General features: G+C 47.0%; 1 protein-coding gene, 1 long non-coding RNA gene and 1 pseudogene across 6 annotated transcripts in view; 2 read left to right on the top strand and 1 right to left on the bottom strand.

Moving 5' to 3' along the window:
* Window positions 1-611, top strand: part of LOC121464730 — a 2,635-nt gene extending 2,024 nt beyond the window's left edge. The window contains exon 4 of the long non-coding RNA XR_005976548.1: window positions 242-611. This is a non-coding gene — a long non-coding RNA (uncharacterized LOC121464730). The remainder of the gene's footprint in view (window positions 1-241) is intronic.
* A 27,119-nt stretch (window positions 612-27,730) lies between these two features.
* On the top strand, window positions 27,731-89,931 carry Katnal1 (katanin catalytic subunit A1 like 1). Of its 5 annotated transcripts, none has more exons than XM_041677939.1 (11): window positions 27,731-27,862; window positions 34,750-34,925; window positions 36,555-36,715; window positions 50,255-50,417; window positions 61,229-61,356; window positions 61,721-61,826; window positions 62,817-62,975; window positions 63,711-63,837; window positions 66,908-67,042; window positions 79,478-79,604; window positions 81,853-89,931. In XM_041677939.1, the coding sequence occupies exons 2-11, from the start codon at window positions 34,764-34,766 to the stop codon at window positions 82,049-82,051; spliced, it is 1,467 nt and encodes a 488-aa protein (XP_041533873.1). In that variant the 5' UTR covers window positions 27,731-27,862; window positions 34,750-34,763; the 3' UTR covers window positions 82,052-89,931. The 5 variants fall into 5 exon arrangements, with proteins under 5 accessions (XP_041533873.1, XP_041533871.1, XP_041533872.1 ...); XM_041677937.1 differs by having other exon boundaries at window positions 27,770-27,912; XM_041677938.1 differs by lacking the exon at window positions 27,731-27,862 and adding an exon at window positions 28,116-28,422.
* Window positions 85,172-111,329, bottom strand: LOC121464662 (annotated as a pseudogene).
* Between the last annotated feature and the right edge of the window lie 32,255 nt (window positions 111,330-143,584).

The following is a 143,584-nucleotide window of genomic DNA, read 5'->3' as shown; positions in this document are numbered from 1 at the left end:
CAGAACCTTTCCTCTTCAATGGATTTTGTTATACCATTCTCCTGAGAACCAGGGGCGCAGGGCCAGATGATCTAACTGGGTTCTAAAGATTGTCATCTTTCAAGTAGAACCAGTCAGGGAGAATCAGGAACCAATGGAATAAGGGATAGTTCTCCAGTAGTTTCCCCAGAAGGGAAAACTGTGTTGACAGCCCAAGGCAAAATATTCCTAGCAGCGGCTTAGTTCATCCTTCGTTTCCCAGGGTGCAGCTAGATTCTGGGCAGTGGTTTCGGGGACTCTTCACTGTTTGAGGAGAAAGGTGTTCACAGCAAGAATTAATGTGGTGACTGTTTGGAAGACATGATCCGTAAGACATGACTGAAAGAACTAAAATTCAGAAGAAGGACTGAGTGAGCATGGCTGTCCCCAGACACTGTGAAGGCCTGGCTCGCAGAAGGAGGAAAATCTTGTATCCAGGAACCATAAAGTGAAACAGCCTGTGGTGGATGTGCTGCAGAGACAGACTCAGGAAGGTCACAAGTTCAAGGCCAGTCTGAGCTACACCTTCGCGGGCTCAGCGCTTAAGAGCACCCAGGTTCAGCTCTAGCTCACAACCACCTGTAACCCCAGTTCCAGGGGATCCGATGCCCACTTCTGGCCTCCACAGACACCAAGCACACACACAGCACACATACACACGTGCAGGCTAATACTCACACACAAAGTAAAAAACGAATAAATCGGAAGTGAAAGTGAAACTGTTTTTTTTTCTTCCTGCTCTATCTAAGCTAGAGTCTTCCAGGAAACAAGGTAAGGTAATTGGCAAGGGAGACAACTTCCTATCCCTGGGAGGTATCAGCGTCTGGGTGCTTGTGGCAGCCAGGACCACAGCACACAGGATGCTAGAGCCGATGACATAATGGCTAAGGGGGTGACATGCATCACTCCCTGGGTGGCCACATCTGCCCAACAGCACTTTTCCATATGTGGAGTTCCAGATGTGGACAGTGTGAGGGACGAGAGGACGTGAGGGGCTCCCGTCAACCCTTTCTGACCACCTACGTGGGTCCTCCATGGTCCCAGCGTGTCATGGGAAAGCCTTTCTGTTCGAGCGATGCTCCATTCAGAGGCCACAGTGGGGATGCGGTACATCGTCCAGCATCCTTCATGCTTCTTCCAGTGTAAACCACACCAACGTTTTGTTTCTCGCTGAATAACAAACATGTTTTGAGTCCCTGGGGCTCTATCTGCTCTTAGAAAGCTAGAGTACACACATTTATAAACTTTGTATTGTATACCAAAAATACATATCATTTAAAAAAGGTTTATTTGTATTAGCTTTAAGTGCGTGTTCACGCATGTGTGTGGACAGATGTGGGAGGCTGTGCACATGAGTGCACAGAGGTCAGAAGAGAGTGCCAAATCCCTGAAGTTCTATGTAGCTATGAGCCCCTTGCTATGGGTGCTGGGACCTGAACCTGTGCCCTTGGGAAGAGCAGAAAGTGCTCTCAACTGCTGAGCTATCTCTCAAACCCCCAACATATACATCATATACTTTGTCACTTAGGAGAACAATAATAAGAGAGAGGTAGAAGAACACTGTGCTTTGGATGTGTCCTGTCAGGGCCCGTGTTGGAAACTTCCCTCCTAAGTGCTTTGAGGAGAGACCTTTCATAGGGGTGGAGGCTGCAAGGGCTCCATCTCATGGGGTGGGGGTGGGGTGAGTGCCAACACCACGGGCTTGGGTTACTGTCTTAGTTAGGGTTTCTTATTGCTGTAAAGAGACACCATGACCACAGCAACTCTTATAAGGAAAGCATTTAATTGAGTTTACAATTAAATTAACTGTAAGGAAACCTCCCTTACAGTTTCCGAGGTTCCGACCATTACCCTAATGGTGGGGAGCATGGCGGTGTGTGGACAGCTGTGGTGCTGGAGCTGAGAGTGCTGTATCCTGCAGGTAACAGGAAGTCAACGGAGCCACTGGGTGGTATCCTGAGCTTAGAAAACCTCACCCCCCCACAGTGACACACTTCCCCCAACGAGGCCACACCCACTCCAACAAAGCCATACCTCCTAATAGAGCCATTCCCTGTGAGATAAAGGAGTTAGTGACATTAGAATCACCACAGTTAGCTACTGCAGGAGTCCTGACGTAGGTTATTTCCTGACCATTTACCTTGAGGGTGTCCTCTTACCTTTCAGCCTTCTACCATGGGAGGAAGTAGAAGGAAGGCTTTTGCTTGATGCTGGTCTCTTGACCTTAGATTTCCAAGACTTCTGAAACATAAGAAAGAAATACTTCTTCTTTACAAATGAGAGAGCTAGAGCTAGAGACACACAGACAGACAGACAGACAGACAGACAGGCAGGCAGAAAGCACGCAAATCAGAGTTGGCTTGAATATATATCCAAAAGCATTCCTGATAAATTGGCACAACATTTTGGGTAGTTTTAGTTAAAATTCTTTTCTTACTTGGCTGGATGGTGTTGGTGCACGCCTTTAATCCCAGCACTCAGGAGGCAGAGGCAGGTGGATCTCAGAGTTTGAGGCCAGCCTGGTCTACAGAGTAAGTTCCAAGACAGTTAGGGCTACACAGAGAAACCCTGTCTTAAAGAAGCAAAACAAAACAAAACAAAAAAAAAAAAGCAAAAGAAAAGAAAAGAAATTCTTCGTTACTCTAAAAATAAAACCTATCTACTCTTTGGCTCTATCACGATTGAAAATGTATACAGCCTTTGGCCGGCAATTTTACCGCTAATACTTTACCCTCTAGATATAGTCCCTGTGGGCTTAAAGACATGTGCTCAGCCTCTAAGGACGCTACATGCACACAGTGCATAAAGATACAGCGCACAAAACACCAATATACATCAAAAAGGACATGCTCGAAGACCTTCATTGCAGTCAAGGCTGGGAATGATTTGAGTGCTTAGCCAGCAGAATGACGGGATGGAATCCCAGGCAGTTGGTAAAAGCTCAATCATTCTTCTGTACTGATGGGGAAAAACCTCAAATTCATGCTGATGTATGTGCGTGTGTGTATGTGTGTGTGTATGTGTGTGTGTGTGTGTGTGTGTGTGAGAGAGAGAGAGAGAGAGAGAGAGAGAGAGGGAGAAAGAGAGAGAGAGAATAGAGAGAATAGTAAGCAGTATGTGCAGTATAACTCCATTTATGTGCCAGTAGAGACTTGAACATACGGCTCTATTGTTCAGTGTTCATTTAGAAAGTAGGGGCAAATGGAGGTCTCTGGCTAGGCTGATGGCCAGGGGAGGAGGGGGTTGGGGAGGTGTGTATACATGTAAGTTTTTTTAATTTCAAAATTTTAACCTATATATCACTTTAAAAACTTTGAAGAAGAAGACTTCTTAAATACTAATAGGGGGTCCTCCTGGATCTCTCTCTCTCTGAGGTGGGATCAGCAAAGCCATTGCCCCCGTCTAGAGTAGCTTGGACCACAGACAAGTGCCACCATGCTCTGTTTGTTCTACTTTGTAAATTTAATTTTAGTTAAAACTCCTTATTTACTTTTTTAAAAAATGCATATGGGTGTTTTGCCTGCATGTGTACAGGGCATGCAGTATCTGTAGAGACCAAAAGAGGGCGCCAGATATCTTGGCACTAGAGATACAGACAGTTGTGAGCTGCCATGTGAGTGCTGGGAACTGAACCTGGGTCCATCTGGAAGAGGAGCCACCGAATCATGTCTTAGTCCCTGGAAATATGGTGTTGGGACTGGAACCCAGAGCATATACCATTGATCTTTCCCCTCTTTCTCCTGACCACCCCCCCCCCCCCCCAGCAACTTCCAACTCTGCTGTCCAGTGTAGCCTGGAACTCCTGGGCTCAAGGTTCCTCAGCCAGGACCTCAGCTGCCCCTACCACCATGCAGTGATGGTTCTCCTTCTTACACAGATGTTTTTTTCTGTAGTAGCATGAATTTGAACGTTTCTACCCTGCACCCCTAAAGTGCCTCTTGTCAAAGTGAGACAAGTCAAGCTCTTTGGTTCTTGATTGCTTCTCCCTCCCTTGTCTGGAAATATATATATTCATTTATTTATTTATTAGCATGTGTGTGTTCCCATCCAGGTATAATTTTACGTATGTGGAAGTCAGAGGACAATGTGGTAGGGGTCAGTTCTCTCTTCCCATTTTGTGATTGCCAGGGATCAAACTCAGGTTGTTTGTTAAGTCGGTCAAGGGCCTTAACCGTCTCTCCGGCTCTCCCCTGACCACATTTGTCCCTAACAGCCACCACTCCAGATAGTAAGTGGTACTTCAACAAAACTGAGGGTGTCCTCCACAAACCAAAGCAGAGAACAGCACAGGGCAGCGAGGGATAGGAGGGGCACAGGGGCGGAGGAATGACTGGGAGCCATGAGACAAATGGGCATTTAAAGCAGTGCATGAAGCTAAAAGGGGGTGCTGAGGTGTGTGTGGAGGGCTTGGGGGCGGCGTGGGCCGTGTGTCAGAGACTGCAGACCCAGCCTGCAGACTCTAGTCTTGCTGCAAGCTCTCTGCCCTCCCCGATTTTGTGACCTGCTGGCCGAACACAGCCTAGTTTGCTGAACTCAGAGAGATCAAGGAAATCTCTCGCAATCACCTGACTATTCCATACTCTCCCAGGGGTTTGACAAAGTAGGTTAAATTAGCTACACACCATAATCCAGCAGACAGCCGGGGACCAGTTTTCTTACCTAAGTAGGAGATGACCTTGGCTTGCGAATATGAAGCTCTCCACTGGTCTTCTGGGTTCTTACAGCGTGGACCTGTTCACAGGGTGGGCGGGCAGAGGGACTGTCTCCTCTGAAGGGCGAGAGAACAGCTCAACAGCCCACCCTGCAGAAGAGTACCGCCTGAACTGGGCCCAGGGCTGGAGCCTCCTTTCGTTAAGGATCCCTTCAAGGTCGGGAACTCGGAGGGCAGCTGGGGTGTGGGAAGCTGAGGTTGGAAGCCCCCTGACCACCAAGGTTAAGGACTTTGGGGACCCAGATGCCTCCAGCAAGCCAGGTTAGCATGTTTTAACTTGGGTCTCAGCACGACCCGAGGCCTAACTACTCCGCTAACCTCACAGGGATAACAATCTAGCAGAGTAGAAGGCTTCATGAAGTGTTAGAAACCGGCAGGCAGCGGGTTAGGGAGGAAAGGGGCCTGGCAGATGGCATTGGACGGTTTCTGCAGGAAGTCGGCTTTGGTTGCAGAGAGCATTGTTTAAAATACTTAACTGCTGGGCTGCCCAGTCCCAGATCTCCTGCTGAGCGTTGGGAAGCTGCTTCCCGAGGCTCCCCTGATGAGCCTCAGACTGGACCTCCAGGTGTGCTGGGGAGGAGTGGGGCACTGGTGCTCACGCCAGACTCTGTGGAGAAGGATCCCCCACCAGCCCCTGCGACGTAAAAAGGCTGTTCTCCCGGGGCACAACTGGTCCCCGCGTGGAGTTGGCCGTGGGAACCTGGGACAGCGGTTCCCCCGCGTGGAGCTGCCGTGGGAAACCAAGGACAGCGGGGGACTCTTGCTGAAGCTGGGCGCAGCTGGGCTCAGCATTCCGCCGTGCCTGCCCGCGCGGAGGACCCTTCTCTTATGTCACGCGGTTCCCAGACGCGGGTGCACATCTTTCGGTGGACAGAGCAGGTGCCTCTCGGCGTGGAGGAATGCTGGGCTAGTCCTCTGGAACCCCAGAACCGCCGACAGGTGTCTGCGGAGGAGGCTCCCCACCTGCTGGACCAGCCGCCAGCTTCCTTCCTCTCTCCAGGGCTGAGTCATTAGAGCATCTGCACGCTGCGGTTTCCACTTTCCCCCAAATGCATAGCTGTATGTCATCGGAGGCAGAAGTTAGGCTTCCCCTGGTGCGGAGACCGAGGCTGAGGTGACATGCATTGCCCTGGAGGTTATAGGGTGACTAGCCTGGTGGAGAAGCTCCTTTTGGTTCCCACAGCCTGAAAATTCCCATTCTGGTAAGGCTGGGAGTGGAAGAGTTTATTTCATTATTTTTATGTTTTTAAAAAAATTTTACCCCAAACCCACAGAGGTAGCTTAAAAGTTCACATGTTAAATCTTTCTGAAAATCGCAAGGCTGTGGCTTCCTGGCCCATTCGTACCTCCATCTAGGCGCCCTCAGTGAACCGTTGTCTCTGATTTTAGTTGCGCTTCTGGTGTTTGCAGCCCTCATTCGGAAACAATACATTTTAAAAGCTATGTCATCAGTATCATAATTTTAGAGATTCTTACTTGTCTTGTTGCTATGGCAGTCAAGGAAAAGCTTTTCACCCTCCTCAGGCCTGCTTACTACTCAATTTCTGAATTTCTTCCTGTCTTACCTGCCTTCCATCATGAGAGTTAACCTAATTAACAAAAACCATTTTATGCCTAGGCTTACGTGTATGTAAGTGCATCACATGCCTGCACTCCCTGTGGAGGCCAGAAGAGGGTGTCAGATTCTAGGGAACTAGAGTTACTCATGGTTGTGAGCAGCCATGTGGGTGCTGGGAACGGAACCTGGGTCCCACGCAGGAACAGCCAGTGTTCTTAACCTGAATCTTCTCTCTAGTCCTTCAACAATATTTTATGAGGAACTACAAAAGAATAAAAGCGCCCTTAACGAAACTCTGACAACTAATATTGTTAACTTGATAGCCCCTAGAAGAACCTAGGACACCAGCTGCTGGGCATGCCCTGGAAGGGTTGTTTAGATTAGGTTGCATGAAGTGGAAAAACACCTCACTTGTGGACACTGGGTGCTGGCCTGAATGAAAGGGAGACGGTGAGCTGTGCCCTCTTCTCTCAAATTGTCCTTTGTTGAGCATTTCGCTACAGCAGGGAGACAAGTAGTTAATACTACAGTGCATTCTGACTTCTTAGATGCTAAAATAGAATCGTGAGCCAGGCCTTAGCACATCTGATAAAGTTCACTGCTCAGATTTGCATTTTGACTATGTAAGTATTATCTGTATCCAGCTGGGACTGCATTTACATTCCTGGATATCTTTGCTGTTCTGACATTAATAATCACACACATACATCACACGCATACGCTCTCTCTCACATACAGACATACCATAATACATACATATACACCACATACACTACACATACACCACACATACACACACTTTCTTACACACACCACATACCACACATGCACACACACATTCATCACACACACACATACTATACATACACACATACACACCACATACACTACACACATACACACTCTCTTACACACACCACATACCACACAAACACACACACACATGCACACACACACTACACGTGTGTCCTAGCTTTGCACTTGTGGCAATCCTCCTGCCTCTACCTCTTTGTGCGGGTGTCTAGCCAGCATGTTTCATTTGCTTTATCTTTTTTTTTTTTTTTTTTTTTTTTTTTTTTGGTTTTTCGAGACAGGGTTTCTCTGTGGCTTTGGAGCCTGTCCTGGAACTAGCTCTGTAGACCAGGCTGGTCTCGAACTCACAGAGATCTGCCTGCCTCTGCCTCCCGAGTGCTGGGATTAAAGGTGTGCGCCACCATCGCCCGGCTGCTTTATCTTTTGACTTGTGGCGTTTTTTGGTCTTTAGTGAGAATTAACCTCCAAACTCTCCCAATATGACGAACATGCTGAGCCTCCCCCATGGCCTTTCTCTCTGATGACATCTTCCTTGTGCTGCTATTCTGCTCTGAAGTCAGACTGGCCTTGTCCCGTGGCCAAGGCAGTCCCTCCCTTAGCGCTGTCAATCGTCCTCTTCTTCTGAGAGCCTCGTTTCCTGCGCTTGCATTTTCTTCCTTGGCTTCTTTTAGCCTGGGTGTGGTGCTCGTAGCGGCCTTCCCAGTCCTTAGGGAGTGGAGGAGTTCAAGGACATCCTCAGCTAAACAGTGAGTTCAAGACCAGCCTGGGCTAACTGAGAGCCAAACCAAATAGGAAGAAAACACAGCTTTGTTTGTTTGGAGCTCATCCTGTAGGAGCTTTGTGAGAAAGACAGGTGAATAATTAGAGGTTTTGCTAATGTTTGTTCTCCCTTGCCCGCTATAGACAAGCATAGTTTGTCTTCGCTAAGAGACCTCCCTCAAACTCCCAGTGATGGTTACTGACACTCAGGTGATGGATGAATCCTCCCTGTGGGCGATTCTCAGTGTGGCTCTAAGGGACTTCTGTGCCTGCTCCTGTATTGATCAGCTGCCTGAGCGAATCTTCTGCCATCCACCATGGGGTATAATAAGCTTTACCACTAAGCATCGTGGGAGCCAGGAAACCACTTGGGTTCTAAATTTCCAAGTGCACACCTTTCATCTGCTTCCCAAATGTGTGGCAGTCCTGCTCTTAGCTGTGCCCAGCTTTCTTGGACACAGTGTCTCTGTAATTCAAATTTTCTTCCCAAGGCCAGGCAGGAACAGTGACACAGGGGCACATAGGAATGAGAAGAAACATAACTGTGTGTCTGTGTGTGTGTAGCACTGACTGTCTTGGAATTTACTCTGTAGACCAAGCTGGCCTTGAACTCACAGAGATCCACTTACCTCTGTCTCCCAAGTATTGGGAGTGAATGCATGCATCATCACTGCACTGAGAAACAGACATTCTTAACAGTTTATTCTCAGTACGTCTGCGCCCCTGTGCTGTGCAGAGAGAGCCCCTATCCGATTTTGCCAAGGTTTTGGTTTGCAGCTGGTTTTCTACAGACCTCCCTTCTGTGCGGTTAACTTTCAGCCTCATGCATTCTGTTAAATGAATCCCCCACCTGTTGAGGGGGCGAGGGTGGATCTTGTGGCCTTCCCCATGCTAGACAGAGCTCTACCATGGAGTCATGCTCCTAGCCCGATTACTAGCTCTGGTTCACCTGCATCCTGATTCTCTGGGATATTGTGAGAAATTGCCTCTGCTGCGGCTGGGTCTGGTCTGTTTTTCTGTGTGGGTGATTTACAAAGAAAAGATGCTCAAGTCGGATGTGGCGATGCACGCCTAGAATCCCTGCCCAGGAAAGCTGAGACAAGGGGAGTGTGAGTACAAGGCTAGCCTGGGCTACATGTGGGAGACCCTGCCTGGAATAAAGCAAAGAAACCCTTATACCCAAACTCCGAGCAACAGTCAGTGAGCCAAACAAAACAAGACACGTATTGGGAAGTTCAACGACATCTTGTTGATCCTGTTGACTTTTGGTGAGACCTATTGCTATTCCATCCCACAGTGGGCAATCCTGGCTGCTTGGACTGTGGGGGCGGCAAAGCTTTGGCAGTAGCTGTGCAGGTTAGTTTAGGACACCTCAACACAAACCTGGGAAGAAAGAATCTCAACTGAGAAGTTACCCCATCAGACTGCTCAGTGGCCCATCTGTGGGGCTTTTTCTTGATGGCCGAATGCTATAGGAAGGCCCAGCCCACTGTGGCCCTAGGCAGGTGGGCCTGTGTTATACATAGAGGAAAGGTGGGTGAGCGATTGCTCCTGGTTCCCCTTCTGACTTTCCTCGAGGTTGGAGTTGTAGGCTGAAATCAACCCTTTCCTCCCCAAGTTACCTTGGTTTTTTGTTTCCTGAGAAAGCTTGGAAAGGAATTCTAGACACAAAAGAATAGAGTTAAGCACAGCTTTTGGGTGGCTGGCATTTTTTTTTTTCTTAGATAGGCTCTGTTTGATGGTGATGAGTGCCATGGCTCCTTTAAGAAGGCTTACTGACTCAGCATAAGAAACAGCAGCTTCCTGGTTCATGCTGCCAGCATGGACTCTGGCTCTTTCAGGAGGCAGAGCACTTAAGTGGGGTCTGTGAGCAGCGTGTTAAAAATTGCTTTATGGTGACATAGACCTGCTGTGACCCTGGAGCTGGGACAGGGTGCTTGGCTCTCAGAGCCAGCAAACATGCTTCTGCCATGTTGGACTGGGTGGAGCCAACAGGCAGGACTGCAGAGTTGGTCCTAGTCATGCCCACTTAGCATTTAAAAAAGAAAAAGAAGGTGCTCCTGGTCAGAAAATAATTACAGATATACAATAAGGACAGATTCAGACAGAAATAAACCTCTAAACAGGTCACAGTATGTTTAAAAAAATGTACAAAGGTCACCAGGCAGTGGTGGTGCACACCTTTAATCCCAGCACTCAGGAGACAGAGGCAGGTGGATCTCTGTGAGTTTGAGGCCAGTCTGCTCTTCAAGAGCTCATTCCAGAGCATGCTCCAAAACTACAGAAAACCAAAACAAAACAAAAACAAAAATAGAAAAAAAAACAGCCCCTTTGAATACCAGTGTAGCGATTTCTCAGAAAATTAGGAAACAACCTTCCTCAAGACCCAGTAATACCACTTTTGGGTATATATCCAAAGGATGCTCAATCGTGCCACAAGGACATGTGCTCAACTATGTTCATAGCAGCTTTGTTTGTCATAGCCAGAACCTGGAAACAACCTAAATGCCCCTTGACTGAAAAATGGATAAGGAAAATGTGGTACATTTACACAATGGAGTACTATACAGCAGAAAAAATGACATCTTGAAATTTGCAGGCAAATGGATGGAGCTAGAAAACATCATTTTGAGTGAGGTAACCCAGACCCAGAAAGACAATTATCACCTGTACTCACTAATAAGTAATTTTTAAACATAAAGCAAAGAAAACCAGCCCACAAATCACTATCCCAGAGAATTAGTACATAAATCTAATCTACATGGGAAGTAGAAAAAGACGATCTCCTGAGTAAATTGGGAGCATGGGGACCTTGGGAGAGGGTTGAAGGGGAGGGGAGAGGCACAGAGGAGAGCAGAGAAAAATGTAGAGCTCAATAAAAATCAATACTAAAAAATATGGAGTCAAATAAAGGATGAAGAGCTGAAAAGAAATGTACATAGGCCTGAGGGAGAGAGAGAGAAAAAGAGTATAGAAAAAATAAAACAAAGTCTTTGAAGAGACAGAGTACAGACAGTCATAGATTAAAGGAGTAAAGAAAAATAAGCCACAAAAGATGGAATATACCGAGTCTAGATCATGTATATTATTGTGCTTTCTTTGAATTTTTTGACTGTGAATGAGTTAAGTACAGAGAGGCATTTTATTGTACAAGCTGCTAAGCTAAACCAACATATATATATTTTAGAGGTATCTTGACTTCAAAATTTGGGTGTAAGGATGTGTTGCCTTGGAAAAGAGGTTATATTTTTGTTTCCACAGAGGATGAGAACCTGTGGATTCCTCCCAGACTGATGTGGTTTGATCAAACAAGACCTCCTGAAAATGGCCCAGATGGTCCAACATCCATGAAAACTTCAGGACTGCGGGCTGAGATGGACCTATCACACAGGATACCCCATAAAAGATCTGATTAACAGCACCTCAATCATTAGGAAGTAGTCTAGAGAACTATGCCCAAATTCCCAAATATTGTTTATAAATGTTTGCTTATATTAAAGGAGGATATGCTATATGGGTCTTGGTTTATTGATACAAATTTGAGATCAATTTTGTTATATGTATATTTCTGTTCTTGTTTGTGCAGCAATTTAAAAATGTAATGTATATATAAGAAATACAAGTTAATAGCTAGCCATCTAATAGTCAAGATTGTAGTCATGTTAGTTAGGTTTTTTAAATATATTTTTTCTAAATATATAGAGTATATTTCAGTTAGGTAGATAATCTTCAACATTTTCAAAGACCTACAGAATATGGCATTTAAAATGTTTTAAAAACTTAGGACTTTTCATGACAATGAGACACATCTGTTCTTGGCAGCACCAATCTACTTCCAGAGGATGATGGGCATCGAAGAGGCTCCTTATAGAGTTGGTTAGCCACTTGGGCAAGGAACTGCTCTTGCCTGGACTGCTTGATGTTATGCCATATAAACTGGACATGCAGGACCCACAGAAAAATGACTGCTGAACTTGCCTAAAGGTGAGATGGTCCTTTGGGGTTCCTACTTCATGAAAGAGTCTGCCAGACATTCTGCAGGATACAGAAGAAAGTTACTGACAAATTGCCAATATAAGTGGAACTGTCTTTAAAATTTCCTGCTTCCTGGAAATGTCTGCCAGATACTATGGGCTTGTAGGCTAAAGATGGCTGCCCCAATGATACAGAAGAACTTTGGGTGACTGTCTAGGCATCTAGATGTCTCTGTCAATTCTAGAGTTTTGGAAGTTGCTTACAATGCACTTCCTGTTTACTTAGGTAATATTATATCTTTCTAGAGTCTTTGATAGAATTGAAGCATAGTTATAGTTTTCCTTAGTTATAATAAAAAAGATAAAATAGATATAAATATTGTAGGTATAATTTTTGCTTGATATCTATTTTGTTATATGTAATTTTTCTGTGTTAAAGTTAAACCTTCCACTTTATTTGGATAGAAAAGGGGAGGTGATGGGGGATTCCTCTCTGTATTCTGTAAATATGTTTTATTGCCATTGGTTAATAAAGAAGCTGCTTTTAACCAATGGCTTAACAGAATATAACCAACCTGGAAAAGATATGGAGAGAGAGTAGGCCGAGTCAGAGAGAAGCCATGTTGTTGCCGAAAGAGAAAGACACCCCCCCCACCCAAGACTGCTGGAACTTTGCTGGTAGGCCACAACCTCGTGGTGATTAATGGAGATGGCTTAGTTTAGGATATAAGAGCTAGTTAGAAATACACTTGATAGTAAAAGACAAGATCTCCTGAGTAAATTGGGAGCATGGGGACCTTGGGGGAGGGTTGACAGGGGGTGGGGAGAGGCAGGGAGGGGAGCAGAGAAAAATGTAGAGCTCAATAAATGTCAATAAAAAAAGGGAAAAAAAGAAATGCGCTTGAACTGTTGGCCAAATAGTATTGCAAATTATATAGTTTCTGTGTGATAATTTCAGGGCTGGGCCGCCGGGAATGAACCAACAGCTACATTCCCCGGCAAGCTCTGTTAGGTGGATAAGGTTCAGCTGCTTCAACTGAGACCATGGATTTGGAAGCCAAGAAAAATGCAAAGTTGGGAAAGGAGGGAGGTGTCAACTGGGGAGGGAGGTGTCACTGCACCTCCTCCCAATGTGGCCGTGTCCTTCAAATCTCCTTTCTTTGCTTTCACAATTACTTGTCCCTTTAGTTGGTTTAGTAACCAAACCGAGATTGTTGGTGTGTGTGTGTGCGTGCGCGCGTGCATGCGCGCGTGTGCTGGTGTGTGTGTGTAAATAGAAAGGTGAACATCAGAGGTGAGGAAGAGCTCTCAAGGAGGAAAAAGAATAAAGGAAGCATGAAGCAAGTCACGTGACACAAATGAGAGACCTATTTGAGGGGAGGAGAGGACAGGAAAGCAGAAAGCAAGCAGGTGGGCTGGGGTAGTGCAGCAGGGAGGAGGGTGAACCAGAGCAAAGTCTCCTGACACGGTGAGAATGCCACAGTGAGACTCAGTGCCTTGGCTTGCAAAATAAACGAGAAAAGTTATTCACAGAATAGTTTCATGCTATAAAATTGTTATGGGAGCTTTTTGGTGTAGGAGGCCCTTCTGTATTTGTGTTGCTTTCATTGGTTGAATAAAGAAACTGCCTTGGCCTTTTGATAGGGCAGAGCTGAGGTAGGCGGGGAAGACAGAACAGAATTCTGGGAGGAAAAAAGCAGAGACAGGCAGATGCCATGATTCTCCTGCCCAAGACAGACGCTGGCTAGACTCCTGCCGGTAAGCCACAGTCAATTGGCGATACACATTAATGGAAATGGGTTAACCTAATATGTGAGAGGTAGCCAATAGGAGGCTAGAGATAATGGGCCAGGCAGTAATTTAGTTAATACAATTTCTGTGTGATTATTTCGGGTGCAAGCTAACAGGGCAGCGGGGACAACAAGGGTTCCCGCTCCTTAATACAACAGCTTTTTTTTTTGGGGGGGGGGGTCAAAACCTGGGCCCTGGCGACCCCTACTATCTTTCTTCTTTGGTATGGTCAGCTCTTTGGTCCTGGAGTGAGAGGAGGGGGAGATTAAATAACGTTTGAGGATGCTCTGAAACGAGGCAGCAAATCCGTTCTAGAAATGTACAGCAGACAGAACTGGCTGGCCGGCATCATGACACCTGCCCTCGCAGCTACAAGGGTCGCGTGTCAACAGGCGCATTGCCACTCTGAATGAAATCGGGAGTCTGATGGAAGGAAGGCAAACCTGGATCAGTACCTTGCCAGACTTAAGAGAGCACACGCAATTGGTCCCTCTCTGACGCTGGCAAAGGCGAGGCAAGCAGCAGCCTTCTTTGTGCATCCCGACAGCAGGGGATGCCTCATGGCTCTCTCTTCTTTACGGTCAGGAAATGTAACTGATCATCCCACGTGGCAGCATGTAACCAAGAGGAAATTAATGCCGTGGCTGTGGAATCCGTGGCCCAGCGTGCACTGAGGAGGATGGCGGGGCATTTTACAGCAGGAAGCCCAGGATGGATGGCAAGTTGTAACTGCGACATTAGAGAAATAATCAGTGGCTATCACTTCAATTGGAGAGAGTCCGTTTGCTCGGCTCACTCGGCTCCCATGTCTGCTGGACTCTGAGAAGTAAGTTGTACCAGCCACTTATGGCTGTCAAGTTTTATAGCAATTTCTATGGGTTACGTCTTGGATTCTCGACTCAGGACAATTCTTGCCTCTTCTATTTGTTGCGTTCCTCATCCTTCCACACCACACTCCCAATGATTCAGCCAGTCAAGAAACGGCAATGGGCCTGAGGCTAGTGGGAGGCAACACCTTGCCACAGTGTGAGCCCCACCTGCCTGAGGGCATTTAGATTAAATAAAAAGGGACGTACACTGACGACCAATGAAAGCCGCTGGGCAAATCAAGGCAACACTGAAATATTTTGTTTTTGGTTTTTCAAGACAGGGTTTCTCTTTGTAGCTTGGAGTCTGTTCTGGAACTCACTCTGTAGACCAGGCTGGCCTTGAACTCACAGAGACCCACCTGCCTCTGCCTCCCGAGTGCTGGGATTAAAGGTGTGCGTCACCACCACTGGGCAACACTGTATATTTTTAAAAACTTTATTTTGTGTGTGTAGAGATGAGGCTCAAAGCTCCTGGCCCTGCACGCCACTATTTATCTACGGGTCTACCTCCCAGGTTTTGAGTCTGCTGATTGAAGTTCTTGCCTGTTCAAACACAACTATTTCAACTTTATTACATTTCAGAAGAAGCTCAGCCTTGGGGCTCGGCTCAGTGGAAAAGAGCACTGGCAGCTCTCACAGGGGCCCCAGGTGGCTCACGACCGTCTGTAACTTCAGTTCCAGGGAATTCGATGTACTCTCTGGCCGCGGCGGAGTAGGATACGATTTTCCTCCTTTGCGTTTTTGTAACTCTTATAGTCGGAACTGCTTATACACAGTCGTAACTGTCTTGCATTACGGGAGCGAGTGTGTGCTGTGTGTGTGTTGTGTGTGTACACACGTGTTTACAGGGTCTCATTGTGTATCCCAGGCTGTCCTCCTGCCTCCCTCTCCTGAGTGCTGAATTCCAGACATTGGCTGATGTGCCCCGCTTGGTTTGCAGTTGTGTCCAGCGTTTCTTTGGGTCTACGTTCAGTCTCTTGAGTGAAATACAAAATGCTTTGGTTGAGCGACTATGCTGGGGAATGGTGTTTGAGTTTGAGGATTGTTCATCATTTTTTAAAAAGGACATCTTGAATGTTTAACTAAGCACCTCGGCTTTCCACATAAATGCATTCGCAAATCTGAAAACAGTCTTTTATTAGACCAAACATCTTTTTAAAAACCTTTTCCTTTAGAAGATGTTATTTCTATAGGTGCCAAGAGAAACAGTGTGATGGTAATAAGGGCAGACACTTGTTGACTTCTGCCTGCGGAGGGAACACTTTTCTGGTGGCTTTCCCTTGTAATAACTGTTTTCATTCTTCCAACAACTCAGAGAGACTGGGCTCATTGCCTCCCTCATCCTACACCTAGGAAAACCAAGGCAGAGAGGTGTCATCATTGCCAAGGTCACAGCGCCAGGCTCAGGTAAGTGGGGCTAGTGTCCAAGGGTTTACCCACCACACACACTGCGGCTCATTCACAGGACCATGGAAGACACGAGAATAAACAGCAGAACTGTAACTTTAGGCTGGAGGAAGCGGCGCGGAGGCCATCTCAGGATTTAGGACCAAGAGGGGCTGATGCGGATCACGTCCTCCACGAGATGAAGATGCCACACTCTCGTGAGTGTGGGAGGAAGGAGGGTCTGTTATCTGCAGGTCTGTTTTTGGATTTTTATCTTCTGATACTATGAAGAAAACGGTTAAGCCTTCCAATTGTCCTCTCTGTAGATGGGATCTCTGATTGGAATTATTTTTTTAAGGATGCTCTACCTAAACTTGGGCTGATATAGTTTGCTGAGTTTTTCATTAAAAACTGCATTTTTTTATACCTAGCAAGCTCTTCATCTCTTTCTCTCTCTCTCTCTCTCTCTCTCTCTCTCTCTCTCTCTCTAAATCTCTGCAGCTAGGAACTCTCCCACGGGGGTCTTAAGTTCTTTAAATATTTTAGAATGCCAGCCTTCTTGTGTGGGCTCTCCAGGGAGCCAGTGTCGTTGCTGAGCCCCCAGAGTTGTCCAGTTCTCTCTTCTACCCATCACTGGATGTCATCACAATGCTGCCTAATTACTGACTTTGTGGGTCCCAGGGGTATTTATCTATAGGCTATTGTCTCCAGGCCTTGTAGTAGGACCCCCTAATCACGTGCAGCCATATGCAAGATGGGATCAAATACAGTAACTCAGCATACCCCAAGAGCATCTCAAAAGGGAACATTGGGGGGGTCGCTTTGGGATGGTGCCCATTTTAAGAAGCGCTCCCCAAAAGTCAAAGCCTTTTATTGTTTTTGTTTTGTTTTTTTTTTTCATGTTTGAGAGGAGAAGCAAATCCCAACATGAGTAGACAAGAACCTTTCCTTAGTCTTGTGGGGCACAGAACTGAACTGAAGATATTGTCACCATATTGAATGTGAGCTGGACACTTTCTAATAGGGCATTTTTAGAAAAGAACTTTCAAGATTTTTTAAATCTTCATTTTATGTGTGTAAGTTTGCCTGCATGTCCATGTAAGTGCACCATGTTTGCAGTGCCTGAGGAGGCCAGAAGAGGGCATCAGAGTCCCTGGAACTGGAATTTCACATGGTTGTCAACTGTTGGAAACACTTTAGACGATGTGGGTGCTGGAAACTGAACTCTGGTCTTCTGCAAGGGCTGTATGTGCCTTTAACCACAAAGCCGTCTCTCAAGCTCCCTTCTTTAGGACAAATTTGAACCCCCACCTCTCTCTATGGAGCCTATACTGGACTTGAATTCGCTATATAGCTAAGGCTGACCTTGACCTCTTGACCCTGCTGTCTTCATTTTCTAAGCGTTGGGGTTACAGGCATGTAGCACCATGCCTGGCTAGAAAATATTCTTAAGAAATATAACATTTATATCTGTAATGTACATCAGTGCTTATGTGGATTGTCCCTAAGAGGGAAAAAGAGAGAATGTGTACAATTTACAACACAACAGAGTTCAGTGGGAGACGCTAAGATGAAATACCGAATGATCATTTCTTTGTTATGAGTGGTGGGAATTGTATAACTAGCCACTTGTTGGTCTAGGATTCCAAAAATGTTAAATAAATTTCTAATGTCTTAGGAGCTGGAGAGATGGCTCAGTGGTTAAGAGCTCTGGCTGCTCTTGCAGAGGACTGAAGTTCAGTCCCAGCCCTGGTGGTTCACAACAACATAACTCCAGTTCCAGGGGATCTGACTGGCTTCCACAGGCACTGCACGAATGTGGCGTACATACTGACAAGCAGGCAAAACATTCATACACATAGAACAAATAAATCTAAAAAAATAGTTCGTCAAGGGAAAGGATGGTGCACATTGTTGAGAGATGACTGTTGTAGTAAGCACAGCGAAACAGGAGGGGTCTGCACGTCCCCCCCCCCCAGACTTTCCACTGCACTCCCCACCTTACCTAGTGCATACCAGTCAGCCATGCTTCCCCACAACAGGGGCAGGTTTAACGGGATCATGAGTGTCCCTCAAAAGTACAGGGATCAAAGCTTGGTCACAAGTCTGTGGCACTGGTGGAATGCTTAGGGGAGGAGACAGGGAGGAAGTTACGACACTGGGGATGTCTTTGAAGGGGAGACTGGGACACTGACCTTTTCTGGTCTGTTGTTGCTTCCTGGATGCTATGAAGCAATATAGGCCTCCCCTGCCACACACTCCACATGCTGAACCAGGCCTACAGCAAAACACTGGGCAACTGTGGCCTGAAACCAGTGAATCCGCGAGCCAGAAAATCTTTCCTCTGTTTAAGTTAACATTTCAAGCTTCTAAAAAAAATTGTTTGGGGGATGCATATACCACTACACACATGTAGAGGCCAGAGGACGAGCTTTCCGAATTGGTTTTCTCCTTCTCTGTGTGAGTTCTGGAATTGAACTCAGACCGTCAGGCATGGCAGAAGTGTCCTTACTGTTGTCTTGTTGGCCCTAGGCCGGGTGTCCTGTCACAGTGGAGTACGCTCTACATTGGAGGCCTGCTGGATTCTGTGATGGTGAGGTTTTAGGATCACTGGGGTTCAGGCTCAAGGTCCAGTTGCTAGGTGTCTTTCCCAAGTGACCCCAGATAACTGCATCATGTCCTCTGTAGCTACAACAAGGGGATAGATTTTTTTCAGAACTACAAGTGATGCTCTTTTGAAATTGAGATCAGTAGCCATGGAAAATGCAAATGTGGTCTCCATAGCAGCAGGCCCTAGCCTAAACTGCACATTAGAGTGGACCAGAGACGAGTGCCAGTTCTTCCCTGACTCAGGACTTAGGCTGTAATAGGTCAGTCTGATGAAGCTGACGTCACTCTGCTAGGACATCAGTAGAGCACGCCTCTGCGTGTGTGTGTGAGGAGATGCTGCCAGGAGAGCTTCCCCATCATGTTTCAGTCCATGGATACAGTTCTGCATGGTAGGGCCTGGGTGGGAGAAATACGTCGCTGGGGGTGTGCCCTTACAGCTAGAGCACAACCTGGCCCTTTCTTCCATCCCATCTTCTCCGTTTCCTGGTCAGCCATGAAGCAAGCAGCTGTCCCCTGTCTCATGCTACCATCGCCATAAGCACACGGAGCTAAAAAACTATGAGATGAGCCCCGTGAAACCATGCCGACATCAGTAAGAGCTGGGAGATGGACCAGTAGTTAAAAGCACTTGCTGTTTTACAAGAGGATCTAGGTTTGATTTCTAGAATCTGTAGCAGGTAGCTCATAATCATCTCAACCACGTATAACTCCAGTCCCAGGGGATCTAGTGCCCTCTTCTGGCCTCCATGGGCACTGCCTGTATGTCCCGCACACAATGCACATACACACATGTAGGCAAACACTCATAGACATAAAGAAACAAAGTAAAAAAAAACTATCCATCCTTGCCTTTAAGTTGTTCTAGCAGACATTTTGTCCTGATAGAAGCAAATCATTCAGGGTAGAATCTGGACACCTAGATGCCTGAGGTTCTCTGAGGTCTATGGTAGCAAGGCTCGTGCTGCTGTAAGCCCCCTCCCCTACTGGCCATTGCCAGGGCACCTGTAAAGATGACAGACAGGAGATAGGTAGGTGACAACATGCTGCAAAACGACCGGATGGCCACCATAAGATGCATTGCAGAGCAGCAAGAGGGTAAGTATTGTGCCCAATAGTTAGGGCATAAGACTAATCCCTGCCTCCTCCAGGTTCCATCTCTGTCACACAGCCCCTGTAAAGTCCCCACAACTGTGTGCATCTCCTATAAGCAAAGAAAGGAAGCTGTGGGTGACCGAGTAACAGCCCAAGATCACTGACTCACAGCGAGTAGCCTTGGGGCTAGGATCCAGGTTTCGGGCTGTTATTGCTTCTATAAACTGATGTTTGTGGTGGTCTCTGCAAACACCAGGGCCAGCAGAGTGTCAATCCAGGGGAGGCAAGGAAATGAGGTCCAATAGGACCTCTGCAGTGGGTGCTGGTTCACATTTTGAGAGTCGGACACCAGGTAACTTATTTTAGGCATATTTAAGCACAGAGCAATATAGCGAAACCATTTTCCTGATAACAAACTCAATCCCATGTGTACAATAAAATTGAAGACACAACTACAATGAAACTCTTTGTAAAGTACGTGTGACACAGTCTATGAAGATGGTTGGCTTTTGGTCAGCTTTTCCCTACCAGCTCTGGCTTTGCACAAATATTGCTGCATTTGCTTTTCGGTGACCTAGATGGGCTCACCCTTTACTTTCCCCTCTCTTGTCCCCTCTTGAGTGTCTTGGCATTGTACAAACTTCACTTACAGACCAGTCTAAATTAAAGATCAGGATACACAAGGGTGGCCTAAGAATCCCAAGGCCCTTGCAGAATTAGCTTGTTCCTTAGCTCTCCTGCGAACACAGCCTATCAGATCTGGTAGACTGAGCATCTAGTACTGCCTCACCCACACTCTGTCCTCTCAGTAATAACGGTCCTTCCCCGACAGGCCTCCAGCCTCGGATATTCATGGCTGCCTCAACCAGTGATAACCAAGAGTCCCTAATGACTCACAAGACACAGGCCGGCGGAGCCTGGCTTTCTCCATATTGCCTCAGACGATGTAGCCGCTGTCTTGTGCCACTGCTTTCTCTCCTTGCAGCCATTCAGACTGATCCTATCCAGTCCCATATCCCACAGCCTCACCAGCTAGGCTGTAAGAGTCTCAAAGTCTTTCCCAAGATAAGACGTCTGGGTGCCGAGTTTTCCCCGTCACGGTTTCCTGGACTGGCCCTGCCAGGAAGGCCCTGTCTGCCCGATGAATTACAGACTTCTCCTCTTCCAAAAGGGCAGACCTGAGGGGCCTCTTCTATCACTTCCCCTCACTCTTCCTTCCTCCCTGTTCAGTCCCACGAGGGGCTAGTCAGCACAAATGTAATCTGTGCTTCTAACTTTCCAACCCCACTTATAACTGGTAAGAGATGGTAAGCCAACCCCTCCGTCCCGTCCTCCTCTCTTCGCACGTTTCCTGCCAATTCAGAGGCCAGAGGCAGCTTCACACACGCTTTTCTCTTTGCGATGTCTCCTTTATGTGGGCAAGTTCCTAGAGTGCGGACAGCTGAGCTTCCGTTGCCTGTTCTCGCCACCTACAGCGAAGGCCACACAACCTAGGTCACAGCCAGCTTATGAAACTGTCCTAAGGCTCGGTACATTGGGGGATTGCAATCTGTTCTATAACCCACCAGTTGTTGTGAGGGGCAGCCCTATACTCCACGACAGACCCCAGTTATGGAGGAGGGGTGCCACTTGACACTGGGGATGGCTACCCTGGGGGTCCTCCCCAGGACACTCTGTCTTTCAATGGAACAGCCATGCAGACCTTCCCAGCCACAGTAGAAACAATTGTTACTACAGAAAGGCCTCACTTGGCTGAGGACGCCTCTTCAGACAGTCCACCCTCAGAGGGCTTAGCTTTACTCGAACATCTTACCATCCACGGCAGGGACGAGGGCGCATCCCCTCCCAGACTTATCTTAGGTATCAGCTATGGTAGTAACTTTTCCCTATTGGAATACAATCTTGTTCATCCCTGATAAGGCACCGGCAACAGACCAAGGCAACTATTACACTCAAGTCTAGCTTGCGAACCAGAGTTTAACTGGAGCTACATATAGAAACATGGGTGAGGAGTGGCCTACAGGAGCGGGAACAGCTTTAGACAAGCCACACCACTGAAGACCGCCCCACCTCATCTTTTTGTTGTTGTTGTCGTTTTGATTTTCGAGACAGGGTTTCTCTGTAGCTTTGGAGCCTGTCCTGGAACTAGCTCTGTAGACCAGGCTGGCCTCGAACTCACAAAGATCCGCCTGCCTCTGCCTCCCGAGTGCTGGGATTAAAGGCGCGCACCCCTTTATGTCCTCAGAGAGGAACAGGTCTCCTTTGGCACTGACTTGCGGGTCCTCCTCCCCTCTCGATGGAATCTTAGTGGGCCCAATCTTGTGAGGCCTCTCACGGGTACTCAGCTCCTGTCTCAGGACTGCAACGGCCATGTGAGGCTTGGAGGGACCCCACATACAGAGCCTGAATAGTATGGAATTCTAGAAGTTGCCTCTGCTAAATTAATGCTAGTGCTGCTTTTGAATTCAGCCGCACTTCAATTTCAGACACAGGTAGAATGCAGCCAGATGCTTTGCCAGATGTAAGAGAAATGATGCTAGCCAGTTCCTAACAGAATTCTAACTCCAGCCTGGGACTCCCAGGAGGCCGGCCTCACTGCCCGCATTTCCATCAGCATCCTCATCTTTCCCACTCTTCTCCGCCACCAGAATGTCCCATCAGCTCTGCTCACGGTCTTTTAGGGTTTCTGTAGCCCTCAGTTCCCAGTTCTTCCCCATTTTAGTTCCAAAGGCTCACAAACCACACGGCTTGGCTTGTCACAGCAACTAGCCTGCTCAGAGTCCATTTCATCCATTGATGACTTTCCTTGTGGCTATGACGGAATATCTGGCTGAAGCGATCCTTAAAGGGAGGGTGTCGGCTCACAGTTTATTTAGTATATGGTCCACGGTGTGGGGAAGGTATGCAGCTGGGGAGGGGCTTGTGACTGAGCTGCCTGGAGCTTGAGGTGGCTCACACTCATCGTGGTGGCTGACTGAGCGGCACTGTCAGCCTAGAGCGGGGTGCCATGGGGGTGTGTGCATCTAGAACCCTCTAGCCCCATGACTTTAGCCCTCAGAAGGGGAAGCACAGGTGGAGGGTGCATGGAGGGATGGTTGTGCATCTAGAACCCTCTGGTCCTGTCCCTATGCAATCAGTTTTACAAGCTTCCCAAAGCAGGGCCAGTCAGTAGCTGGGGACCAAGCATTCAGACAAGCTGGCCTGTGGCAGGCTTGGCACACTCAATGGGTAGCACTTTGGGGACAAATGAAGATGAGGAAGGAAAGTGCCATTTAAAATTTCCACGGCCAGTGAGGGCTTTTGGATGTGAACTTTGCGATGGGGCTTGAGAAAGGAGTGAGGCAACCTGGACATAAGGGAAAACCTCAAAGACAAGAGACCGGTGCAGCATTTGCTTGGGTAGTTGTTCACGTTTGGAAACAATTCGCACGAGCCCACAGTTAGGAGTTTGCATCGTTCTTGTACTTAAACCACTAAGACACACCTCTTTGCATGGCTAATTTATCATCACAGTGTGTCTTTGGGGAAAGACAGCACACATGATTCATCACTATCCACTGATGATGGTCTTTGCACACAATCTTCCACAAACAATGGGAACTGTAATAATCCCAGGGGGAGGTAGTAGAGGAAAAGTGAGGGACCATGGGTAAAAATATCCATTGATAAAATGTTTGCTGAACAAGCACAAAGATACAGTTTGAGGTCCCAGAACCCAATGAAGAAAGCTGGACCTGGTGGTATCCTTGTGATCAGCTCTAAGAGGCAGAGACAAGCAGATCTCTGGGGCTCACAGGCTAGCCAGTCCAAACTGCTTGATGAGTTCCAGGCCAGTGAGAGACAAGAGACCCTGCCACAAAGAAACAAGGTGTATGGTACCTGAGGAATGATACTTGAGGGTGAATTTTGGCCCTCTATATGCATGTATGCACATGTGCACCCCAATACACGTCATCTATCTATCTATCTATCTATCTATCTATCTATCTATCTATTATCTATCTATCTATCTATCTATCTATCATCTATCTACCTACCTGTCCATCTTTGATGGCATTGGGGAATACCTAGAAATACACAGAAAAATATGAAATATAGCAGGAAGAAAGTACAAAAGCCAATCGATAAGAAAGAGATAAGCTATCACCAGACAGCAGGTTTTTTGATAGGTGAGCGAGTGGCGGGAGATACTGTGAGTAGAGAGAAGGGGGAGATGATTAGGAGCAGAAGTGATACCTGGGAAGGGTTCCTGGGAAGCCCCAGTTAACGTTTGCAGGACAGGTAGGAGGCCAATGGTGGCCACACAGGTGAACAGAAGCAAAAGAATCCATCAAGGATGCACAAGGCTTGCTTGGTAGGACCCTGAGAGTTGGGTGTCAGAACCAGAAAGAGAAATCTGCGTGGCCGCTAGAGTTGGGAGGTGAAACCCTGGGAATGGGATGGGTGTGGAGATGAGACCTTTGGAACTGGGAGAAGAGTTGGAGAATAATACAATGGGAAGATAGGAAGCTCAGAAGAGGACAAGGGTCATGGGTCACTACAATGGGTGACTAGCAACATCAAACATCAGAGGCCAAGAAGACCAAGACCCCAAGGGAAACACAGGACTGCATCAGACATGTTATATCTCCTTGTAAGAGTGTTAGATTAATTAACATTAACTTTCCAACTCCAGTTTGGGGTTTGGTTTTGTACAGTGTTAATTATCACTTTAATGACACAGACTGTGGTGGTTTGAATGAAAACGGCCTCCATAGGCTCAGATACTTGAATAGTTGGTCCCCAGTTGGTGGAACTGTTTGGGAAGGATTAGGAGGTGTGGCTGCTATGCTTCTAGTGGTGATGATCATGAACTAGTAGCCCCTGAAGCTGTAAGCAAGCCCCCAGTTAAATGTTTTCTTTTATAAGTAACCTTGGTCATGGCATCTCTTCACAGCAATAGAATAGTAACTGAGACACAAAATATCCAGGGAAAATATGAAAAAGTTTCTTGCTGGTTGTTGTTCCTCCAAAGCTCTTTGGGGCCCTTGAGGGTGTTTTTGGCTATGCCTCAGTGGCAAAGGGTCTTCATGATCACCCACCCTAGTCCACATGAGCAGCTGTCTGCTGTCTCTGCTGTCACCTGTTCTCAAATGGCTTGTCCCACTAAGCCAGTTTTTCTGGGATGCTGGCACCAAAAATCAAGGCACTAGGCATCAGAATCTTGTCTTTGGTGTCCTTTTCATGGCTGCAGGTTGCACTACAACCCTGGCCAGCTGCCTTGCAGAGACAAGTGACGGTCATAAGGAAAATTATATGAGGGATGGATGGATCAAGTGACCCTCATTCTTACTACAAAACCATGTGTTCAGCTGGGAGCAAATCAATATCACTTTCTCTAGTAAAAAGAATACACATGCTCATTACATATGCAGAGCCGTGGAGAAAATGTGACAGGTGACAGGTTCAAGTGCTGCTTCTCTAAAGATGTCATTCTGCTTCAGATTCTGTCCTGGATTTTATGAATTAATGTTGGCACTTCTGCTCTACAAGCTAAACATGTACAGAGCTCTGATTTCATTTCTTTCTCTTTAGAATACATTCTAGTTATTTTCATCTGCTTTCACACTTTTTAAAAATAATTTTTATGTACATTGGTGTTTTGCTGCACATATGTCTGTGTGAGGGTGTCGGAGTCCCGGGAACAGAAGTTACAGTTGTGAGCTACCATATATGTGCTGGGAATTGAACCCAGGTCCTCTGCAAGAGCAGTTAGTGCTCTTAACCGTTGAGCCATCTCTCCGGCCCCTGACTTCACACTTTGATTAGATAAAGCACTCTCACAGATGTTGTAAAAGTATTAATAATTGGAACCACTCTGAAGATAGATAGGTCATATGCATATGGACTAAATCAAACCAATAGGGGGATAAAGACTATGAGGTGAAAACACCGTGTGTGTGTGTGTGTGTGTGTGTGTGTGTGTGTGTGTGTGTGTATACAAATGCATATGGAGGCCAGAGGTACCAAAACTGCTGCGGCCCAGAACTCACCGAGTAGGCTAGGCTTGGCCTCCCCTGTGCTGGGATTACAAATTACATTGCCACACCTGTCTTTTTTCTGCCCTATTGTCTGGGTATTGAATTGAAGACTTTGTCTTGTGTTGTCAAGACAAACACTTTATGGACTGTGCCATCTCCACAGCCCCTGGGGGCAGAGGGAGAAAAACCCTGAAATTCCTGGCACTAGAGTTCCTTTGGGGAGGGAATTTTCTCTGTGTAGGAAAATACTTTAGTAAGCAGGTTAGCCATGGTAGGTGGTCATGAAAACACTGGCTGGGAGATGGAAAAATACCACATAGAGAGAGGACACGGATTTCTGCAGAAACGGTACTACATAAATGGGGGACAAGGGCAAGTTGTGGCTTCTGCTGAAGGGCTAGGAGTTGGTGGATGAAAATGTCATGGGAGGAAACAAAGGACCTTTAAGGGGAAGGATTTCTAATTTTATGTGTGTGTGTGTTTCATTAAAAACTACCTACTCCAGACCTTCAGAAAAATGTGCTTTGCCAATAAGCAAAGAGAGGAGATTGATTTTCAAGAGGAAGGGGAAGAGAGAGAGAGAGAAAGAGGGGGGGGTAAGATGCGAGGAAGCTTTAAGTGCTCAGAGAAAGAACTCTGAACTAGAGGTGACCCTGAGACTGTGTACCCCATGGACAGTACAGTCTTAGACTGGGTGTCCCCACAGAGGTGGTCAACGGACTTGAACCAGTTTTAACAAGGCCTCTATGACAGGCGACTCTGACAAACAGTATTGTGTTTTTTCAACCCTCCCCCCTCACCTTTTTGAGACAGTCTCACTTTGTCATCCAGGTTGACCTCAAATTTGAGGTCGGCCTCCTCCCCCAGTCTCCCAAACTCTGAGATCACTGGGAGTTGTGAGCCACTACGCCCAGGTCCATCATGATTTATCTGTCATTTTTCTCTCTGTCACAGGCTCTCACACATGCTAAGCTGTCCTTTAGCTCTGTGCAGTTGAGGTTGATCCTGAACAGCTGTCCTCCCGTCTTCAGCCTTCTGAGTGCCGGGGTTACAGGCATGTGCCACCATGCTCGGTTCTTGTGGTGCTGGGGATCAAACCCAGATTCACGCACATTAGATAAGGGCTATAACAAATGAGCCACACCCAGCCCTAATTTCTCAAAAGACATTATGAGAAAACATCAAGGCCAGTTATTCGCTTCCCCCTTTTATTAATTTCTTAATTTCCTCATCTATAAAAGCTGGAGACTGGGCCTAGAATACCCTACGATTTCTACTACAGTTGTCTCGTTACATTCCCTTTGAGGTAAACTTGAGTACCATAAAATGTGCAGATCTGAACTGTTCCATTCCATGAGTTCTGACAACTACACACACTTCCCTGACTACATCTCTAGCAAGATAAAGCACTTTTTAATCAGTGCAGGACAACTACGTCCTCGGCCAACCAACATTCAATGGCTAGCCATGTATTTTGACTGGATTAACTAGTATCTAAAAGCTACTAGTGATATGCCAGACCTTGATACTGCTTCATCAGCATTAAAGTTTCTCACAGGAACAGAGGGAATATCTCCGTTTTGCAGATTACACGTCGGAGCAGATAGGTAAGGGGCCACAGTCATCAGTTACCAAGCAGTTAGCCAGGATGCTGTGTGAGAAGCCCAGGTTATTAGGCCGACACTACAGTGACGATCGTGGTGAGTGGGCAAAGGACTACCCAAGACACGTTATAGCTTTGAATTAGATGGGTGGGGATCAGGACCATTTACGAGTTCCAAACGAGTCCCGAGTATTCCTGCAGGCTGTGTGCACACGCCATCTTTTGCAAAGGCTCTCTCCAACCCCACTACTTGGAAAACGGCAGGAGAGGGCTGCGAGCGGTCCACAAGGCTGCCTCTCAGCGAGGTCATGTCCTTAGACCGACGAGCAGCTCGAACGGCCGCCGCACACGTCCAGTGAGAATGTGGTAGGTGCAGCACGCCCTGCACCGGGTCTCCGGGCTCGTCATCTTGCCAGGTGAGGTCTCTGTGCTCGCAACACCGACCCCTGAGCATCCTTCCCCACAGCCCGTCTTCCCAGGCTCCTCCCAGAGCTGACTCAGCCACACGCCCTCCCCGCAGCGCTGCGACCGCTGCCATGGCAACCGTGAGCCGTCGCCTCTCCGCCCAGGCAGCGAACTAACGGACTCCGGTTGGCAGCTGGCTGGGTACCGCCCCGCCCCACCCCTTTTGACAGCCCTGACCTGCAGGATTTAGGTGGTGAGCCCGAGGGGCCGGCGTAACCGGGAGAGCAGGGCTGCGGCGCCCAGGTGGGCTGTCCCTATCCGCATCCCTTTGGTGGCCCTACTCTAGGCCGCTCCTCCGAGGAAAAGTCCAGAGAGTCGCGGGGACAGTGGTCCCTATCGCAGGGCATCATGGGACTTGTAGTTCGATGGCTTCTCAGGCTCGCCGCCTGGGTTGGGTGACTCGGTCCCAAGAACTACAAAGCCCAGCGGTTCTGAGCGCGGTGACCGACTGCTAAACTGGGAGCGGACCCGAGAGCGTTAATGGGGCTCTTTGTCTGCAGGGGGTTTCGGGGTGGTCGCTGAACGGGACGGGGTGCGTTGGGCTGGGGAAGCTCAGGTGAGCCGCGGGCCTCAGTGCTGCGCTCGGGCTCGGCAGCCACAGCACTCGCGGCCCCGCCCCATCGCCACCGCGCGGGGCCTGGGCCTCCTAGGGCGCTGCCCCTTGCTGCAGAACTGTGTGTACCGCACAAGGTCTTTGAGAGACCCGACGAACCCGTCATTAAAAGGCCTTTTGCCTTTCCCGTGAATCTCTAGGTATTTCTGCTTATTTTCAAGTAGCTCAGAGCTATTGGCATATTAAACCCATTCATTAGTGTGCGTTCAGAGGACAGTAATATTTAAAAGGATAAGCGTGAGAGCGGATGAACGATGCTACTGTTATCTGGCGGTGTCTTTTTTTTTTTTTAACCGTTTTGCATTATAAGGTTCAGTATTGTGGAATAACGACCGCCCCTTCCCCCCTCTGCTCCCCATTCATCAGCCTGAACGTTTGTACTTTGAAGTCTAGTTAAACTTTAAATGATTAGTTAACTTTTAAAGCAAATAGTAAAAATTTTAAAGACCATATGTGGTATTATTTTCCTTAGTTATCCTAAATATTTTTTTCCTAGAATTTCCGAGGGTCATGTTTTTAAAATAAAACATGCTATGCCACATCTTTTTAAAAAGTATTACTGTTTTAAATGTCGTGCTGTGGAATACAACTCAGCCACAAGAACCGAGTCAAAGGCCTAGTGGGAAGAAAGCTGACAGATCTGGAAAGTGGCCCTCAGCGCATCCTTTAAATTAAGGTTTTTACTAGATAGATAACCTCACATTTGCTATTATATGGGGTAAGTTGGGACGTTCTTGACACTGTTGTAGACTTATTATTATTTTTTGTATGTATATTTTTGTATGTTAGAAATAACAGCAAAAATAAGACCAGGAGCACTAAACTTATTTTCTCTCAATTGTGCTGACATACTTACATTTTAAAGTAGTGGGTTTTTTCTTTTCTTTTGTTTTTTGGATAAGGAGGTAAATAGTAAGGCTGTAGGGGTGGAGGTGAGGTCTTATATAGTGTAGAGATTTGAGGTATTGTATATTTATTCATTAAAATACATGTAAGACTATTCTTGCTGCTAGCTGATATGTTGAGTGGTGGAGCTAAGGAGGTGACTAGAAGGTGACCATCTCGTCTGTGGCATGCATTCATTTCCTCACGGTTGTGCGATGGGAACAGTAATTTCAAGAATGATCCCGTTTAGTGAATGCTTGTACACAGTGGTTTGTATTGAGGTCCTTATTTAAGCCCTACAAAGAAAATGGGAAGCAGTTTTTGTTACTTAGCGATGACGAAAGGGGTTTAGAGAGCTTGTCCAAAGTCGTGAACTGGAGACTTCAACCAAGTGTGTCTAACTCATAATCCAACCACTGGTGTGCTTTCCACAACCTCTTAGAAGAGCTTGGTCTCCATGGAGACCAGGGGAGACCTTTGGTATACAGTGCAGAACTGGTTCAAATGTAAACATTTTGTATCCACAATCATGAGGAATAGTGGCATGGAGTTTTCTTATGTCTGGTTTTAGAATCGATGACAGTCTTCAAACATGAGTTGAAAATATTTTTGCCTCTTTCTGGAGAGTGTCTTTTGCTGTGAAATATTAGTTGAGGATGTGTTACATTCATTTATGCGGTGGAACATTTGTTTAATGCTGCAAAGATGTGTTGCATTCTTTTATGCTGTGTTTGTTTAACCCTATGAAACTGTGTTACTTTGCCTGTCTAAAATACCTGATTGCCGTAATAAATGGCTGAATGGCCAATAGCTGGGCAGGAGAGAGAAATAGGTGGGGCTGGCAGGCAGAGAGAATATATGGGGGCAGGGGAGCAAGAGGGATCAAGGAAGGAGGCCAACCAGTCAGCCACTCATGGAGTAAGATACAGAGAAGCAAAGGAAAAAGCCCAGGGGCAAAAGGTAGCTGGGATAATTTGGGAAAAGCTGACTAGAAACAAGCCAAGCAAGACTGGGCATCCATAAGAAAAAATAATAATTTGTTTGGGTTCTGGGTGGCAGGCCCCCCAGAGAACAAAGAGTAAAGAGTGAAAACAACCACCTTTAGGACTCTCTAGGGCTTGCGTGTAGCTGCTGGGTCTGGAGTGGTTTGAGGAGGTCTTAACAGACTCTGTTTCCCCGACTGATACAGGATAGATGAGGTTACGCTCAGGTTCTCTGGAGTGGGTTTGGTGCGTTGTGACCTCACAGATTTGTCTATTTCAGTAAGCTGTCTGGTGAAGTTTGCAATGCTAGCCCTCCCTCAGTTCCGATTGGTAATGTTTCTCCCTTTTCCTAGCTAGCTTCACTAGAAGCTGACGAATTTTATTCAACTTTCTGAAAAATCTTCTTTTGGCCACACTGAAGTGTTTTGTATTTTTTCTGTTTTTTTTTTAAAGTTTTGATTGATATATTCACATTTTATTTTAGAGACAGGGTCTCACTCTAGCTTTGGCTAGCTAGAACCCACTGTGTAGACCAGGCTGTCCTTGAGACCCAGCTGCTTCAGCCTCAGACGCTGGGATTAAAGTCATTACCCAGCTCCCTTGGCACGATTTCTTCTCTTTATTATGTTTTCCCTTTCTGCCTCTTTGGGGTTTAACCCCTCCTGCCCTAAAATGAAAGATGGGTTGCTCTGAGCAGGCACCAGCAAACTGCAGTCCAGGGGCCAGTACCTAGCAGGCTATTCTTGAATGATCCAAGAACTAGGGATCACTTTTGCCCTTTTCTAGTAATTGAAGGAAAAAAAATTGATATATTGATCACTCATAGATATGGAAGGAAATTCAGATTTCAGTATCTATACAGAAGACCCTGCATTGGGATGCAGCCCCACTCCGCTGTTTATGTACCACTTATGGCTGCCTTTCTCTGCAATGGCAGAGTTGAGTCCTTGTGTCAGAGATCAAGTGGTATTTGCACAGGCCTGATACAAATACTTGATAGGCTGCCAGCCGAGTCTTGGTGCTGAACTGGACACCTAAATTATTAGTGCATACTCATTTCAGAACAAGGAAAGGTGGAAAAATGCATTCGGAACATTTAGATGGCAGCGAGTCAGAGGATGAAGCAGTCTGCTCATGCAGTGACCCGGGATCCATCAGTACACAGCACTGTCACCAGAGTAAGCCAACCCAACATAGCCAAGCTGCATAAGATAGCCAAGGCCGGTCAAACCAGCAGGCTTTCACACGGGTACCCGCTTCCAGGAGAATCTCTTTGCAGAATTGCAAAGTGGAAATGAAGCCGCGCTGCCGGTCATTTACAAATGGAGCATTTGTTAGCCAAGCAAGAAAATCAGGGACCATTGAGGAGCTGGATTGCAGTAGGCATAGAATTGTGTCTGGAGAAAATAAACTTGTTTAAAATGATTAGCCTTTTGGCATGAACGGTTGCTCAAAGCATTGAGGGCACCATTAATCAATTAAAAGCCCAAGGAAATGATTTTGAGTGGTTTTCCTTGGCTCTTGATGAGATGGCAGATGTTAGCAATATTGCTCCGTTGTTTATTTGGGAAGTCAACACTGAACTTGAAGTGATTAAAAAGTGAGTTTACACAAACGTTGTGTGTTGGGGGGCATCGAGGACACATACAGAGTTTTCAAGACATCAAAACATTTCCATACAACCTGGATCTTTGAAGATACATCATTGGAAGGGTGATTGTGAACAGCTGTGTTGAATGGAGATGAACTCAGGTGGACATGGTTATGAGGCAGGAAAATGTGCGCTAGATTAAGCTTGTGGTCATCTGTCATTCATTCTTTGGTGTTTCACAGATAATATTTATATCTTCCCATAGTCAAGGTCCATGCAGGGTCAGTATTTGGAATTCCCTTATGGAATTAGCTGTTGTCAGGTCCATAAGTTTGTGTCAAGAGTAGGAGCAACACCTTCCCTTGCCTTAGCCGCACAGCCGCCTGCTGGCTTAGCAATAGTTAGGTTTTGAGCTTTGGGTGGAGGTGGGAAGTTGTCAGAATGAGAGGGACTACCCTCAGCCATCTTACTGAACGCCAAGTGGCTTGCTTTTTGCCATAAATTCAGTAATATTTCTTAGTGAGTTCACCCTACACGTTCTAAGACAGAGCAGGTGCTTATAGCAAAACCAAGACCGCAATAAAAATTATTGCTGTGCCAGTTAGTGTTTCTGCACACTCTCCGTGTTGTTCAGCTCTCCATATAGTCAGAAGACAAACAAGTACAGCTCCGTTCTGCTCTCCTACCCCAAGTTTCTCCCTGTAGTCCTGTCTGTCCTGGAACTCTCTCGGTAGACCAGGGGGCTGGCCTTGAACTCAGAGATCCATCTGCCTCCACCTCCTGAGTGTTGGAATAAAGGCATGTGCCACCACTGCCCAGCTGACATCTCCATTCTTACAGTGGCTGTCAGTATTCTGAGCTCAGACGGGTTTTAGCATCGTTTTCCAGACTGAGGCAAATTTTCATATTAGATATCCATTTAAGTATGATATTGAAGTTCCTTTCAGCTTCCTCTTTAATCGGTCTTGAATAATCTGCGGAATGCATTGTTTAAATACTCTCTGAACAGTGCCTGTGCTGACTGGAAGTCACGTGGCTGCAGTTGCTAGTGCGATGTGGGAGGACCATTCTGTCTTCCACCAACTCGTTTAAGAACAGATGAAACACACGCAGCAGTATTAAAAACCGGTGCTAGTGGCATGCTGCTTGTGATTGATGGCGGGGAGCACTAACTCGGTTCTAAGCTTTGAAGACGGTTGATCCTTTTCATTAGGAGGCCTGCTTTACAGAGTCACTGCTATCTATAGGTTTTAGTTTTATCACCAGAGAATATAGAAAGTTTTACCTTATAATTCTTTGCATAGTGTCCTCTATTTTGCTTGTTAGTCCTTAGAACTTAAATGCTTGTTTGAACCTTTACAAAAAGGGATGCCAGGCCTTTTGTTATATCAAAATGTTTTCCCTACAAAATGGTATGCCTGTATATATTAGCAGAAATAGTATAATTTGCCAGACAGCAACCTTAGAAGATCATAATTTATGGAGGACTTTCTGTGTACAGGTTTATTCACTGAGGCTAAGCTAGCCATAAAGCAAGAGTCTAGACTGTTGTGACAGATAGGAGTGACTCATAGCCTAAAGGAAGAAGCCTCTGTTTGACTCTCATGGTTTTTTGGGTTCGGTCGATGGTAGGCTGGCTCCATGCTTCCGGTCCTTCTTGAGGTAGTTAGTGAATTAGGGCCAAGGGGCATGGTGACAGAGCTGTGGCACCCAGAGAGCAAAGAGAAGACGTGTGCTTTTTCTGTCTGGGTCCCCACCTATGAGATGCTGCTACCCACATTCTGGGTAGGCCTTATTTCCAAGGCTGATTTTTCTTTGGAAGCATTCTCCTGGATAGACGGAGAGAAGTAATTTACTGATCTTCTAGGACTTCTTAAATTTTTTTTAAATGTATGTCTGTGGTGTGAATGCATGTGTGTATGCATGTTTGTGGGTACACATGTGTGTAGGTGCACTGGCATGGCTGTGAACAAATCGTGGTGGTCAGAGAGTGACATCAAGGATCCCCTCCTTTGCTTTTTATCTTAAATGTTGAGGCATGGTCTCTCACTTGGGCCCAGAGCTTGCTGATTCCACTGTCCACTTTGGGAAAGTCAGGCTACCCAAACCGAAGTGTAATTTCCTAGGAAGGCAAGAAGAAATATTTCTATTTCCGCTATTAGACATTTAATTCGCTTGCTGTTCCAGAGATAATAGGGTAATTTGTACTCTTTCTAGGGCCCCTCCTCTGTCTTTCAGGAGTTTCTGTGCTTATGGTCTTGTGTAGAAAGTGTCTTTGCTAAGAAGCCTTGGGTGACTAGGAGACTTTGAGAAAGTCTAGAGAAAAGCCAGCATTGCTGAGGTGAAGGACTGGCCTAGAAACCGGAGGCTCAGAGGTCATTCCCAGCATCAGAAGGATGTCCAATAGGACAGCATCAAACAGGATGGAGAGACGGCTCAATGGTGCAAGTAGAGTCAACTCATGAAAGTTATCTGGCCTCCTCTTCCTTATACAAAACAGACACACGTTGAAGGAGAAGGACAGATTGAGATGCAGAAATCACTCACAGTTTTAATTTATACTTTGCTCTGTTGAGTGACACAGTCACAGCACCCGGATGATGATGAACTTCATAGGCTGTCCTCCGAAGTATAACCCGAAGTGGGGCTCTTTCCTCCTGGGGGCCGAGGGTCTCAGCAAAACAGCAAAAGTTAAGCTACTTCACAGTATTCACATACATTATAAAGAAGTAGCGGGCAGAAGAGAATCTCGTGGATATATGGGACTGAGTTGGTGGCAGTTAGGAATGAGCTAGGAGCAGCACCCAGGTCCTCATCTCCAGTTGTCTGTCACCTCGGTGACGCTCCCTGTTATCCCCTGGATGTTCTGTGGCCTCCTGAGTACTTAGAGAACTGGAAATGTAGTGCAGTCTCAAGACTGTTTGACTCTGAACCAGTTTGATGTACATGTCACAAAATTGATAACTGTTTTAAAACCTTAAAAAAACACATTGCATTTTATTGTTCAGGTATCTGAAGGAAGATGAATTTAGCAGAGATCTGCGACAATGCCAAGAAAGGGCGCGAGTACGCGCTTCTGGGAAATTACGACTCTTCGATGGTGTACTACCAGGGGGTGATCCAGCAGATCCAGAGGCACTGCCAGTCAGTGAGAGACCCAGCCGTCAAAGGGAAGTGGCATCAGGTAGGACGCCCGCGCGACTGTTCCCTGCGCCATGGCGGCCGTGTTCTGTTAAGTTGAGGCAGCAGAGTTGAGAAATTACCAGAGAATTCACACGTTCTGTTGTTATTGGTCTGAATACTGAACTACATCTCCCATATAATTCTATGTGCGGTTCTGATATCTACTCAATAGTCTGTGTTTCTGACCACGCATTTTAATCTTTGTAGCTGAAGGTTTTCTTAATTTTTGAAAATGTTTGTGCTCAATTGTATCTGCCAGCAAATTTTTAGAAGTAGGTGTTTCTTGTTGCTGTCTATCCTTTCATTTTTTTTTCTTTGTAGTTTTGACCTATTTCATAAAAGTTTTCCTTGAAAGTGCCCTTACAAACGCAAATGAGTTGGTAATCTAATCAAGGCATTAACATCGTTTCTGTCTTTTTGACTGTACAACTTGGTTATATAATAGTACAGTTAATGCAAACTTGAATTATAATTTCCCCAATTACTGTTGTAACTTAAAATCCTTTTAAAATTAAAAGTACAAAGTCTGACAGCACTTTGAAGTTTCCGTTTCCTTTGGTGTGTTTCCAGGGCCGCCCCTCATTTCTCTACCCGTCAGAAGTTAGTGCTCCCTAAGTTTTGAGGGAAAATGGGCTTGTTTTCCAACAGAAGATTCACCAGTTGCATTGAGTAAGAATGCCACACTAGCTGTGACTTGGGCTGAAATTCTTGGGTCTCAGGTTTTCTTGCCTCTCCCAGGCAGGGTGCTTGTGTTTTGTGGTGGGGAGTGTTTCCCTGGAGATTCCCGTGTGCACTTTATGCGGGTCCAGCATGTAATGTCCTGTATGTTGTGTCTTATGGCCACACATGCTGGTGTCCCCTCCACTCGGGGTCTGCCTTTGTTCTGCAGCTCCTCGTGGCTCTTTTCGGTATACTGTTCCAGGGAATTTTTTTCTGCTCCGCTTTGGAGTTAAGTGTGCTTTCTGGTTAAAAATTGCTCTAATTGTTAAAAAGGAGTTTATCGGTACAACTTTTCCAGTCGTTGTTTGCTCTTGACAGTTAGCATGGCAAGTTTGAAGACAGGACTTTCCACATGGTAGGTACTTATGTTTTTCAAATGTAGGGAAAGTCTTAAGATAAACTTTATCCAGGACTCAGAAGAGGTAAAGGCCAAAAGAGGCTGAGGTGAAGGGGGTCATAAATAAGAGTAGGTGCTGTGTGGTCCTTAGCAGTGTCCCCCAGTGACCAGTCCCTTGGGGCAAGCATTTCATACTTGGTGACAGTGGCGATGGCGAGTGGGGGTGACAATTTCGACCAATTTTATTTTAGTCTCTAAGAATATTGAAAGATTTAGCATAGTATCTTCAATGTCTGGGGTGAAGAACTTGTTCCTGATACAAATGCTCGATTTAAGTTATATTAATAATCAGCACATGCTTTACTAGACAGTCTTCCCTTTTGTGAAGGGGTGAGCAGTGCAGCCTCGGCTCTCACCGCACTCTGCGCCTGCCACTCTGAATAGCTGTTTATAAGGCATCTGTGACTCATTTGCACACTTTGACTAGCGCTGAGGAAGTTTACCTCTGCAGTAATTTATTTGCACTTTATGTGAACTTTGAACGGCTTCTAATGTAACGGCTCCTTTCTTAAGGTCCGGCAGGAACTGTTGGAAGAATATGAACAAGTTAAGAGTATTGTCAGCACGTTAGAAAGCTTTAAAGTCGACAAGCCCCCGGACTTCCCTGTGTCTTGTCAAGATGAGCCATTTAGAGATCCAGCAGTTTGGCCACCCCCTGTCCCTGCAGAACACAGGTAAGTGAGACTCGGTCGATAGGAGCTTCTAGATAACCATGCTCAGAGTGAAGCTTTATTTGAACAGTTTTGCAGAAGCATTTTGGGGGCTTATAGACTTAATATGCTTATCATGTTTGTTCCTTGTAAGGGTCCAGAGTTTGTGTTGGTAAAAGAAGAGGCAAATCTGTGTCATGCCCTTGCTTTCCATGGCCTTACGGTTGTCACTGTAACAGGTGCCTGACAGCGGTTAAGAGACGTCTTTTAGATTAGCACCACACCTTGGTGTTTGTTTGAGAGGATTGACCCCTTCCAGTGAGTGTGGGGAGACTGGATTCATCTGGTTTGACTGCCAGAGTCTTAGTGTGGATGGGACACCTGTAATTTTCAGTGGCCTATCATTGCTTAAAGTCCAGACTCCTCAGGGTGGCAAGGAAGGCTTCTGTTCCCACCAAAAGTTTTGTTTTGCTTCTCTGACCCTCTCCATCTGATTGCTCTCCTCCTGTCTCCTGTCTGCTGTCTCTGCTGGGTTCTTTCTCCAAGGAACCCAGTAATTCACACCTCTAAGCTGCTCCTGGTCCTCAGGGCCCTGTCAACTGGCTGCAGCATGAGCTTGCAGCTGTCATGTTGCATTTGCTTGTCTCCTCAGGATTAGAGAGCAAGTGATGGAAGGCAAGGGCCAAGACTGCGTTTGCTTCAAAACCACACAGCAAATGTCCTTTGCTAACACAGAGGCTTGCCCATGGTAGGAGTTCAACGCTGGCTGAGGAACTCCATTAAGTTCACCAGTTAAGAGACTGAGTCCTGGGGAACTGGATGTGTGAGTTAGGTTAGATGGGGATCTGAGATCAGGTTTTGGGCTTTCCTTCTGTCTCTTGCCTTGTGACATGGTTCTGTGGGCAAAGTGTTGTTCTATAGGAAACACATCTTCCTTTTGCTGGTAGCTGGGGCCATCTGTTCAACTAACTGCTCTCTTGAAGTTTTCTAAAACGTTTAAAGGATTGTGAAAAATGGCTAATATTTTGTTGTTTTGTTTTAAGACAGGGCCTTGCTACGTAGACCAGGCTGTCCTAGAACTTGTCATGTGGCCCAGGCCGGCCTCTATCTGTGAATCTTTTGAATTAACCTCCCAAGTGCCAGGATTGCATTCTGCACCATCTCAACCACCTAAATACTTCTGGAATTTCTTCTACTGAGTTCCGGGTGTTTGTGATTTCCCTAGTAAAGGCAGGCACTAGATGAAAATTTATTTTTCAGGACAATGATGCATTTTTGGCTTAGGTAGCCCTCATCCCTCAGAGCACACCATTTGAGGAGTCATGACTGTTCTCTGGGAAACTCCAGAGTAAATACTGAAAAGAAAGGAGGGAAGAAAAGGAAGGAAGGAAGGAAACAAGGGAGGAAAGAAGGAAGGAAAGAAGGAAGGGACGGTCGTCTGTCAGAGCATTACATTGTCCCTGTACGTGCAGTTAATGGAATGCTTCATTTTTTTTTCCTGGAAATCATTAATTCCAAAATCTACTTCTGGCTTAAAGCTAAGAATTATTAGTAAATTGATATTTTAGAGCGCATGTTCTGAATTGTTAGATTGCCTTCATTAATTTCAGGAGGCAACTCTAACATTTGTGACTCAAATGATGAAAATTGTGGCTAACATTCTCCTGTTGATGATTGCCGGCCTGGAAACCGTCACTTATTACCGGCTCCTCACTCAGCTTTCTCCTGCTGTTTGTCCTTCTGACATGCCTATGACTTAGACTGCATTTATGTCTATACTTATTTTCAATCCTATTTTTTAAATGATGAAAGTAAAAGATAAACACACAGCAGACTTTCTCCACACTAAATTAATTTTTTTTCCTATGTGGGTGCTGGAGAGATGGCTCAGTGGGTGCTGTCTTGCAGAGGACCCAGCTGGTGCCCAACATCCACACTGAGCGACTCACAGTTACCTCTAAACTGCAGCTCCAGGGGATCTTTTGGCCTCCCTGGCATGTGCACACATAAAGGAAAACGAAGTCTAAAGCAGTTCCGCCACGTATAGCCCTTGTTCGTGGCGTGTGCTCTGCTTCTCTGTGGATTAGAGACAGTGAATATGAACGCGACAATCGGAGCATGCGTGCCACCTGGGAGAGAGGCTCTCGTTTCCACATTGTGAAAGACCCTCAGAGTGGTCCTTCCCTCAGGAGGAGACCCCTAACCCAAGGAACAGTCGAGACCACTGGCTGCAACGGCAAGAGGTTATTTATTGAGCCATGCACAGGTACCTGCGGGCATCAGAGTCTCTTTGGAAGACTTGCGTGCCCTCAGGCTGGGTAGGGGGTCTTTTATATGGAAACAGGCAGGCAGAGTAGGCATACAGAAATAGAAGCATGGTTACAGGAATCCCATTGGTCAGTTCGGATGGGGCGATGGGTTCACTTGGGGACAAGCTCCTCGGGGACATGAAGATATGATAATAGCTGACTTGGCTCTATCTAGAGCACATGTAGTTTTTCCCAGAACTGTCCGTTCCCCTCCTAGGCCTGGTGTCTGACCACAGATATCCTGTTTTGGCCACCTAGGAGTACCGACTTTACCTTGAACTTACATTGGTTTGTGTGAAAGCTTTGCAAAATGGCATTACAGCAGCTAAGCTGGGGTCTTTCAATTGTATTACTTTTGTGTCAGTACAAGTACCTGATGGGAACAATGAAGAAAGGCTCAGTGCTCAGGGCTTCGGGGGCTGGAGTCTAAGACCCCTGGGCACTGTGTTTTGGGCAGAAGGCCTGAGTGAAGGAAGCACCTGGCGGAGGAGCGCCTCTGCTAGCCTTGAGACAGGAAGCAGAGGGGCAGCAGAGGCGCCAGGGGCAAGATCACAGTACACGCTCCAAGATCGCAGTACATGCTGGCCCTACTGGTGAAGGGTCCACATGGCCCTGTCCCTGGGACCCAGTGTATAACACATGAACCCGTGGGGATATTTCACGTTCAGACTTTTATCACACCTGTCAGTGACCACAGGAAAACACGGGACAACTCAAGAGGTTGTATGGTGCGGTTGGAGGTTGGGGGTGTGGAATGTTTAATTCCTAAGTACTAATACGGGTTTAAGACTCCAGGAACAGGCTCTGCCTGTAAACAAGCGGCAGTGGCCTGCGACGGTGGAGAATGCTTTAGTGACGCACACACAAGGCATGCGTTACTGAACCAACTCAGTCTGGTGCATTGAACGTGTGCAAAGATGACCAGGTCATCGTGTGCTCTCAGTTACAGGCCGTGGGAAGCTGGAATTGAACACCATTTTACTACTTTAAACCTTGTGTTTCTTCTCCAAGTCATGAAACAAAAACTCCACCTGGAGATGATGGCTGCCTGGCAAGGTTCTTTACAAAGACAGCTGCCGTCCCCACCTGGGTCTGAGTGGTGTGACTGATGCCCACCTGCTCTGGTGCCATAGCTATTTTAACTCTGGACATTGACTTCAGCCTCTTCTATAGCAGAGTCTCTCCCTCGCGGGATCAAATAAGAGAACTCAGTGATGATGACCAAGAGGTATAGTTAAAATCAACGGTCAGCTTTGGAAAAAGGAGCTACGGTATTCTTTCAGATAAATAATAAAAGAATGATGTAATTAACAATTATCTCATTCAGAAAAACTTCTAGTAATTTTATTTTCTCCTTGAAAATTCTGCATAAATCTTTAGTTTCTGGACCATGTTGGATAACGCCAGCAGAGAACATGCTGGGCTTTCACTGTTGACCCATGAAGTTGGTGTTCATTTTCAGGGGACTGGGTCTACTAAGTAAGCACTGGCCACTTGTATCTCTAAGTGGTCTATGATTTAAGTCCTCCAGCGACCCCACCACATATGGACTGTTCTAGCATGCTCAATTAATGCTGAGACCCTGATGTCCAGACAATGATAGTGATGCTAAGCTTGTTATTTTTCCAGAGTCGGGATTTGAACCTAGACTCTCCCAGTGCCAGCGGTCATATTTGTATCCATTTTGCTCTGTGATTTTAGCACACACATCCAGTGGCATTTGTGGCTACATTTTGATATATAGTCTGTGTCCTAATGTCTACTTGTTAAATTCTTACTAGTAGTACTAGAATGAAGAAATTGAAAATGCTTAATGAAATAAAAATTAATAATTTAAATGTAATTAAAACATGTCCCTGTGGGAGCACCACACTGAAATAATTATTTTAGTCAATAGAGAAATATAATTTACTGTTTTCCTACAAAGCCTTTTCAAAGTTGAAGTTGATGAGCTTGGCCTTGGCTGCTAAGCTGGCCAGCCGGTCTGACTTGGGTCTGGTTCAGTTTATGAACTGCAGTCCAGAACTCCTCTCCGCCTTCCAGTTTCACGTCACAGCTGTGCGCACACGACAGCTTCTGTCAGTGGTTTTACCATGTTTTCTGCAGTTAGACTTTATGTGTCATGGATTTGCTGAGTTTAATCATGATCATGTTTTAACTCACCGGGCAGCTGCTTAGATAAATCAAAGCAGTCTTTTGAATAAATTAGGTACATGGCCTTCAATCTGAGAAAATTGAGTTGTGAAAGTAGGGTCATGATGGGAGGTCAAAGCAATGGTAGAGCTGAACTCTAAAAAAGAGAAGCCTTCAGATTATGTCCTTTGTAAGTAAGTTTCTTATATTAGTGAAATGATTCCAATAACATTTTACATCTAGGCTTAGTGAGTGCATCCTCTTTAACAAGGTTTTCTCTTCTTGTGAGACCTTAGATTGAGGTTGTCTGTAGCTAGGACTGATATAGTCAGTAAAATACATTTTATTTCTTTTTGTGTATATGTCCATGTGTGTGAGTGAATATGCATGCGTATGTTCGTGTGTGTGAATGTGTGTGTGAGTGTGTGAGTGTGTGTATGAGAGTGTGTGTGTGTGAGTGTGTGTGTGTGAGTGTGTGTGTGTGAATGTGTGTGTGTGTGTGTGAATGTGTGTGTCCATGTCTGTATGAGTGCAGGTATAGTGTGTGTGTGTGTGAGTGTGTGTGTGTGAGTGTGTGTGTGTGAGTGTGTGTCCATGTCTGTATGAGTGCAGGTATAGAGGTGAGACAAGGACACTGCTCCCCCACTCTGCCTTACTCCTGTGAAACAAGGTCTTTCACTGAAGCTGGAGCTGGGCTGGGGGCCAGCGAGCCCCAGTGATGCTCCTGCCTCTGTTACATGACTACAGTCGCAGGCCCCAGTGATGCTCCTGCCTCTGTTACATGACTACAGTCGCAGGCACACACAGAGCCATGGGGTTCAAACTCAGGTCCTCTTGCTTACATAGCAGATGTTACCCTCAGACCCACTGCTCTAGCCCTTAAATATTCTCTATTCATCTTAAAAAGTGAATATGGCAGATCTTCCTCCCAGCCTACCTGAAGCAGAATTTGTATTTATTTATAATGATTGGATTCTATTGTGAAAACTGACCATAGTTAACCTCACTTCACCTTACATAATTTGCCTTTTCCTCCCCTTTTTGTAGTGAGAACACAAGGCTCTGCCTTAGCAGAATTCAAGTATGTAGTACAGATGGCTGGCTGTGGTCACCTTCATATATGCTAACTGTCCAGAATTGATTCTCGTGTGACCGGAACTTGGCTTGTGACAGTGTCAGCTGTGCTGTGGTCTGGGCGTCTTCCAGAGCTCGTGTGTTGGCAGCGTATTCCCCAGGGCAGCATGCTGGGAGGCTGGATCCCTAAGGAGGGATTGGGTCCTGAGGTGGGGCTCCGGGGTGGAAGGTGGAGTGCCCCCCCTGGCACGGCCGTTCATGCTGCACCTTCCATCAGGGAGCCATGCCACGCGAATGTCCTTGCAGGTGTGGGCCGCTCAGACTTAGCCTCTCAGCGCCCAGCTATGGAGAAAGCCATGTCTGCTCATTCTGAATTATCCAGTCTTAGACATTCTGTCAAGTGGAACCCTACTGGGCTGAGAAACCATCTCCCTGTCCTTCAGCCCCCGGAGCCGCCATTCTCTTCAGCAGTCCTGTGATCTGACTGTTTTAGATGGCGTATGTGCATGAGATCCCACACTTGTCTTTCTGCACAACGTCCTCTAAGTTCATCTATGTTTTTGCAAATAAAAGAACGCTCTGTTTTTATTAAATTTTTTCATTTGCTTTACATACCAATGGTAGTTTCCTGTCCCCCTTTTCTCTTCTGTCCCCCTTACTCCCATTCATCTCCCCTGGCCTCTTCTCCTCCTTCTCAGTCCTCTCTTTGTTAAAGCTGGATAACAGTCCACCTTTTGCTCAGCACATTTCCTGACCATCCCTCTGAGCTGTGTATGTGTCCTGCTGCTATGAGTAGGGTTGAGGCAGACACAGGACTTCATGTCCCTTCAATGCCCCCATCCAGTTTCCTTAGATACAGGCTCACAAGTGGGACTCTTTGGTCATACAGTAGTTCTAGTTTTAATTTTTAAAATTTTAATTTTATTGTTTGTGTGTAGATGTTTTGTGCTGTAGGAAGACCTGCAGCTTGTAAGTACCCGCCTTTTGGGGCGTGGCCTCTTATACTATATATGCAGATGCCAAATCTGCGTCTGTCCCTTTTTTCCTTCCTCCTTTCCGCCGGATGCTCGTTTTGGATTGCAGGATTCAACTGGTCAAAAGGAGGATTTTGATTTGTGAGTTTACCCCCAAATAAATATCTATTTCTCAATTCTGAGCTAGTGTGGGATTTCTGTTCACGGCTTCACTTGGTGGGTTCCCCGCGACACCTGGAGCCCACGTGGGTTTAAACTCCACACCCACTGGGTGAACGGCTTGGTCCTTCCACGGCCCAGACAGGTTTGCGGTTGTCTAAGCAGTTTTTTGTAAAATCCTTGTCACAGCGGCGTTTGTAACCATCCTATTTTACCAATTAAAACATTTGGCAGTTTGATGTCTCCTCAGTACTTTGGAAATTGCTTCTCCTACCCAAGATTCAGCATTGTAGTCAAATGTCTCAGCATTCATTGTATGCAGAATCCATTCATCTATAGGTGCTGATCTAAACCTTAAAAGCCCAGTTATCTTTTTGCATTCTAAGTTTGCATTTTCAAAAGCCAAAGATTCAAGAATTATTCGTCTAGCTTCTGGGTCTGCTACTCCCCTTGATCACATATGCAGTGCCCGCAGAAGTCAAAAGAGGGCGCTGGATTCTCTGGAACTAGAGTTAAAGACAATTGTGAGCCACATGTGAATGCTGGGACTCAAACCCAGTCCTCTACAATACCTGCCAGTGTTTTTAACAGAGGAGCCATCTCCAGCCACTATTTTTAATTTTTGAGTGTCTATTGGTGTTGTTTATGATGGAATACAAATTATATGTCCATGTGGTAGATTTTAAGCAGCCATGCCTTATGGGGGAAGGGCAAATGACATTGTATATGTGACTCTGAAGTTACTGAGTCAGTTTGTTCTGTATAGTAGCCCTAGTAGACCTTCTAATGCTGTTTCCTCAAGACCTGGAGGGAGGGGCTGGGAAGAGAGCTATGTGTAAAGTGCTTGCTTTGTAAGGATGGCGACATGAGATTGGATCCCCAACTCCCACCTAAGACCTGGGTTCAGAGGAAGCACCCACAATCCAGTGCTGGGAGCAGAGGTAGAAGAGCCAGCTGGCCTAGCTCAGTCAGTGAGCCACTGCGGAATCCGCTGGACCTCTGGGGTGTGTGTGTGTGTGTGTGTGTGTGTGTGCACGAGCTTGGGGAGACGGCACAATATGTCTCCATGCACACTTAGGAGACTAGTTTTCTTTAAGTCCCGGCCCGAGTTCTTACAGATTTAATGTCAAGGCCGTTAGCACGTTCCCCTGGGTTCCCTGCTAGCTTAAGTAACTGTCAGCATTCAAAACAAAAGAAAAGAAAAAGCCCAGTTAATAATGGAAAGGCTCCCCTAAGGCCACAGTCAAGAACTGAGAGGAAACTGCTGTTTCCTGTTGGCAAGTCCTTTGCCTCTGCTCTGACTCAGTTGTTTTCCTGGCATGGGGTGGAAGAGATGGTTTGCTGTAGCACTCACTGATCCGGTCATCCTCCAAGCTCACCCAATGTGAGGGGTGTATCACAGTGAGCACGCTCTGCAGCCCTGCATCAAACCTCGGGAAGAAGAAGGCTGCAGGAGCCATCTGCCACGAGCTTTGTAATCGTCCCTTGTATGCCAGACATTTATCTTTGGCCTGCAGGCAGTATAGTGGCGATTGCTAACTCTCAGAGCCTGGCCTCAGGGAGGCTGGCATCTGCAGCAGGGCTGCACCAGGCCCTGTTCACACCGGATGGAATGCGCGAGTGGGTATGGCTCCTGCCCTGGAAGCATTTGGTCTTGTAGGTGGGTGTAGAGCATGCTGGGTAAAATGGTGACTGAGGTGACGGGGAAAATGAGGGCAAATAGACTGGATAATTGAGAGTCCAGGCAAGGCTATTGACTAGGAGCTAGAGGGAAGAACAGACCATGGGAGAAGAATGGCGGTTACCTGAGAGTGTCAGCCAAGGTGAACACAGACAATTTAAGGTTGTTCTTCATATGATGAAGTAGGTTATTGCCTAACGCTGGGCCCAGCCTGGGATGGAGTTACACTATCGGCTGGAATATGGGACAGCTCCTGATTTCAGATTGTGAGGAGAATGTAGGGAGCAGGGTGATTTGTTTCTGTAATAAATGGCATTTACTGAGTTCTTTACCTGGCCTAGAACTTAGTCTTTACAACCTCCCACAACCGCAGCCACTGTAGGACAAGGGCTGGGAGTCAGATGGAATTTACCAGCAGGAGCTCACCTGTGGCTCAGCGCACAGCTTCAAAAACACATATCCTAAAATGTTATTTGGATAGCTGAAGCAGGCTCTGCTCTGGAGCCTGGGATGATCTCAAGCTCGTGGCCTTTCTGGCTCGGTTTTCCAGGCCTGAGACTTCAGCTTGTCCCACTGTAGCACAGTTAGAGTAGACCAGCAGAGAGTGAGAGACCGGGCCCAGGAGGGAGACAGCGGATGTCCCACTGTCAGGGGAGCGGCATTGAGTGGTGGTTGGGGAAAGCCCTAGAGTTATTTGCAGAGGGCAGAGGGCAGATGCCTGGGCCGCCTACAGCGTTGTGCTGGAGGTTGTGTGGACAGACGATGCTTGGCTGAGAAGCACTGCTGCAGGGCCAGTGTCGGGTCTCAGGAGCAGTGGCGTTGGTGCAGTGGTGGGGACAGAAAGCTCAGTGGGAGCAGGCTGGCAGGTGTTGAGAAAGGGTTTCCTTCTGCGGGTACTGTGGTCACTTCACAGGAAGGGAGCACCTAGGAAGGCTGTGTGAATGTGAGGGGCCAGGTGTCCTAAGGGGGAGGGCATTCTGTTGGGCTTTGTTCTTGATTTTTAGAGTTTCATTCTTCCTCTTATATATATAAGCGCTCTGTAGAAAAACATCTGTCTCTTGCTACAAAATACAGTGGTCACCTGAATTTTGAATTTTGAAATTCTAGGTATTTACTACAGTGACTGCCTAAAATATTAAGATTTATTGTAGAGATAGATATGGGGGTTTAACCTGAAGGTCAGAAAAGTAAAACAGCCAGCCACTGGCTCTTATCTCTACCTCAGTCTGAAATGGTGATCCTGCCTCCCGGAATCTCAGAATGAGTGTGTGTGTGAGAGCTGTCTCCTCCCGTTTTATATTCCTCTCTAGTACTGGGATTAAAGGCGTGTACCACTACCACCCAGTTTCTATGGCAAACTAGTGTGGCTAGTGGGATTAAAGGTGTATGCCACCATTGCCTGGTCTATAAGGCTGATCAGTGCAACTGTTTTATTCTCTGAATTTATTTATTAAAATACAAATGAAATATCACTGCAATTTATTTTATGTGTGTGAATGCTTTGCCTACTTGTATGTCTGTGTACCACATGCATGCCTCTTGCCTGTGGTGGCCAGAAGAGGGCATCAGATCTCCTGAAACTGGAGTTACAGATGGTTGCGGGCTGCCTCGTGTGCTGGGAACTGAACCCAGGTCCACTGCAAGAGCAGCTGTTCTCTTAACCACTCGCTGAGCCATCTCTCCAGCCCTCCGAACTTGGTATTTCTATGTTTTAGAAAAGGCAGCTGAAAGTGGACACTGCACTTTCTTAGAGACTAATGAAGGCTTGAAGTCAAGATGGCAGTGTCAGAACGAAACCATAACACATTTACACTTGGGCTGAAAAATCTTTGTCTTGCTGTCCTTTTCCTGGCAAGCTGCTGTCTGCTGTAGAGTGTAACTATCTCCCCTTCTCCTTAGTTACTAGGAATCCCACATCCCAGTCAGTGCAGCGCTAGGGCTGAACTCTTCACTGCTGTGAGCAGCCCACCCGTGTGATAATGCCATCTGCCCCTTCTAGACTCACTCCTCCCGCTTTGTAACACTTACTGCTTACCATTTCTGTTGGGACTCTTCTAGCGCCTGTGACTTTTACATGGCCCCGCCCTTCTCCCTAGTTCGTCTCTAGTCCCCAGTTCCTGTGCCCCCGATGCAGTTCTCTTGACCGCACTGGTACCCTCTGGAAGCTGACAAGCAAGACTGGGTCCTTGCCGTGCAGCGTCTTCTGCTCTAGGAAGGCTGCTCCCTTTGCAGAGACCGGTTGCCAGCTCTGGGGGAAGAGGGTGTTTCCTCTCAGCTCTGCCACCCAGTGGCCCCAGGGAAGCTAGCAGCTTCCTTCTCATTTTCCTCCCCTGTAATTGAGATCAGTGTGGCAGTTGCCTCTTGCGGTACTTGTGAGATTGAAGCCTAGTAGTTGTATGGAGAGTATGAAGAGCAGCTTGGCCCTGCAGGGCGTGCGGCCAGGTTTGCAGCTTCCACCTGACTCCAGTGACTGACCCTTACCTGTCTTTATCACGTGACTCCTAGAGGCCAACCTTGGACTTTATCCGCTTGTACTTACTGCTACCAGACTGCACACCTGCTTATTGTTCACGGCCCCAGGTCATGTGATCTGAAGAACTGGGGCCTTGGACTTGATCAGTGCCGCACCCCCAGCACCAAGAAGAACGTGTGCAGTGTTGGTGTTCCAGAAGCGTTTCTTGAAGGAATGAACAGACCCCTGCTTACACCTCTCTGTTCCCTGTTCGTCTTTCTGCTTCACTTTCATCCTGGCTGATGTGTATTTAGTGGGTCTCACAGTGAAGGTCCCTTTAGTGGTAAGCTGCCAGGTTTTATTTTAGAACATCTGTCTCTTCCTGACGCTCTTAAATGGTAGTCCAGGGCAGAATAGCCGGCTGGTATTTAGTCACTGTGCTCTGATGACTAGCTAGCTGCTCTCTGCGTTTGTAAAGCTGCAAGTGAGTACAGTGTAAGTCTCTGTTTGACCGTCAGGGCCGAGGGCAGCGGTGCTGCGCACCCCACTGAAGTCTCGTGAGCTTGCTGCTCACACAGCCTGGAAGCTGTCACAGCCCCCACAGTGAAGCATGACATTGTGCAGTGATGTGACAGCGGACAAAGAAGCACAGAGCAGAATCAAGGCTGTCCTCGGGGACACCAACAGAATCTGTTACACATGTCCTATCCAGCTGCAGTGAGGTGGAACTGAAGACAGAGAGCACAGGCCTCCTTCCCAAAGGCCACCTCCAGCTTGTTGAGCACTTCATTCGGTTCTTCTAGGAGCCCATCTGAATAGTGTGCAGCAGGACGAGCTGGGGGCAGCCCCGGAAGGCAGCCTGCGAGCCAGCTTAGAAGGAATCCTGTGACATAGCCACCAAGCCAGATGTGTGCACGGAGTGGACTGCGGTAGGGCGAGAGCCGCTGCTGAGTAGCAAGTTGAGGGTCAGGACTGTCTCAGGATTCATGGCCAGGCCTCATGGGCAAGTCTGGCGATTGCTGAGGGCCTGCGCACAGCTGTAAGGGCTAGCCTTGGGGATGGTAAGCAGAGGCCTCATGCTGGAGTAGAGTCTGAAAAGCTGGACCACGACGACAGTCATCTAAATAGCAAGCACAGCTGCTAGCAACAGGAGAAACGCGACGTGTGCTAAGCAGAGAGGTAGTCTCAACTCATTTTCTCTGCCTGTGCCCTTGACTGCTGCAGGAAAGACATTTCTGCACGCACAAACACACAAACACACAAATCGATAAAGCAGAACTGCGCTCAACCACTGTCTGTCTCTTCCTCAAAACAGAAACCTAAGTAAAACAGACCTGCCCTGTCCCAACAACGGCAGAAGCACTGCACTGGGAGACTAAAGGTTTGAGCTTTTATCTTCTGTGCTAGATAGTGGACCCAGGTGTTGGTGAGTGCTGGGAAAGTGGTCTACTACTGAGCCGCGGCCCCAGACCTGTGTGCTCTAGACAGCAATTGACCGTGTTAGTGCTATTCTTCACTGTCTCTTCATGTTTTTATTTCATGAACGTTTAAATGACTAAGAACGCCCTAGAACCAATAATGTGATAAAACCAGTTTCCAAAGTGTCTGCTGGTCATTTTGCAGTGATCTCTCTTCCCCAGTTCCTTTCCCATGGACCCCTGTCCCACTATTGTTTGCTTCTCTCTGTCTTCTCCTGGGGCCGGTGTTGTCATTAGCTGTATGCTAAAAATGGCTGCTCAGTGACTGCTGAGCTGGACCATACTCTGAGGATAAAGATGTGCGTCTGAGAAGCCGACAGACTGCTGTGCGGCTCTAGCAGCCTTTCCTGGTCCTAGCAGGTCCCACAATGTGAATATGCTGTATGCAGCGGCCTCTCTTCTAGTGGCTGTGACAGAATCCTGATGAGGAAGGCCTGATTTTGACTCAGTGATGTCACTCCATCATGAAAGTAAAACGTGGCAGCGGGAGGGGGAGAGGTAGGCAGAAGTACGAGGCAGCTGCTCATTTGGCTGAACAAGAAGCAGAGATGGCACAGGGCTGGGCTCTACCCCATCAAACCACTGCGTCAGCCAGACCTCACTTCTTAAAGGTCCACAACCTCCCGAAACTGAACCGCCAACCAGAGACCGAGTGAGACGGCAACCCGTGGGTGTCATTTTACATCAAACCACAGCACTATAGTGGAACTACAACATCACAGGACTCCACTGTTTCCCCGAGTGTATGGATCCTCAGCCATTTTCCTGTCTTGCCAAATTCGCTATTATTGTGCTAGCCTCTATGGTACCAGGAAGGAAACTCTGGTGAGCAGGGGAATTCAAACCCCAAGCCTGCAGGGTACATTGCAGACGAAAGGTAGGAAGGTAGGAAGAATGCGAGAGCTGAAGGGAGGACGGGAGCCCTGTGGAATGCTCACTTCCAGGTGTGGCGTGTGCCCGTGAACTCATAGCATCCGTGATTCTGTGCACAAGATCTTCACAAAGTTGACCCTGTGGCACCTCGTCATGAAAGGGGGTGCTCATAGGGCTCCAAATTTTCCTGAGTTGATGGGGGACAAAGAGGCCTTTTCAGTGGTGTTAACAGGCGGATGCAGGCTGTGTTGCCCGCTGTCGGTGGTTAATGGTTACCTTCGTCAGAGTAATGGCTCTGCATGTGTCGCCTGTATTGAATAACTGTACCAGCCATTACACAGTAGGGAAAGCGCTGACCACTTTTTGAGTAAGATGGTATTGAACTACTTGTCTTTGATTAGTTCTTGTTTTCCTGTCTTTCTGTTGTCAGAGCTCCACCTCAGATCAGACGTCCCAACCGAGAAGTGAGGCCTCTGAGGAAAGACATGGGAGCCGGAGCCCGAGGACTCGCGGGCCGAGCACACCCGATATCCAAGAGCGACAAGCCTGCAAGTAGGGACAAGGACTGTAGAGCCCGAGGGAGAGATGACAAGGCAAGGCTGCGATTCGTGCGCTCAGTCGAGGCTTTGGCGGATGTTGTAATTGGTGTTGAGTTTGCAGGGCTCCTTAGGGTTTTTATATTCCGAAAGCCAGGTGTAGTAAATGTACACAAACACACACACGCACACACACACACGCACACGTACACACACACACACACACACACACACACACGCGGGGAGGGGGGTATAGATGCGTTAGTAAATTAGACCTTATACAGTTGCATTACACTAAAGAAAGGAACACCAGGAGTAACCCTGGCTGTGGGTTACTGGAAGGCTCTAGGCACCTACTCCCCTTTTCAAAGTAAGAACCTAAGGGACAGGGTGCTTCAGTTCTCTCAGGGTAAGAGGTGGCATCTGAAGACCTCCCCTTCCCCTACCCCACTCACCATTAAAGTCTGGATTTGATTTGAGGAAAAAAACCCACAGCTGAATAAATCTCAGGTTGGAAACGTGAGGACACGGTGATCAAGTCACAGTTGTCAGACGTCCACCCTGCTCCCCCAGACGTTATATATGGCTTTTCATCTGCAGCATTTCTGAGTAACTGCCTAAGTCTTACCCTGCCACTGACATGCTAAGTACTCAGCCTATCCCTGACGCGCTAGCCTTTCTCATTTCTGCGCTTGGTGAGGAGGTGGAAGAGAGACTCTGAGTCTCTGCCGAAGTAAAAGGAACTACTGTTTGTTAAAGAGACAAATATGAACGTGTCAGGATAGCTCTCAGTTGTCTCTGACCCGATCGCCATGCCGTGCAAGCTTTAGCAGAGACGAGTTCTCTGGACTAAGGCTGACTTGACAGTGGTGACAGAGGATCACTAGGGTATTTAGACTCCTTTGGAAAACATTTGGTTGGTGTATTGCAACATGCTTGAAAAAAAAAAAAGAAATAAAGTAGTTCAGAAAAATCAGACTGTATGCCCATAATAAAGGTAGTAATTATCTTGAAAATATTTAGTTAAGTAAGTGTATAAGCATTCAGTTAGAGGTGTTCCTATTTGGCAAGGAGTCTGGCCTTGTGTCCTGATGAGGTATCTTATGACAAAGCTGTTTAAAGAACTTGTAACGAGGAGGTGAAGGGCCCAGAGTGTATCTGCTTTTTGTTCCTTTGTGTTGGTTCCTACCTATCTCTCCATTAAGATCCCAGTTTTAGGCTCAGTGTGGTGGCACACACCTTTGGTCCGGCACTCGGGAGACAGAGGCAGGCAGATCTCTATGAGTTCAAGGCCAGCCTTGTCTACATAGTAACTTGAGACTCTGCCACAAAAATAAAATTATTTATAAATATGTGCTTGTGTGTTCTCATAATCTAGTAGATTTATTACTTTGTCTATAGAATTCTGAAAGCCTTTTATATTCCAGACTTCATTGATATAAAAAAAATGAGAATAAGAGGAATTTATTTGGGGCCCATGAAATGGCTCAGCAGCTAAAGGAATTTGTAATAAAGGCTTGGCAAGGGTTCCTAGTGTATTTGCCTTTTAGCTTTGTGTGTAGGACTGAGGGATGGACAGCACATAGCAGTAGGAGAAACAGTGCTCTCCCTGAGTGCCGGGAACTTCGTTGTTGCCTCTGATGCGTTTGCAGCCTGTGCTGGTTTCTTCGATCCTGTCTGAGTATAGCCCCACCTCCTGCTCAGTCTGAAGGTGTGTGGGACTGGGCTGCAGAGGCTCAGGACTGTGCACCCGAGCTTTCAATCATGATGTGAACAGTGTCAAAGTCTTCCTTATTTTTAAAAATTTTTAATTAATTTTTCTGTAATAAGAAAACACGATAAAAAATTCTGGTAAAATTTGTCAGAGACTGCATCCCCCCCCCCATCTCTTTTAAAGCTGATAGGCTTCAGACTAGGTCTGAGTTTAAAATGCTGGTTTTAAGCAAGCACCAATGATTTTGCATAATAATTTGTTGTTGAGGCTGTGTTTCTTTTTGATCCTGAAGGTCATGGATTTGGATGGCAGTGTGTACCTTACTTTATTTAGTACACTTTTACTAGGTATGTGCTTTGTGTTAGCCAAAAATATAAACTAATAAAGTGTATCTGCTATAATGCTGACACTCAGGAGGTTGAGACAGGATGGTCACGAGTTTGGTGCCATCGGGCTTCATAGTGAGACTTTGTCTTAAAAAAAAGGACCCCTGACATCTGGCTATTTCTCATTGCTGACAGGAATGGCAGGAATAGCTAAGCCATGCTGTTGACATTATTTAAATGTACCAGGTGTCAGTCTGTTTGGGATGCCGTCCCAAACACCAGTGGAACCTTAGGCAGTGTCTGGTGAAGGCATCTACACCTCTTAATGGCAGTATACCTGGGCCTGGCTTTTGATGTGACGTTGGGAGGAACCATGTGTTCAGACTATAGCACATGGAAAATGGAATTTACTGTTTTGCCATTTAAGCATAGAGTCAGTATAGAAGTGTGTTGAGAAACATAAGCTGCCCTGCTCTAACCTGTATTCTGTCAGAAAGGATGTGTAGCGTTAGTCATGAGACAGGAACACTGGTCTCCAAGAGCTAACTAACCATACTCGAGAACTAGAGGTTTATGTAGAAATAATAAGTGCTTTTTAAAAAAAATTAGAGAGAATATACTGAAAGTAAATATGAGGGAGTAGAAGGAATGGTTTTATATTATAATAAAAATAAGTTTAAGTCAGAAAACGACGATTCTCAAATGTGTTAGGCTACCTGTGTTGGCTTAACTAATTTGTGGTTAATGAGCAGTTTCCCTTTATTCTGGCTACATGTGATTCTAAATAGAGGGCAGGTTCTACTCCTGAACTCACTGCTCAGTTCTCCAGCCTGAGTGCTTTGTCTCATTCCACATAGCAAACGGCTGTGGCGAATGCTGTCCTCATGGTTAGCCCAGATGCAGGAATGCAGAGGTGTGGGAAGGAGGACTGGGATATTCTGCTGATGCCTGTGACTGATGACTGCACAGATAAGCAGGGACTTCAGAGAGTGCATAAATCATAATGGAGTTGTATTACGAATGATAATCTCACATGGGATACTGATGTGTGTTTAAGAATCCCTTTTCCGGAAAAATACATGTTCACATGTAATTCATGCACACGGGCAGATTTGAATATCAACATAAAGCATGCTCATAATTTAGAAATAACAATTCTCCAATGCTCCTTATAGACTTCGTAGAACGCTTCTGCCAATTCGGGCTCACTCTCTTCTGTTTGGCCTGTGATTGCACCGATGGAGGAATGCACTGTAGACGTGAATGGTGGTTGATAATTGTTTTCATTAGTAAGACAGTAGTAAGACCGTGAAAAATAAAACATTGTGGAATTTTACTAATTTGCCCTCGACTTGTGTGACATTGACAAAGGATAATTTTCAAATATTGGAAGAATATTCACTTTTTGTGTTTTTATAATGTAAAACAACAGAAATGACATATGTGTATGTGTGCATATATGTGTATGATGCATGCACATATATACATACACATGTGTGTGTCTAGGTGTGTGTGCCTATGCACGTTTGCACCAGTGCATGCATCTGTGGAGGCTAGAGGTTGACAGCAGGTGTCTCTGTCATTCTTCACCTTATCTTTTGAGACAGGCTTGTGTGGAATATTACTTTATGGAAAGATGTATTTCCAGCACGCAGAGGTTTGATTTTTAGTATTAAATGTGTTTCACAACTGACTTATAAAGTTCTTGAAAATTTAATAATTGTCTATCATAAGCCAAAAAGGAGCAGTTTCTGTAGTGACCCTTGTAGCTTCCTCGCCATGAGTGTGTCCATCCCAGGTCAGGAAGGAACACTGGCCCCTCGGAAGTCACATGTCGTGGTCCTTCTCTCTCAGTCTCTGACACTCCCTCATTCCTCAGAGGAACCAGCATTCTGCCTTAGGATGCCCATTTAGTAGCTCCTTGTTTGCAGCCTGTTCTTTTGAATGGGATTTTTGTTTTTAGCCTCCTTCCTTCCTTTCTCTCTCTCTCTCTCTTTCTCTCTCTCTCTCTCTTCCTTCCTTCCTTCCTCTCTCTCTCTCTTCCTTCCTTCTTTCCTTTCTCTTTCTCTTTCTCCTTCCTCCCTCCCTCTCTCCCTCCCTCCCTCCCTTACTTATTCTTTTCTTCCTCTGATTAATGTATGTTTGTGGGATTCCCCCATGTTTTTGCAGATACTGGAAGTTATTCTCATAGTTACATGCCATTGTGTACAGTTAAATCTGTTTCCTTATAAGTAGATTTTTGGGCTGTCTAGTCTGGAATTGTTGAATAGTGCCAGTTTGGGTAGATTTTCTTTGTCTTCTTTGTGTATGGGCATCCGTTTTTAATGAATGCACACTGGGGGTGGAGGGTGGGCTCATAGGAGATTGTAGGTTAGACATTGGGAGGCCATGTCAGATAGTTTTGCAAGCAGGTGTTAGCAGTTTGCACTGTAATTGGCAGAATGGGAATTGCAGGTCTCCACTGGTGCCTGCACTCAGCGTGTTTGGTCTCTTGAAGGTGTGTTGTATAAATACTTTGCAACTTTGGAGACCAAATCCGTTCTTATGTGTATTGGCTACATTTTGGTCAGTGATAAGTTCTTATTATATAACTGTCTTATTCTGGCTTTCAGATATTAAACCATCCATCCATTTTTCAGTCTCACATCAGCTAATATGTAGTGCTGTAGGGTTTCATTTTTGTAATCTTGCAACATTTTTATCTCTATAACTGTGACTGAATTGCACATATGTAGGAATTGGTGCTATCTTTTTTTAAATCCACAGTGGTTTTCTTTACCCATTTGTTATCATCTTAGTCTATGAGAGATGAGCTCTTACAGTATGGGAAGGGTGTATCTCATCAGTGGGCTTTCCTCAGGGTGAGTTCATTTCTGTACTTCAGCCTTGCTCAGCGGCCGTTCTTCAGCCTCTTGATTTTAGAATGTGCGCATTCTTATTGAGCTAAATTTTTCTCAGTGTCAAGGCCATCAAGTTGCCAAGGTTTGTGAGCTCTTGTTTAAATGTGGTATTTTATAAATAGGGAAATTGAATGTGGAATCTTAGTAACCATACTTAATTTTTTAATCCTTTGTCAGAGACCCCTACTCAGGCTACCCGTTCTTACACTACAGAAAATGTAAGCCAGAACCAGGGAGGCTATTGCTCCTGGTCGGTTGGTCCTCAGCAGTCCAGGACACAGCTCATATTATGTTCTCTGCTCAAAACCTTCCACTGACTTCCCCCCTTAGATTAGCAGCCAGTGTCCTTCTCCCAGAGCATACAAGCCCCGGACGACCTGACTGCTGTTAGGACCTCTGTGACTGTGTCCTCAGCCTACTGCATGCAATGCTTCTGTATGCCCCTGTTCTTGGACTTTGTGAACACAACCCTTGCCCATCTTCTGTGAATGTTCTATCCCTAAATACTTAACTCTGTTTGTGTCCTGTATTCTTTGTGCCTAGAATTGAGTCTGGCACACTAAACATTGTAATATGAGGAACGGGCTGCTTCCCGCCGCCAGGCTGGCTTATACCTGGGCTGGCAGGCTGCTTGTCGTCCTGGCCACCTGGCTAGTTTATGCCCGAAATAATCACACGGAGATCTGTATTAATTAAATTACTGCCTGGCCCATTATTTCTAGCCTCTTATTGGCTAACTCTCACATCTTGATTAACCCATTTCTATTAGTTTGTATTTCACCACGATGTTGTGGCTTACCAAGAAAGATTCAGCATGTCTGACCTGGCGGCTGGCTCCATGGCGGCTCTCTCTGACTCTGCTTTCTTCCTTCCAGAATTCTGTTCTGTTTACTCTGCCCACCTAATTTTCTGCCCTATCAAAAGGCCAAGGCAGTCTCTTTATTTAACCAATGAAAGTAACACATAGATAGAAGACCCTCCTCCACCAAAACATGCTCATGAATATCATGTAAAGAACATGAATATTGGTAAGCCTACAGCTTGCTGTGGATTTATTGTTATGATCTTAGTGTTCTGATAGCACAGTGCAGGGCACAGTGAGTGCTATTTTGCATTTATCTGCCTGCCTTACTTTGTGGAACAGTAGGGCTGGGTGGGCTGCAGTTTGGAGGACTTGTCTAACATTTCCTGTGTTTGCTTCTGCTGCAGGCTGGAAGCAGCCGCCATGTGCAGCAGCATGCCCTATGAACAAAGTGACACAAGCACTGGCCTGCAGCTGGAGTGCCCAGACTGCTGTTCACGTGTAGACAGGCTACTGATTCTGTTTCTCAGCTTTCTTATCTGGGAGACGGAAGAAAGAATACTTCATACTTCTTTCAGAATGAATATGCTGATCTGTGCTAAGTCCCCAGGACACTGACACAGAGAACAGAGGCTGGATGTTAAGTTAACATGACAGTGGCAGGCTAGAAATGACATGAAAAAGATTGTACAACATTTGTATTTTATAGAAGAGATACAGGGCTGAGAGATGACTCAGTGGCTAAGAACACATATTACTCTCCTAAAGGACTTGGGTTTGGGAATTTCAACTCGAAGAGGATCTGATGCCTCTGGCTTCCTCAAGCATCCATGCACCTGCGCACCACATTTAAAAATAAAAATTAATAATTTAAAAATAAAAATATATAGTTGACTGGGCAATAGTGGCACACACCTTTAATCCCAGTCTTTGGAGGCAGAGGCAGGCATATTGCTGTGACTTTGAGGCCAACCTGGTCTACAGAATGAGTGCCAGGACAAGCTTCAAAACTACACAGAGGAACACTGTCTTGAAAAAAAAAACCAATATGTATGTATGTATGTATGTATGTATGTATGTATATATTTGATATATCGAGACTGAGACTATAGTTCTGTGTTAAGAGTGCTTGCCCAGCATTTATAAGGCCATGGATTTGACCCTCAGATCCAAAAGAAAGAGGGAGGGAGAGAGGGAAGGAAGAAAGGAAAAAAGGAAAGAAGGAAAGGAATAATGAAGTATTCAAGAAATTCTGCACCTGTTTTTTGCTCTTGGAGCCAGGCAGTTGATCAGGGTAAACTGGACATGGGAGCAATCATAACATTACAGAACGAACCACAGGCCATCTACAGCCCAACTAAGATGTCCTCTGACTGTAGGTCATTCACTGCCTGACAAAAATGTCAGTGTCTTTGTTGAACAGGACCCATTGTTAGAAACTCCTGTGCTGGTCTGAAATCCACCTCCCCCATGGCTCCATGCTGGTCCTGGCTTCTCGCCTGCAGAACAGCTGGTGGGTGGCATTGCTCCAGTAGCATCTCCTCAGATTACGTGGCACATGTTTCCTGGATCCTCCATACGGCGTGACGTGTGAGGCATTTATCATCTGGTCTTCGTTCCTCAGTGTAGCTCATTCAGCAGTGTCTCTGTAAAACAGCACAGACGCGTGACCTCAGTCTCTTAGTCCCACAGCGTGAGGCGCTGCAAAGGCCAAAGCAGGCACTGTTTGCGTTTGAGGACGGCGGCATCAGTCACTGACTGCGAGCTATGAATACTTGATTCATCACCTGGAGCCTCGTTTTCTTCAGATGGAATGACGAGGCATTGCTCAGAAAAATCCTCAAGGAAGTTGTCTTGATATGAATAATGTAGAAATCAGTAAAAAGAAGCCGTTTTGCTTATTGAAAAAAATGAGTATGCCAGCCTCCACACCGTCAGTCTTGTTAATTCTGAGCTTAAAGACGAGTGCGCACGTCTAAGGAAGAAGTTCAGAGCCCACCCTGTGACAGTCCAGCCTAGTAGTCCGCATAAGTCACAACATCCCAAGTGATACACTGTCCATTTCACTAAAGTAGGGCAGTTAATTGGCTGCTCCTACTCAGGCACACAGTGTTTATATTGCCTACCCTATTCGAATTCATGTTTGTTGTGTGAACAGTTGTCCGCTTTTCTAGGTGATTGCATTGTGGCTTCACTATGTTTCCCTTTCTCTCACTTCAGCATCTTGACTTGATTCGGTCCTCACTGGGGGAGCTGATCTCTGTGGTCCTCCCTGGGGGAGTCGATCTCTGTGGTCCTTGCTGGAGGAGTTGATCTCTATGCTCCTCACTGGGGGAGTCAATCTCTGTGGTCCTCCCTGAGAAGTTGATCTCTGTGGTCCTCCCTGGGGAGTCGATCCCTGTGGTCCTCCCTGGGGAGCTGATCTCTGTGGTCCTCCCTGGAGAGTCGATCTCTGTGGTCCTCCCTGGAGGAGTTGATCTCTGTGCTCCTCACTGGGGGAGTCGATCTCTGTGGTCCTCCCTGAGAAGTTGATCTCTGTGGTCCTCCCTGGGGAGTTGATCCCTGTGGTCCTCCCTGGGGAGTCGATCCCTGTGGTCCTCCCTGGGGAGTCGATTTCTGTGGTCCTCCCCGGGCAGTCGATCTCTGTGGGGATGTGTCGGGCAGGTTCTTCTGTGTCTCACACCCATACTTCCTCCTCTGTAGTGGAAGGCATTTACCTCCATGGCTCCTTTCCTCTACCCCAGCGTTCTTTCCCACAGTAGCATGTAGGGTCATCTAAAATGCGGGCCATATTATGCTATCCCATGCTTTTTTTAAATATAAAAACCAAACTCACTGCTGGCCATTTCTCCAGCCTCTTCATTCAGTCACATTGATGACTTATCCCCCCTCCCCTGGACTAGAGCCTCAGTGAGGGCAACACGTGCATCTTCATCCCTGCCCTGAAGCCACACTGCTCAGAGCTCCTTTCTTAGGATTCTGCTATTCCTGTTTCTTTGGGACAGTGATGGGACATTCCCTTGCTCGTGTGTGTGTGTGTGTGTGTGTGTGTGTGTGTGTGAGTGAAGTCTCCCTGTCATGTGGACACTCATGTGAAATTAAAATTTGAACTGAATTTTAATTTGGCAAGTCTTAAATACAAAGGCTTGTGAAGGCTTGGTGGGAGCCAGATAGGTTGGTTTCTGTTGATGCCTGTTGCTGATTTGTTTCTAGAATACTCTGAAATGATCACAGAGTTCCTGGGGATTGGCTTGAATGTGGCTTGTAGCTGTGGCCTAGCTGTGTTGTAAAATGTGATCTGAGACAGAGCTTGTTTGAAATTCATTGAGGTTGTTTGCTGTGTCGGTATGCCAGAAGTTTGCTCATTCTCAGAGTCAGTTTTAACACATGCCATTTGAACTGCAGGGATATTACTAAGATTCATCCTAGCCTTGCTGTTAGACTGCCCAAGTAAGTAAATCTTTGTGATCAGGTCACCAGAACACTGTTTGGCTGTTTACCTAGTGGCTGAAAGGCCAGAGCATCTGCCAAAGGAGCCATTTGGTTCCCTTTTGGTACTGACTGTGCCTTTCTGTTTTTCTCTGAAGTGGAATCTGAGAAGTCCATCATGTTCTGTTGTCTCCTCACCATGACCCTTCGCCTTTCATTTCTAGATCAGATGGAAAGGGGTATGGCTCTACTTGTTAAAGCTGTTCTTGTGGTTGAAGTCTGAGAAACGAGAGCATTTCCACATTCACCTCCTCAGCAGCGAATGGATCCTGGCAGAGCCCAGTAGAGCTCTAACCTGGAATTCTTACTTTTTTTTTTTTTAAGCTACAACGTTAGTAAAAGAATTTAAGATAGATCAAACATTTCCTTAGGTCTCAATACTATGATCGAAATGGGTCCTCTGGGCAGTGTGTCTGATAGGTACTGAGCAGGAGGAATAGGCAGAGAGATGAGAGGGAGTTTGGATGTTGTAACAGTGTGGGGTACCTTGGTGAGTAATTCTGTGACAGGGCCAAGAGAGCTGTACTGAAGGAGACCATCGAGTCCTGAGTGGCGACCTACAGTGGCCAGGGAAAGCTCTGGAAGCGCAAAAGCCCCAGGTCCATCTCGCCTGGCCCCTCTGTCCTGGCTGCTTGGGGATCAGCACTGAAGTGTTAAGCAGCTCAGTCAACTGTGAGATGGGAGAGCCATGGAAAGGCATTGTTGTAGGGAGACAGGAAGGCTTGAGCTGCGCTTCCTTTCCCCACATTTGCTGGTAAATTGAGTCTGACTTAACCTTTACACTTAACTAGCCAAAAGGCCAAGAAACATTTAGCTACTTGGCTTTTCTGAGGCCCATTTTCCTTATCCATGAAAAAGGAAAAGCAGTCTGTGGTGTGGGGCTGGTACATCCAATGAGATACTGTGTGAGATATTCTATCATAAGGCAAGCTCGCTATTTTATTCTCTTCTTGCAAATCAGTTATCTGTTTTCTAGCAGAGGGGCAAATCCTTTGTATCCAGTAAGTCAGAGGCAGGCTTCTCCAGACCGCCGGATCCAGTAAGGGTTAGCAGAGTCTTCCCTGCAGCTGTCCCTCAAGAATGGAGATGTGAGGGTGGCCACATAGGTTGACCAGTTGATCTGCTTCTGGTGAGTTAATTAGGGTAGGATGGCATCCAAGCAACCAGAAGATATGGCTTTAAATAGTAAGATATGTATGTATGTGTGTATGTATGTATGTATGTATAAGACAGAGTTTCTCTATATAATATCCCTGGCTCTGCTGGAACTCGCTCTGTAGACCAGGCTGGCCTTGAACTCACAGAGATCTGCCCACCTCTGCTTCCTGAGTGCTGGGATTATAAGTGTGCACCACCCCGCCCTTCATAAGAAAATATTTTAAAAGAGATTACTCTGGACTGGGAAGATAGCTCAGTCCTAAGGTGCTTGCTTAGCATGTATAGGTTCTGAATTTCATCCCTGCTTCCTGCTCTATGCTTATATAGATACCTAAACACATGGACACACGTGCACATGTGCATATACACATATATACATATCTACACGTGTACACACAGACAATTCTATGTTGATAACTTAATGATATCAATTAAAGTTGTTTTGTTGCTAACCATCTTTTTTTTATTCATACCTCCAGGGAAGGAAAAACGTGCAGGATAGTGCGAGTGATGGTGAGATCCCCAAATTTGATGGCGCTGGATACGATAAGGATCTGGTGGAAGCCCTGGAGAGGGACATTGTGTCTAGGAACCCTAGCATTCACTGGTGAGAGTCTTGAATTATAGTAGAGAAGAAAAGAAATCATAAGAGCAAGTTACTATGATTTGTCTCACCCTGCCCCCATTTCCCGATAATGCCTTTGTCTGCAATAACAGCTCTGTCAGAATCTAACAAAGGAAACTTTACATGTTAATTTACTGTTGACATGCTGACAAAGTTTGCTAACTGCATAGCATGTTCAAATTAATAACCCAGTATGCTTTCACTGGTCATTTTTAATAGTAAGTATTAGAATACAGTTTTAATATAAAAATAATTTTGTAAGTAAATGAATTTGAAGTAATTTAGCTTTGACCATAAATCAGAGGTGTCCCTCCAGTAATCATGCAACTGTTCTCTTCTCTCACAGGGATGATATAGCAGATCTGGAGGAAGCTAAGAAATTGCTCCGGGAAGCTGTTGTCCTTCCTATGTGGATGCCTGACTTTTTCAAGGGGATTAGAAGGCCATGGAAGGTGAGTTGTCTGACAGACTTGAAGTAGGGATGCTTGCATACCGAAGGGCAGCTCTGCTGTGGATCAGTGTGCATTGGACAGCTCACATTCCCCTCCACCCCTGGGTGTGAATTTGTGTTGAGATGCCCTGCAGCCACATGGAAAGAGAGAAGGGCTTAGAGCTGCCACACTGCCACCTTCAAAGTCGTGCTTCAGGTGCTGAGCTCGAGGTTAATTTTAAGAACTTTTGGATGTCTCTTTCTGTAAATAAGTTAAGCAAATTCTCTCTCTCTCTCTCTCTCTCTCTCTCTCTCTCTCTCTGTGTGTGTGTGTGTGTGTGTGTGTGTGTGTGTGTGTACAGGTATGTGCATGTGAGTGCAGGTGCTTCTAGAGGTCAGAAGAAGCACTGGATCCCCTGGAGCTGGAGATAAAGGGGGTTGTGAGATGCCCTCTGTGAATGCTGGGAACTGAGCTCAGATCCTCTGCAAGAGTACCACATTCTCTTTATCACTGAGCCATCTTCCCAACCCAGAAGGGTCGCTCTAAGTACTCCACAGAATTACAGGAATGGCTCCCGTTGGGTTCAAGAAAGGCTCTTTCTGAATATATCTGAAGGCTCTTTGCTGCCAGGGCAATCATTTTCTCCTCCCTTTCTTCCTTCTCCTTCCTCCTTGCTCCTCACCTTTTGTTTTAGCAGACAGTGTCTTCTCTGTCGTCCAAGCTAGTCTCCAACTGTGCACACTGCCCATGTGACAGGATTATGGGCGTGAGCCACCATAGCTGCTCAGCCTGTCTTTTATGAGCTTATCTCTGGCCACTGCTGACCTGAAACACCTGGAGAAATCATTTTCATCATTTTCTTGTTCCTCTTGCTAAGTGCACTGATCTCACCATGACAACTGAGTTTATATTTTAGGGGTATCCTTGTGTACAGCCATATTGACAGTTGATGCTAGTTATTGGGAAACATTTAAATCTAGTATGTTGCTTACTTTGCCTTTGGATTTTCAGGGTGTGCTGATGGTTGGACCTCCAGGGACTGGGAAGACTATGTTAGCCAAAGCAGTTGCCACTGAATGTGGGACAACCTTTTTCAACGTCTCCTCCTCTACCCTGACATCTAAATACAGAGGCGAATCAGAGAAGTTGGTCCGCCTGTTGTTTGAGATGGTAAATGTACCATGTTTTGATTTCCAAATGCTGTTTGTCTGTCTGGGCCTATGATTTCTCATATCCAGGTCTTTGCACCTTGTGATCTGAATGAGCAGTGTGGGTATTGTACTGGCTGGGATGCTGGGATCCTTGGTGTGTCTGCAACATAGCTTTCTCTATGAGATGAAAGCAGGCCCTTTGGTACCCTGTCCAGGGAAGGTGATTGGCAGTTTGGATGTCTAGTGTACTGATGGGATAGAAGACTTGAAGAAACCTAGCTAGAGACAGATCTGACATTAGATATTGATTTATTTAAAATTGCTTCCAATAAAGACCACCCCCCCCGTGAAAATTTCTAATCATAAAACTAGAAAGAATAGTCAGGTGTGGTAGTGTATGCCTTGGGAGGCAGACAGGTGGATCACTTGAGTTTGAGGCCAGTCTGGTCTATATTGCTAGTTCCAGGTCAGTCAGGGCTATATAGTGAAATCTGTCTCAAAATAATAATAAATAAAAAGTAGAAAAAAGCAATAACTATCTATGTATCTTTCACCCAGCATCACCAGCTATGTGAGTTTTATCTTTGGATTGCCTTTCCCTGAAATGTTTGTCAGCAATAAGATTGTGGGAGCAATTTGATGGACAAAAATTGTTGCTTTCATTTGCCACTGTCTTAGAATACAACAGTTTCTTTAAAAATACAGAGTGCTTTATGAGCTCGCTGAATGATCACTTTAAAATGTTTCCACCAAGGCTAGGTTCTACGCCCCCACCACGATCTTCATTGATGAAATAGATTCCATCTGCAGTCGAAGAGGAACGTCTGACGAGCATGAAGCCAGTCGCAGAGTCAAGTCTGAGCTCCTCGTCCAGATGGACGGTAACTGACATTAAAGACTGTCCCCACCGTCACCCCCTTTCAGCCATGGATGACTCAGTGAGCCAGCAGGAGGCAGCTGGGGTTATCTTTAATCACTTGCTTTTCACCCACTTGTTCGTGCTTCTTAAGGACTCGTTAACTGTGCACCAGTCCAGATTCTAGGTTATGGAGCAAAGGACTACTCTGGCCACCAAGGAGTTTGCTGGTAGAGCCAAGGCTCTGAAGGTGTGACTGGGAGTCCCTGGGCCTTTAGGGCTCTACACGGGCCACATAGTTTCAGTAATAACAAGGCATATTTACTGGTTTTGCTTTAATTTTCTCACAAGTATGTAGTAGGGCCCACAAACCCTGGGAGAATGCAGATATTCTCTTATCTACTCATTTACTTACTTATAAGTCTTCTAGGCCAGGCAGTAGTAGCCCACTCCTTTAATCCCAGTACTCAGGAGGCAGAGGCAGGTGGATCTTTGAGTTTGCCAGTCTGGTCTGTAAAGCGAATTCTAGGACAGCCAGGGCTATACAGAAAAACCCTGTCCAGAAAAATCAAACCAAACCAAAACAAAAAAAAAGTCTTCTAACTAAGACTTGGGAGGTTTTGAAAACTATGCTTATTTTTCACTAAACATACCATTTATTTTAATTTGATGAGTCATGGAGTCTTATGTTTACAATGAGTTAATACTTCGAACATTCTGTCTACCGATATATCTACTTATGGTGCTGAGACCAGAACTTAGAGCCTTGTGTCTGATACACAAGCCCCACTGAGCCAATACCCCTGTCTTTCTGTGTTTTGATTTCTAATGGAAAACGCTGATAGACATACTCCACACAATGATGGCTCTTTAGAGTTCCAGGGATTTCTAAGAGCATCAAATGTCTTGAGACCAAAACCTTTGAGATCAGCTGCTACACCAGAGGCAGAGCGCTGACCAGAAGTCACACAGTGGTCCTTCTGCAGCAGAAGGGAACTCTGGGTGTGGAGTCACAGTGGTCAGGGTGGGAGGGCTGCAAAGCTGGAGGCAGAGAGGCTTTGACACATGGCTAGAATTGCCCAGACAAAGAGGAAAAACATTTGGGAAGCCATGAAGAAGAGTTAGGGGCCTAGCACTTCTTTAGAAACAGCTCAGTCTGGTATTTGTGTGGCAGACAACAGGCAATTTAAATAATCCACAAGAGAAGATAAAAATGTGTCTAAAATATTCAGCAAGTGTTGTTTCTTATCATCTACCAGCTATGGACTCAGTGACTTAGTCACTGTTCTGTTGCAGCGAAGAGACACCACTACCAAGGCAACTTACAGAAGAAAGCATCTGACTATGGGCTATTACAGTGCCACAGGGCTAGTCAGTATCATCATGGTGGGGAACCTGACAGGCATAGTGCTGGGGAAACAGAGAGGGAGGGAGGGAGGGAGGGAGGGAGGGAGGGAGAGAGAGAGAGAGAGAGAGAGAGAGAGGAGGGAGGGAGTTGTTGTAGGGAGAGGGCTGCTTGTTTGTCCCGGCCGCCCAGCTAGCTTACACCCCAAATAACCACACAGAAACTGTGTTAATTAAAACACTGCTTGGCCATTAGCTCTAACTTCTTATTAGCTAACTCTTACATATTAGTTTAACCTCTCTCCATTAATCTGTGTATTGCCACATGGCTGTGGCTTACCAGCAAGATTCTAACTGGTGTCCGTCTGAGGCAGAGGAGGATTCATGGCTTCTCTGACTCTGCTTTTCTTCCTCCCAGCATTCAGTTCTCTTTTCTCCACCTACCTATGTTCCGCCCTATCAACTAGGCCAAAGCAGTTTCTTTATCCATTAACCAATGAAAGCAACACACAAAGAAGGAACTCCTACACCAGGGAGTGGCTGAGACTACCTGGGGTGGGCTTTGGAAACCTCAAAGCCTACCCCTAGTGACACACCTTCTCTAGCAAGGCCACACTCCCAATCCTTCCCAAAAAGTTCCACTAACTGAGGCCCAAGCATTCAAATATAGGAGCCTATGGGGGCCATTTTCATTCAAAACACTACACTTAGGATGGGTCCTTAACATCACATGGTACACAATGCTAGGCACTGAGAGACCAATAATGGCACTGTGTGCGAGGAGACCTGTCCCTCAGTCGGTGCACCATTTCAACTCTCACTTACATATGAAAGGAAGGAATATGTTTTACTTGGGAGGAAAGCACAGCACACAACATTAAGTGTTTGAAATTGGGGTCAGGGCATCACTGAATACACATTCATCCAGCAGAAGTTCATTGGACAGTATCATGACTGCTTGTTAGTTGGACAGCTTTATTCCTCCTAAGAATGATTTAAAAAGGCATTTAGTAATGATTTATTTATTTTGCATGTTGAACTGGGTTGCTCAAATTATGCTACTTTGATAGCCAATCATGTTTGTGAGCTCATGCATCAATGATATTTCACGGTGTATTGCCCAGAGCCAGTTACACACTCTCAAAGGTTTTGTGGTCGTTGTTTTGCTTTTTTGAGACAGGTTCTCTTTATTTTGTAATTCCTGCTGTTCTTGAGCTCATTACATAGACCAGGCTAACCTTGAACTCATCACAGTGATTCACCTGCCCCTGCCCACCACGTGCTAGGATTAAAAGTGTGCACCATCATGCCCAGATACAGTTTTTAATCTTTTTAATCCTGTCATTTTCATTGTGAAGAAGCAAAACACTACAGTGTGCCAGCTGGCCTCACTTCCTCAGAAAGCCAACTAAGTTAAACCCAAAACTAAGAGGAAGAAAACAGCAGAGGCAGTTTACAGTGGGAACATCAACAGACTAAGTGGACTGCAGTCAGAATTTCAGAAGCAATGTGCACTCTGTCCTTACATAAAGACGGGAAGATCCCTGCCCTAGGTTGTCAAATTTCTAGCTCCTCTGTTTTCTTCTGTGTTGCTGTCTGGGTTTACCACTCCGTCAAGGTGCAGAGATGGTGAAGTTGCTTGAGTGAGGTCCATCAGGAGCTGTGGCTGACCCTTCGAGAGGCTGACTGAGGGAAAGAATCGAAGTGTCCGTCACAGCACTGACAGCCTGTTCCCTGCTCCCTGTGCCCAGGAGTTGGAGGAGCCTTAGAAAATGATGATCCGTCCAAAATGGTGATGGTTCTGGCGGCCACTAACTTCCCGTGGGACATCGATGAAGCTTTGCGAAGGAGACTAGAGAAGAGGATCTACATCCCCCTCCCGACAGGTAAGATGTCCTCCCTTTACTGAACCCCGAACTCTGTCATTTCCTGTTAACCCTTTCCTATTTATTTATCTCTGTCTCACTGTCGCTTTGTTTGAAGGGCTCGGTGGCATTAGGAGGCCAAGCTGAGTGATGGAGGCAGAGGCCTTGCGAAGTCCTTTGCATTTCAGAGAAACCTTTAGCTCAGAGCAGTATCTGTGCTAAGTTTGGTGGTGCTTGGGTTCTTACTCTAAAAACTGCATTTCATAATCCCTTTTTAAAAATTATGATTTTTCACATGAGTGTTGAGATTCTCTTAAGTTGTTTTCAACTTTTTCCTTTGAGATGAATGTATACGTAGTGAGAGGTGTGTGTGTCGAGTATATTTTGACTGGATAAGTTCTCTGAAGTGTGAGGATCAGTGTAGTATCCTAGACAGGATGTGGTAACTTTCTGCCACCTCAGAAGGCTTCTGGGTGCCTTAGCAGTTCATCAAAATCTCTACTGCGTAAGTGATTTGCCTGGTCCTCCATCACCACAGACCAGTTTTCTCTCCTGCTAAGCTTTGTGTAAACAGCACAGTGACAGCATAGAGTCAGTGTCTGGCGACGCTCGCCCTGCAGAATGTCTTTCTCCATGCGATGAGGTGACTGTGCGTTGATGCCCCTGCTGATGGGGACGGGAGTTGCTTCTAGTTTTGGGCTATTATAAGTAGAGCTATATGCCTTATAAATATTTTTATAGTTGATGTTGTTATGTCTTTAGCTAGTATGAATAGGATAGATAGGGAAGGTATGTGTTTAACTTTATGAGTCTGATACTCTGCCCACTTCGAACAAGGCACCTGTACTTAACTTTATAAGAAATACTCACTGTCTTCCTGAGTGGTTGTACATGTTATATTGTCACCGTCACCATCAATAAATGGGAAGACCAACGCAGCAGCTTTGCCTATAGTTGCTGTTGTCAGTGTTTCCATCTTACTTGCTCTGGTTGGAGTGAAATGACATCTCATTATGGTTAATCTGCTTTCCTCTGATGACTTCTATCTTGAGCATCTTTTCATGAACTTATGTAGTATGTCCCTCATTTTGTAATATTTAATGTTTTATTAATGCTGTATATAAACTCTCTTTACTTACATTTTTATAATTTTTCCTTCCAGTTTGTAGTTTAGTTTTCAATTTCCTTAATGTTCTTTCTTGATAGTCAGAGTATTTTAAGTTGTAAAGAGCTTTTTTCCCCAGGTTTTTTTGTTTTGTTTTTTCTTGGTAGGAGTTCCTGTATCTTAGGAAATATCTGCTTACCCCTAGGCTGTAAGGCTTTTTCTTCTGTTTACTTTTAGGAACTCTATTTAGCTCTGTGATTTTCCTTGAATTAATTGTATGCATGGTAGTGGGGTGGGCTTTTATTTTTCCCATATGTATATTCAGTTCTAGCACCATTTGCTGAAAGGAATTTTTTTTTTTTTTTTGGTTTTTCGAGACAGGGTTTCTCTGTGGTTTTGGAGCCTGTCCTGGAACTAGCTCTTGTAGACCAGGCTGGTCTCGAACTCACAGAGATCCGCCTGCCTCTGCCTCCCGAGTGCTGGGATTAAAGGCGTGCGCCACCACCGCCCGGCTAAGGAATTTTCTTCATTCAATAACAATGCTAAAACCTGGCATCTTGCAGAATATATTCTCGATAGTAATGGAATTGAGTTAGGAACCAACAATGCAGTATCTAGACCATCTCCAATATTTTGCTACTAAACAAATTAACTCTGAATAACAGAAGGGCCAAAGAAAATTGGAAAAATTAAAAATATTTTTATCTTGGTAGAGAAATATGTCACACTAAATATTGTGATATGAAACAAACATAGTGTTTTAAGGTCTGCAATTGTGTACATTAAAAAGACTTGAGTAGCTACTATTTTAGCCTTTGAAACAGAAATTAGTCTCAGTATGTAGGGGAAATAAATTAGGAAATAAGTGAAATATGAAATAGAATATTAATAAGGAAATATTTGTTTTTTAAATTAATATAACCAAGAACAGGAGATAAATTACCAATATTAGGAATGAAGGAGTGACCACTACAGCTCCTACAGACAGTAAAGGAAGATGAAGCGTGTAACTCTAGAGGACCTCAACTAGGTGAAGTGGAGTCTCCCTAAATTTTCTTCATTGCATATTTCTGATCAGTGCAAACCATGGAAGTCATTGTGTGTTAGATATTCACAGCTGCTACCATTTGCACTTAAACAGGAAGAAAGGCCTCAACTCGGTCCTCTGTCTCTCCTTTCAGAAAAGGAGAAAGTTAAACTAAAAGGATAAACTTTATCTGCACCACAGTCTAGTGAGCTGGACATTAGTGCCCCAGGCAGTTTTCCTGAGTGCCAGAGTGTTAGACACAGACACTTGCTCCACTTTCCTCTTTCCTCCCAGGGGAATCGCTGGACACTTTCTCCAGCCCTGAGGGGTGGGCAAGCTTTTATTCAAAGTGCCATAGGTTCTGGTGCAGGAGCTGCTGCTGAGATCTGTTCCTGGTAGCCCTCAGGCCAAGGTGTGCTGATTGGTCCTCTGTGTCTGAGTCTGAGTCAGCAGAGTCAAGTCCCTTGGCAGTGCTATAGAAGCTGGAATGTTGGGCACACGCCTCCCTCTTCTCATTCCCTCCCAAGGGGAAGCTACTAGTTGGCCTTTTCCTGCCAGTCTCTAGGAGCTGTGTCAACTTGGCAAAGAAGTGACTGCAGAGCCAGGCAGCTTTTCTTACCCATTTCCACGAAGTTCACAGGATGAGCATACCTGCTTCTGTGACTTGCTAGGGGACTTCTGAGCCATGGTGAGGTTACACCATTGTCTTCCCACCATCAGGAGGAACAGCATCAGGGGCCTCCTACTCCCTGTGCTGCTGCTGCCACTCTGAGCCTCTCTTTTATGTGATGTCATCTGTCATTAATATCATTGTCCCCTTGTGTGTTGACGTATGTCCTCTCTGGTTAATTCTTTGTTTTAAAAATCAGTTTTGCTGAGGAATAACTTAGACACAATAAACTTTGTCCATGTAAGAGTCTGAGCTCTGGCAGCTGTATAGCACCGTGAGACCACACACCAAGAAGCAAACATACATTTTCCTCCTGAAGAGGCTTCTGGAGTGCCTTGCCAGTCTGCCCCCCACACCTGAGCTGATTTGTTGTTTGTTTGTTTGATTGTGTGAACATGTCACAGACTGTTTCTCCACTCCCCATTGGTTGTTATTAGACTGTTTCTAGTTTAAGGCCATTGTGAATGAGGCTGCTATGAGCACTGATGGTTGTTTGTGTGGCAGATGCTCCAGTTTCTCCTGCATCAGTGCTGAAAAGTGACATGGTGACATATGTTTGGCTATCGTATCTGGCTAGTCACTGACTTCCCTGTTGTTTTTAAGATGGTGCACTTTGGCTGTCACGTGGGGTTCCCCCTTTTTTATTCTGCGTGCATGTTGGACATCTTGGTCCTACTGTAACCATCACTGGGGTGCTATTCACTCCATCTATCCCTTTTTCCTGATAGGCATCATCTGTCTTTGTTCACTGACCCCTGCCTCTGCCATCTCTTTTCTCCTTTATATCTGTCCTGTGAGTTTTCATTTTAGGTCTGTTTTGCAAATCTGTCATTTCCAGTTTTCAAATAGTTTCAATGAGTTGCTTCTAGAATGACTGGTGTAGCCCTGGAGTACAATCTCATGAGATACTTTCTGCCTAGTTAGCTTCACCTGTCAACTTGACACGGCCTAGAGGTGCCTGAGAAGGGAGTCTTTATTTATTATTGTTTTTAATTGAGCTATATATTTTTCTTTACCCCTCCTCCCTCCCCATTCTCCTATTATCCCCACGTTCCCAATTTACTCAGGAGATCTTGTCTTTTTCTACTTCCCATGTAGATTAGATTCATCTATGTCTCTCTTAGGGTTCTCTTTGTTGTCTATGTTTGATGTAGGAAGTCCTTCTGTATATATGTGTTGCTTTTATTGGTGCTCCATCATGTGCTTGCTAAATCCACATAAAACCTGAGAGAGTTTGAAAAGGAATTCTAGACACAAAAAAGCTCAGAGTTTAAAACAGCTTCTTGCTGTTTGCTGGTGGCATGCTGCAGCTCCTTTAAGAGAGGTTTTCCTGATTCAGTGGTAGCAGAAAAAAGCCATGTGGTTTTGAAATGGCAGTTTTCTGGGCTATGCTGTCAGCGCAAACTGGCTCCTTCAGGAGCTGGAACATTTAAATGGGGTTTCCGGACAGCATGCTGCAAGTTACTTAGCGGCAGCTTGTGCCAACTGGTTATCATAGTTGAGGTGGTGAGGAGGCTTCCACCTGGCAGTCTCAGAGGCAGTGAATGGATTTCCTCCATGTTGGACTGGGTGGAGCAAGCAGTCAGGACCATATTTGCTCTAGCAGTGCTGCAGCTTAGGTTTTTAAGAAGTACTTAGCACTTTAAGGAGAGCTCCTGGACAGAAGATAATTACAGATACATACACAATAAAGACAGATTCAGATTTTAAAAAAGACCTCTAAATTGTTGGATAAATGTACATAGACTTGGGAGAGAAAAGAGAAAGAGTATAGAGAGTTATAAAAAGAAGTAAATGGTTTTAAAAAAGGCAAAGTCTTTAAAGAGAGTACAGACAGCCATAGATTAGCCTGGATTATGTATATTATTGTGTTTTCTTTGAAGTTTTTGACTGTGAAGGAGCTAAGTAACCAACATATATACTTTAAAGGTATCTTGTCTTCAAAATTTGGATCTAAGGATATGTTGCTTTGGAAAAGAGCTTCTGCTTTTGTTTCCACAGAAGATGAGAACCTGTGAATTAATTCTAGACTAATGTGGTTTGATGGACCAAGATCCCTCAAAAGGTTGCCGTGAACACCCCCTAAAAATTACTTTGCCCAACAAAAAGCAGGAAGCAATTTGGAGAAAACTATGTTCAAATTCCCTAAAAGATTGTTTATAAATGTTTGTTTACATTTAAAGGGGGATATGCTATAGAAATTTGCATTGGTATGGATCTTGGTTTATTGATACAAATTTAAGGTCAATTTTGTTTTATATATAAATATACACACACACACACACACACACACATATATATATATACATATATATGTATATATATATTCCTGCTCTTGATTAAGGTATTGGGTTTGTACAGCTCATTTAAAAAATGTAATATATAATTAAGAAATATAGGTTAATAAAGAGTCATCTATAATAGTCAAGCTCGTAGTCATGTTAATTAGATTTTCTAGATGTACATAGATGTATTTCAGATGGATAGGCATTCTTCAAACCTTTCAAAGACTACAGAATATGGCATTTAAAATGTTTAAGAACTTAGAACTTTTCATGACATGAGACACATCTGCTCCTGGCAGCACCAAGCTACTTCAAGAGGAAGATGGGCATTGAAAAGGCTCCTCATGAAGTTTGTTAGCCATTTGGGCAAGAAACTGCTCTTGCTTGGACTGCTTGATATTATGCTGAATAAACTGGATATGCAGGACCCACAGAGAAATGACTGCTGAAGTTACCTAAAGAAGGTGAAACAGTCTTTCAGGGTTCCTGCTTCATGAAAGAGTCTGCCAGATATTCTGCAGGACACAGAAGAAAATGACTGACAAACTATCATTATAGGCAGAACTGTCTTTGAAATTTCCTGCTTCATGGAAAGGTCTGCTGGATACTATGGGCCTGTAGGCTGAAGATGGATGCTCCAATGATATAGAAGAACTTTGGGTGACTGTCCAGGCAGTGAGATGTTTCTGTCAACTGTAGAGTTTTGGAATTTGCTTACAATGCACTTCCTGTTTACTTAGGTAATATTATATCCTTCTGTAGTCTTTGATGAAGTTGAAGAATAGATAGTTATAATTATAGTTCCCTTAGTTATGATAAAAGATAACGTAGATGTAAATATTGTAACTATAATTCTTGCTTGATACCTGTTTTGTTATATGTAATTTTTCTGTGTTAAAGTTAAAACCTTACTTTTGTATATGTGTTGCTTTTATTGGTTAATGAATAAAGAAACTGGATTGGCCTGATAGGGAAAACTAAACTGAATGCTGGGAGAAAGAAGGCAGAGTCAGAGAGAAGCCATGTAGCCCTGTTGGAGACATATGCTGGAACTTTACCCGCTAAGCCACAGCCTCATGGTGATATACAGATTAATGGAGATGGGTTAATTTACGATTAGCCAAAAATAACGCTTAAGCTATTGGCCAAACAGTATTGCAAATAATATAGTTTCTGTATGATTATTTCAGGGCTGAGCAGCACGAACAAACAAGCACCTCCTACAACATAGGTTCTCTGGGGTTATGAATTGTAGGCTTGTTTTCTTTGCTTTATGTCTAAAAGCCACTTGTGAGTGAGTACATGTTATATTTGTCTTTCTGGGTCTGGGTTACCTCACTCAATATGATTTTTTTCTGGATCCATCCATTTGCCCACAGATTTCAAGATGTCATTGTTTTTTTTCTGCTGTGCAGTACTCCACTGTGTAAATGTACCTCATTTTCTATATCCATTCTTCAGTTGAGGGGCATTTATATTGTTTTCAGGTTATGGCTATAAAAAATAAAGCTGTTATGAACATAGTTGAGCACATGCCCTTGTGATATGATGAGCATCCTTTGGGTATATACCCAAAAGTGGTATTCCTGGGCCTTGAGGTAGGTTGTTTCCTAATTTTCTGAGAAATCGCCATACTGATTTCCAAAGTGGCTGTGCCAGTTTGTATTACCACCAGCAATGAAGGAGTGTTCTCTTTACCTCACATCCTCTCCAGCATAAGCTGTCATCAGTGTTTTTGATCTTGGCCATTCTGACAGGTGTAAGATAGAATCTCAGAGTTATTTTGATTTGCATTTGACAAGGGAGTCTTAATGGATGCCTACATCAGATTGGCCCATGAGCATGTCCATGGAGAATTGTCTTATTAGTTGATGTGGAGGGGGCAGTCTACTGTGCGTAGCATCATCCTATTCATTTGGGCCTGAACTATATAGGAAAGCTAGCTAAGCAGGAGTCTGTGAGCCAGCAAGCAGTATCCTCCATCTACTGCTCTACTTCCTTGGCTGTGAGTGAGTTCACAGGTTAGAGGTGCATGGAGTGGCCAGCAGTCCTGCCTGCAGGTTCCTGCTTGAGTTCCTGCTTTGACTTTCCTCAGTGATGGATGTGAGCCAAATAAACCCGTCATCCTGATAAGTCACTTCAGCCAGAACATGTTATCACAGCAGCAGAAAGAAACCAGGTCATCTTCTATTAGGGCTGGACAGAGAGAAAGAACCTTTAGAGTACATCTGTCTGTGTGTGTGCTGGAGGCACGAAAGGAGAAAGAAGAGGAGACAGGAAGAGAGGGAGATACTGATGGATGGAATAATTTCAGGGTATGGCTCCTGTAACCACGGAGGCTGGCAAGTCATGGTGTGCAGGGTTAGCTGCCACGGTAGAGACCCAGGAGGAGCTGATGTCACAGGCAGTTAAGTCAGACAGCTGCCGGCCTCCGGGTTCCCTTTTCCTGGGGGAGGCTCAGCCACATCGTGGGGCAGCTGGTCTGCCGTCCTCAAAGTCCACCAGTTTAAATACTGAGCTCCAGGATATAGTTGGACATAAAATTTGGGCACCGTGTTCCAGCCAAGTTGAACAAATGAATTAGCCAGCGAGACCCCAAGCCAGAACTCTCTAGATAAGCTGCTTCCAGATTTTGATTCTCAGAAACTGTGGGACTAAAACATTACTTTAAGCCTCTGAACTTTAATGTTTTCTCAGAAACAGACTGCTACTTCTCACTTATTAACCCATGCTAGCTTTTAGACCACCTGTTTCTATTGCCTGGTTTTTCTTGATTTATTTGCATTTTCTGTTTATTAATATGTCTAGTGATTTATATCATATGCTTTATATTCTAGGCAGTCTGGGTATTGCTTTCCTCTAAAGGGTAAAACTCAGAAAAACCTATCTTAAAATTCTTGGGTCTGGATGATGGCCAGAGGTTAAGAGCGTTGGCTGCTTTTGAGAGGGCCCAGCACCAACATGGCAGCTCCCAACCATTTGTAACTTGAGTCCCAGGGGCTCCAGCGCCATCTTCCGGCTATGCAGGCATTGCATGCACAGGGTGCATAGCCTTACATGCCGGCAAATGCCCATGCATGAAAACACTTGGCCTCGTGATTTTATCTAAGTTTATAGTTGTTTGCCACAGGAGGGCTGGTCTGGTATCAGTTACTTCTCTGTGCCTAGAAAGGGAAGCCTTGCCTATAAATTTTGAAGCTGTATTTTATAGTGTATGACTTGATCGCTCTTGTGGCTTGGCCTCCAGGCTATGTAAGATAATTAATTGGTAGAATCTCAGCTTTAGGCTCTGCCTCGTGGCACCTTTGCTGGCTGTTCCTCTCCGTTCTGCCGCTTTGACAGTCCCATGGCTCACAAACATTGCTTTTTCATACAGTGGTTCTTAATTACTAGCTGAGCAGTGAAACGGTCTCAGCTACAGCAGTAGCTGAAGTGACTCAGCCGTCCCGCACTGTCGCACCATGTCGCAGCTCTGCGCCAGTGACTCGAACACGTCTGTCCCAAAGGCCGCAGGCTCATTTTCATCTCTAGAACACTCTATCTTCAGGGGAAGATTTCCAAGTTGTGCGCTTCTTTTTTTTTCTGGAAAACTTCAAACAATGCCTGCCCATTGTCTTCCCGCTGTAACTACTCTTCTGTGTTGTGCGCATGAACAACTGGAGCAGGCTTGTTTATTAGCATTCTCAGTTTAGTCAATAGCTGGCAAGTCAGTCACTCTTGTCCCTACTTCTAGGAAAGAGACAGGACGTCCTCAGAACGCAGCAGCTCCACAGAGTCCTCGTTAGCACACTCTCTTCCTGACTGACTGCTAACCGCTGTCCTTCCTTTTATAGAAGTCATTTATTGTTTTTCCTTGTAATTTTTATCACTTAATGTATTTCCAGACAGCTTTATTTCTTTGGAAATTTTATATAAATTCATTCACAAAATGGTGTCTCTTTGCCTTGCTGCTTTTTCTCAGTGTGTTTTTAGAGACTCTGCGTTACCACATACAGATATAGTTACAGTTCCTTCCTGGTGCTCTACTGTGCTTGAATTTTTAGAGGTGCTACTGCAAGCATCAAAACCTAGTTGCATCTAACAACAGAAATGCGCTGGCTCATAGCTGTGTAAGTCACAAAGTTCAGGCTCCAGGTGTAATGGACCCGGGTGTGGGGCACGTGGCAATCTCTCTGATGCGTCAGTGCTGGGCATACAGAAGAATGTCATCAGCAATGGGAGGATGGGGAAGAGGAAACTGCCTGCAGCCAGCTTCTGTGCGACAGAGAGATGGTTCTGGACGCAGGAAGGAGTGACAAAGGAGAGAGGAACATCCATGCTCCTCCTGGGCACAAGCAGAGGCCATCCAGAGCACAGGTGCCACCTTCCTCCTCCCATTGATGGTCAGTGTGCCTTTACCTTGAAGGGATGAGAGACTAGGCACCTCAATCAGATTAACCCTGAATTATAGTTCCAGACAAAATATTTTTCTAGAATTCAACCTGCTTCTGTTCAGGGTGAGTGGAATCTGCCCAGAGGGGAAGCCAGCCAGGAGGACAGACACAGGATGCCAGGCCTTCTCATCCTATCCTAGCCATGGGCCATCTGTGGAACCAAGGGAAAACAGTGTTTCCTTCGAAGGTGGCTGTCGAGTCTCTGGGAGAGGAGCCGAAGCCACTGTCCTCAGGAGCACAGAGCACAGGGGCTCTCCAGCAAGGCTGCTGTCACCTGAGCAAGTGAGGAGAAAGGGCTCTGATTCCTTAGGATCAAGGCTGTGAAGGCATCTTTCACTCTGAGGCCCCTCTCTTTGCCTGGTAGATGCCATCTTCCGCTGGTGTCAACACATGGCCTTTCTCTTGAAAACGTGTGTGTCCTAACCTTTTAATGAGAACATTGGTGATACTGGGTTAGGGCAGACTCATGTGACCTCATTGTTTCTTTTTAAAAACCTCTGTCACCAAGTGCAGTCACATTCCAAAGGACTTCAGCGTAAGAATATTTGGGGACATGGTTCTTGTGATAATTAGGACTAATTATTCCAGCATTATCTTTTCCTCCACACCTTCATTGTGTGTGGTGTGTGTGTCACGTGTGGCATGCATGTGGACCTGTGTGCAGGAGTGCTGTGCACCAGATCAGTGTTGGGGTCCTCATCTCTCACTCCTGTCTCCTACAAACCTGAGCTCATTGACTGAGTAGACTTTGCTGGACAATGCACCTTCAGGACCCCGGTTCCGCCCTCTCCTTCAGGACCCCGGTTCTTTCTCCTCCTTCAGGACCCCGGTTCTTTCCCCTCCTTTAGGACCCCGGTTCTGCCTCCCAGTTCTGCCTCCTTTCCAGTCCAGGAATTAAGGATTCCATGTGTTCACTTCCAGATTTTGATGTGTGCTAGGGATCCAAGCTCAGGTCCTGAAGATTTAACAGCAAGCAATTTATCTGCTGAACCATCTCTCCAGCCCGAGTACTCCTCTTTAAAAAATATCTACCTTGAGAATTCTCCCTAAGATCGTGAACTCTTTTCCTAGTTCTGTTCTAAAATGCTTATAATTTTACATTTATTTTACTTGTATTGGCCCTGATTTTTGTACATAGTATGAGGGGAAACTGGATCTCATTTTCCCTGAGGATAGACTTACATTTCCATATTGCCTGACCCACCTGTTATAACCCGGAGTCTGATGTCCCCTCACTCCTGTTTCTGTCCATTGATGTGTTTGTCTCCACGGCATCCTACTGGCAGAAACTGTGGCTTTGCAGGCCGTCTTATAAACTGTTAGCGGTGATTCTCCCACCTTGCTGTTCCTCTAGAACATCTCGGTGGTGCTTGGTTCTTCCCGTATGCATTCGTGTTGTAGAATCTGCCACGAGATTCTGCAAACAGACCTCTTCAAACATTCGTGCGCATGCTTTGATGTTGTGATTGGGGAAAGAATTGTGTCATGAAAGATAAAACTAACAAAACAGACTTGTAGGGTCTGACTTAAATGGGAGACGCGGAGGAGACAGGGTGTGAGTGCAGGATGCGACGGTCAGCAGCCAGGAGGCCGGGCAGACAGGGACAGTCACCTTGAGTTGTGCTTTAGCCACTGCTTAGGTCCTGCTGCTGTCTTTCCGAGTTAGTGAAGAATATGGATCTGTCTTTGTTCTCAGGAGATGCTGCTCATGAGCGTGTGGGTATGATGTTATTTGCATCCAGCTCACAATTCACAAGTGTCCTTAGAGGGAAGAAAGAAGCTAGAGCGGTGCTGCTAGCAACCAGTGGATTAAAATAGCGGTTGAGGAAAATTAAATTTCTTTTGTGTCTTAGGGAACAGAGATCAAGGCAAACCTGTTATGGTCTGTCATAGCGCCTGTTCAAGCAGGTCTGCCACCAAGTGCTGCAGTAACATGCCAAGTAGCTCAGTAGGCAGCCCCATCAGCACCAGCACTGGAGGAAACCGTGGTGGCAGCAAGTGGCACTGGACTAACTTTCTAAGTAGCAACTTCACTAATGAGCCGTTTGTGCTCACCGCTAAGTCCTAGGAGCCACTGACAAGGGTTCCATAAATCTGTCATCCTAACATGTGAGCCGAGCCACTTATAGGAGTTACTTCGTTCAGTTGTATTTGATAAAGTAGGCCAAACTGTTTTCAATTGTAAAATGAACTTTATGTGTATAGTATTTTGTCAACATGTATTATACCACATGCAGGCAGTGTCTATGGAGCCCAGAATATGGTATCAGATCCCCTGGAACTGGAGATAGTTACAGATGGTGTGAGCCCCCTGTGGGTGCTGGGAACTGAACTCAATTCTTCTGCAAGAGCAGCCAGTGCTCTAGACTGCTGAGCTGCCCCCCCCCACACCTGCACCATGCTTTACTCAGAAGCAGTTCTGGCGTTTGAATACAGTGTTTGTCTATCATGGAGAGCTCAGGTCTTCAGTTCACATAGCAGGCCTTGGATCTGTAATGGGAATGAAGTTCCTGCAGTTCTCAGTGGTGGCATAGAGAGTAGAATGCCTCTGCATTGTGCGGCAGATTCGGAGCGCTGGGAGACTATCTGGAGAGCTGGGGAACTGTCCGGAGCATTGGGGGACTATCCGGAGAGCTGGGGAACTATCCAGAGCACTGGGGGACTATCCGGAGCACTGGGGGACTATCCGGAGAGCTGGGGGACTGTCCGGAGCACTGGGGGACTATCAGGAGCACTGGGGGACTGTCCGGAGCACTGGGGGACTATCAGGAGCACTGGGGGACTATCAGGAGCACTGGGGGACTATCAGGAGCACTGGGGGACTATCCGGAGAGCTGGGGACTTTGACTCTTCTTCTTCTCTTGGCCTGGATGTTGTATGGGATTCCTCAGCAAAATGATCTGTAAATTTACACAAACCATTTTGTCTTCCAACAGCAAAAGGAAGAGCCGAGCTTCTGAAGATCAGCCTTCGGGAGGTGGAGCTGGATCCTGACATTCGCCTGGAGGACATCGCGGACAAGATTGAGGGCTATTCCGGTGCCGATATAACTAACGTCTGCAGGTGTGTCTTTGTGACCTGTGACTGCATCAGCTTTAGTTTTATAGGACAGCTAGTCTCTAGGTCAGTAGAATAGTCCCAGACAGAAGGCAGCAGCCCCTTCCCTTGAGAGGCTTTCCCGCTGGTGCACTAGCTTCTTCTTTTTAACGAGCTTTACTTTCTTCTACAAAAACAAACAAACAAACAAACCTTTTGAGGCTATTCTTCCCCAGTGACTGCCAAAGCATGAACTACCTAACAGTAGACATGCTGATAGGGAGGTGGCCAAGCTCAGGAGGCCTCAACCCTAGACAAGGAACTGTAGGCAAAGGAATGCTAAGCGCAGGAGAAATCGTCTTCCCCATGGTGCAGCTACCAGTTAGTTATCCAGTGCCGAATGGTCAGCCCTGGAAACCTGCATCCACCTAACACTATACAGAAGTTGTCCCCTTAATACATGCCTTCGTTGGTTGTTAGACAATCAAGTATATAGTATGATGATTTTTGCTTTCTTCTGCTCTTGATACCAGATCCTCTGTTGCCCGGAGTATGAATTCATGGTCCTCCTGCCTCCATCTCAGGAGTGCTAGGATTACAGATGCTCACTTAGGGTTTGGGATTTCCCCCTTGTGGTACTGGACACAAACACAGGGTGTTGTACATGCCGGGCAAGCGCTCTCTACCCAGGTGAGCTCCAGCCCCGCTTCTCACTTAGACTTGATTATCCTGAGAACTGCTGTGTCTTACTTGGCAATAACAGCCGAGCAGCCTCTGGCTAGTTAACTCTAGGCTGGAGCCCAGCTATTCTGCTGGAGGCAATGTTGTGTGCTTTATCAGGCAGATTTGGACCACATGCAGATGAATGAAGTTGACCCGTTTCATTGGTGGAAGAAACACACGTTTTCTTTCCCTTTCACTTTAGGGTTTCATAATTTTTAGACACATCACCCGATAAAGAGAATTTTTTGTTCTTATATGGAGAAGTCTGCGTAATTGGTCTCAGCAGTTTTCCCTGGAAGCGTTGGCGCCTGTTTTTCCCATGTTTTCTGCTAGTGTTTTTCTAGGTGTGTCTGAATCCAAAGGCCCAACGCCCACTATCCCACTATCATTTTCACAGTCTCCAGTAAAACCCTGGCAATCCTGAAGGTGTGGCTGGCTTGTCCTTCCAAGTAGGTCTTGATGAGAACTTAGCCGCTTCTTCTAAACCTTCCTTTTTATTTATAGTTGGGCAAAGGGGCTGAATGAAGTCAGAAGCCCGAGTTTCTACTATTGGCTTCCCACAAACATCCCATGTAGGGCACTTTCTCCAGTGTGTGGATATGTGCATGCCCTGCCTTTCACTCCTGCTGCGCGCGCTGTGGACTGACTCACACAGCTTGAATTATTTTCACATTAGCCATATGCTCATTCCAAGTATGCAGCTCTGGATTCCAAAATTGGACTTCCTCTTCCTAAACTTCCTGGCTGGTTTTGAGGCACAGAGAATAAAGAGGACTGAGTGCTAACTGAGTTTGCCCCAGGCTTCTGTGATAAATGCACCTCTTCCTATCCTGTGTGTGTGTGTGTGTGTGTGTGTGTGTGTGTGCGCGCGCGCACGCGTGCATGCAGGGACATGAATGCGTCCAGATATCTGTGCACATGTGTGTACATGCATGTTGGAGGTCAGAGATCAATCTTGGGCTTTGTTTCTCAGGCGCTGCCCACCTGGTTTTCTGTGTATGGTATATATGGGTCAGTTTCTTTTGCTTTTTCTTTTTTTGCAGGGTCTCACTGTGTATCTCTCGCTGGCTATGTAAACCAGGCTAGCCCTAAACTCATAAAGGTCTTCCTGCTTCTGCCTCCTGTTACTAGGACTAAATGTTGCCACCTGCCCGCCCCCCCTTTTTTTTTGAGACAGAGTCTCTCAGTGGCCTGAGGTTTGTCAAGTAGACTAGGCTAGCTAGCCAACAAGTCCTATGGAAATCTGTTTCCACCTTCCCAACCCTAAGATTACCAGCATGTGCCAATATACCCAGCCTTTTTTGGGGTGGGGTGGGAATTGAACCCTGGTCCTTTGTGCTTACATAGCCAGCACCATTCCAACAGAGCCACCTCCCCAGCTATGTATGAGTTTTTAACCTCTTCTGAAATTTCAGGGTGAAGGGTAACTTTCTGAGTGGCATCGTAAGAGCACATATACAATAGCCGTGGGCACGTTTGTCATAACTTTGTAATAGCTAGACGTGTGGAGAGCACGTGCAGGTCCGGCTACTGACTGCTCTGCTGGTTCCAGGGACGCGTCTCTGATGGCAATGAGGCGGCGCATCAGCGGCTTGAGTCCAGAAGAGATCAGGGCCCTGTCCAAGGAGGAGCTGCAGATGCCTGTCACCAGAGGGGACTTTGAGCTGGCACTGAAGAAAATTGCCAAGTCTGTCTCCGCCGCGGACTTGGAGAAGTACGAGAAGTGGATGGTTGAATTTGGATCTGCGTGATTTTTGTCAGCTCTTTCATTTCTGGTATTTTTGCCTATAAAGTGTGAAGAAATTCCTTAAATTTAAAAAAAATCTGGAATTTTTCATCAGAGAAAATTTCACTTAAACGCCAAAGCAAAACAAAATGTCTAGAGCTACAGAGAAAGGCAGTTGAGAAATGAGACGTCTGTAATCTGCTGGCTTCCAGCTAAAAACCTCATCCTCAGGCCACAGAGCTCACTCGGTGGGCGGGGCTGAGGGGTGGGGCTGCGCTGGAGGCCCTGCCTACAGAGCCTTGGCAAATGTTCTTGCTTACTTGCATTCATTGTCTGTTTTCCCAGTTCTATGTTCTCTGATCATAAAAGACATATGTCCACCAGGTGCGAGTGCACACACACACAGAGCAAAACTCGGTCTCTGTCAGATCTATTAATTGTCATTTTGAGAATGATAGATAGTAAATTCTGAAAGAAATAATGGATTTTAAATCTGTAGAACTTAATACTTACTGTTAGGATCTAATATGTAGTTAGCATTTTCACTTCTCTGCCAGTTCTTCTTAGCTGCTGGTTCTGTCTATCAAGGAATAGTCTGTGATCTATGGTTTTTCCCCTGGCGTTTAGTCATTTTTTGCTAGCGCCTCTCCTACGTCATTTGGAAAGATGGGAAGAATCTTACGTCGTTAGCAGCGCTGTCTTCACCCTACTGTCCAGAGTTCTCGCTTTTCTTTCCGTATGCTCAAATCAATAGAGCGATGTTTCTTTTCACTTCCAACACTGCTTTTTTTGTTGAGTTTGACTTTCATGTTTAAGATAAGTACCCCGAGTTCTAAACAAGTCTAGTCTCTAGGCTAATGCAAAACAAACATTTCTTTTTCTTCCCTATGCTAGTATTTTGCCAGTTTGTATGTCTGTTTACTACATGTGTTGTAGTTCCCGAGGAGGCCAGAAGAGGGCATCGTATCCCCTGGAATTGAAGTTACAGGCAGTTGGGAGTCACCATAAGGATGGTGGGAATAGAACCCAGGTCCTCTTCAAAAGCACTCAGTGCTCTTAATGGCTGAGCCATCTCCCCAGCCCCACAAATAAAACCTCTTATGGCTCTCAGACAGCTTGTTTTGCAAACAGTATACAATACTCATTAAAAACAGTGAACAATACTCAATAATTAGAAAGTTTTCCTTCTAAGAACCTGTGTATGCAATGGGATTAGAATGGGAATCCGACATGCTCATTAGACGTGGAATTAGTAGGAAGGTCCAAGAAAGGGAGCTGCATGGATCCAGTCACAAGTCCCGGGTCCTCATGTTGATTCTCTGTAATTCATTATGTCCATCCATTTGATCATCAGGCAATCCATGCTTTCAGAGTCAACTTAAAAAGTGTGTCTGTGCTAACATGCTGAAATCTTGATTCTCAAGCCTACTGTTTTAAAACTATGTACATCCTATAGGCACCTTCAAAATCTCTCACTGTGATGCTTAAGATATTTGATCTCTTTTCCTTACTCAGACCTGTTGTGCTCTTTCCAGGCCATCTAAATCTGACTCTCCAAGCTCCTGGCTTCATCTCATTCCTAGAAAGTGTCCTCTTTCTTCTGAGACACCCACTATGCATATCAAATGGGAAGCCATGGTCTTATCATGATGGGACTAATTATTGAAGGGTTAGGATGAGAGACAGATGAGCAAACTTGCGTTTACTTGTGTATCTTGAGGAAAGGTCTCACGTGGTTGTCTGAGCTGCTCTTCCGCTCTTGGGCTCACGTGATCTTCCCGTTTCAGCTTCGTGAGCAGCTGGGACTCCAGCCCCACCCCCAGGTTATTTATTTATTTATCTATTTATTTATTTATTGGCTTGCGAATAGTTTTGTTTGTTTAATGTCATTTGAAAGGAATTTCTCTACAAAGAAATGAGACAGAAGGAAGCATTGGTTCAGCGCTGATGAATGCACACAGTTAGGACTGCGGAAGGCGTAGACCACCTAAACATTTTTAAAAATTGGAACCTGCAAACAAAATAATCTGATAAAAATCTATTAACACTTCTGGAGAGTTATGAGACTCTTGCCTTTTTTCTTGAATGAGAGAGCTCCAGCCAGTTGTTCAAGGGTTCCTCATAGGCATGGGAAGAAAAAATAGCGATAGCTTGACTGGTCCCTGTGTTGGTTAAGTATGCTCCCCGGCCCACATGTCATAGCATCTTACTGAAGCAGGCCTGTGACCGCATCACCCGCAGGGAGATGGCAGTCGTCAGTAACCATGGCCTCTAGCACCATCCCTTAGGGAAGCCTACGCACCACTGAATCTAGGAACGTTACAGTGACTGTGAATCCGGGCTAAGCTTGTGAGAAATGACTGCGGGGCAAAAGAACTTCTCCTTTTTAATTAGTAACTCGATCCATTCAGTGTACTTCACAAGGTGCAATGTGTTTTATCATTTATCAATGAAAGAAGTTAGAAACCCACCCCCAAATCAGCAAACGGCAAACAAACACCCTTGAAGGTCACCGTCACACACGTAGTGGATCCTAGAACAGGGGCAGGACAGCCTCCGTCCACCTTTGTGAGTTTCCCCCAAGTCCAATGCACTCAAGGGTGGAGAGAAACGGCAGCTTCCGAGGAGCACGTCACTAAACGAGGCATTTCTACGGCCTTCCTAAGAGCTCGGGGGCGGGGGACACATTGTAGAATGTGGGAATAACCAGTCTTCTGCCTTAAGTGCTGTCCACTGGTTAACAGCTTTGAAAAAACAAGACTAAGAACCCCCCACACACTCCAAAAGGAGAGAAGGGCTGGGGGTGAGGGGGTTCCTAAGATGCCCTGATAACTCTCCAAAATGGAACCAGGGAACAGCATGACAACCAGATTAGTCGGTCACAAAGTCAGCAGAGGCATGCCTTGTCTTCAAACAAAGCAAAATGGTGGTGGGCTTTCGTTGTTGTTTTAAAAAAACAGGAAACAAAAACTAGCTCTCATCACTTTTCAGACAATACATAATTACTCAAAATTAACTCACAGGAAGGGGGGGCATACCCAAGGGCCTTGTCTCACCTGAGTGCGTGTGGGGAGGTGCAGGGCGTCTGTCGTTATTGCAGAAGTGACTTTTGATTTTTAAACCTTAGTTTGATTAGACATTGCCCTTAGTGTGATGACAGCAGCGGCTGTGTGGAAAGGCTCTGGAGAGGCCTGGCGTGGCCTGAGGCTGCAGGACAGCCAAGAGTGCTCATCACACAGTTCCTTAGGCCTTTCCATGTGAGGGCGGAGCCTTCGCCTACAGCCTTCCAATCCCGGGCCAGCTCTTCAGCAGTCCCTCAGTGATAGGCTTCTGTGGCACGTTTCCCAGTAGTAGAGGGGTCATCTCTGAGATCAGTGTGGGTTCCAACAAGCATGAAAGGAGTCTTTGGACAGTCGTAAGCTATCTCAGGCCCTGCTTTTCTTTCACAGTTTCAAATGAGGACGGAGAAACCACTGGAAACCATACCAGAGAAATGTCTGTCTATGGGTGACTCAGCGGTTGCAGTCGGTCACAATCCACTTGCCCTGCAGTATCAAAAAGTCTAAGAGCACATGGCTCTCCACCAGTCCTAACTGTGACTGCACAGCTGTCGAAACAGCTGGACCCGCTCCAGTGGAGACTTTGTTGTATAGGCCATCAGGAGGCATGTTCTATCATCAGCACCACCGCCGGCAACAACGCACTTAGTATCTGCGCTGTGGAAATAGTTTAATATTTCAAATTAGATGTTGACCTCAGCTTCTCCATCAGGGCATTGGCAGCACTCTCCAGATAATTTATAAACGTTTAAAATGAGCAGCTAACATGGAGGGCAAGGCAGGAGGATCACTAGGAAATGGAAAGACCCAGTGTCCCCCAGCCAATGAATGCGTAGTGAAAATGCGGCACATTTGACTTCCGTGGCCCCAGGCACGCAAACATACATGTAGTCTGAACCAGCCTGCGCAGCATAGCAAGGCCTTATCTTCAAAAACAAACAGAAATAAACAACCCCACTCAAATTCTCTAGCAAACCATCACCATCTAATAGTGTTGCTCATAAACAAACAAACAAACACAAAGAGACCTCTCTGTAACCCCGGGTCAGTAGGCCTTTTCTGGATTTTGCATTACTTCCCTTTGCATCAGTCTAATTTTTCTTAATCCTTCATATAATTCCGCGCAGCATTTGCGCATCCATCCTAGGGTAGGTGGTGTTTGCTGCAGCTGAGTTAGGTAGGAGAGTCAGGTGTCTCTACAGCCCTCCTGTCCCTTTTTGCTGTCAATGGACGGCAAAGGCTTTGCATGGCTTAAACCCTTGGAAGGGTCTGGCACAGGCTCCTCCAGATGTCTCTCATCCCTGTCTTGGCTGCAGGAGACCTTTGTTTGCTTCTCAGTTGTAAGGCAGGTGTGTTATCCCAGCAGAGGTGGTTGGTTCTGTCCTTTGAAAGCAGGAACATTTGGGGGCCACAGCACAGTGACTGGTGTGTGTAGGGTTCCTTCACGGGAGCCATGGTCAGTCCCTTCCTGGGCACACTGTGCTGGTCACTCTCTGTGCACAGGACAGTGGACAGAGGCTGTGTAGCTTGCAAAGCTGCTTCAGACATTGAAGCTCTGGCTGGACATTATTTTCGGTAATTGTCACTCCTGGCTTCTGCGGCTAAAGCACAGTTTAGCTCATGAGTGGAAAGACACAGTGATCTCTGTGTTTGGGGAAGAGAATATACAAAAAGGCTTTCCTCCCTTTGATTTGTTTTAAAATGAAAAGTTCGAAATAGTAGAAAGGAATTAAAGATCTATTGCAATGTACCCATTTTCATTTTTCCATGCCACAGTTACACATGTAATTATGATAAGATGTGCACATGAAATGTGTTTGCTATAAATGTTTTGCTTCCATAATTCTTTTTTTTTAAAAAAAAAAAAAAGAAAGAAAGTAAGTTAATATTGGTGAACTGCCCCAGACAAATGGCTTGGGAAGCTCCAGCCTGGAAACACAGTGACATCACAGCCCTTTCAGCGGTAACCCAGACACACTGGGCTCTGACTTCTGTCATCAGAAATCCTCAGACACCGCAGGGCACCCTGCCATGGGCGTCCCAGGAGCACCTGTGTCACAGTTTCCTCAAACAGCTGTTTAACCTCCAGACAGCTCAGAGAGCGGAGGGGGTGGGGCAGCACCCAGAAGAAGGTGGGCAAGTGCCCGGGCTCTAAAACCAGCAGCTGTCCGGGAAGGTTCACTCAGGGCCAGCTCACAATGTTGCCTGTTGCTCGTCTGTCTTTCCGTGTCATGGCTCTGTAGGGGTCAGGGGTCTCCCTAGGGCGGAGGTATCTAAGGTCATGCACTGCAGGACCCCGAATCTGCCCGAGCATAGACAAGCTGACCTCCCCTTCCTCATCCACTTGCGGTGGAAGTGAAGAACTGGTCAAGTCATTTGCACAGTGTGTCTGCTTTGGCTTCCCTAGTGCCGTCTTCTTCAGTCTTTTTTTCCCCATAATGACGCATTTCCACTGTTATGTTATTAAATATAGGTCACACTACAGTGTGCCCTGTGCTTTGGTGTAAAATGGTAGGTGGGACGCGGCCTTTTCCAAGCAAAGGTCATTTAATTCGGTATGAAGAAAGAATATTCCAACTTTTTTGTATCTTTGTTTTGTCTCTTAATGTTTTGAATATATGATATTAAGTTTGTGGTGCACACGACATTTATGTGACTCTTGGAGTCGGTCACAACAGAAGCAGGACGACACAGTTGAAGGACACGTCAGGGTAGACTATGACACCTTACGTGGTTAATTCTCATCTTCACTAATTAGTTTGTAGTTTTCGACTTTGTTTGAATTACTACATGTTTACTTATTTATAATTTTAATTTAGGCTTTTCATACTTATTTATTTAATTTTTGGATTGTTTGCTTTTGATATTGTTTCTTAACATGAAACTGAGTAAAAATTAAATCTGTATGATAATATATTTTTACATATTTACTTAATAGTAATTCTTTGAATTTTTATTAGTTTTTTTTCCTCTGAAAGCTCTAATTTTGATGATATTTCTCATTTCAGGTGCCTTGTTAATAAAACTATATTAAGATGATGCTACAAAATTATTTTTGCTTTGCTTTTCTCAGGCCTTGAGAAAACTAAAAACAAAATCTAAAACCTAAATATTGGCTTATCGGTAGCGGTATGGGATTGGTACGGTTGGCACCACGTGGGGATCGATGCAGGGATTTCTCCTATGAACGGGCGAACACAAAGCCTGCTCCCCCGCCCTCAGTGAGCCGAGCATGCTCACCCCCGGGAGGGGAGCCAAGGGCTCAGTCTCCCCACTTAGTTTCCCCTCTCCCTGCAGGTCTGTTTTTCCAGGCACCATCTTCTCTGCTGCTCTGGCCTCCTCCTGTTAACTTTCTAATTTTAAACTAGAATTTTAATTTTTAAAATTTTTTTAAATTATTATTTATTATTTTGAGGCAAGACCTCGCCATGTAACACTGGCTGTCCTGGAACCACAATGTAGACCAGGCTGGCCTTGAAATCACGGAGATTCTCCTGCCTCTGCCTCCCAAGTGCTGGGGTTAAAGGTGTGTGCCACATACCCAGTTTAACTTGAATTTTGTTTTTAAACACATTTTGCCATTCCTCCTCTGGCAAAGCCAGGTTCTCCAAATGACCCTTCTGTGAAGCCTAGAGGTTGCTTCTCCTCTTGAGGGACCGGCCTCTTTCTTTGAGTGTATCTCATCGCATGGAGCAGATCCACACACAGCGCATGCTCTGCTAGCTTCTCAGATTTCTGCAAATCCAAATCCACACGCTGATCTTAAACATCTGGAGCCCCACAGTTCCCCTCTCCCCCCTCTGAAACCTTCGGACTTTAGGAAAACCCTCCTGCTCACATGGCTGTGTGACTGGTGAGCATTCATTGTCCTCGGTGGCCACTCTGTGGACACAGTGTCCACGGGACCCCTACGTGTCAGAATGGCTTGGAGGTGTGCCACTAAGATTTTGGTTCCAGTGTTTGTCATCCAGTATTTGAAACTAATTAATAAAAGAGGTTTCTCAGTCGTTGTCTTTAAATGCTGCTTCCTCCACTTTCCGCATGGCTGTCTGCTGTGTTTGTGTGTGAGCTGTGATGTCGGGATAAACATTTAGAGAGCTCCCTGTCGATGGTGGCTCGTGTGGCTTGCTGTGGATGGGACATGGGCTTCCTGCGGCTACAGGGACAGCATACAGCCCCCAGCTGACAGTGACCTTCGTTTGGACTTTCCTCAGGAAGTCACATGTTGGCCACTTGATATTTTGTTTTCTGTGAAATGTACTAATAAATTTAAGGTTGATATAGTAATGTGTGTAGTTTTCCAATTAACTATTTTAATAAATATTTATGTGATGCTGTTGCATAATGGACGTTCTGTATGGTGAATTTTCTAGATCGTGAGTCTTGTTTGATGACACCCCAAAAGCCATTTCCTGAATTATTGGACTTCAGTTTTAGAGACCTTTTAGGAAAACGGGAGCAGACATGGTTCTTACAGGTCCCATCCTTGCTCACCAATACCCCAATTCTTCTTAACTGCCCTGAAACTGCTCTGGCATGGAAGTCTGAAGCTTGCAGTGGGCTTCGCTCTGCGTAGAGTTACGGATTTTGACAAGAGTACAATGCATGTACCTACCAAAACTGTTTCATGGACAATCATTTCACTGCGCCTTTTCCCCGCCACCTCCCAGGCCCTTGAGCCACCCTCCTGTCTCCGTAGTTTCGCCTTTTCCAGATCTCAGACTATGAACCAGAATACGTAGCTTTTCAGACTTCTGTGCATCACCCGCGAATCAGTTGCACCTTTAACTTTTCTCTGTTTGTACCGAAAGATGTCTCAGTGACTTCTAACTTCTGCAATTATGAATAAAATGGCTATAAACTATGCTTCATATTTACAGTGTTCATGTGTGTGGGGGGGAGGGTTTGTGTAAGGTGGTACTTAGTTCTTCAGCACCTTCGAGCAAATACCTCCAGCTGTGCTCCCTGAGCATCCTAAGAGAAGTTTCTAAAAAACGACAGCACTGTCTTCCTGTGTGGCCAAGGCCATCTTGCATGTGTACTAGCAGAGAATGGTGACCCCCTTGCTCCAAACCCTTACCAGCAATTGGTGGTGGTGGTGGTGGTTTGGATTTCACCATTATGGTGAGTGTGTAATAGTTGCTTTAATTTCTTGTTCCCAGTCACAACCGATGTTGAGCATCTTTTCATATGCTCATTAATTTTAAAACTACTATTTTATTTTTATGTAGAGAGTTTTGTCTGCGTTTCTGTATGTGTATTACAGTCATACACTCCTGCAGAGGCCAGAAGAGGGTGTTGGATCTCCTGGAACTGGAGTTATGGATGGTTGTGAGCCACCATGTGGGTGTGGAGAATTGGAAGCTAAGACCTCTGGGAGAACAACCAGGGCTCTTCACCGCGGAGCCATCTCTACAGCCCCCACCCAGTAACACACTGTTGCTCTGGGTTCCTAAGTGAGAGATTTAATTTTTTGATTTTCTTCGTGGTACAGAATTATGGGCTCCAAACACCTCTTTGACATTTGTTTTCCAAATATTGCTACCGCTCTGTAGCACATGAGTGGCCTGACTTCCTCCGCTGAGAATCATGGCGGATGAGTACAAGCTGTCTGGGGACAGGGAAGAAGAGAGTTCTGGTGTGTGAGTTGTGTTGTCTCTCTTCCCTGGATTCTCTACGATTCTTCCTAGTGGTTCGTGTTCATCGCCATCCTGACAGGATCTGCAGTCACCTAGGAGACAAGCCTCTGGCACACCCATGGGGAATGGTGATTGAGGTTAGCCTCTGAGACCGTCTGAGCCTTTGTGTCCTGGCCTGGATCCTGGGCTCTGGGATGGAGAGAGCCCGTGGCAAGCGTGCACTAGCAGGCCTGCTTCTCTCTCTGTGTTCTGGTGGCGGATACCATGTGACCCGTCGCATGGTGTTCCTGCCACCTCCACTTGTCACTGTGAAGGACTGTACTTTGAGCTGTAAGCCGGAATCAACCTTTCTCCTTTAAGTGGCTTTTGTCAGTATTTTAATCAAAGTCACAGAAGAGAAACTAAGACACTTGATTCCCAGAAGAGCCCTGGGTAGACCAAGCATGAAGCTGGGGTTTGCATGCAGCTACAATGCGCACACTGGGTCGTATTTGCAGCTTGGAAGGTACTTGGAAGCAGTTCAGTTTACTTCCTGTGACCACAAGTGACCTTTTGTCCTTCTGGCAAGTGATACCAAACTAGAAGAGGCCAGGGAGGGCCAGCTTGTCCCACTCCGCCCCATAAGCCCTTTGACCTTTGTCCAGGGCTGAGGGCCAGAGCAGCCTGGAGCTGTGAGGTAGATTGGGGGCAGAATGGTGTTCACTGCAGGGGTTTCCCCAGAGAAACCAGGAGTTAACCAAGAAATCGAGAAAGCTGAGCGTGGCCTAGTCCTCTCGCCCATTACATCCTCTGCTTCCTTTCCAGTGAACAGACAGAGGAATAGGGATCCCCTGTCTCCCCTGGCTGGTTCCAGCTCTCGCTCCTCACAGCCCTTGCTTCTACCTCACCCCACACAGGTGGGAAAGGAAGCAATTGGACCTCTCCCAATATTGCCTTCTGTGGATGTGCCAAGCGGCTCATCATCACTCAGAGCTGAAGCCAGGAGCCAGTGACGGCGCAAACATCTCTCTCTGAGCTCAAAAGCTGGCCAGAGATTTTAAGTGATCTTCTGATCTAGGGACCGATGCATGTGCGCTTCTCACCGTGAAGCAGTCTGCCGAAGGTAGAAAACAAGGCAGCAAGTCAGAGAGCAAAGTGCTTGCTATATGCACAGCTTGAATATTCCTTGTCCAGTGTGCTGGGGGCCGGAAGTGCTTAAGAGTCTGGCCACTTTGGGACTTAGGAATATTTGTGTATAGCTTAGGTCTGGGACTGAAGTCTAAACCCAGATCCTATGTTTTGTACATATTTTATAGATGGAGGCTGGGGGCAATCTTGCAGATTACAGTTCTTTTACTATACCTTTGTTTAAGATGTGCCCTGTCACGAGGCTTGCTGTGGTGGGATCTGCCTGGGGGCATCTTGTCTAGCATTCTGATTCTGGTGCATTTTGGATTGGGGATGCCCCGCTGATTCACTCAGGTGGACAATAGTTAAGAAATACAAGACACGGGCCTTGAAGAACCGAAGATGCCATCTGCAATGCGGAGTCTCTCCGAGACATGTTTATTGTCAACATGAGATTTCTGCTCAGCCTCCTGTAGCCGAGGAGCCTATAGGGCAACCTGCTGAAGGTACATGGCACTCATGCAGGAGGATCGGAACCTAGCCTAACTCAGGTTAGGCTCTGGATTACTCTGAGCAAAGCCAAATATACACAATAGGTACTCGCCAAGTTTGCCCTCCTTTCTGAGATTCTTAACCATTCACCTTCCCCTACCGGCAAGGCTCTTTGACCGGGACGGTTTTTTTTAGAAGACCATCTTAACACATCCTGTTGCTTTTCATGTTAGCGATGTGTGTGTGTGTGTGTGTGTGTGTGTGTGTGTGTGTAGCAGGAGCTCCAGTGTCGTGAGATGTGAATGCACCGGGGGCTGTTGCTGCCACTCGCTGTGTCCAAGGGCAGGTGGATGTTTCTTGTTTTTTTTTTTTTTTTTTTTTGTGCAAGGCTTTATGGAATAAACTGAGCCTTCTGAGAGTTTCAAAGAATTGCATTTGGGGCATCATGGAGGCGGCATGCCTCTCCAGCACTCAACCGTGCAGCCTCATTCTCCGGCTGTATGTATGGTTGTCATTAGCTATGGGGCACCATCGACGCTCTGCTCCACAGCCAAGCTTGGTGCTGCATGCTTCAGATGGCCTTCAGTTAGCACGTCTTCAATAATTCCTTACACACATAGCTGACCACAGTATGACTGTTCCTCTATAACATAAATCTTGGGTTGTGGTACTCACATTTCTTATGCAGTTAGGGGCAGATGAACTATTGTGCCCCATCTGAGGTTTGCAAGCGACCTCGGGCTATTTTTCAAGCATTTTGAAATCTATTTCGTAACCCTTCTCAGACACACTTTGCAAACACATTCCCTCTAGTGTTTAAACTCTCGCGCATCTTTAGGGAAATAGAACCCATATGTTTCTCATTCATTCTGCACTTAACTCATCAAAGTTGTCTTTAAAGAGCAGTTTGTTTTCTAAGAAGTCGTAAGAACCCTTTCTCATGAATTTTGCTAGCCTTGAAAATCCTTCCCCCCACCTCGTAACTTTTCCTCAGATGATGGATGTGGATACAGTGTGTTAGTTCCGTTGCAGCTGCCAAGCCTGACATCTAAGCTAGCCCCCGACTGACGATAATGAATTAGTCTGATTTCACGGTGAGAACCGGCTTCATTCACTGTTTTTCCAAGCAAATGCCAGCAGAGGACTTACAAAATGTGCGTGTGAAGGCCCAGAACGCTCGCTGCCTTCTCACACTCAGTGGAGGTGAACTGCTCAAGCGCACACACTGAGTGTGTAACCCAGCATCGCACACTGGGGTGTATTCTCGTCCCATGTACCAGAAAACAGTTCAATTCAGCTGGAAGGGGCTGGATGCGTAGCACAGTGGGTAGAATGTTTGCCTAGCATGTCTGAAGCCCTGTTTTGGTTCCCTAACACTCCAAGGAAACAGGTCTGAGACTCCGGAATTCAGAAGGTAGAGGAGGCAGGCGGGCCACCCTGGGCTACAAACAAGTCTGAGCGAGGCCAGGCTACACTACCTGAGACCCTGGCTTCTAAAGAGATGATATGAATTCTGATAGGTCAACTTAGGTTTTGCCTGTATAGGTTGTCCATCCCTTACCAGAGATGCTCAGGACCAGAGGCGCTTCAGCGTTTGGAGTTGTTTGGATTTGAGGATGTTCGCAGAGATTTTACTGAGCACATCCCGTCAGAAACTTTGAAATCCAAAATGGCCCAGAACCTGAGAGGAGTATCATGTCGGTGCCCTAAGTTCGTGACTTCTAAGATTTCGATGCTCAGCTTTTCCTGAGATTTTTTTTCTTTTACAAGATATTATTCTCAACCAAATTAACAATTTAATGAAGTTGCAATAGTTGATCTGATCTGTATTTCAGAAATATTTTCCACCGGAGATTTAGTTGAGCGGGTTCCCGTTGCCCTGCAGCGGGGTTTTGAGAACAGCTTTTTGTGAAGCTCTGATTGAACCAGTTAATGGTCATTGCAATGAACGTACAGAGAAGTTTGCCGACAGCTAATTGGACAGAATGTCATAAGCCACAGTGACTCGAGGAAGATCTGCAGAGGCGTAGCGACAAAGAAAGGGGCTTGCTGGAAGCAGCTGGACACCACTCGGAGAAGAACCTGGAGAGCGGCACTGTCTGTCAGAGCCTGGTAGGGAATTGCAAAGTGTGTATCCGCTTAGCACTAGAACGCACCCGACACCCTCCCTGTAATAACTAGATTTCCTCGGATCTGTTTGGTCGAGGCATCTTTTCTGTGCCGGTAACTCGGCTTTTCACAGGCTCACTAGTTTGTGCCCCAAAAGGGGATCTTGATATTTCAGGGAAGCTATAGTGATAGATGAATTCAAGAATTAGCCTAACTAACACTTGGCTGAAACTAAGACAATATCAACTTTACCTTAGTTAGATTTTTTTTTCTTTTGCCGTTTACTATGTATTTTTCCCATGTGATTTCTTTACAAAAGAAACTCACACATTTTAAGGTGTAAGAACACAGTAGAAGCCTGGTCAGCGACTTAGTCCTTCCTCGCAGCCATGGCTGTCAGTACACTCTTCCCCTCAACTGCTGGGGTTGCATCATGCCAGCCTCCTCGCTAACCTAGGACAGTCTGCCCCCAGCTTCGACGGTGCCAGCATGTGAGCTGCAGCCAGGCATGGTTGGTGTGCCCCTGTGATGTCAGCTTTCAGAGCTGGACAGAGGATCATGTGTTCAAGGCTCGCTTGCACTACATAGGAAGTTCCAGGAAAGAATACAGGACTGCATAGCAAGACCTTGGGGGGTGTAGCTCAGGAGGTGATGCTTGTCTTTAAGTGCAAGGTCCTGGGTTTGCCCACACAGCACAGCACCCAACACACACAGGCGTTTACCACCGGCCACTCTATTGATGGCTTATAGAAACATTTGTAACTGACAGCATTTGTATAAAATATCTAAAAACGCAATGTAGAACTTTTAAAGATGAGATTTGTGAACGCAGAAAACCTTATTGGCACAAAAATCTTTACAAAAATGTTGAATGATTTGTGTTGAAAGGCACGAGGTTAAATGTGTTTTGCTGGCTTTTCTGGGGGGGAGGGAAGGGTAACAATTTGGGGACACTGGTTTTGTTTCTCCTCCTTACCCTCAGTAGCTGTCACTGCTCACAGAGTTGTTTTACAGCAGTGCAGAGGTCCACACGGAAATCGCAATTTTAAGTTCGAAACATCATTTTTCCAGCATTTCCTTGTGTCAGGAACATCGGAATCCTCTTGGCTAGTCACCATGAAGTCACGCAGTTAGCTGTGGTTATGCTTGCTGGCTATATGGAACCTGCCATGCTATTCCCCTTGCCCAACCTCGCACCCACACCCTCTAGCCTTCTTCTGCACCCTTCCCTCCCCCAGGGTCTTTGCGGCACTCACCCTCTCGGGAAAGCTGCTTCATCGGCTTCCGTGTGAGATCAACTTCTTAATGAGCTGCGTTGTGAACCGTGCCCACTAATTCTGCAGGAGTTTTTGTTTAACTTTCGAGTTTTTTCTTGAAGCTCCTCAGTCCCTTCATGTTAATTGGAAGGTCGCAGTTTTGTATTAACAGTGCAAAATCCACCAAACCTCTTCCTTTCAAACTTTTTTTTCTAACAAATCAGAAAATTGCTTCAAATACAAGTTGCCCATATTAAGAGTTTTAACAAGAGACGCGACGCTTTTGGCAGCAAAACCCTGTAGCAAGGGGGATGTTTCTCAACATCAGTCTCCGTCTGACAAATTCCTTTTAAAATGATCATTATTTCCTCATTTTAAAAGAGAATCAATTATAGATAACTGAGATGCGCATTTCATTGTACGGGAATACGTTTATATGCATAGCAAAAGTTTAATCCAAACCACTATCTTGCCTCTACCATGTGTGAGGCACAGCAATACTCTCCGGTGAATTCCTTTCATAAAGCTGCCTGATCTGGTGTAGGAAACTGGCTACCCTTCCGGCTAGCCCCTGGATGCACACCCCGCCCCGACAGCACATCCGCGCTAGATCCTCTAGCCCATCCTAGAAGTGGGCTGGGGAGTAGCAGAGACCCATGCCCCTGCCTATATGCACCATGCTGTTCCCAAGCGGCCATTAGGAACAGATTTATCATTTAAGCTCCAACAGCTTGTCAAGGTGACATCCTAGGCATCTGTCCCCTAGTCACTTGCTCTGGACTTCTTCAGCCCAGTCCTTGTTGTCTTTGGGTGGCCTGGGCAAGGTTTTTGTTCTTGTTTTTATTTATTTTTAGTTTTATGTGAATGCATGTTTTACCTGCATATCTGTGTAACATATGCATGCCTGGTACCTGCAGAGGGTAGAGGAGGATGTCGAATCCCTTGGAACTGGAGTTACAGACGGTTGTGAGCTGCCATGTGAGTCCTCTGGAAGGGCAGCCAGTGCTCTTAACCTCTGAGCCATCTCTCCAGCCCGTACCTGGGAGAAGTTTGATTCCTGATTGAACGTCCATTTCTCCACAATCATAAACTCCTGACATCCAGACGGGACATGGAGATGTCATCAAGATCGCTTCATTGTTCAGAAACCAGTCAGCTATCGGCAATCCTTGTGCTAATGCCTGTGCTTCTCCATATCGTGCGAACGTCCCCTGGGAAGGTGGCAGCATGGAACGTTAGACGTGTGCTTGCTGGCCTTTGCTGATCACGAACAGAAACGGCGCTTTCAGTTGCTTAGCCTGCAGTCATTCAAGGGAATTCTGTTAATCACACCTATCAAGAATCCAACCACTACCAGAGTTTAAAGCTGAATTTGAAGCAAGCTTTAATTAAATACTGGCTGGGTGGATGGGCTCTGGCCAGGTCCATGGTCAGGTTCCTGGAAAATGGCCCAGAATCTAGTATGGCAAGGGTTTAAGAATCTGAACCCATAATTCATTGTATTTCCCACCAGGTCCAATCAGGGGCAAGCATACATCCTGACATATTTCCTGCCCCCATACCTCCCACCCACATGGGATCAAGCACATCCCGTGCAGACGGGTCAAACAAACTTGTTTAGGGGGTGAAAACATGTGGCGGTTATCTCCCATAAACAACGGTCTCCTACATTCAGGAACTCTCTGTCCTTGGGCAGGGGGCTTGCAGGTCAGAGGTATTTCTGTTTCACAGATCTCGAAGGCATAGTAATTAAAAGTTAAAAATGTAACTTTGGCTCTCACGAGTCCACCAGTGGCAGAGACCTTTACTAATAGCAAACTGTGAGGGTGTAGCTGGCTGCAGAGAGAAAGGGAGTTTTCAAAGCAGGATGGTGGGATGCGCTCTGTGACTGGGCAGGCAAGGTGTAAGGGACGTGTGGATGTTTGGTCTTCTGCAGGCTGCCTCCCCGTCCACAGAGCTATCTCTGCTCCTCCTTGAGATGCCTATCGCATCTGTCAGAGAGCAAGAGGCACCGGCATCGTGAGAACTTCAGCTCTGGAACCAGACCGGGATTCTTACCCCAGCTCCACCACTTCCAAGTTGTGAGGTTTTGGGCAAGTGACTTACCCTCTCTGTGCCTTTTATTTCACCTGAAAATGGAGATACATGTAACCGTCATTTCTGATATCTCTGCTGAGGTTAAGTGAGGTGCTCGACAGGCAGGAGACTGTCAGCTCTGATGCCGCAGTGGCCTCTCATAAGAGTTCGTGGCTGTGGTGTGCTAGTCCTGGTGTGGACGAGGCCAGAGCATACAGCATGGGGGAGCAGCTGCCAGCGCAGAGTCCCAGGAGGGCTCCTTAGCCAGCATGCTGCTGTCCGCTACATCCTGACCACCTCTCGGCTCTGTCGCCTGGAACAAGCAGATGGGATAACGAACTGACTATCGCTGAACTTGGACGTGTGGATGAACGACTGCCTCGGCAGCTGCCAAAACCAAGGGCTCCTCTGTATTAGCTGTGTCACAGAAGCTGTAGGACAAGAGTTAAGTGGCCGCTCCTCCGCGTTCCCTGCCAACACTTAGGCTATACGACACTGCTCGGGAGGAGGTTCACAGCTGAGGCGCACGTTCTCAGCAGCCACAGGCACACACGTGTTCTGCTGGGCTGTTTTTCCAGCAATGGCCAGGAGGAGGCAAGAAGAGAGAATCTGTTCTCCCTGGTCCCCAGTCTCTCCTGAACCTCAGGCAGCACGCAGCAGGGCATCAATAAAGAGGAAGGGTAGGGTGATCACAGACATCACGCTTTTCCTTACTGTAGACCTGGCACATGTCCTTTAGCGAGAATCCGGCTGATTTCTGCGTACTTCGCTTAAGAGGCACACTAGAGTGACATGTCCCATTGCATGACAGCAGAGGGTCTCGGGTCCCATAAGACTTTCCCCAAAGTCTCTCACCAGGAAGTTTAGTGAGTAACTTTTGGGATGTTACACAAGAGTCTGGAGGCTTGAGCCAGGACTTATTTTCCCGTCTATTCTACTTTGAATCTTGATGTAAGTCTATAATTTGGATTTGTGTAAGATCAGTTCGATGTACCGATTCCCCGATGGCTTGAGGCCTGGCCCCGGCCCTAACAGCTCGGCGAGGTAGAGAGCCATGTCAGTCAGAGGATACTGGTTGTGTTGGGTGGGTGAGCATGTGGCTGGGAGATGGTCTGGAAGAGGACAGAGAAAGCTTTGTGTGAGAAACAGGTTACTCCATCCATGTGAAGCCTGCAGTCGGCTTACGGGATACAGAGGGAGTGGACATCCATCCAGCAGACGTTACTGATCACATCTCAATGGTTTTGTGCTGTGGAGGCCTCTCAGTAGTTACGCTGGTTGTGAGGTCTGAGGCAGCCTCTTCTTAAAACCTCCTGGGGTCTGAAGATCATTGGTACTTACTCACCAATCTGTCCTTGCACTTGAAAGTCTCCTCCCTGTAAGCTAAGACACTTCCCCGCAGAAATATCACCATAGCAAAGTCTTGGATTTGACCTTCTCTGGGATGGAAAGCTCAGAGTTAAACCCTGGCCAGCTACAGGAATCCATTTCCTTTCATTGCGATATGGCTTACAGGGAAATTTGGGATGGCTGGCCGTGGGCTCATCAGGACACTGTGTTTATGCAGAGGGAGGGGACCACCGTCCCCAGAGCCGTGCAGCCCTGCCACCGCGTAGCTTTTACAGGCTGTTGGATTCTGAGCCTTCTCCACGTGTTGGGCTCTTTCCAGCTCTCTGACGCTGCCCCTCTCTCTCCCCAGTCTCCAGAGTTGTCAGTGGGGTAGAAATTTTTCCACCTGTGAACCCTGCCTACTTTGGAACGCAAAAGGCACTTCCCAATTTACAGTTGCATATTAAATTCACACGTTCCAGATAGGAATTCGCACAATCTATTTTGCATTACTCACACTTAATGGTAATTTCTCTTGCTCGTTGCCCCCAGGCTGCAGAGAAAGGGAGAAAATGGATTTGAGATCTTTATTTTGACTTTGTTCCCAGATTGTAAATCTAATTATCTGTATGTTGTGCCTTGTTTTCTTTTTCTGTTTTCTTCAGCATAGACACTGCTCTCCAAACACCTGCTAAGAAAGGGGTCTCCATCGAAAACCACAGTCACCTACGTTATCCGACAATTCACTTGGAAAATTCTTTTTTTTTTTTTTTTTTGTCCACCCTAGTTTGATGCATCAAGTTGATGCATGCCTCTAACAGACATGGCGTCTGCCCATGAAGGGTGAGGCTCGTGTCCAGACTGCCAAGGCTTTCATCTCCTGTTCAGTATCACACAGACTAAACTAGAATCCATTTGTTCTATGAGGGTGATAAACATTGCACCTTCAATGTGATGAACAACCACAAATTCTCTCTGTGTACACACACACACACACACACACGTGCAAAGCCTGGGCCATGGAAATGACCTCTGAATAAGGAATCACTATGCTTCTAAGGATACTCAGCTGATCTCCAAAGTAGACTCTGGAGGGGTTAGGAAATGAGCTGGGGCTCTGGGTGACAAGAGCAGTGTCCTCTGTGACCGGCTAACTCTTACACTTAAATCAACCCATATTTCATATCTATGCTTTGCCACCTGGCTTGATACCTTTTCTCAGTACAGCATGCCCATCTTGCTTCTCTCTGTATCTTCAGGGGACTCCCCAGCTCCACCCTTCTTTCTCCCAGCTCCTCACTTCTTCCCTCCAGCATTCTCAGTTTGGATTCCCTGTCTAACCTTATCCTGTTCAGCTACTGACCAGTTGACTTCCTTATTAAACCAGTCTGAGTGGCCAGTCTTCAAAGTGGCAAGAGCAACCAGGCTTGAATGGCAAACCCCTGCACTGACTGGGCTGCCGCCCCAGCTCCCATAACTTTGTTTCTCAAAGTCACGTTTTCTTCTTTGGAAGTTTGAAGGCTGGAACATCAGAAAGTTCTAGAGCTGGGTGCAGTGACATTTTGTTTATGTTTTAACAAATGAGGCTTGTCTGAAGATCAGAGTGCAGCGCTTAATCCCAGCACTAGGGAGGTGGGGACAGGAGTGTTGCGACTGGACAGGGAGAGGAGTATGGGGCAGAAAGAGACAGGAGCTCAGTGCAGTCCGAGGCTTGGTGGAGACAGATGGAGTCTGGAGATGCAGTCTGAGGACAGGATCACCCCTTCGGTCTGAGCACTGGTAGAGGTAAAAGAACTCTCTAATGGCTGGTCTCTTCTGCTTCTCTCATCTTCAGCATTAACCCCTATACTGACTCTGGGTTTTTATTATTAAGACCAACTAGAATTTGTGCTCCAGCTGGGTGAACATTGTTGTGCTTCTACGAGGACATGTGAGGTCACGGGAGCAAATGTGTCCTTCATCATATCAACTTGGGGAAGTGTCACCAAAGAACATGGGTTGTTGTTCCTGAAGCTACGCCTCTCTGGGAGACAGAGACAAAAAACAGAAGCTGGAGGGTCCCTTTGGGAATGAAGCCTAGCCTGGTTTTCTATCCACACCCCCGCCCCCAGTCACATTTGTGTGACAAGAAACTCACGTAAAGGTAGTGTGTAGCATCAGCACGGCGCCAGGAACTGTTTCATACTTTAATAAGGTCACAGTTCATGCTAGGGCAGATTGCAGCATTATTTTGCGAATAACTAGCACAGTGTGCCAATTTGACTTCAAATATAACGTGTACAGAGCTTGGGCTGTTTCCCCCCCCAGTTTCCAGGAGATGGGGGTGGCGACACTGGTGACATCGGTCGCTGGGAGCTACTCAGGCGTCTGCTATGAGCTGCTACTCTTTGCATGGTCTTCATCTGAAAGAGACAGTAAGAATGACATAACCTCACACGGCCAGCGTGAAATATGGCTGCCTTTGATCCAGTCTCTGACTTTGCCAATGCCACAGACTTCAAATTCTGAGGTTACTGACTGATGGAAAAGGGTGGGTGCCGCAGAGTGGAAGACAGCCAGAGTCAACGTGGGAGCCGTCACTGCTATGGGAGGGGGTGGCAGACAGAGAAGCGCCTGACACTGGGGTGTGAGGCCTCCAGGTAAGAAGAAACTTGAGTGGTGATTACCACATGTCTCAAGAGCAGCGTGACCTCTTCCTCTGAGGGAAGCCCCTGAACGAGCACTCACTGATACCTCTTAGCTACTAAATGTGACGTTCTAAGGTCTGTCACTGTGGTGGTTTGAATGGAAATGGTCCCCATAGACTCATGTTTGAAGGCTTGGCCGTAGAGCAGGGCACTGTTAGGAGGTGTGACCTTGTTGGAATAGGTGTGGCCTTTGGGAGGAAGTGTGTCACTGTGGCAGCACTGGCTGAAACATTTTGCATGCATGCATGTTTGTGCACACGTGTGTCCAGAGCCACTCCACATTGGGCTGGCATATGTCAGGAGCCACCTTTTTGGGGGGTACTTCTGCCACGATCCTAGCTGCAGCGGGTTCACACATTCCAGGGTAGGTAGGGGTGTGAGGGTTAGAAAAGTCAGGAAGGAGGAACAAAGACAAGACAGAATCAGAGACATAGGACAGGATCAGGAGGGTCACTCAGTGCCTTCCCACATACTGAGTTCACCTGCATTTATTTTTCCATATGTTTTTATACAAATGGGGGGAAGAAGGCAAAAGGCTGTTTTAACAGGGTACAAAGGACAACCTGAATACTTACTTGCCCCAATACTGAGACATCAAACCATTATCTCTTGAGAAAAGCATTTTGTTGTTCAGGCAGTGAAGCCATCCTAGACCAAGTATCCATCCTGGGGGCAGTCACTCCCTAGGTCAAACCTCCTGTTTCAAAATGAGGAACGGGAGTATGTTTGAATTCCCTGACCTTTGGTCAGGGTGATCGACCTCCATGGGCCACCTTAATGTCCAAAACATCAGGTAACCACACTCTAGGTCAGGGTGTATAGCCACAATTGTTAATAACGTTGAATAAGCTCAGACTCCCTGACCTTCAGACAAGGTTGGAATAGGCTCACATTTTTGGGCCTCCACACATGTGTATGCAGTACCTACAAAGGCCAGAAGAGGGCAATTGATATCCTGGAACTGGTGTTAGAGATGGATGTGAGCCACCATGTGTGGTTGCTGGGAACTGAATCTAGGTCCTTTGGAAGAGCAGCTGGTGCACTTAACTGTCTGACATTTTGGCTGACATCCCCCTCTCCCCTGATGATTTGATGACTTCCTTGACAAGAGCTCCTGTCTAAGATGGCCCCCCTCTTCCCCTAATCTAAGATCTTCCCCCTCTTAGATGAGGGGGAAGAGGGGGGCCACTTGCTCTGCATGTAAACGCCTTGAGAACATCAGACCCAGCTTCCCGGAAAGTAGTTCCTGCTTCCAGGATTCCCAGCAGCTGTCCCCAGACTGCTCCCCTGCTCAGGTTCCTTGGTTTTCAGTTCCACTGCCTCCAGGGACTGGAAGCCCTTGGTCAGCAGGGTTTATGGTGGCCCTTGGAGATGCTTGGCTTCAGGAAGTGCAAACGGCACCTGTAAAAGACAATCCTGTCTATGTCCCTAGTTTGGTTTCCTAGACCTTGATCCCTTCTTTCTCATTCCTCTCCTCACCCAGGTTGTGCCCTGGGGCCTTTGACTGAAGGACTCAGCTTCTGTTGAGTCTGGTACCCATGCTATCTGATTACCACACGGCACCATCATGACTGTGCGCGTCATTAATATGGATTAGGTTCATGTCGTTCTAGGTTTTATCGATTACTAACATTGGACTCTGTTGTATGACATGGATATCATGCCCGTCTGCTCACAGATAAACAAAACAGGGACAACTGCCTAGTCCTGTTTCACTTGTGTTGGGCAATTTGGTGTCACACTGCAAAGCCCACCGTAAAGCTCAGCCTGAGGTTGGCAGCATGGCCAGAGAGCCGGGGAGTGTGATTTTGTAGCTTTGATTTTAAAGTTATTGTGATTTTTCTTGACTTTTAGAAAAGGGATATTCATTTATATTTTATGTGTATGGGGCCTATAAGTGTTTTGCCTGCATGCATGTATGTGCGTCATGTATGTGCCTCATGCTCAAGGAGGCAAGAAGAAGGGATTGCATGGTCTGGAACTGGAATTACATATGATGTGAGTCTGCTCAGTCACCTCTCTCACCCTCCGGGTTTTCTTTTCCTCAAGATCTTTGTGCACACACATATGTGCATGTATTTATGTATGTACATGTATGTGTGCGTGCACATGTGTGTGCATATGGGTATGCATGAATGTGTGTGAGTGTGTGCACACGTGTATGTGCATATGTGTGTGTGCATGTATGTGTGCGTGTGTGCACGTATGCATGATGTGGAGACCAGAGAAGAACCTTGGGAATGCTGTCCACCTTATTTTTTGAGACATGGCCTGTCATTAGCCTGGAGCGATTGTGCTAGACTGGGGTCAGTAAGCCCCAGGGACCCTCCTGTCTCTGCTTCCTCCTCCGTTGGTGTAAGTCCTTGTGCTTGCACGGCAATGACTGAGCCGCCCGCTGCCCCAGCCTCCGAGGATGGTGTTTTCCTTGCAGATGGCTCTATAGGGTCAGGGAAAAGCTGAGTTGGGATGAGTAAAGCAAAGTGTAAGGGAATGAAATGGGGGGGGGGTGGGAACCACTGAATGTGCTAGATTGGGAACTCGGTCTTATAACGAAGGTGTCCCTCCCATGTGTCACCAGAGAAGCCCTGGGAGGCCAACAGAACTGGAAGGGGCCACAGTGAGGGGCAGCCGGGTCACCCCAGCCGTCCTGTCAGCCACCAGCCACAGCACTTGGACGTCTGCCTCCCCAGTGCAGCAGTCAAGCACTGTGCTCTACAGTTGGATAATTTATGGCTCCGTCTCGACGCCTAAATTGTCGGCAGCTCTAGAGTTTGAACCGTTTCCTGCTTACACTCCCGGGGACACGGCACCAGCCCAGAGAGGAGTCCCCATGGGTAGCCGCTTTTGTCCAGCTGCTTACTCACGGCTGTACCCACACACCGAGGACAATGCTCGGCTTGAGTCAGTCCCAATGCTTATTCGCTGAAAGAATGAGTGACTCGAAGACGCTCGGAAAATCTCAGCCCTTCCCTCTCAGGACCGCATGCGTCCTGTTAACAGGCGACGGCAGCGTGGCTGCTCCACAGGCAGCTGCTTCGCATCCACTTTCCTCTGGATTTAGGCCCTTACTGTGCTCCCTGCTATGATGAAGGCATGGGTTTAGACAAAAACGCAGTGGTTTGGTTTAGGTAACAACTCATCCGACTTGAGCGAGAAATTAACAGCTGACAGCTGATGGTTCTGGATTCGGATCCTGGCTTGGACAGAGAGTTACAACTCAGGGACACGTCTCACTTTTTTTTTTTTTGAAAGTTTTTGATTTCCTCATAAACAGCTAAAACACTCCTGTGTCTGTGTGTAACACAAAGTCCTGTCTCTGTAGATGTAAATATGATTACTCCGCTAAGGCCCTGCCAGCAGAGCTACAGGTCCAGAGGGCACAAACTCTCCCGGAAAACTCAAGGAAAAAGAGATCAGAAATTGCTGAAGGCTTGTCCTCAAGGCTTAATTCTCTTGCTCGGCAAAGCACAGGCTCTTATTAGCCAGGCAAGCTCCTCAGAGCAGGGAGGTAGAGGCCCTGCACTGTGGAAGGAGCGCTGGTCTCCATGGCAACGGCACATTAGCTTTTGATGCAGGCGCACCTGGCATTCTCAGGTTACCTCACCATATGGTATCTCATCTATTTCATCAAGAAAAAAAATCTCTACGTTGACCTTCCCACTACCATGTGCAAAAATTCACAGCACACATATGTGCACGTGCGCGCGCGCGCGCACACACACACGCCTCATGCAATTCACAACCCACTCAAGCTATGCAAGCTTCTGACGGAGACCAGAAACAGCACCGAAGCTGATCAGTCAATGGATCACAGGTTGTTTTTATCCCTCAAAGTGGGTGGCCAGAAGAGGCAGTGCCCAACAGATACTCCAACCCTTCGTCACGGGACAAAGTGGGAGTCCCATCGTTGAGTAGGACTCATGACACCATTTGTAAAAGTTGCCCTGCAGATTCGCCCCCACATTTAAATGCTTGGCTTTGAACTTGTTTAAAAGGCAAAAAAAAAAAAAAAAAAAAAAAAAAAAAAAAAAGGAGAAGCTGCAGCTGCCCACGTGACACCCCAGAAGCGCCATGGCTGCTCGGAGACTTCCTGCTCAGCCTCAGAAATAGATGCTTAGAAATTTCATGTTGAAAGAGATGTCAGAAACTGGGGACAAAAGTCATTTATTTCTTGAAGTACATCAAAGCTCGCCTTATTGACTTGGTCTCCCCTCCCCCCCCAACCCCTGCCCGCCCATATTTCCCAGAAAGCCCATTAGAGTTACCCATGCTCGCTGCTCTGGCATGCTCGAGTGTTGCCGTGGTGCCCGTGTGTGTGCTATGTTCCGTGAAGAGCCTTTGAGGACAATGACTTGAAAGCCCATAGTGAGGAAATGGTAGAGGCAGGCAAGGGTCTAGAGGGCTCGCCTTACCAAGGGTGGTTTTCTTTGCAGCACCTTAAGTAGCTCTCTGAGGAATGAATAATAATAACTGAACATGTCTGCCCAGCATGAGCAAAGCTGTTGGGTCCTGCGATTGCACAAATAACGGGGAACAGACCCCCGAAGTCTATTAACCGGAAGCAACTTTATTAAAAACACCACGGGGATTAAAAAAGGAAAGAGTGATTTGGCTCTCGGACCCCGAGAAGGGGCTAGGCTATAGGCATATAATTCCTCCTATTCCTCAAAGCGAGCCATGTCCTGCAAAGTTCATACATTATGTTTTGAAATGGGGTCCTCATACAAGTTCCCAGATCAGCGTTTGTGGAAAAGACCCTCTGCTGAGAGCAATTTAAAAAAACCAGAATCTCTTCCCTCCACATCATAGCAGCTTTTGGGCCAGCTCATTGGATCGTTCTCTCAGCCCCTTCTCCATCCCATTCCATCATAAGGAAACTCGGCGATGTCCCTGTAACCCCAAAAGGTCTCCTGAAGCACCTCCGGCCTTCCCCAGACATGCCAAGCAGAGTCAGATTTTGGGTTCCAATTCTTAGAGGAGGCAAGGTGACACAAGAAAGAAACACTAGTCAGCTCTGAAGGGAGGAACGAGCTCAATGTCTTTCCTAGAGTCCTCACGTCTAAGGGACCATGGTGGCAACTCCTGGGCATTTCTTATTCTCGAGAGGACTCCAGCAGAACCTCTGACAAGTGTGTCCAAGCAGCCAGTACGTCCACTCACACCCTCATTGGCCTCACCATAGAAACTCTTTCTGGCCCCTCTTGACAGCCTCCAATCAGTGGTTCTCAACCTGTGGGTCCTGACTATTTTGGGGGATGAATGACCCTTTTGCAGGAGTCGCCGAACACGGGAAGCACAGATATTTACATGACTGTTGCGGCTGTTTGCTCACACTGTGAACCCTGAGATTGGGCTAATTAAATAAAAACCTGAGGTGGGAGAGGTTGAGGAGCAGCCAGTTGACCTTCCTCCTCAGCCAGCATCTCAGAGAGAGAGAGAGAGAGAGAGAGAGAGAGAGAGAGCGCTTTTGCCGCTGTTCCAATCCAAAAGAACTCCCAAATTCCCCGTCCCTCCCTTCTATTTCCTGTGTCTGTCTCTGTTTTTCCTGACTCCCTCGTTGCACTCTATGGCTACTTCCTGTCAGCTAGCTTGCTGGCTCTGCCTCCTGACCTCAGGTTTTTCTTCAGTTAACACAATCTCAGGTTCACAGTGAGATCAAATATCCCGCAATGCATTACGATTCATGACAGTAACAAAATTACAGTTATGAAGTAGCAACAAAAATAATTTCATAGTCGGGGTCACCACAACATGCGGAGCTGTATTAAAGGGCCACAGTGTTAGGATGGTTGAGAAGCCCGCTCACCTGAAGAACAATTGCATCCCTTGCATCTCCATGGAGATGAGGAGGGCACAAGGGCAGTCGAGGCTTCCTCTCTCCCCTCCGGCGTGGTGAGCTAAGTGACGGTCACAGTGGTCAACTGTCCCACCCTCTGCTCCGTAGAACCCAGGAATGCTCTGATGACCCTGCCAGGGGATGTTTATGGAATACAGAGGTATGGTAGTTTTCTTGTTGCTGTGACCAAATACCTCGGAAGCAGCTTATGGAAGGAGAGGGTAGTTTCTGTTCACAGTTCTGGAAGGTCTAGCCAGCCCACCAGGGTTGGGGAGGCGTGCCATCCGGTGCTGCTAAGTCTGTGGCAGCGGCGCTAGCTTGCAGCACAGTTCATTCACAGATATGAAGATCAGGAAGAGAGGAGGAGTAGATCCCTCAAATGGCCCTGTGACCCCCTGACCCTGTGACACCCCCTCACCTGCTGGGACCTACCTCCTAAGGGTTTCACGACCTACCCGACTGCATCATGATCTGGGACCAGGCGTCCCGACACACAAGCCTGTGGGGGCATCTCGGACCCAAGTCACAGAGAGGAGCTCTCCAAGTCGTATACTTAGCTGGCGTCAGAGGCCAAGGAAGGAGCTGAGCACCCGTCCTAACCCTGCAGCAGGAAACGGTATGAGCGATCCCCCCGCCCCCACCCCACTCCTGGATGTCAATGGGAGGGGGAGTTGGGGGTGAGCCGAGTTCACACCCACCCATGTCAGCAGTGAGGCCGTGCAGATGGATGATCCTGCTTTTCCTAGGGAGGTATTCGTGGAGTCGAGAAAGAAATATGAAGTGACTTAGAGAAATGCAGAAGAGTTAAACCCAGAGGATGTGTGATCCGTACCAAAACACGGCCTCACTGAGCTTTTTGAAGTCATAGACTACAAACCAAAATAAAACAAAAACAAGTTTTTTTTTTTTTTTTTTTTTTTTTTTTTTTTTTTTTTTTTTTTTTTTGTATGAGGCAGTTACAAAGATACCTCAGTTAAGGGAAACTCAGGTTTGAGTGGCAGGAGACTTTCCATCTGAAACCACACCAGGCGGAGCTCGTAAGCCTTTTCAAGTACTGGAAGAAAAGACCAACCAGGCTGGAGAGATGGTTCAGCAGTTAACAGCACTCACATCTTTTGCAGAGAACCCAAGTCCAGTTGCCAGCACTCACATCAGAAGGTTTCCAAATGCCTGTAACTAGAGTTCCAGGGCGGCATCTGATGCCCCCTTCTGGCCTTTCTAAGTACTGCATGTGCACATACCTACATACACACATAAAAATGCAACCAAAAAAAAAAATCTGTTAGAAATGAATGGCTTACCACAAATTCCATAGCCAGCAGAAATAACTTTCTGCTGTGAAGGGGGGAGGTAAATAAAGACATATCAGACACATTAAAAAGGCAAATGTCTAGCCAGCAAACCTGTCTCTTCAGAACAGCTACATCGGAGGTTCTGAGCCTTCCTAACACTGTGACCCTTTAACACAGTTCTTCATGTTGTGGTGACCCCCAACCATAAAGTCATTTTCACTGCCACTTCATAGCTGTAACTTTGATATTGTTATGAATTGTAATGTGAATGTCTGATATGCAGGAAATGTGATATGAAAGGATTGTTCAACCTCAAGGTGATTGTCACCCACAGATTTAGAACCACCGGGCTAAGGGATGTTCTTTATTTATAGATATACCATCTAAATGTTTAAAGAGAGACGAGAATCTGCTACTAAGTGATAGAGACCAGAGCAAAGAAAATTACTGGAGATAAAGTGGGCTTTTCATAAGTCAAGAATACAAAAGAATCTGCTTGAAAAGAAGAATTATATTCTTAATTTACATGTATGAGTGTTTTGCCCGCATGTAAGCAAGTGTACGTGTACTGAAAGACCCCCAGTGCGGGGAGACTCTCACTCAAGTCTCGAGATAACACGACCCCCCCCCCCCCCCAGTAACTCACGAGAGACCGTCCTTGCTGCAATTACACGAGGCTTTAATGATGAGATGAGACGGGAACAGTGCACTGGGGCCAAGACTCATAACCCACGCAGGGGAAGAGTTCGACCCCGAGTGACCGATTTTTAAGGGAAGAAACCACAGCCCAGTGATCCGGAATTGGCAGGGAGTGTGTCACAGAAAATTCCCAAAATACCAGTGAAGTCACAAGGGGGCAACCCCCTGCCTCTCAGGACCACTCCCAAGGTCATAATCAGCTAGTTCCTAAAACACATTGCAATGACAATCACAAGGGGGAAACTCCCTGTTTCTCAAGATTATTCTCAAGATTACAATCTAACTTTATCTTCAGCTGGTTCCTGAAACACAGTCACTGAACCGGCTAATCCTAGATTTTGATTCTTCTCTTCCTGCTTGGATTTTTGGCTATTTTCTTCCTGCTGGGGAGGTCTGGATTTATCCAGGTCTTTCAGTACCTTGTTTACGCATGGCTCGCATTGCTCCTGGCAGCCAGCAGAGGGGTTTCACGCGGTGGTGAGTCCCCACGTGGGTACTGGGAACTGAGCCTGGGTCCTCTGCAAGAGCAGCCATCTCTCCAGCACCCGCTGCTCTGGTTTTGATGGCATTTCTCTTCCTCTTTGGACTACGGGTTTTTGAGGGCACAGGGAGCTTGCTCTCCCATACTGCCTACCCCATGAAATGCTCAGGGGGAGGAGTGGGTATTCATGGCACCGTGCTAGACTAATAACTGAGAGGCCCTCAGATATGGAGCCAGCAGCAACCGGCTCACTTTTGACTTGAGGTGCGGTGAAGATGGGGTTCCTCAGTGTCCAGAGTGCTTTAGACAGAGTCCCCAGAGCTTTGGGTAACTGAGTCCTCCCCATGGAGAGTCTGCCCTGTTATCTTTATAATCCTCTAAAGGACCCGACCAGTTCTTATGCAAATAACCACCCAGCTCTTCTGAGAACCATATGCAGATTAGGCCCCACGGTGACCCTACCCAAGAAACCACTTCCATAAATAACCCCACGTTAAGACCCACTGGGGTCAACCGGCCAACCGTCTGATTAAGTACTCACTGAAGCTCAGTGAGAGGTCCCTGTGACAACGGGATGTAAATCTAAGTGCCTGGTTAGGAACACAGAAAGCTTCCCTGGTCACATTGCTCTGCGGTGGCAGAGGAAGAAGTTCTTTATTTGGAAAATAGCAGGGACATGAAATTCTTGGAAGTTGGTCCCGATTTCTTTGTTCTCACCCTCTAGTTATGATGGCGTTCAGTGCCCCAGATTGGCAGGCTGTGGCGTGATGTGGCGTTAGGTGTGTGACCCAGTGACCCTAAGGCCAGACTGTGCACACGCATAGAGCAGGCCAACTAGCGAGGCCAGCGCAGACCAGGTGTGACTGCAGAAGGAGGTTTTCCTCGGGGACTTTTAGGCCGAGTGCTGGATCCCAGCTTCCCAGGCCGGCAGGAAGTCAGAGGCCCCCTCAAACATTTCCTCTCATCATGCTCCCACGAGTCCACCCTGGTTCAGCTTTCTAGGGGACTTAGACCTCTGAAGTCTCTTCACCCTGACTCCCCCTCCCCAAACCCAGGCTTCCCCATCATCGCCGGCCTCACCCCATGGCCTCAGGTGGCTGCATCGTCCCTGCAGCAGGAGTCCGTGTTGAAGCCCCCCATACCTTTCCACGTGGGATGTCTCCTTGTTTGTTACCCAGGGTTCCCTGGGCCCTGTACCGGTTCACACCATTGTCAAACCCTTCAGCTTTGGGATTTCCCATGACTTCCACTTGTCTCATTTATTATATTTAGTTCTTACTATTTTTTTTAAATCATTGATGTGACAGAAGTAACTTAACGGCTCATGGTATCAGAGGGTGTAGTCCATCACGACAGGAAGGTGTGGAGTGGCCAGCTGGGAGCATGTGGCAGGGCTCTACTTGTGACAGACAGACCAGGAAGTAGACAGAGCTAGACTCTGTCCAGAAGTGGGTGTGGCCTCCAAAGTTGTGTCTCTTGTGGCCTTCAGACCCTAAAACAGCCCTGCCTCCTGGGGACGAAGGAGTACTTAAAACTTAAGTCTGGAAGGGACGGTCCAGCATCAAATGGTAACATCTGCCTTTGCCAGCCTGTTGGGTGATGCTAGCTGCCCAGTTATCCCGGGTCTTCAGCTACCCTTAGACCTGGTCCCCACTGGATACCCCAGCTTTTGCCTCATCATTCCTTCTCATCACTCATCTTCCGTCATCCATGGTTACTCCCAAAACCAATCTAACCTTTGTGTAGCCCCAGAAGATAGGGGCCGTGACCCTTTCTGACCTTCATGTCTTCCTATGTGGTCCCAACGCGGAGGGACACAAGGGATGAAAGGTAGAGCCCAGTGCCGCCCAGTTCATCCTCAGCCTTCCTCCTTCCTCCCCATGTGACCCGGGGCAAATTAGCAAGCCAGTCTGCTGACTTGTGCTTATCTATAACATGGGGATTGTTATTGTATTTGAGGCAGGGTCTCACCAAGCCGTCCCGACTGACAGGAAACTCACTGTGCTGAGCAGTGGTTCGCAACCTTCCTGACGCTGCAGCTCTTGAATACAGTTCCTCGTGTTGTGCTGAGCCCAACCATAAAATGGTTTCTTTGCTACTCCATAACCATAATTTTGCTACAGTTATGAATTATAATGTAAATATCTGATATGCAACATATCTGATGCATGACCCCTGTTGGAATCGACCTACACGTTGTAAACTGCTGACATAGACCAAACTGGCTTTGAACTCACAGAGCTCCACCTACCTCTGCATCCCGAGCGCTGGGAATACAGGTGTGCGCTGCCAAGCCTAAAACTAGGATCTTAATGAAGAGGCAGGTAGGAACCAACACAGAGGGAAGACAAGCAGATACACTCTGGGCCCTTTGAACAGCTTTGTCATAAGACACCTGCTTAGACCACGTGGCCGGAATATTTATCAAGTGCCTGTAACTAGGGCCAAGAGAAAATCGATGGGGTTCATGATGGCAACACAAACAACAAGGGAGAATTGCCACCAAAGACAAAGCTGAATAAGTCTCCTAGCTTGGCTTGGTCTCCATTTCCTTAAAAATCACTGCCTTGAAGGCCACTGTCCCCCCCCCCACTTCCAACAGCTTGCTGGAGGCCCCACCCGTGGGTAATGAAAACAGTTGCTCAGGTCAGTTGGCAAACTCTCGAGGCCGCTTTTGCTGAAAACAGTAACTCATGTCAGCTCCCAGATGCCTGACGAGTAATTGACATGGGGTAAAAGTCTTGTCACACTGTGCCTGTCCTAGCCCTTTGTTAGATTCTCCCTGCTTCTGCATGTAGACATGTTAGTCTTTTAAGAAATGTTTTCTGCAAGACACAAGACACAAGGTTTTTGGCCGATGAGCTGCAGGTTGGGCCGTGGCTGGTGGGACTGGCGTATTTCTCCTGTCCCCGTCCTTGTGCTTCCTCGTAGCTCAAGCACCTACAGCCACTTGTCATTTTTAGACTCACACCTTCCCAGGGACCTGAGGGTTTCTGCAAGGCCATGAGTCGAGTAGCTCGCAGCCTCCGGGTTGTTTTCTGCCTGCTAGTCTGCAATGCCAGAATGCTTGTGTGGCAATTTCATTGCCCAATGTACCCATAGGATCTGCTATTTGAATATTTGGACCTTAGTTTTGTGGTGCTGTTTGGGCAGGTTTAGGAGGTGTGGCCTAGCTGGAGGAAATGTGTCACTGGGGCGGGATATGGGAGCTTAAAGCCTCATCCTATTTCCAGTGTGCGCTCTCAGCTTTGGACTTGTAGTTGAGGATGTGAGCTCTCAGCCTCCTATTCCTGCAGCCATGCCTGTTGCATGCCATGCCTGCTCCTACCACCATGCCTGCTGCATGCCATGCCTGCTGCTTGCCTTGCCTGTAGCACGCCATGCCTACTTCTTACCATGCCTGCTGCATGCCATGAATCATGGTGGGAATAGGGGCCTTAGATGCTCCTCTAAGCTCTGAAAAGTAAGTTCTGTGAAATAGTTGAACTCAACGAAGGTTAGGAGACAAATGACCCCTGAACGACTTTTAATGGCAGGAACGCTTTGCCAAGGTAGGTGTCGCACTGTCTAACTCTCAGTTTCCCTTAGTCGGCTCCGCAGGGACCTTAGCACGGATGCTCTTCCATGCAGCACACTACCATTGCCACAGCTCTGAGCTCCTTGTTCCCTGGGATGAACCATCCTATCTTCTTCCTAGCCAAGGGAGGCTCCTCCATCCCGCCAAGGCCGCTGGGTGTTCCTTGCAAGGGAGACTTTCCCTTTCTCTAGCTGAAGTGGGGAGAAAGAAATGATTCAAAGTTGTCTGTCATCGTGGGGAACGGACTTATCCCCAGAAAGTATTGGAAGCCACAGCAGGTGGCCACCGCACCTGATTGCCACTTCCTGCTTCCTTGATGACCTAGACTTCGTGGGGCCACACGGTTCTCCCTCCAAGTGCCAGCTGCGCTGTGCCCTGACGGTGCTGCCTCTGGCCAGGCTTTGGATGAACTATTTTGTGCGATACTGAAAGAACCAGCTCCTTATCCTGAGTATCCCGGGATCACTGTGGAATGATGGGTTCTGGGATGGAAACCAGGAAGGGGTGGGCAGAGCTCCTAGGAACTGTGGGCAGTGAGACATAGTCAAAGAAAGTGTCTCCAGAAAACTAAAACCTGACCCCAGTTTCCACATTGATGTGTTTGTGTATGTATTTATGTGTGTAGGTGTGTGTGCATATGTGTGTATGTATGTTTGTATGGGTGTGTGTATTGTGTGTGTATGTGTGTGTATTTATGTGTGTAGGTGTGTGTGCATATGTGTGTATAAGTATGTGCATTGTGTGTGTTTGTGTACGTATGTGTGTGTATTTATGTGTGTATGAGCATGTGTATTGTGTGTGTTTGTGTACGTATGTGTGTGTATTTATGTGTGTATGAGCATGTGTATTGTGTGTGTTTGTGTACGTATGTGTGTGTGTTTATGTTTGTAGGTGTATGTGCATATGTGTGTATGTATGTGTGTGTATGAGTGTGTGTGTGTGTGTGTGTGTGTGTAATTGTAACTAGGAACAAGCATCTGCAGAGGTGTGGAGAAGCTCAGGCTAGGGCAGAGGAAAGGAATCAGGAAGAACTCAGTAAGCAGCACCCAGGGTTCCCAGCTGTCCCCAGGGGCTCATCATAACCCTAAAGTAAGTCCAACACTGAGAGAAAGCTGATTTGCTCTGATTGGTCCAATAGCAAAGCATCTCTTGGTAAAGCTCAAGGAGTGTCCTCCATGGGGCTGAGCTCTTAGCCCCCAGGCTCCAGAGAGACGTTGGCTAGTATCCTCAGAGGCAGCCTGTCCTGGGAGGAGCCCAGAGGCCCTTTCAGGGGACAGCTAGGAACTAGAAAAGGCAGAGCTCTGGAAGGAAGTGTGACAAGGGTCACTGACCTGACCCTAGAGTAGGCTAGACCCAACTAGAGGTTGCTTCTCCCCCACGGGGTTTCCAGTGTCATCCTGAATATTCTCTGGCAGTGGAAAATTACCCATTGTAATTAGTTAGGCATTCATATTTGATTTAATTAATTAAGCATTTTTTAGGTGGCCTTTCTGTGGCATTTCACACCCACAGGGAATGTAAAGCCGCGGAAACCCCGACCCGGCCCTCCAGGAACTCGTGGCAGGACAGGCGGGTTCGTAAATCAGTTCCACGGGTGCAGTGTGAAATGTGCCTTCCGTGGCTAGAGTGTCCACTGTGGCTGAGTGTGGTGGTACGCGCCTTTAATCCCAGCCCTCTTGAGGCTGAGGCACATGGCTGCTATAAGTTCAAGGCCAGCCAGGGTACGATGATGATGATGGTGATGATGGTGGTGGTAATGATGATGATGATGAAGATGATGATGGTGATGATGGTGGTGATGGTGATGGTGGTCATGGTGATGGTGATGATAATGATGGTGATGATGATGATGATGGTGATGATGATAGACGAAAGAAAGGAAATAGCTCTTACTGGCCAGTGGCCATGGTTGGGAAAACTCCATGGCCCTTCTTGTCAGTTTGATTGGATTGTGATGTCTGGGATATTAGTAACACATAGCTTGGTGGGGGTGGATACTCTGCAAACCTTTCCAGGAAGTTCAGGCCATAAGAGTTCAGTACAGCAGAACTGGGGACTGCCATTCCCAAGACTTGGTTTCTTGTTCCTTGGTTGAGCAGGAGTTCCCAACAGTTCCGAGGCAGCGTAGGAGAACTGTGGGGGTCAGACTAGAGCTCCCTTCCTCTATAGCCTCTTCTGGCTGTATGCCAACATGACTGTCTAGCAGTCAACACAACACACCTTACTGACATCTGTTGGGGGTGGGGGCCCTCAGAGTTTCCACACACCCTCTCCTGTATTTATTCCCCCTTCAGATCCAGACACACTTCTCTCGCACACTGACGATTTCTCCACAAGTGACTCTGGGCAAGTCTGCATGTTCTCATCAACACCATCGCCTCTCTAAAACTCATAGTTTGATTGATCATGTGAAAAGCAAGTCATCGGAGGCATAATTATTCTAGTATGCGCCACTGCTACACTCAGCTGAACTTATGGAACCTTTGCAATACCAAAACCTTTAATCTCAACCCTCGGGGAGGCAGAGACAGGAGGATCTCTGTGGGTTTGAGGCCAGCCTGGTCTACAGAGAGAGTTTCAGGACAGTTAGCACTACATGAGAAACCCTGTCTCAGAAAAAAGAAAAAGAAAAAAAAAGGAAGGAAGAAAGGAAGAAGGAAGGAGGAAGAAAAGGAAGGAAGGAGGAAAGAAAGGAGGAAGGAAGGAGATGTAGTAAAAGCTTTAAGGCACAATGAGGGAAAGACGGGCTCCCAAGAGAACAAGTTCAGCTCCGAGTGGCCCAACACCAGCTGTTTTAGTGTACCTTTTGTCCTTCTGACTTAATTAACATTATAGGAGATGTGACACCGTAGTCGGTTAAGCCTTTGCTCTGCCAGAACACGTGGCTTTGGATAGCCCATTCTTCCTTTGCTCACGCCCACAATAGTCTCAGGGAGCAATCAAGTATCTGGTTACAGCCAGAAAACAAAGCTCCAAGTTCATACCACTAGTGACCACTTTGCCAAATACTACTGGCTTTGACAATTCTCTTTAGTACCTACGTGTGTGGTGACAGATTCCAGTGAGCAGGTTAGCGACCCAGAGTGTATTTGTCACTACTTCACCTTGTCAGGCTCCTCGGAACCAGAGTGGTTTGTTGTTTGGGAACAGAGTCTCACTATATAGCCCCCAGCAGCCCTGAAACTTGCTATGCAGACCAGGCTGGCCTTGAACTCACAGCCACCCTCTGTGTCTGCCCCTTGAGTGCCGAGAACCCAGTGTTTTAAGATGAGATTTGGTGATTGGAGCCTGTAGTCCAAGCTACTTGGGACACTATGGGAGGACTCGAGACTGTGAGTTCAAGGTCAATCTGGACAACATAGTGAGATCCCATCTCACAAACAAACAAATCCACCCTAGACCCCCAACACTTCCCTGGGACCCAGGGAATTCTTCTGCCTTTGGACATACCCCAGACATTATTTCTTGGGTATAGTCTTGCCTCTATTTCCGGCTTCTTCTAGTCCAAACGGAGTGGAGTATATATGGTCTCCAAAAATATAAAATTGGCTCTTTAATTTTCAACAAGAAGCCACCATTGTGCTTCCTACCATTCTAGCTGGCAAAGCTTGGGGTTTTCTTACCAACCAGCTACCAGGACCCTGAGGTCAGACTCCATGCACAATGTCTCTCCTGCTCTGTAGCCCCTGCTGGATAAATGATACATGAAATGATGAAAGCAGTTTCTAGAAAGACCCTAAGATCTTTCTGTCATAGAGGAAGTGGAGCCTGGAAGAACGGAGCCTAAAAATGAGGCGGACTAAGTCTCATGCAGTAGCCAACTTTATGCAGAGCTTTGGAGAAGAGGAATCATGTTAGTAATGTGTTCAGTCACAAGGACAAGCTGAGCACACTTTCCCATAGCGACATATAACCAAATAACCATCGCTGGTTGTAATGAGTGACCTAAAGTGAACTCACTCCTATCCGCTAAACCTGGGAAGGGCATGTAAACATTCCAGGAACAATCCTGTGCTTTTGAAGAAACTGAGGTCATAAGATTCTTGTCTGAGTTTTCTCACAAGCACTGGGGTATCTTCTTCCACCACTCCATTCTTGGACCCTGTTGTGACACAGCTGACCTCCCTCTGATGTGGGATTCCCCTCTGTATGTTGTGAATTCTGTTAATGAATAAAGAAAGCTGGCTTGGCCTGATAGGGTAGAACAGAGCTAGGCGGGGTGCGGGGGGTTGGGGGGATGGAGTGAACTAAACTGAATGCTGGGAGAAAGAAGGCGGAGTCAGAGAGAAGCCATGGAGCCCCGCCAGAGACAGATGCTGGGAACTTTACCTGGTAAGCCACAGCCTCGTGGCGATACACGGATTCATAGAAATGGGTTAAATTAAGATATAAGTGTTAGCCAATAAGAAGCTAGAGCTAATGGGCCGAGCAGTGATTTAATTAATACAGTTTCTGTGTGATTATTTCGGGGCTCAGCTGCTGAGCAGCCAGGAACCAACAAGCACCTCCTTGCAACGTCCCTCCCTTGATGGCCCTTGGAAGTGAGGGTGCGTATTCCTCCACAGTGCTGGATTCCCCCAATCCTGTGCTGTGAAGAGCAGCTCTCAAGTCCATCATCTAAATCCGTTTCTGCAAAAATGGAAACTATTCTGCCACTTCTTTAAAAAAAAAAGTGTGTATTTGTGGTTTTATGTGTATGAGTGTTTGGCTGAATGTATGTGTGTGCACCACACCTGCAGTACCTGCAGAGGCCAGAAAATTGTCCTATACCCTGGAGCTGGAATGACAGGCAATTGTCAGCAACCATGTGGGTACTGGGAATGGGACCTTGGCCCCTGGCAAATGCAACCAGAGCTCTTACCCACTGAGCTGGGTATCATTCACATCCATAATCCCAATCCTTGGGAATTCAGGGTTACTGAGAGTTCAAGGCCAGTCTAGCTACAACATGGGCACCTGTCTCAAAACAAAACACAAACAAACAAACAAAAACAACCAAATCAATAAAACCAATTAATGAATATTTTATGCACTCTTTTTTTTTTTTACAAATTAAAGGTATATTCCCACCACATGCAACTTACATTCTTTTCTCCCCTTCTCTCTCTCTCTCTCCTTTCCTCTCTCCCTTCCTTCCCTCCTTTTTTTTCTTTTGTTGTTGGTGATGTATGTAGTATGTGTTTGTATATAGCATTTAGGGGTGTATACACATGCATAGAATCTTATGTTTTTGAGACAGGGTCTGTCATGGAACTTAGATCAGGTCACTTTGGCTGGGCTGTCTGTCCAGTGAACTCCAGAGATCTGTCTGTCCAGGATCTGAGATTAGAGACCTGGGCCACACAGGAACTCACCTGCTTGTACAGCAAGCACTTCGTTGATTGAGCCATCCCCCAGCCCTCTAATCATTAAAAAAAAAAAAACTGCTAATTTTCTTCACCTGCGTCCTTCTTTGGAGTAGAGAAGTGGATGACATTTCCTATTAATGATTTTCCGGGAAAAATTTCACACTCTGGCTTCTGTCTTATTACATAATGAATTATCAAAAGGTACCCTTTAATCATGAAATTTCAGGACATTTATAATAACTTTAAAAACAGCTGTGCATGCAGATCTCATTACCCCACCCCAACAAAGCAGCAACCTTAAAATAGCCAAAGAGACTGGCTGTTCGGGCAATATTTTAAAGAAAATGTGCTCTCACACAGAGGCAGTGTTTTTTTAAAGGAGCCTTGACATTCATTCCTTTGCATACAGTATTTCCACACAGATCACAAATATCCTAATCGGCTTTCTGCTGCTGGGATAAACAGCCTGACTAAAAGCAGCCTGGGGAGAAGAGGATTCACTTGGCTTCCGGACATCCAGATCAGGGTCCATCACCCTGGCAAGCGAGGACAGGAACTCAGGCAGAAGCAGAGAAGGAACCAAGGGGAAATGGAATGCTGCTCACTGGCTTGTGTCTCCACGGCTCACTCACTCGCTTGCCTTGTTACACAACACAGGACCACCTCTCCAAGGGTTGGATGGCCCTTCCATCAATCAGCATTCAAGAAAATACCCACAGACTTGTGTCCAGGCCAGTTGGACGGAGGCAGCTATGCAGCTGAGGTTCCTTCTTCCTAGAGAACCTTGATTTGTAATAAGTTAACAAAAACCAGCCAGTGCTATAAAGAAGAGCTGAAACCACAGTGATCAGGGCTCAACACCGGGGGCTGGTGTGCTTCTGTGCCAGGCCTCATCACCAAACCTTCCTACAAGGATTAATTTGTAAAGAAATTGTTTAACCTGTTTCATGGATGAAGAAACTGGGGTTCATGAAGATCAGGCGCCTTGGCTATAGAAAATTATTTATGTCGAGTGTCCCAGCAAGGTTTCCATTGCTGTGATGAGCACCACGATCAAAAGCCTACGACGGCGAAGTCAGGCAGGGACTGGAAGCAGCAACCGAAGCAAAGATGACAGAGGAAAGCCGCTTGCTGCTTATTCCCTCTGCTTTGCCCAGCCACAGGTCCACCTCCACAGGGATGGCATTGTCCACAGTGGGCTGGGCCCTGCCCTATAAATTAACATCCTAGAAAATACCCCACAGGCCGATCTGATGGAGGCCCGTCCTCAGCTGAGGTTCCCTCCTCCTAGACGTCTCTAGTTTGTGCCAAGCTGATAAAACCAAATCAGCACACTGGGCAATTGTAGCGCTAGAGAGGCCGAGGCGGGAGAATTCAGAGTTGGAAACCAGCATGGACTAACATAGCGAGGCCCTGTGTCAAACAAATGAACACATAAATAAAGTCCTTTAGTAGCCTAATAATAACATTTTACATCACTTTTGCAAACCTCACCCATTGGGTCTGAGAGGAGGCTTAGTAGTCAAGTGACCTTTGCAAACATTGGTAGACTTGCAGGGTGCACGTGCGTGTGTGCACATGTGAGTGTGTGTCGCATGTGTGTGTGTACATTGTAAGATAACTTCAGAAGATCTACTCAGTCTCTCTTGGTTCATGGTCCTACTCCAAACTGTTTCCCTAACCTTCTTGTCTAAACTTTGAATGAGGCGGTAGGAACTCAGACTGTCTGCCGCGCCCATCTCCCTTCCTCTCACCTGGCCCTTTTGTACCTTTGGTGTTGGCATTCCCGACGGAGGGTGTGTTGTTTCTAGGGTTAAGAGCAGACCGACAAACATGTGAGTTTCTCATGAGGCAAGAAGTTGTTTGGTTTTAATTTTGGGGGGTGGGGCTAGCTTAGCCCTGTGTTTAACCATTCTAACCTAATTGTCTTTTTCAGCCCAAATAACCTATTTCCTCTCAGACCCGAGACCTCTCAGGCTTTGAAGATAAAAGGACAAGCTGTCCCTCATCTCAGATCTTTCCACACGCTGCTGAGACCGGAAGGGAATTTGCCATCCTCCCTGTGTCCTAAGACATTCATGCTGGAGAGAGGTTCCACCTCGGCAGCTGCCACCTGCTTTCCCGATGGGTGAGAGACCCAGAGGGGAGCACACAATGGGGGCCTGCAGGGGACCCCAGCTCTTCCACTGGATGAGGCCACACGGAGGCTGCCAGTATGCCACGCACTGCCCAGCCTCCCTGACCTCTTCAAACCAAGGGCAGCATCTGGCTGGAAAATGAACACTCGTATTGGCCAACGAAAAAGCACCAATTAAAGACCTCATGTGGGAAAACTTGATTAAAACACAAAATTTAATATATCGATGTTTTATCTTCCAGATGAGGAGCGAGAAGTGACGGCCTGCTCATTTGTCACGCTCAGCAGAGCCTCGAGGGAGGTCAACGCAGAGCAGTAAACTTCATTTGTTAGCCACATTTCACAACATCAAGCAGAGGGAAGCATTAGCAAACAAAGAGAGTGGGCTCCCCCACCCCCCACCAGTTTATTTTCATAATCAAACTACACTGTAGCTCCTGCAAGGGCAAAGAGACAAAGTTAAAGGCTCTTAAAACACACTTAGGCTACAAAGGGCTTTGCTTCTTGCGAAACCCAGTCTTAGGTCTGCCCATCCCAAGGTCAGGTTGGAATACCACTACAAGACTGTGAAGCCTAATGGTCAAGCCAGGTCAGGTCCTTCAGAACCTTCTGGAGGCCTGCAGAGATATGACTGGATGGAAGATTTGAGTTTTTGAGGGCTATTGACCATCAGCAAGAACTTACCAGTTACAAGCGAGCCACTTTGAAAATGGTCGCCGAGGCTGCTTCCAAGGGAGGCCAGCTGCCTGACTCAGGAGGACAGAGAGACCCAGATCCTGGCCCTGTATGTTAAAAAACAACCCTCCTATGCCCCTCCCAGCCCCTCCCAGCCCCTCCCATGCCCTCATTACTTTCCTGCACGTGGTCTGTACCCTCCCCTGCTCTGTCCTAGCTCCTCCTGCAGGGCCACCTCTCCCTCTTTGCAGGGTCCCCTGTCCGAAGCCCTTAGCCCTCTGGAGCACCTGGGCTGCTTCCTTGATCTGACTGGAGGCTCCAGGAGGTGACAGGTGTCGCCTCCTTCTTCGTGCCCCTGCCACTCATCTCACCCGATTCCCGAGTTCCTTAGGGACAGGAGCTGTGTTCAAAGCCTCTCAGAAGTTTTAGTGCCAATCTGGGGCTCAAGGCAAGAGCAGAGGCAGGCTCCATTCCTGAGAGGCGCCCAGGGGCAGATTGCAGCTGGACTACGCGGACAGGAAGGGATTGCTTGTTCACTTTCCTTTCTGAGCATGTCTGTTGTAATAGGGAGCTGCGGGGCTGCGTCCCCAGCACCCCAGCCGCCTGGCTAGCTTATGCCCGAAATAACAGCACACAAACTGTATTCTTTTAAACACTGCTTTGCCCATTTCTATCTAGTCTCTTCTAGGCTAGTTCTCACATATTAATTTAGCCCATTTCTAATCATCTGTGTAGCACCGCTAGGTGCGCTTACTGGGAAGATTCTAGCCTACATCCATCCTGGGTCGGAGCTGAATCGCATGTCTGTCTGGGAGAGGGGAGAGTGACCTCTCTGAGCTCACTTCCTCTTCCTCCCAGCATTCTGTTCTGTTTACCCCCCCCCCCCCATGTTTTAACCTATCAGGGCCAAGCAGTTTCTTTATTGCTTAACCAATGAAATCAACAGATTGATATATGACCCTCCCACATCACATGTCTGAAACAGAACATTCTCCTTTTTCTTTAGATTCATTTCACTATAAATGCTGTTTTTACACAGAGGGCATCCCCGTCAGGATTCAGGTGAGATGATCAAATTTAGCTCTGGAATCGATCACAATTCAGGAATGGCCCTCTCCCATCCCCTTCAGCAACAGCTGATATGTCCTGAGAGTAAGAGAACCCAGGTAGGTGCTGGAACCACAGTCCCCATCTTCCAGGACAGGAGAGAGGCAGACATGAAGTAGACAGTCCCCTCTCCAACCCCAGATCTGAAGGCTGGTGGAGGCCGCTGGTGATTTTCCAGGGAAGTCATCCGGTGGGAATTTTCCAGGATGAGGTTGCATAGGCAGAAGAGAAGTGCAGCAAAGGCCGGCAGAGAAAGGTGTGGCTTCTTCTTAGAGATGGAACTGATAGCTGAATTCAAAACCCTTCACAACGGTGGGGTGGAGGTCAGAGCCCAGGTTACCAAAGACCTTAATCCCACAAGGGAAGTTTTTGCAGGCGGCTTCTGAGAGAGAACTGTGTTGAGCAGAATCGCTTTTTTCATTTGCTGGAAGCGTGTCTGAAGGATTCATGGTAATTTTTCAAACTCTTTTCACCACAAATACGATATCTTTATTTACTGCAGGCTTACTCAGGTTTTTCTTTCTTCTCGAGTCAGTTCACTAGCTTGTTTCTTCAAATTCGTGCTTTTCATCTTGCTTATGAATTTGTCAGCACGCCACGCTTGGCACTGTTTCCTGGTAAGTCTTTCTGCTGTTGGAAGTTCAGTACCTGATTGAATAACTACAATTTTCTCTTTTCTCCTGGTGGGCTGGATGAAATGTTTCCCAATCGTTGATCCTTTGGTTTTATTTGTTTGTTTGCTTTCTTATTCTTGGGTTCCTTTTCTGTATTCTTTGTTCGTTTCTTTCTTCTGCTCAATTTTGGATTTCTTTCCCTTCCTTCAAGTTTCTTAATGTGGAATGCTAAGTTATTGGTCTGAGATTTTTTTTTTTAAAAAAAAAGTGTGTGTGTGTGTATGTGTGTGTGTGAGAGAGAGAGAGAGAGAGAGAGAGAGAGAGAGACCCTATAGACCCCCTCCTCAAAACCTGCAGCTAGCATGCTCCCAGGGGAACGTTCTGCTTGCTTTAAAAAAATTCTCCAGATCAGCAGCCAGCCTGCTCTCGTAAGAACATCCCACGTGCTTGAGAGAGCAGGATGTCTATGAGATAGGAAGACTGCAGGGCAGGATGTCAATAAGATAGGACATCAACAAAGCACGTTGACTGCAAAACAGGATATCTATGAGATAGGAACAGTCATGCCCCCCCCCTTCTCATTCCGATAACCACGCTTTTGCTTCTGTAAACTTGCTTTTTGCTCTTCCCTATAAAAAGCCCGCTCTCCAGTTGGCAGGCGCGCAAGTCCTCCGAAAGACTTTGCTGCCCGCAGGTACCTGTGTTTACTCAATAAACCTCTTGCTAATTGCATCCTGTGGTCTGGACTCGGAGTGTCCTGGTTCTGGGGACTTCATTGGAGGAAAAGGTCCTCTCTGAGGGTCTTTCAATAGTATGTGTATGCATGTAGGCAACTTGAAGGTTTCCCTGAAGGTACTAAGTTTGTGTTTTTAGTTCCATTTATTTCAAAGTATGTATCTTGGGGGTTTGTATATTATTGTACTTATTTTATGTTGTAAGAGGTGTGGGCTGCTTTTCATCCCGCCTGGCTCCCAGCCTCCTGGCTAGCTTATACCCTGAAGTAACAACACACAAATTATATTCATTTAAACACTGGCTGGCCATTAGTTCTAGCATCTTATTGACTAACTCTCACATCTTGATTCAACCTATTTCTAATAATCTGTATGTCACCACGAGCTCATGGCTTACGGGGAAAGATTCAGCATGTCTGACCTGGCAGCTTCATGTCGGGTGGCTCTCTGCCTGCCTTCTTTCTCCCAGAATTCAGGTTTTTTTTCACCACTTGTGTACATTTTTCCCTATCAAAAGGCCAAGGCAGTTTCTTTATTTGACCAATGAAAGCAACACATAGAAAGAAGACCCTCCCACACCAATTTTAAAGATGTTAAAACCACATTTATAAAACCCCAGTGCCTTGTTGAAGGTCACATAGCTAAACTGGGGTCTGAGCTGACTAGTCTCTGTTGTCAGCTTGACATAGCCTCCCGTCATCTGGGGTGAGAACTGCATCTGTCAGGTTAGACTGTCTTTCCATTGGTGACTGATATAGGAGGACTGGCTCACCGTGGGCAGTATCGTTCCTAGGAGGGTTTGGGCTATATAAGAAAGGCAGCTGGGCAGGAGCCAGAGAGTCAGAAATCACCAGTCTTCCGCGGTCTTTGCTCTATTCCTGCCCTGACTTTTGATGGACTGTGACCTGGAAGTATAAGCCACATGAACCCTTTCCTTCCTATAATGATCTGAATGAAAATGGCCCCCATAGGCTCATAGGGAGTGACACTATTGGGAGGTGTGACCTTATTGGGGTAGGCGTGGCCTCGTTAGAGGAAGTATGCCACTGGGGGTGGGCTTTGAGGTTTCAAATCTCTAGACAGGCCCAGTGTCACTCTCTCTTCCTGCTACCTTCTGATTCAGATATAAAACTCTTGACCACCTCTCCAGCACAGGGTCTGCCTGTGTGCCACCATGCTTCCCGCCATGATGACAATGAACTGTTGACTGCCTCGGCAGGTTACTCAGTCTAGGGATGTAAGCCACCTGGCTGATCAGTTATTCCAGGGTCACAGAGAGGCACTATCTGGAAGATAATGGGAGAGAGAGAGGAAGGAGGCCAAGCGGGGTTCTTGTCAAAGCCTCCATTTATTAGAGACAAGGTTACAGCTTATATAGGATAAGGAATTGGGGGAGGGGCACAGGGGCATGGACTCTTGCTGCGTGGTTCACATTGGTCACGTAGGCCAGGAGGTTACGTTCAGTCAGGTCACGTAGGCCAGGAAGTCACAAGTTGACACACCTAGTTCTCTAGATAGTTTGGAATGTGGGGCGGGTTCCGCTAACAGATAGCTCTCTATTAACAGCTAATTGGGTGTGGGGTAGGCTCTGTCAATAGAATGGTTCTCAATACAATTGGGGGTGTGGGGTTCTCTGCAGACTCCCCAGGGTGATGGTTCCTGTAATAATTTTAGGAGGAAAACGGCTCCTGACAATGAACTAGACTTCTGAACTGTAAGTCAGCTCCAATTAAATGTCTTCCTTTGTAAGAGTGGCTGTGGTCATGGGGTCTCTCCACAGCAATAGAAACCCTAACTAAGACTCCCCACGCTGCCTTTGATCAGAATGTGTTAATACGTCATCGATGGCACCTTTGTCACCATCCAGGATCCGATCATGCTCTCACTAACCCAGGTCCACCCTCCATTGAGAGCTACCTGGTGTTCCCCTAATGCCAACGTACAACTGATTGTAAAGTCTATGATCCTACTTGTCCCATGTAATGTTTGATCCTGATTGTCACCCCAACAAGATCTAGAGTCACTCAGGGGACACACTTCCGGGCCTGTCTGCTGGGATGGGGAGTCTCCATTGGAATGGCTGAGGTAGGAAGAACCAGCCTTTAAGGTGGGCAGCGCCAGTCTGTGGGGCGAGGTCTCAGACTGAATAAAAAGGGAGGGAGGGAGCTGAGAGGCGGCACTGATGCAGATGTGGTGAGCTGCCTCACATCCTTGCCATGTCTTCCCTGCCAGGAAGAACTGCACTCTCAAACTGTGGGCTGTGAACAGAAACCCTCGTTCTCTCCTGAAGTTGCTGGTGTTAGGCGTTTCGTTATGACCCTGAGTAACAAATCCGCCTTCAGTTCTAGAAGCCGGCCATGACTGCAGTAAAGGTGCAGTATTCCTTCATAAGGTCTTTATTGTTGACCTCCTGGGTGCCGGCTACTCTTCTAGGGGCTGGAGATCAATAGTGAACAAGACAGAAAATGTCGTAGAATGGGTGTGGGTTCAGGCGGGTCCACAGGGAGAAGCCAGGGGTGCTCTAGGGATGAATCTAGCCTTCCAGCTGCAGGGGCTCAACCTCACAGCCACTGAGACACTCTCTCTTAGTCAAGGGCTTTTTGTTGGTATCCATTTTACACCTTTAGCAAGCTATATTCCCAAACCGCTGACCTAAGCTTCTCAAAGGGAGAATGGCAAATACAAAGTCGCCATCAAGGCATACCGGGGTTTTCCCAAACAAGTCTGGCAAAGGCTTGGACCGTTGGGAAACTCTCAGACATGATTTACGTATGTCAAAGAGAAGGTGTTGAAGACAGAGGGCAGATTAAAGCTAGGAGCCAACATTACAGAATCAAGCCCGTCACAGCTCTGTAGGAGTTCTCCCTGCAAGGAAATTCCCATTTTTACGGAACTGCTGTGCTCACTGGTGAAGACAGAAAAGGACATATGAACAAACTATCATGTTTGGGTAGTGTGTCAAGACAGGGTAAAAACAGAAAGAAAGGGGGGATTGGGTAGGTGGTATGGGGCTCACCTTGGTGGTTAACTTGACTGCTTCTAAAATCAACCAAAAGCCAAGTAGCTAGGTACACCTCAGGAAGGTTTTGTTGAATGAACCGTTTGAGGGGGAAACCCACCCCAAATCTGGTGGCAACTTATATGAAGGACATGGAAGAAGGAATCATTGCTTGTGCCTGCTTGTCCTCCCTCTCCCTGGCAAGGTCATCTGACCTGCTCCAAGGGGCAGCGCCCTGAGAACTGACTCTTTGGGATGCAAATGTAGACAGAACACAGCAGCTCGAGGGCTTCAGCCTAAGGGAGGGAACAACTGTGGGATTCTTGGCCTTTCTTTGGTTTGGCGGGGAGCAGCCACGGTTGACTGCAAACAGGCAAACAAGAGAACACGCATGCGCAAGGAGCACTGATCCGATCAGGTCTGTTCCTTTAGAGAAGCCCGATACAGGTAGGTAGTGAGGAAGACGCTTAAACAAAGTGCCCAAGAAATTGCTCAGGAGAGAAATGACACCAGAGTGGCACCCGGAGCCCAGGTGGGATCTGGAGCTAATCCAGGTGGGTGCCACTGTAAACAGAGGAAAGGACAATGGCAGAGCCCCTGGGGGCAGAACTGCAAGTGTCCCTGAAAGCTGACCGAGATGAGGCCCGAGGAGCAAAGAGAGTCTGGCTACAGGGCCCTTACAGGTCTGTGCCGGGAGTTTGCAGGGATTTAAGTAGCAGAGAGGCAGGAGCCTGGGAAGCCTACGTAGTGTCTGGGAGCTAGTAATAGGTAAACTGGCCTCCGAGTGTATTTTAAAGGTAAGGTTACAGATCACATGGGCAAGAGCTGGAGGAGTGAAAACTCCCAGATGTGAAAAGGAAGGAGTTGCCCTTGCTGGGTTGGGTGCGAAGATTCGGGAGAGGAAGTCTGGCTTGGCAGACTTGGTGCCGAGACTGAAATCTCGTGGTTTGGATCCACTGCCCTTGTGAGGTAGATAAATAAGTCTGTCTCCCAGGAAAGGCCTGGGCATATGGGTGGTGTTTAAAGCCACAAGCTTAGATGAGCACGAGTGGGTAAAAGAAATGACCAGTAGTAACCTCGTGGTAGAGTGGTGAGGACAGAATTCACAGACACGCACAGTGGCCTGGGGGTCTACAGATCTCGTGGTGTCTCTCCCTTAGCAATATCTTCACTTACCCAGCGGTAAGCTAACGAGACAACCAGCAGGGGGTGCTGCTGGGCTCCCACGCTGTGTCCCTGTGCTCTGCTCACACACGGAAGGTCTCCGGACAGAAAGGGAGCAGGGAATTATGACATTAAATTGCAAAACCTCTCTCTTACATAAATAAGCTCTAAGTGAATGGCGTTTGCAGTTTGAACGGCCAAGCTTCAGTTTTTGCTTCAATGAATTTATGTGGCTTAGCTCTTCCCCAGGGATGTTGGGCAAGCGAGTTTTCACTGTGTGTTTGTCCAAGCGAAATGAAAGAGGAGACCTGGGAGCAGAACTCACTCAAACCCTTTGTTGAAGGGATCAAGGCCACTCAGCAGTGGTGCAGACCCCAGCCTGACACTGCAGTCTGCCAGACAGAGTCCCCCCACCCACCCACCCCTCATTTCCCATCTGCCCTCCCTCTCCCCAGTCCCACTTGCACTACCCAGGGGAGAAGGCTTTGTTCCTTGAGTGCCTTTAGCGGGTGGGGGCCCTGCCCTCCCAGAGAGAGCCAGTTCTTCAAGCAGTTGCCCAACCCAATCACGCTTCCCTGCAATCTGTGGTCACAGATTTGAAAGACTTAATAGACGGCCGGCCGTGTTTGTCTCTCCTGAGTAAGGAAATGAAGATTTCCACTTGGCCCCTGTTGCCGCCATGGTGTTTTTGTTGTCCTAAAGATGGAGCAGAAAATCGCTCCCCTCTTGCCCAACTGCCCGCGCCACTTCCAGTCCTTGGGAAGAAAATCAATTGGATTTTTTTTTTTGCAAATTTTATTCATACATTTTGGGCTATTATTTGCTGAAACTATTCCCATCCTCCCCCTCCCTGACCAATCATGATTTTGCCATGGGAAAATAAACTATCCCCGATATCAATGAACATCAGTGGCCAGCCGTTGTCTTCCTTCCATTATACAAAAGAACCGAGTTATGAATGATGAGGTGCTCAGATGGTTTCAATACCTTCACTGTCCCTAGGTTTGTCCATGCACCATGCATGATGCATGCAGATATTGCTGCATCCCACCCATCTGCACAGCAAGCCAGGGAGGAAGCTGTTTCCAATCCCAGTTGACTGATAAGGCCCCATACAAGCCTAGTTCAGAGGCTCATGCTTTCACATAGTGCTGCAGCCCTCCTAAGACCAATGTCACCTTGTTTCTTAGAGTCTGTGCACAACAATCATAATTTCAATCAAAACACAGCACTATGTCAGAGTTGTAACCCAGCGTGCTAACTGTGTGAAGGAAGTGCGGCACATGTGTGTGCCATTCGTTACAAGGAGAGACCCGGGCTTCCGGGAGTGGCAAGGCTTAGAACCCCTTTAAAAGGCTGATTTTGCAGACCAGAGGCCCTGGCCACTTTTGAAACCCCTTGAGAATTTGGTTCCGTGCAATAACAAGTGATCTTCTTTGCCTTCCTCTTGCTTTGATAGAACACGCTGACCACAAACAGCTCTGGGAGAAGAGGGTCCATCTTACGCTTCTAAGAATCACTCCATCCTTGAGGGAAGTTGGGGCAGGAACCTGGGGCAGGAACTGAAGCAGAGAGCATGGAGGAACACTGGTTACTGACTTGCTTCCTCTGAGTAGCTCAGTGGCCCAAGACATGAGTAGCAGGTTTAGAAAAAAAGTCTCCTTTTCTCTCAAGGACGACTGTATTTCCCGTTTTATTAGCAGTTGACCCAAGCTGATCCAGTTCTGAGCTGTAGGAGCAACGTACATTAGTGGTCTTCCTAGCTGTCCTTCTGTAGTGTCCTTGGGGATAAATTATGAGAAGGAAGATGTTTGTCTGTTCTCTGGGCAGATAGTGCAGGGCTCGGACTGAGGTGGAGCTGGCCTGTACCCCAGCTCTGAGTGGACTTAGAGTGACCAGAGGAATGTAGGAGCTGTTGTCATATTGAAGAGGTTCAACTTGTGCATACACGTGTGCATGCATGTACCTGTGCTCATGCGCATGCACACAAACACAAACACCACTAGCACCACCACCTCTACCATCACCTCCACCACCACCACCTCCACTTCCACCACCACCACCACCACCATCACCTCCACCACCATCACCTTCACCACCACCACCTCCACCACCACCACCACCACCACCTCCACCACCACCATCTCCACTACCACCTTCATCACCACCATCACCACCATTATTACCCCCACCACTATCACCTCCACCACCACCACCACCATCTCCACTACCATCTTCATCACCACCATCACCACCATTATCACCTCCACCACCATCACCTCCACCACCACAACCACCACCACCTCCACCTCCACCACCACCTCCACCATCACCTCCACCACCACCACCTCCACCTCCACCACCACCTCCACCATCACCTCCACCACCACCACCTCCACCACCTCCACCATCACCTCCACCGCCACCACCTCCACCACCACCACCTCCACCACCACCTCTACCACCACCACCACCGCCACCACCACCTCCACCACCACCACCTCCACCACCACCACCAAGAACATCAACAACAAAAACTCCACTGTTTTGACCTCAGCACGGTCACTGACTATCCATGACATGAGAGCCGCTGTTCTAGCTTCTTCACTTTGATCCTCACAGCCACCATTTCTGTGTCTCTACCTAGAGAGGTAATATCCCTGCTGTCCCACAGACCTGGTAGGCATGTGGGGAAGGTAGAGTTAGAATCTAGGACAGGCTGGTTCAGGGTGACCAAGGTTTCATATCTGGTGTGGGAGGTCCTTCTGTCTGTGTCTTCTTGGTTAATAAATAAAGAAACTACCTTGCTTGGCCTGTTGATAGCGTAGAACTTAGGTAGGCAGGGAAGATGGAACTGAATTCTGGGAGGAAGAAGGGCAGAGTCAAGGAGATGCCATGGATCCACCACTGGAGATAGACATGCTGGAACTTTGCTGGTAGGCCACAACCTCATGGTGATACACAGATTATTAGAAATGGCTTAAATTAAGATGTAAGAGTTAGCCAATAAGAAGCTAGAGCTAATGGGCCAAGCGGTGATTTAATGATTCAGTTTCTGTGTGATTATTTCGGTTCTGGGTGGCCGGGACAAGCAAGCAGGCCCTCCTCCTACAAATATCTGTCATGATCTGATAGTTCTAACAACTATTTCTAGTTGCTATTTTCTAGTATCTTTCCTTGCCTCTCTTCCATGAATTAGGAAGTGTCTTTTCCCAGACCCCTGGAAACGTGCTTCTAATTAAGTTGGACTGGTGGTGCACAGGAGGTAATTAGTGGCCATGGCCAGCTTCCTCTGGTAATCTTGGCACACGCTGACATAGTTTCTCAGAGACGAGTTTGGGTGGAATATACCCTCAAAGACCTGTTTACTAAAGGCTTGGTCCTCCTTAAACTGTCACTGAAAGGTGCAGAAGGATGTGAAAGGCAAGGGCATTGGTGAGGGTATAACCCTGAATGGCATTATGGGACCCCCATCGCCCTCTTCCTTTCTTTTGCTTCTAGGCTGTAAGGTGGTTCTGCTGTGTTGCACATCACTGCCTTGATGTGTTCCTTCGCCACAGACCCAAAGCAACTGGGATTAGAGATCATGGTAGGACCTCTCAGACTATGGTGATAATGGTAGATCTTGATTGCTAGCTTGATTGGGTCCGGGATCACCTTAGGGCTGCCCCTCTGGGTGTGTCTTTGAGGGGGATTTCCTGGAAGGGTTACCTGAGAGAAGACTTTCTCCAGAGTGGGTAGCACTTTCTAGGGTGGTCCAGATATGAAGGGATCTGAGGAGAAGCCATTGTTTCTGCTTGCTCATCTTTAACCCTCGCTTGTGCACCCATCTACATGTACCTACACACTGGCACATCTTTCACCGCCATTGGGATCCATCTTCTTCAGCCTTGCAAAATCAACTCTGTGAATCCTCCAGGGATTAAGGAGGCCTCCAGCCTCATGGCCTGAGCAGCCCCCAGCTTCACAGACTCTCTAGCATACACAGAACCCCGGTGAGATTCCTCAGCCCACATTGCATAAACCCATCTAACCCATCTTCTTTGTCATACGTTTTCATCTCATGGATTTTGTTTAAGGAAACCTGACTAATATCATGAGCCAAAAGGAGCCTCTCTCAGGTGTTGCGAGATATTTGGTTACCCTGTGTAAAGATATGTCACTGTGATTGGTTTAATAAGAAACTAAATGGCCAATAGCTAGGCAGGAGGCATAGCAGGGACTTTTGGACAGAGAGAGCTCTGGGAAGAGGAAAGGCAGAGTCGCCAGCTGGACACAGAGGGAACAAGAAGTGCAGAGGAGAGGTCAACACCACAAGCCACATGGCAACGGGTAGATGAGTAGAAATGGGTTAATTTAAGTCATAAGAGCTAGGGGACAAGCCTAAGCTGTAAGCGGAGCTTTTATAATTAATAGCAAGACTCCATGTCATATTTTGTGAGCTGGAGGCCCAAAGGAAAATCTGTCTGCACTCGGGCATACTGTCTTATTGGTAGGAAGCTGACTGGCACAGGGGCTATGTCTCACTCCACTGGGGGGGTGTGATATTTGCCAGCATGGATTTGTCCAACCACAGTGTGCCAGAGTTGTTTTTGGGCTCAACATAGGCCTGTTGGGTGTTGACAGGCTTAAGACCTGACAGTACTTGGAGATTAGTATGGGCTTTGACACTTTCCATAGTCCTCACCTTGGGCTACCGCGTCAGGATCACCAGTCCATCCTGGAAGATTTGTCCCTTGATTAGAATGGAGGAGGAGTCAGGTCTCGGCTCTGTCCGCCCTCCCTGTTTTAGGAGAGGAGAAACCCTTGGGTGATTTTGATTGGTGTCAGAGTGAACCTGGCTAACCAGGCTTAGCACTCCCTCAAACTCCTCCTTTGGGTTTATTTGACAACAGATAACAGCTTCTTAGCCTGGAACTGAATGCAACCAGACCCTGCAGAATCCTCCTAGACCTCTAACACAGTCATGTCCCTAATAAACCCACCATAAGAGAAACTATCAGAAGTTGAAAATTCACTTAATATGCTTGAGTTACCAAGTGTGACGGTTTGGCCTGCCTTAAATGCCCTCAGATCAGTTCCTTTAGCCAACATGTGGCCAAATGATCGATTACAGAGCCCATTTCCTAATAAAGTGTTGACTATCTTGTGTGATTTCCTGAGTACTGAGAGTGAGGAGTGAAATGGTTGCATGGGTAATCAATCCTCAGACCACTGTGTACGTGGGACCACAGTGTGTGGGGACCCCCCCTGCTGGGCTTTGCTCTTGCAAACCCACCGCCCTAGTTACAGTTTGTTGCTGTGATAAAGATACCATGACCAAAAGCAGCTTAGGGATGAAAAGGTTTGTTTGGCTTACACATCTCAACTACAGTCCGTCATGCTGGGAAGCCTAGGGACCTGGAACTGAAGCAGAGACCAGTAAGCAGCATGCATTACCTGAGGCGGCCAGAAGAGGGCGCTGGATCATATGGAAGTAGAGTTGCAGCAGCTATAAACCTTCATGTGGGTGCTGGAACCAAACCAGGATCCTCTGTGAGAGCAGGAAGTTTTCCTAACCGCAGAGTCATCTCTGCAGCCGCTTTATTTCTTTTGGGATAGGATCACACTGCAGCTGTCTTAGGGTTCCTTCAGTTGCAATGAAACACCATGACCAAAAAGCAGGCTGGGGAGGACCAGCAATTAGTCCAGACAAAAGCCCACAAATCTGCCCACAGGCCATTAAGATGGAGGCATTTTCTCAACTGAGGCTCCTCTTCTCAGATGACTCTCGCTTGTGTCAAGTTGGCAAAAAACTAACTCACACACTGACCTCTGCTAAGGTTTAATTTATTAAGGCAATAAGAAATTAATAACAATAAGTATTAGGAAAAGATGGAGACATGACAGTTTGTTTTTGTTAGTGAGGGTGTCTGTTGCTGTGAAGAGACACCATGACCACAGCAACTCTTATAAAAGAAAACATTTATTTGGGGTGGCATCTTACAGTTCAGAAGTTCAGTCCATTATTGTCATGCTGGAGCTGAGAGTCCTTACATCTTGATTCACAGGCAACAGGAAGTGGTCTGAGACACTGGGTGTGGCTTGAGCATATATAAGTCCTCAAAGCCTGCCTCCACAGTGACACACTTCCTTCAACAAGGCCATGCCTACTGTAACGAAGCCACGCCTCTAACAGTGTTACTCCTTGTGAGCTTACCGGGACCAGTTACAACAACACGCAACTGGACTGTGGTGTTTGGTTAGAGTCAAGACAACTACACTGATATTTTGGGCCACGCTTAATTAAGCTAATTGAAAACACAGAAAGTGAGATGGTGGAGGGAGTGGGGGTATTATTATAGGAGAAGCTGCCAGGTGAAGTGCTTTGCAGTGGGCGCATCTACGGGAGGCAGTCCTTGGAAGCAGGCCTGCGCGGCGACCGTGCTAGTGGCAGTGGCTTCATGTGTGGGCTTGGATACCAGGCTCTCGTTTCCTCCACACAATAGCCCCAGATTGTATGTATTAAAGCTCTCATTTTATGTATGAGAAAATGGGCAGAAAGATTGAACCCGTGTCCCTGTGAGATGATCCCGTTCATGAAGGTTTTGGGGATCATGTGGAGGTGATATGGGCCTGTGGTTTAGTACCTGGTTTAAGGTCTAGAAGGAAACTTAGTTTTCAGGTCCTGCAAGAGGACGCTATCTATAGGTTTCGCAGAGGCAGGACACACACAGGGACAGACAGAACATTACATCATAATTGGCTCCCAACCGTCGAGTTGGCACAAAGCTTGCTAAGTGGAGTGATAGTCACCCCCAACGTGGGGCTGCTTTCAGCCTTCTTGGAGGCTTTCATGGAAGGTGAAGAAGTATGTCCATATTGGGGGGAGCTCCACAAGCAGAGCCCCACCCTACTTGGGGTCTCTGCAGCTGATTTCTTAGGTGAATGACCCGAAAGCACTAGCTAGTTGTTCAAGGAGGCCTTACTCAGCTCCTGGAGAACATCTAATTCCGGGAGCTGGAGGGTGAGCATGTTTGGGGAAAGGAGGAAGCTAGCCCTACAAAAACTTCCATATTGACACTGCCCTGGCCCCAGTTTGCTGCACTTTGATTTCAACTTCAGCATTGGTGTTTAAAACAGGGTCTCATGCTAGAAAACAAAACGAAAACCTTTAAAAAACCAACCTTCTAATCTAATGCTCTCATGTGAGAGATGAGAGCGCTCAGGCCCAGGAAGAGCAGCAAGTGTCCGAGGCCACCTATAAAGGCAATGGTGGATGCATGAAGCTGTCCCTGATGTCCCTCTTTGCACTGTCAGCTCCTGCTAATATTGCAGGCAAAGGCCCTCCACAGAGAGCGTGCTCCGAGAGCCCTGTAGATGCGCATCCTTTCACCATAGTGATTAACCAGGGACATGACACCTACCAGGAGAGCAGACGGACTCCACACCCCTCCCCCGCTTACAAGTACCCACAGTGTGGAGAATTAAAATTCGGTCTCCAGACCAGGAAGTCAGGTGTCCTCTAGCGTGTGTGCGTGTGTGTGTGTGTGTGGGGGGGGGGGGTATTCCATTCAGTTCCAAGTAGCAAAAAGACCCTTGACCCCAGGGACTCTGAAGCGTACCAGTGCAAACGCCTTTCTGCAAAGATGGGCGTGTCTGTGTAGGAAGCCCTAGAAACCGTTTTTTTTGGGGGTGGGGGGTGGGGGCTGACACAGGTTCTTGAAGCCACTGAAGGGTTGAGCATGCGCACTTGTGGCATCAGGTCATCGCGCTCCAAATTCAGGCTCTGCCCTTCACTAGGGTGGTTTGGGACAGGAAGGCTAACCTCTCTTGACCCTAGTTTCCTCAGAGCGGCTGTGGCGGTGTAATAACAGCTGTCTGTCCTCTTCACAGGGTCACTGGGGATCACGTGAAGGGTAAGTGGGCTTGGCCCCAGCGATGGAAAGATTTTGTGCAGTTCAGATACGTGGCTTGCTGGCTTGCGCTGTGCTGTGGACGTGTTTGGGAGCCTTTGTTCTTGCAGGGGCTGCTTTTGTGTGGGGAAGGCCCGGCACAAGGGCAGGGGCAGGGGCTGAGCGGGGGTGATGGCACAGAGGCCGGAGAGGGGCTTGTTGTAGGTGGGGTGAGGAAAAGCCACTCTCGGGCTGTGATTTTGGAACTGGGAATGTAGCTTGCCAGGGATCTCACTGAGGTCCTTCCCATAGAGTGTTGCTGTTTCCACAGCTCCTGCCTGTTTCCTGGGACCGTTGATATGAAGGAGAATCCAGTGGCTAGGGTACCATGGAGAGAGGGGAACTTGGAGGGTGTGTCCCTCTTTCCCTCCTCCATACTTGGCCCATAGAACTCTGGTCTACACCACGAACAAAGAGACCTCCCCCAAAAGTCTTTCTGAAAAGCCCTTTTCACAAAACCCAGCTTTTCTCCCACGGCCCGTCTCTTCAGGCCAGGTTATGTCTGTGGTCAAGCTCAATTAAGCCTTTGCCTCTCAGGGCAGTGAGGGCTGGAGGCCGCTTTATGGAGTGTGGCTGACCTTGAGCCCCGCGGTGGGGTAATAGAGCCTTATGTGGGCTTGCCGGGTGTCTAGCTTGGTCAAACACGGTGACTGAGGGGCATCCACGTGGCCACGGCCCTGCCTGAGCTTTTCTGTTGGTTTGCCAAGCTGACAGTGACCGTCACTGTGCACGGCGACCGTATAGACTCAGCCACGCACACACAGACTCGAATCCTTCATCTGTCACTTTCATCGGATCCCAGGGACCCTCTGTCTCTGATCCTGGCGGCTGTACACACCACCGTCATCGTGCCACAGGGGCCCTCTGTCCCTCCTCTGGGTGGCTGTACAGCGTGTCCTCTCTTCAGGTTGTCATGACAATCGCTGAGCTGTTTCTGGACAGGGATCAGAAAAAGAAATGGGGAGGACACTTGTTAAAGCCAGGCCATGTGACGCTCAGGACTCCAGTGGCTTTAATGACATCTTATAAAAATCACGGCTTTTGTCCACCACTAGCTAGTGGCTCGAAAACATTGTCAAGAAACCACCACACGGGTCATAGTCAGAATTATAGAGTAATAATAATAAATAGAAGCCTTCAAAGTCAGGCCCTCTGGCACAACCCGGTAGCAGTGGGGTTAATGATTGTGGCCATAGGGAACATCTCGGTCCTGGAGGGTGGTCAGGTGCTCAGTGGCTCCCTCACTGCATCTGCTTGTCACCTGCCATCCTCTTGATCTTGGCCATTTGTGCAGGGGCGCTCAGCAGTCATTGTAAAGATAGTAAAGACACCACCGCCCCATTTTACAGAGTGGTCGCCACCCCGGGGGAGCAACAGAAAATGCAGGGCAGGTATTCCTTAAGTGAGTGTGTCCTTCAGAGGAGGTGCCTAGAGCTCTGTCTGGCCAGGAAAAAATAAAAAATCATATCCCTATTTTTCTCTTATCATTTAATTAAAGGCATATCCAATATAATAAATCCAAAAATACAGAAAATTCTGAAAGCCAAATGAGCCAAACTGCTGAATCACTGAGTTTGGGGCCCCACAGAATCTGTGATGTTAACTGTGTGCCATAACTGCTCTTGGGAGATTTGTCACTTAGCATTGGACAGCAAATACAGCACCTTTTGTGGCTTTCCCGGGGGGGAAGATGTCCACAACAGCTCCATTTGCAGAAGGATTAAATCCTAGTAACAGCCAGATAGTAAGAACCATGAGGCGAGTATCATTGTCTCTTGACCCCGTAGATGAAGCTGTAGGAGGAGAAGGTGTTGGCTTGTTGTCAGGGAGACAGAGGATGGCAGTGTGAACTTTTGAGCTTAAAATGAAAGGTGTGTTTCCAAGTTAATTCCTGGAAAATTCCAGGTTGGGTTGCATGAGGTGACTACGTTAGAAGTTGGCTAAATAGATAGGGAAATTTGTTCATACAGACAGCAAGATCACTGGTTCTTGTTTGCAGGTGATTTGGGTCCCAGAGGGACACTTGAATGTCCCAGGGACATTCTAGTTGCCAAACTAGAATTGGGATGTTAGGATTGCTGAAATCTTGCACAGTTTAGGGATTGACCTAACGGGAGATAAGGAATGAAGAAAGGGTAGGCAGAAAACCTGGGACTGGGCCGACTGTGCCCAATTGGAAATTTCATTTGCCTTCTGTTGTCTCTCAGGAACCTAAGCAAGGGTCTTCCCCATTATCCCCGAGGATATTCTTCGTCCCCCCTATGTGCCCTTTCTGAACACCACAGACAAGCAAAGGGCAGCCCAGACAGGCCAGAGGGGCCTCCTTGCTGAGAGCTGTCCCCAAGTTCTGTCCCAACTACCAATGTCTTGTGATTTAGTTCCTCCACGCCTACTCAAAGTCTGTGGGTGGCCACAGCCACAGCTGGATTCTCCGCCACCACAGCCTTCCTCATCTGGGCTGCATGACGGAAGGGACGATATGCCTGTGGGCATCAGCTCGGAGGCCAGACCACATGAAAGAGTGCATGCACCTAGTGCTCCATTACATCCGGGATCTGAGAAGTAGCGACACATTCCTAGGACTCACTGGTCCATCACCTGTCGAGTAGCCACAAGGTCCTGGATTCTATCCCAAGTACTGCAAAACAAAACATTTCCCCGATTCTTCCTGGCATCGAGCCTTGAGATCACTGCCCTGCCCAGTGCCGGCTTCCCATCCCAACAGCACGGGCACACATCCTTCTGCCTGCCCCACAGCTGACTGCTGGCTGACGGAGAAGCAGGTGGAGGAGACATGCTGAACCCCCACCAGCCTGAGGATTTCATCTCAGAGCAATTTGTGAGGAAGAAGCTGAGTGTTGCCGAACCCTAACTTCATTGCCGGAGCCTGGGGTCAAGAGGCTACCCAGCTTTCAGATTTCAGGGGTCTGAAGGTGAGGCCACCAAGGTCTGAGATCATTACTGTGTTCATCCTGCTGCCCATGCTTCCTCGACCTGGGCAAATCCAAAGCACAGGGTTGGTAAGAACTTCTGGTGACGAGACAGGTATGACAGCCAGCACACAGCTGTGTAAGAGACAGAGGTAGGAGGATTGTGAGTTCAAGGTCAGCTTGGTTTTGTAGACTATCTCAAAAGGAGATCACTGTGGAAATGAATGTCATGAAGAGGCTGCTCCCCCTCGTAGGATGCTCTGTCCTTACACACATGAAGGGTCAGGAAGCTGACCCCTCTCCTGGCTTCCATGACTGACTCTTCATCCCATCCAGTGCCCGCTGTCTTAAGCCAGCGATACTTTCTGAAGGCCCCTCCCATTCCTTCATATTTTTGTGCCATTGGAGCCAAACACAGCTTCTCACACATAACAGATGCCCAGTAAGTGCCAATTTATTGATTGAAGAAAAGGATGAATGAATAGGCTTTACTCGAACAGTTTGGCTTTCTACCCATGGAGAGAGCCAGTCAGAGCCAGCAGAGGTCATAGTTCCTCCCTCCCTCCCTTCTTCCCTCCTTCCCGACACACACACACACATACACACACACACACACACACACACAGAGAGAGAGAGAGAGAGAGAGAGAGAGAGAGAGAGGCCAAGGACAGCCTCCGATGTTACCTTCAGGAATGATCTCTGCCTCCTTTGGAGACAGAATCTCTCGTTGGCCTGAAGCTCACTAATTAGACTAGGCTGGCTGGCCAGGGATCTCTAGCGAACCCCCAGTCTCTGTGTCCCCACAGCTGGGATTACACGCCTGTCCCGAGAGCCCTGGGTTTGAACTCAGGTCCTCGGGCTTGCAAGACAAGTGCTTCACTACTGCATGGCTCTTTAGGTGAATCTAGAGAGACAGCGGCCGTCGATTCCATATATTTTTCACTGGTCTTACTGGAATGTGGTTCCCCACCCTTTAGTTTCTTCCATTTGCCAGGCAGGGAATTGCTGCTTCTGATGAACGCTGAACGGCCTGGCTGACAAGCTGGTCTCGTGTACACGAGGCCCTGGCAGTGCTAAGTGCCAGCCTTTCGCTCCTGTGCCTGAAAAGCTGTGCCTTTGGAGAGGGTCCTCCACTTGTCAGAGCAAGCCGCGGCCACGTGCCAGGCGTGCCTTCCGGCCCAAAGCGTATGGTGCGTGTCCGAGGGCTCTCAAGGCACCTGAAGCTGTGCCAATTTGCAATAATTAAACAGCAAGACCCAAGTGAATGGTTTGCTGTGGCTGTGAGACAGCCAGATGCCTGGAATGCCGACCAAGCTCGGCTCCCAGCTCACTGCCTAGCCCTGAAAACTGTCTTGAAAAAGATAAAATCCCCAGTGATGCTGAGAGAGTTAGTTGGTGATGGTGAAATGATGCCGATGTGAGGACCACATCGAGGGCTCCTGTCGTCGGCACCTTCCCTTCTGCCACATCTGCCTTCCGTCACTCAGACCTTAGAGTTTGCACATACAGCCAAGGACTCTTCCGTGTCACACTGCTCAAGTGCTTTGGGGGACCCGTGGATGTCAATCACGGGGGAAGCACTTCCCAGATAGCATGTTTCAACTCTCCTAATGATTTTAGGAAGTTGGGTCTTATCCCTGTTCCTCCACATGACATAGGTAGTGAGAACAGAGAAGGGGCAGATCTCAGCCCCCCCTTCCTTAAACCAGCAAAAGACACTATTAGCTGTGTATTGAAATAGTTTCAGAGGCCGTGCCCTGACAAGGCAACACAGACGGGGAGGCTAGGCAGAGATGACTCTCTCACAGTCCCAGGGTAGACATTCCATATCAAGAGGGTGGCAAAGCCATGCTTCCGTGAAGGTTCTAGATAATTCGTTCTGGGTCTCTACTGGGCACTTCTGCTAATTTCCTCGATGTGTCTCATCTCATGGCTGCCTCCCCCACCTCCATTTTTATGTGGCTTTTATCTGGGTTAGTCTGTCTTCAAAGGGCTGGTTCTAACCCAGTCATGGCCATTGGGCTATTTTGATGTGATTGGTGACATTTGGGGCAATCTTATTTACAGAGGAGGACACATCAGAAAGAGCTTAGTCTTCCGTGTGTCTATTTCAGAAGGACACAGTTCACCCCCTTACAGATGTTACAGTGGTTTTGGGTTCACAATGAATATTCAAGAATGTAGGAATAACTGAGTATTCACCACCCCGAGGAGAAGGTGCCAGGGAGGCCCAACGGTGGAGGACACATTAACAAGCCAGACAAAGACAGCCCCTTGCACGGACTTCAAACACAAATATCAGCCTCTTGCTTGTGGCTGCCTGGGGTGTCCTGCCCAGTGCTGATCTCTGGACTAGGGAATTCCAGAAGAACTGTATTCTCTGGGGTCATCTTGGATTGTATTTAATGAACTGGCCGTCAGCTGTCACCCTGGCAGACTTCATCCTGCCCTCAACAAACAAAAAGGCAGCAACAGCAACTGCACATCCAGGCCAGCACTGGACTCAAACCAAACCAATAAAGAACCCGCACTGAAAACCACCTTTGGTGGCCGGGACGCCTTTATCACAATAATTGTCTGAAGGGAATAGCGGATGGCGCCAGAGACCCGTCGGGAGTGGAAGGGAGGCAGAGGCTGGGTGACTCCTTGGCAGTGACACGGATTCATCTTATTAAGGAGCAATGGATGGGTTAGCTGGGCAATTAATCACCAACGCCTTCTCCCAGGAGCCGGAAGACATGGGACGTGCGGAGATGGAGACAGTAGGAAAGCTGTCACAGAGCGTCCTGGTGGAACCACGTGTTGTGGTCACCTGGAGGGGGTGTGTGTGTCAGAAACCCTGGAGCTGAGGCCACGCATCCTGACCCATGCCATCAAGTCTTTGAGGTCAGAACCCAGGAATCTGCCTTTTTCTAAAGCCCCTGAGATGATTCAGTGTGGTGTATTTGTAGGGACACTGAGGTGCAGTGTCTGTCATCTTGTCTTGGGCACCACCAGGAGCCAGCGAGAGTGAGGTTAGAGCACACCCCCACAGCACCCCCCACTGTACCCCACCTCATCCCCCACCTCACCCTCCACCTCGTCCCCCACTTCATCCCCACCGCACCCCCACCGCACCCCCACCTCAGCCCCTACCGCACCCCCACCTCATCCCTCACCGCACCCCCACCTCATCCCCTACCGCACCCCCACCTCACCCCCACCTCATCCCTCACCGCACCCCCACCTCATCCCCTATCGCACCCCCACCGCACCCCCACCTCATCCCCTAGCACACCCCCACCGCACCCCCACCTCACCGCACCCCCACCGCACCACCTCATCCCCTAGCGCACCCCACCGCACCCCACTGCACCTCCACCGCACCCCCACCTCATCCCTCACCGCACCTCCACCGCACCCCCACCGCACCCCCACCTCACCCCCACCTCACCCCCACCAACACCAGGGCCGCCTGCTCACCCTGGGCGAGCAAGCAAGGCACCACACAGAGAGCTTCCATTTCCTAACCCTACTGCCTCCTGTCAGGCAGGTAATTCTGAGAAAATACATTTTGATGAGGTCGTTTGGGGTGACTGTTTTCTACAAAGAGACCTTCAACAAAGCATGAGAATGCAGTTTGTGGCTGAGAAATTAGTATGGCAGACTCCCTGAGCCTTCGGCACCCCACTTCCCAGAGACAGAGTGACCTGGGCATGGGCAGAGTGTATTGCTTTCATTTGTGACTTGGGTAGGAAATAGTTGAGAGCTGGGCGTTTTTTTTTCCTGTAATGAAACGTCCTTGGGTCAGAACAAACACAAGCATGTCACACTGTTCCCTGTTTCGGGCAGTAACAGAGTATCTGAGGCTGCGTGATTCATACAGAGCAGATGTTGTTGCATCAGGGAGCCGGGGAAGGCAAGGTCCCGCACTTGTATCAGGGAGGGCCTTCGCTCCGCTCTCCACAGCTGAGGTGTAGGCAGGGCAGCCCAAGACAGCAAATGGGCTGAGCTAAGAGCAGATAGGATATAAGGGTAAATTATTGAAGCTACTCTGCAAAGAAAAAGGGGGCTGGTGAGATGGCTCAGGGTTGAGAGCACTGGCTGTTTTTCCAGAGGTCCTGAGTTCGATCCCCAGCAACCACATGGTTGCTCACAACCCTTTATAATGGGATCTACATATGCAGACGGAACACTTGCATGTGTGTGTGTTTGTGTTTGTGTGTTTGCGCGCACGTGTGTGTGTGTGTGTGTGTGTGTGATGAAGCCATTCCATGAAAACAACAGTACTCCATTTGG

This window comes from Microtus oregoni, unplaced genomic scaffold, assembly GCF_018167655.1.
Source record: "Microtus oregoni isolate MIOR12 unplaced genomic scaffold, Mior012 000029F_ref0000214, whole genome shotgun sequence".
NCBI lineage: Eukaryota > Metazoa > Chordata > Mammalia > Rodentia > Cricetidae > Microtus > Microtus oregoni.
The sequence above is the reverse complement of the archived record's forward strand: the minus strand, read 5'-3'. Positions and strand labels throughout refer to the sequence as shown.

Excerpts from the sequence above, each read along its gene's own strand:
- Katnal1 (XM_041677939.1), top strand. The coding sequence starts at position 34,764 with ATGAATTTAGCAGAGATCTGCGACAATGCCAAGAAAGGGCGCGAGTAC. Across the intron at positions 50,418-61,228 it reads CCCGAGGGAGAGATGACAAG|GGAAGGAAAAACGTGCAGGA; the intron begins GCAAGGCTGCGA and ends TCATACCTCCAG. Across the intron at positions 79,605-81,852 it reads GATATAACTAACGTCTGCAG|GGACGCGTCTCTGATGGCAA; the intron begins GTGTGTCTTTGT and ends TGCTGGTTCCAG.